This window comes from Oncorhynchus masou, chromosome 33 (genome assembly GCF_036934945.1).
Source record: "Oncorhynchus masou masou isolate Uvic2021 chromosome 33, UVic_Omas_1.1, whole genome shotgun sequence".
Lineage (NCBI taxonomy): Eukaryota > Metazoa > Chordata > Actinopteri > Salmoniformes > Salmonidae > Oncorhynchus > Oncorhynchus masou.
In genome coordinates, this window is record NC_088244.1 from 37,367,511 (window position 1) to 37,511,689 (window position 144,179).

Below are 144,179 nucleotides of genomic sequence, written 5' to 3' on the forward strand. Positions count from 1 at the left end.
TCTGGACTTTGACTTGGCCATTCTGACACCTGGATATGTTTATTTTTGAACCATTCCATTGTAGATTTTGCTTTATGTTTTGGATCATTGTCTTGTTGGAAGACAAATCTCCGTCCCAGTCTCAGGTCTTTTGCAGACTCCATCAGGTTTTCTTCCAGAATGGTCCTGTATTTGGCGCCATCCATCTTCCCATCAATTTTAACCATCTTCCCTGTCCCTGCTGAAGAAAAGCAGGCCCAAACCATGATGCTGCCACCACCATGTTTGACAGTGGGGGTGGTGTGTTCAGGGTGATGAGCTGTGTTGTTTTTCCGCCAAACATAACGTTTTGCATTGTTGCCAAAAAGTTCAATTTTGGTTTCATCTGACCAGAGCACCTTCTTCCACATGTTTGGTGTGTCTCCCAGGTGGCTTGTGGCAAACTTTAAACAACACTTTTTATGGATATCTTTAAGAAATGGCTTTCTTCTTGCCACTCTTCCATAAAGGCCAGATTTGTGCAATATACGACTGATTGTTGTCCTATGGACAGAGTCTCCCACCTCAGCTGTAGATCTCTGCAGTTCATCCAGAGTGATCATGGGCCTCTTGGCTGCATCTCTGATCAGTCTTCTCCTTGTATGAGCTGAAAGTTTAGAGGGACGGCCAGGTCTTGGTAGATTTGCAGTGGTCTGATACTCCTTCCATTTCAATATTATCGCTTGCACAGTGCTCCTTGGGATGTTTAAAGCTTGGGAAATCTTTTTGTATCCAAATCCGGCTTTAAACTTCTTCACAACAGTATCTCGGACCTGCCTGGTGTGTTCCTTGTTTTTCCTGATGCTCTCTGCGCTTTTAACGGACCTCTGAGACTATCACAGTGCATGTGCATTTATACGGAGACTTGATTACACACAGGTGGATTGTATTTATCATCATTTAGGTCAACATTGGATCATTCAGAGATCCTCACTGAACTTCTGGAGAGAGTTTGCTGCACTGAAAGTAAAGGGGCTGAATTACTTTTGCACGCCCAATTTTTCAGTTTTTGATTTGTTAAAAAAGTTTGAAATATCCAATAAATGTCGTTCCACTTCATGATTGTGTCCCACTTGTTGTTGATTGTTCACAAAAAAATACAGTTTTATATCTTTATGTTTGAAGCCTGAAATGTGGCAAAAGGTCGCAAAGTTCAAGGGGGCCGAATACTTTCGCAAGGCACTGTAAGTAGAATAAACATATTTCTGCATCAAACCCGTGGTATATTGTCTGATATAGACACGGCTGAAATGCTGTTTCAGCCAAAAGGTCGGCGAAAGTGTCTCAAAGTGAAATCGTGTGGATTTTTTTGCGTTTCTTCCGTCCAGAGGGCACGTGTGCTCCACATCACACAACTGGAGACAAGAACTGTGACTTGCTTTCCACTCCGGAGCAGGGCGCCATTGAAAGGAGTGATATCTGGAGTTGAAGATTCCCAGTGTCTGTGACTCCCGCCATTTGGTGCAACGCAGACCTGGTGGAGAGTGTGGTGAAACAGAGAAGATACTGTCTGTACTACTGAACTTTGATGCAGTCTTTACCAGATAAAGTGAAGTTGGGATGTGTCAGTTATCCTGTAAGAGCTTTTGTCCCAAATCCATTATGGTTTTTTAGGCATAAAGTTTATGGTCATGTGGCAGCAGTGTGTAGGAAGGAGATTCCTAGATGTGAGAAGTGTGCAGGAGGACATGAGACAAAGGAATGTGTAGTATCGGTGGGAAAGGTTGTGTGTGTAAACTGTGGGGCTACCCATGGTGCTGGAGATCAGAGGTGTCCGGTGAGAGAAAGGCAGGTTCAGCTTACCAGGATCAGAGTAGTGCAGAATGTGTTGTATGTTGAGTCAGTGAAGAGAGTAGTGGAGGAAGATGGGTCCCGGGCGAGGGATCCTAAGAGGATCTGTGAGTAGGCCGAGGATAATAGTGATAGGAATAGCATTTGAGGTTGTTTTTTTGGCCGTCATGGCCATGGTTGTCAATAGTACCGCAGGAATGGAACGGAAATCACAGAGGATATATGTTGGCCGTGACAGCTGCAGAGAAGCACTTGAGTGTACAAGATTTTACTGCAGAATAGTTAAAATATGTTTTGATCGATAGTGTCCGATCCTCCCAGGCTGCTGGCCTGGAGTAGGATCAGGTAAGGCCAAAGTAGTGGAATAGGGATGAGGGTTTTAATGGGTGCAGAGTTAGTCGGTATGGCAATTTTTTCACAAAATGTAATGAATTAATACTACAGCATTGTGGGCTGATACACAGCCAATATAATAGGTGGCGGCGTGCACCTATAACATTTGTTTGCGGACCGCCATAATACCAAAGAAGAAGTCTGACCGCGCCATCAGTATAGAGGTAGGCTGCCGCTCAGTGGTCAAATTGAAAAGAGAACTACAGCAAAACCCGGAAGTTGAAGGAGGATGTTGTTGTAGAGCGCGGTTTATCGTACTTCGAAGCTAGCTATTTAGCTAATTCCGTTCTTATTGATTTTAACACGACTTTGAGTATGTAAAGTGGTATGATGCGAGTATCAAACAAGATGGTAAGCAAATCAGTCAGCTTGTTTGTAGCCGATTAGGTGGCGTCACATGGCAAAATGCTATCTGCCTAGCTCTGGCCCAGTGCAGTTGTCACTAGTTACCACAGCCACAAAGTCAAACATGGGCTATATCGTAAAAATCCATGAAAACAAAAATGTACTTATTTAGTCTTAAGATACGGGTTAGTCATAGGGGTAACAGTTTGTTTTAGCTTAGGTTCAAAATCAGATTTTTAAGAAACTGTAGAAAAAGGCGGGGTTTAGCCATAATTGTGACTGTGGTAACTCCTGACGATCGTTACGCGAGGCTTGAACTTTCAATCAAATCAACTCCCTGAATCTTTTTCATTCATGCCTCCATAGTATGTTTTTCACGCTTTAGTTTAATGATTGGTTTCAACATACTTTTGTTACTCACCAAAGTATAAATGTTGCTGAGGAACTTGTATCTCAATGTCGCCAAAGTAGACTGTTTAGCTGTTGTCCTTGCGCATTGACCACACCACAGCTAGACTGGCGGTAAACAAATTGTTAAAGTTTAGGTCATATTTGAGAAAAACGATAGTTTGCACATACATAGAAAACTTCGTCGTCACTACGAAAATTATACTATAATGGAGGAATAAATGGAAATGCGCAAGGCTTTGGCTGCATATAACGCCCTGGATCAGAGCTAACGTTACTAGCTAACTGCCTAGGCTAGCTGCTTTTATTAACTTATGAAATATCTGATAGTCGTCAGCAAACGTACCATTTACGTTGGTGGTCAGTGAGGTTGCCACCGTACAGATCTTTGGTTCAGTTTTCAGCCTCGAACATTTTGAACACAGTATAGACTGGGCTACATTCTATGCTACCATGAAGGATGATGACACTAAGCAAACAACTTCTCTGGCAAGTGTGGATGCCACGTTGACATGGCCTACCTTATTTGTGTTACCAGATATTCAATATTTCTGTCTTTAAGTAAAGGTTATGTCTCTTTCTCCACAGCCTTTGATTAATCCTCCTAGGACTACAAGACCGGAGTGAATAGACCACCCTCATCCCAACAGTCTCACTTGGACAAACTCACCATGTTGGTGACGGCCTACCTGGCCATCGTGGTACTACTGGCGCTATGTGTCGGTCTGGAGCTCACGGCACGTCGCCTCACCCCGCCTCAACCCACTCCCTCTGCTGTGGGCACCAACCCTGCTTTCCGCCGCTTCCAGACCCTGTTCCTAAGAGGCTACCTCCTAGCCCTGTGGGCTGACTGGCTGCAGGGGCCATACCTCTACAAGCTGTACCGTCACTACAGCTTCCTGGAGTCCCAGATAGCCATCCTGTATGTTGTTGGCCTGGCCTCCTGTGTGCTGTTTGCCCCCGTGGCTGGCTGGCTCCCTCAGGTAACAATAACGAAGACCACGAAGTAAATACATTGTTAGACTTTTTTAAAATGTTTATCCTCAATAATTGTTTTATGTATGTATTGTTGTATGGCTAAGGCAACTATGTGTTTTAAAAATACATGTATTTTTTAAAATGCATTAATTCAGGTCCTGGGGCGCAGACAGACCTGCCTGCTCTTCTGCGTAGCCTACTCGGCCTGTTGCCTCACCAAGCTATCCCGGGACTACTTTGTCCTTATCGCTGGTCGCATGCTAGGGGGCCTGTCCACCTCTCTGCTCTCCACAGCCTTCGAGGCCTGGTACGTGCATCGACATGTGAACGCCCACGACTTCCCTAAAGAATGGATCCCCAGCACCTTCACCAAGGCTGCTAGCTGGAACCACGGGCTGGCAGTGGGGGCTGGGCTGGTGGCTAACATGCTGGCTGAGTGGCTCCACCTGGGACCTGTGGCTCCCTTCCTCCTGGCTGTGCCCTGCCTGGGGGCCTGTGGCTGGGTGGTGCTGACTGACTGGGGCACGGAGGAGAAGGGAGGCCTGGAGAGGGACAAGACGTCTTTGCTTGGTCCTGCTGCTTCAGTGCCCCTGGCCCGGGCATCAGCTCGGGCCCGGTTCTGGCGCAGCTGTCAGGAATGTCTCCGTTGTCTGTTATCAGACAGACGGGTGATGCTGCTAGGAGGTGTCCAAGCTCTGTTTGAGAGTGTACTTTATATATTTGTCTTCCTGTGGACCCCGGTCCTGGACCCCCACGGCCCACCGCTGGGCATTGTCTTCTCCTGCCTGATGGCAGCCAGTATGGCTGGGTCCCTGCTCTACCGCCTGGCCACATCCACCCGCTACCGCCTCCAGCCTGGTCACCTCCTCTGCTTCTCCATGCTGCTTGCATTTTTCTCCTTCTTCATGCTTATCTTCTCCACTGCCCCGGGCCAGCCCAGACCCCGCGAGTCCCTGCTGGCCTTCCTGCTGCTGGAGCTGGCCAGTGGACTCTACTTCCCCGCTGTCAGCTTCCTCCAGGGGAGGGTGATTCCGGAGGAGAAGAGGGCCGGGGTGCTGGCCTGGTTCAGGCTGCCTCTGCACCTTCTGGCCTGCCTGGGGCTCCTGGCGCTCCATGGAGAGGTGTCTGGGACTGGAGGGGGTGAGAGTGGTAGTGGAACTAGAAACATGTTTGGGGGCTGTGCGGTTATGATGCTAGCTGCACTCTTGGCTGTGGTTAGTCTCTTTACTCTGGGAAGGAATGATGTGGATCTCAGACTAGAGGGGCCCAAAGGAGAGGGAGAGATATGACATTCAGAGGTCTTTATTGTCCCAACAATGGACAATGACTAGGAATACAGTTACTGCTTTGTTGACAGATGAAGACTCGTTTGGGAAAGTAAAATGAACTTTTGAGGGACTGAAGCCTGACATTTAATCAACCTAGGATTTACCAATATTAGACAATGATTTAAAATAATCTGGTGTCGGTAAGGTATATTTTTGGTTACAAGATTTCCTGATATTCATTTGTTTTCGTTTTGTTAACTGCGACTAGCAATTGTTTCGCTATATGAAGAAAAATATGTTCTTAATTTATTATGCTGCAGTCTGCGTCATCTCCCTTCTTTTGAAGCACACTTGCATACACACTGACGCACATGCTGGTGTAATAATGTTGTGCCAGTAGGTGGTGCCAGTCTTGCTCCAGGATGTTCTTCATATTCTAGCCTGTACATGCTGTAGTGTTTATCAACTGCGTTGTTCAGGGTGTACCACTCAGCCTCGGCAGAACGGGGCTTACATCACTAGCCCAGCTGCTCGCTTCGGCAGAAATATCACCCACTCTCATATCATTTAAAACAAGTACAAATATATCAATTCAGTCTTACTGCTTATGATGAAAGCAACTGAAGTCAATCAGTGGACATGTGTAGCTCCACTTGAGTTCTTGACATTGTCAGTAGTGTCCAAAAGGGGGGGAAATATTATAAATAGCTTGTTGCGTGGATGAATATTGGGGCCATTCCATTATCAATGCCTGTTTCGGTATACAAACAGTTGCTATTTTGACTTATGGGGCTTGCTAGGTACATTGTAGTAATTAAACACCAATGTTAAGGGTGTTTCGATACTTAATGTGTCTTGGAGAGGTGTGTATATTTGCCTTGTTCTTTTTCGCTTTCTATTCTCCAGAACCTTCAGAAAAATAGGACATATTATAAATATGGAATAAATATGATTTTAATACCGTCTTTGTCATTGTGTGATCCTTTTGAATTGCAGTGATAATGTTAGACAGATTCAGGTTGTGATACTTGAATCTGGGAAGGAATGATGTGGATCTCAGACTAGAGGGGCACTTGCTGTCCAGTTTATTTGGTAGACCACCCCGTTCTCAAAAATGGATCGCTCCAACAGACAGTGAGTCACTTGGCCGTGGCTTGTTATATAAAGGGGTGATGGGTTTGCACTCAAAAAGCTTACTTCGTTATTCTATGTGTCTTATTATTTTCACTGCATCAGGGATAGCGTACGCAGACGTTTTGGCTTTACAGCCTCCTTCAGTGTGTGTAGGTACCACTTTCTTTTAATTTGACTATCAGGAACGTGGCTTTTTTGGGGGGGGTCTACCTGTGTAGACATATTAGTCACAAAGAAATAGAATTAAGGGATTGGGCACGAAGGGCAACTCACAAATCAATCGCCCCAGGTGTCCGCTCACCTAAATGCATCATATCAATTCAAGGACATCAGGCAAAGCCGTTCATAAATGTGTGGTCAACTCATAAACGACATGCAAAATTTGATATGGACTGTAATTCTTTGTGAATAATTTGTAGACAGGTAGACTGGAAAAGCTTCATCCCTGGCAACCCTGATTAGAAGCACTTGCTGCTCATCTGTGGATCTTTACAAATGCTGTTTTGAATTAAAGAATATTGTACCTCACACTCGCCGAAGAAGGCTGTAAAGCCGAAACGTCTGTACTCTCCCTGATGCAGTGAAAATAATTAAACAGAATAATGAAGTAAGCTTTGTGACAACTTTTTGAGTGTGAACCCGTTTGTTTGATTATCTGAATTCGCAGGTTTTGCACACCAGCCAAGCTTCTGGAAGAGCCCTATGGTTCTCTTTTGATTATAAAAAAATCTGGAAGACAGGCAGAGAGGTATTCAGTTACTGAGGTTGCTGCAGCACCTCCTGATAAATTGAAATGAAAACATTTATAATAACTTTGACATCACCCCCAACATATTCCGGCAGCCACGGGCGTGAGGAACGGCATATCGAAACACAACTTGTCGGTCCTTGTCACGAATGGGCTATTGCGGCAGACTACCACACCGGGCTCCACTCCTATCAGCGAAAAACAAGAAGCGGCCCCAGTGGGCACATGATCACCAACACTGGACAATTGAGATGTGGAAAAACATGACAGCAAATTCAGTTTACTTGAGTGGCCCGGTCAGTCCCCAAACCTCAACCCAATAGAGCATCTTTGGGATGAGATGGAACAGGCTTTTCACAGCAGAAATATACCACCATTCAATCTGCAGCAGCTGCGCGATGCCATCGCATCAGCATGGACCAACATCCCGGTGGAAGGTTTCCGACACCTTGTCGAATGCCCTGAATAATTCAGGCTGTTCTGGAGGCAAAGGGGTGTCTGACCCGGTACTAGATGGGTGTACCTAATAAACTGTCTGGTGTATGTAGATAAAATGCAGGCCTCTTCTACAGTGTTACATGAATGTTTTATTAGTAGGAGCTTCCAGTATTTTGGTGAATGTTAGTAGCCTTTCATGAATGAATGCTGAACACTGCATCAGTGCATTACCTAAACATAGAACATTTTAAACCACTGATGCTTTTTCTGGCTCTTTAGTTAATGGAGAAAATATGTGAAAAAAAAGGTTTTATTTTTAGCCTAAGTGCTACAGACAGAGAAGTAGAGGGCAAAGATGTAACGTTCAGATCATGTATTCCCTTCTACGTCACCCTCTCTCCTTTTTTTTTTTTTTTTTTTTTTACTGCAGACCAAATATTCCAGTTCTCTCTGGCCCTATCCTCACATACCGATACAGCATCTGCCCACCCCTTTTTGCTGAGCAGTTTGGTACTGTCCAAGCTTCCCACAGCACTGCTGCTTCACCTGGATGTTGCTAGAATGTTCCTTTTTTGGGGGGGGGTGGGGGGTCTGTGAGAATCCTAACTGCGTGGGCTGTTGGATTAAGCCACAGCTGCAGCATCAGAAGGGGTTTAATCTACGAGAAGCAGCAGCAGAGAGAGACACTATTTCCCAGGCTCTATCTTACCCCGTTGTCAGTTCTTTTAATTGACTGTACAAGAACTGCTGGGCATCAAGGACACATACAAGAGGATAGAATATCAAAGGAAGGAGGAAAACAGAGCTTGTTTAACTGGAGCAGAGAGATAAATAAAGTCTCATAGTGCCGGCTGCAGACACCAGACACAGCCATTATGACCCAGGGCAAGGTAAGGGCTTTACAGATACATCCTATAGATCTCACTGTATCCTCATTCATTCCCATGCTCATTCTGCAGTAAACCCATTGTCAAAAAAAAGAAGGAAGGTTCTTGGCTTATATTTTTTCATTTCAGTGCGTGTGGTCCACAATGTTACGTAATCATTGTGGCAGCATGTACGTAGGCTGTACCTGTCGCTCCATCCTCTCACCTGCCTCTGCTGAGGAGCTAATAGCTCAGTAACGACGCAACGTCTCTTCGGCAGCAGAGAATAGTCATCAGAGAATGGCAGAGTTAACGAAATTACAGCTATAAAACTCGATTGTATGGAAATGGAGAGAGGGTAATGTTCAGCCTGCGTCACTATCCTTCAGTCCAGAGACACGGACAACCCCCCCCCCCCCCATTATATATAACCTTAAGTGTTGGTGTTATGCATTGACTCAAAGCTGAGGAAGTTAAATAAATTGTATTAGCTTACCCGTACTAATGACTGTAAATGAGATCACATCAGATTTCTATTTTTATGTAGGAAATTGGAGAGAGAGGGGAGGGATATTCATTGGCACATTCATTAGCCATCTGGACAGTGTTGTGTAATGATGACTCATTCACTGATCCTGGATCGTCTACACCCACAGTGTGGAGCTATGCTACAGCAGAGGGTTTGTCTAAGGACCGATCTCAGTCCAAATCGTACAGTCAGCAATTAGATCAGATTTCAAATTAGTCCCAAATTGTGAATCTGAATTTATCGTATTTGCTTTTAAAATGTGGATTTTAAAAAATATATATATTGTTGTTAAAAAAGGAATTTGGATTTAAAAGTTTCAGCTCAAGTTTCTCCGTTGATTAGTGGCTCATAATCATCCTCTGTTGTTATATTAAAAGGGATTTTTATTTCCAAACAGCTATTTAGTCCTGATTCGTTATCTTATGTTATGAACCCTCAGCTTACAGTCGCAAACAAGGCTGCTGAAGCAGGAGAGAAGCAGTATGGCACTTCAAGTGGAGAAGCAGGAGGGCCACCGGCCCCTCCCACCTATGAGGAGGCCACTGGCGCAGGTGAGAAAGGTATGTCAGTGTCACAGAAAGAACCGTCATTTCTTCACTCCCCTCTCTTTATGAACAAAAGTGTGAAAAAAACAACTGACCATTTACTGTGTGTGTTTGTGTTGAACTTGTCAGCAGGCATCAGCGGCAGCCCCTGTTACAGTGGGGCTTATCCTAGTGATGGGGAGATGCTCACAGAATTCAGCTGGAGTGATAAAAACATCCGACGGATCTTTATCCGCAAGGTAGGCTATGACTATAGATATTAGTACCTTCTTACTACCTTATCACCCTATTTCATTGCACTACCTATACAAGCCAATTACTACTATAATACTACCCCATTACTACATTATTACTACCGTATGTTAAAGCCATACAGATACTGTATGCTATTTTTAAGCTGTGTTTCTCATTACCTCCTTTTAGTTGTCTTTTTTTTCTTCCCCATTACCATTGTTTAGGTTTACGCCATCTTGATGATTCAACTTCTTGTCACTCTTTCCATTGTGGCTCTCTTCACATTCTGGTACGTGTTCTATAACCTCTAAATACGGATGCCACTCTCCATCCTTCTATAGTTTTACCTGGTCAGGCAATAGATGGCCATGACAATCGCAGGAAGTCCTACACTTTGATACAGTGATGTTACATCACTGTGCACCAGACATAAACCTGTCACAGGTGCTAGATAGGAAGCAGCAGTTTACCATAACAGGCCTGTTACCATAACAGGCAGGAAAACACACACAGGAACAAGTACTTTGATGAAAATGGGCAAACGTTGCATATTTACAATTATTTTTGGTCCCTTCATCAGTGAACCAGTGAAGAACTACATTCAGTCCAACCCTGGATGGTACTGGGCTTCTTAGTAAGTCACAGCTTTGATCTTGCATACATCATTACTATGTTGATTTCATTCTGAAAGTACTAAAATATGTGTTATTTCTTTACACAGTGCTGTGTTCTTTGTCACATATATTACACTTGTCTGCTGTCCTGGACCAAGGTGAGTTTACAGTGTTAATGTGTGTGGTGAACACAACTTCAGTTATTATGATACTAGAGAATGTATCATTTTAGCAGAATTTAACGACAGTACTTATTATGTTTGATGTGTATTTCCTACAGGAGACAGTTTCCATGGAATCTGATACTGCTCGCCATCTTTGTACGTATCATAGAGTGTTGGAAACAATCCATATCTTTACAACATTTATACACATTGTCCAAAGACTTTGAAGTACTACACATAATTCAGAATCACAGACTTCTCCTCTGTGTGACCCCACTTTCTCGGTAATGTCTGTTCACTTTGTAATCTCTCCTGTTGCAGACCCTCTCTCTCTCCTATATGACAGGGATGCTATCCAGGTACGGTCTCCCATAGCTGCGTCTACAGTTTGTTTGTCTCCGTTGTCCGCTATGCTTTGCATGCCTGCTTCTTCAGGCTTTCCGTATGGCTAGCACAATGGTTTTTGCAGCCAGTTAAACAGCTAACGTGTTACATTAAATTCAGCTAAGGTCTTGGTGAACAGCTAATAAGTAGAATCAGGTGGGTTAAATTAGTTTTGGATTGAAAACACGTATGGGTTGGTAAATTTCCAGGAAGAGGTTTGGTGCAGCCCTGCTTTAACCAGTGTCAGTGTCGATCAGATATGCCAAAGGTATACATGGGCTTAGTAACACCGTTATACATTTTAGGCTTGCTTAGTTACTGTGTATTCACCAAAGTAAGTCATTAATATGTCATTCCTGTATAAAACAAAATGGTGTCATTTCTTAGTAAATAAATACTTGGCAAATAATTTCTGTACCATATCTTCCCCCCTCTAATAGTTATTACAACACCAAGTCAGTGGTGATGTGTTTGGGTATTACTGCTATGGTCTGTCTTACTGTCACCCTCGTCAGCTTCCAAACTAAGGTCAGTCTGCCTGTGAAAAAGGGAATTCTATAATTTAATACGATCTCTGTGCTTCTATGATTCACAATTGGTTATAGGTTGTTATTATTCCTCAATGGCCAAGTGACCTTCTCTTTTGCTGCCCTATATTCCCTTTTTTTTCCTATTCAGTTTGATGTGACATCATGCCAAGGTGTATTGTTTACCTTCTGCATGGTCATGATGGTGTCTGGACTGGTCCTGGCCATTGCATTGCCCTACGGATATGTAAGTTCTAATAATAATAATAATACACTTTATTTGTAGAGCACATTGTCACACATGAAAGCCTGCAAAGTAAAGTGCTATACATAGTAGGCTGTATAACTACCCTAATCAGAAACTATATAATGAATGCGGTGAATAAGTAAGTGCAGGTGGAGACTAACAGGAGGAATTGGCAGCGTTTAGACAGGCTGCCAATTCTGTTCTCCCCCCACTAACTAGTCTTTTGACAAATCAGATCAGATCTTTCTCAGGGCTCATCCGATTGGTCAAGAAGACCAATTAGTGAGAAAAAAACCCATCAAGAATACAGCTGCGTCAGATCTAATTGAACGTTCACATTTGAGAGATATATTATCAGCTTGTTTTGTGCTCCAGGTGCCCTGGGTGCATGGTGTCTATGGTGCCTTGGGAGCGTTACTTTTTACCATGGTAAGTGTAAAACCTATATAGTCTGTTTTTACTTGACAGTCCACCAATGACAAAGAGAGATGTACAACTACTGTAATACTTCAACTCTTTTCTCCGTTTCAGTTTTTGGCGTTTGACACCCAGCTACTGATGGGGAACAAGCGCTACACAATAAGTCCAGAGGAATACGTCTTTGCCACTCTCAACATCTACCTCGACATTATCTACATCTTCTCCTTCTTCCTGTCCCTGTTCGGAACAGAGAGGACAAACTGAATCCACCTCCAGGCCAGCATCTCAGCTTTTCCATCCAAACACGGCCCGTATTCATAGTCTCAGAGTGGTAGTGCTGATCTAGGATCGGCTTTGGCATTTAGATCATGGTGAAAAGTGTCATACACACAGGGGGGGGATATGATCCTAGGTCGACACTACTCGGAGACACGGTATGAATACAGGCTCTGATCTCACCAGATGTACTGTACACAACCCATTGATCCACCACTTCTTCCCACAGTCTCAGCTTAGTGTGATTTTCCTTCCCCCTCTAGCATGATATGGACCTATACTACTTTATTGTCTGCTTAGCTGTCAATCTCCAGAATGTACAGTACTTTTCACCTATAGGGTCGGCGATCTATAGAATTACATTGCTAACGGTAGATAGGTGTGAAAAACACATGCAAAACACTGAGTCTGTCTAAAAGCTGGAACTGTAGGTGTTTTTGTCTTTATGCAGATGTGATGTCCTTGCTTTCTCCTGTCTTTTAACAACAACAGTCATGAATGGCACTGCTCTACAGGAGCTTATCACCTCTTATGAAGAGGAACGTAAAAGTATCTGCCCTGAAAGGCATGAATATCTGAATATCTTTCAGTGTAGCAACGTAGACATCATTGTGCTTAGTTCATCAGTAGTGCACTAGGCTACATCCAATTCCATCAGTGCATAACACATTGTGGTGACCCTCAGCGTTAGAGTAGAGCGAGAGAGAGTCAAGTAGTTCCTTTTTTTGATCCAAACTTGGGAAATTGTTTTATCACTCAGCATTGTCAATAAATCCAAAAAGGACAAGACACGTATCCATGACAAAATAAATGAAACACATATTAAGACACATTTAAATCAATGGCATCTGTGCACAGCATGTCTGTGGTTTGTTGTTTCTCCTCCAGTCTGTCAACTCTTAGCCTACTGGTTGAAATCTCAAAGGAATCTCAAAGGCAATTCAATCCAATTCTGATTTCATTTGAACGTAGGCAAATTGCTTGGCTTTCCTTAGCTGCTTTAGACGAAACATGAGTTAATCTAGTTGCACTAAAACTGGAGATGTAATGCAATCCTGTCAATATGATGAGCCATAGTCCAATGATGTCAGTAGGGGTTTACTCACCACCCTTCTCTTTCTTTGTAACATTCTGTTCTGTATTATTCCCTCCATGTTACAATTTTCCAGCTAGGTTGGTTGCTATTTAACTCTTTAAGTTTTTATTTATTTACCGATAGCTAAACCAGAGTCATCCCACTGGGCACAGATGTCAATCCAATGTCTATTCCACATTGGTTCAACGTCCTTTTGTTGAAATGACGTGGAAACAACGTTGATTCAACCAGTGTGTGCCCAGTGGAATGTATTTAGAATCTAAATATATGGCTCTGGGACTGGGTTAAACCAATGATTCGATACATATGCTTTGCTAAGCATGTTTTGGGGGCCAATCTTGAAAACCTTTACAATGTGGGGATGTGGAAAATATATGCATTTGCTCCAGTAGTTAGTTATACAGTGCCCTCCATAATTATTGGGACAGTGACACATTGTTGTTGTTTTGGCTCTGTACTGTAGCGCTTAGGATTTTAAATTACACAATGACCATGGGGTTAACATGCAGACTGTCAGCTTGAATTTGTGGGTATTTTCATCCATATCGGGTGAACCATTTAGAAATTACAGCACCTTTTGTATATAGTCACCCCAATTTAAGGGACCAAAATTATTGTGACAAATTCACCTTTATATGTGTATTAAAGTAGTCAAGTTTAGTATTTGGTCCCATATTCCTAGCACGCAATGATTAAATCAAGCTTGTGACTCTACACACTTGTTGGATGCATTTGCTGTTTGTTTTGGTTGTGTTTCCGATTAGACATTCATGGTAAATAATGTAGTGTCATTTTAGAATCACTTTTATTGTAAATAAGAAAATAATATGTCTCGAAACACTTCTACATTCATGTGGATGCTACCATGGTTACGGTTAGTCCTGAATGAACCGTGAATAACGATGAGTGAGAAAGTTAGACGAACAAATATCATACCCCCAAGACATGCTAACCTCTCACCATTGCAATATCAGGGGAGGTAATCGTAGTAGCATCCACATTAATGTAGAATTGTTTAGAAACATTCTATTCTTATTTACAGTAAAAGTGACCCCCGAAATGACACAATACATTATTTGCCATTCATTTCTATTGGGCACAAAATAATCTGAAATACGACCAAAACAAACAGCAAATGCATCCAACAAGTTGTTGATCAAAAGTTAAATGTAATTGTTGCGTGTTGGGAATATGGGACAAAATGCTACACTTTTGACTACTTTAATCAAATCAAATTTTATTGGTCACATACACATGGTTAGCAGATGTTATTAAGCGAAATGCTTGTACCTATATAAGTGAATTTATCCCAATACTTTGGGTCCCCTAAACGGTTCACCCGCTATGCATGAAAATGCACTCAAATTAAAGCTGACAGTCTGCACTTCTAACCTCAAAGTCGTTGTATAATTTCAAATCCAAAGTGCTGTAGTACAGAGCAACAACCAAATCACTGTCCCAATAATTACAGAGGGCACTGTAAATGGATGGCTTAACCTCGTGGCATAATGTTTTTATAGACACTGAAAGAGTTGATATTTTTTTGTAAAAGCAAAGAGTTTTGATTATTGTGACAAGAAAGAGTTAACTTTAAACATGCTTGCAAACTTTCTTGATGTGTACATGGCAAGAAAATAATACTACATTGTATTTGGCCTGAAAAAAAGCGTACATATATTTTCTTAATAAAACCCTGAATGGTTCATCTGTGTATGAAATATGTGGCCTTGGAATAGTCTTATCTGAACAAACTGTACTTAATTTGCTGTTGTAAAAAAAAAAATGTTTCTCTTGGTTAAGTGCGTTGAGTGTTATTCCATAGTGTGTTAGGAAATTCATTTCTGTTTACAATTCTTGCTGTAAATAAAATAAAACATGTACTCACCAATCTTCTAGGTTTTTTTTGTATCTCCGACACTAAACTAGATACGAGCAACGATTTATATTATGTTGACAAGATAGTCAAGGGACCGCTCTAACATTGGACATTTCCCACATTCGACACTCATTTTATCCTCCATAGAAAAATTCCTCACTTTGCGGTCTCATTTTGGCGGACAGATTTCGGATGTAGTAAACCCTCTCGTTCCGCCTCTACTTTTTGATACAAGTTGAACTGACGTTGACATCGTCAAAGAAGCGCCATAAAAAAAAAAACATTCCAACCAGCCAATCGCGTTTCATAATAATTGTATCTATTCAATTTGCTCATCCAATGAAAACGTGTCATGGTAGAACGCCAAGGTCGGCCATGTTGTGTGGTTTCCACTAGTTACCACAGCCAAAAAGCCAAACGTGGCTATTTCCTACAAATTCATTTGTAAGACATTTGCTTTTTGGTCCTAATTTAAGTGTAGTGTTATGCATATGGTTGGCAGTGTGGTTAAGGTTAGGTTTAAAATCACATTTTAAAAATATACATTTTAGAAATAGAGATGGTTATTACTTAGTGGCTGTGGTAACTAGTGACGACCATGTTGTGGTTTTGAATGAGGAAGAAGCGGGAGAGGTTAGAGGTTATCGTTTAATGAGTTATTTTTTATTTGAAGTACTACATTGAGTTACTTTGGACTTCTTTGCTATTTAAGAAATATACATGGCATAGTCGAATGTGATAGTGATTGAAATCCTAGTCGCTACAGCCACATAACCAGGATTGTTAGCTAGCTAGTTTAGCTAACCACAAGCTAGCTAATTTCAAGGGACGGAGAAAGGTAACTTGATAGCTAGCTGGTTAGCAGTGTTGTTTAGCTAACTAGCTACGATTTACTTTCCCCGGTCGAATGACGTTGGGTGGCTTTATGTGCTTTTTCCTGCGCTGGCAGGCGGGCTGGAAGCAACCATAGCGATACACATTTTCGCGGGCGGGAGGTTTTAAACTTCTCTAAACATGTTCAATAAATTTTATGAATTAATTGGAACGGGTTTCGCTAATCTCCGCAATGGAGTACCAGCTCCCGACCAACAAGATAATGATACACACGGAGTACAACAAGGTGGTCGGATAAGGACAAAAAGACCCATCGACTGGTAAGTTAAGGTTATTCTAATGTTAGCTAGCTAACTTATCTGTCATCTATTTGTTGTGTAGTAATCTAACTTGGCTAACGTTAGTTTACTAACATTAGTCATCTAATAAACGAACGTTACCTAGTTAATTTAGCTTAGTGTACCTGCTCGTGGTGGCACTGGATGACCTAACTAGATGCTATGTTTAGCTAATTGTCAACTATGTGTGAGTTGTAGCTAAACTTGCGGACCTGTCTATTTGAGATGGTGGTGAGATTTCGACCAGCCAGTTAGCTGCTACTAGCTAGCTAACGTTACTGAAGTATGGCACACTGTCTGACCCCCCCCCCCCCCCGTCATTGATTCTCTGGCATATTGGATATTGTTTCCCCCCTGTTATTATAGTTTGGAGGATGGTGACCAAGATGACCTGGCAGTGAAGAGATTTCGGATGGGTAAGCTAACTGCAATCTTGGCTGTGCATTTTTGCAAAAGTATTTGGACACCCTTTCAAATGAGTGGATTAGGCTATTTCAACCACACCCATTGCTGACAGGTGTATAAAATAGAGCACACTGACATGCAATCTCCGTAGACAAACATTTACAGTAGAATAGGCTTACTGAAAAGCTCAGTGACTTTCAACATGGCACCATCTTTTTTATTTATTTTAACCTTTATTTAACTAGGCAAGCCAGTTAAGAACAAATTCTTATTTTCAATGACGGCCTAGTAACAGTGGGTTAACTGCCTGTTCAGGGGCAGAACGACAGATTTGTACCTTGTCAGCTCGGGGATATGAACTTGCAACCTTTTGGTTGCAATGCTCTAACCACTAGGCTACCCTGCTGCCCCATCTTGGCATGTCACCTTTCCAACAAGTCAGCTTGTCAAATTTCTCCCCTGCTAGAGCTGCCCCGGGAAACTGTAAGTGGCTGCCAGGAGGACGCTACCTGTCCCAATGCATAGGGCCAACTGTAAAGTTTGGTGGAGGAGGAATAATGGTCTGGGGTTGTTTTTCATGTTTCGAGTTAGACCCCTTAGTTTCAGTGAAGGGACATTTAACACTACAGCATAGGCGATTCTGTGCTCCCATCTTTGTGGCAACAGTTTGGAATGCCCTTTCCTGTTCCAGTATGACAATGCCCTCGTGCACAAAGCGAACTTGAACTTGACTGGCCTGCACAGAGCCATGACCTCAACCCCATTGAACACCTTTGGGATGAATTGGAACACCAACTGCGAGCCAGGCCAACTCGCCCAACATTCCCGGTGTCACAAATGCTCTTGTGGTTGGATGGAAGCAAGTCCCTCTAACATCTAGTGGAAAACCTTCCCAGAAGAGTGGAGGCTGTTATAGCAGTAGAGGGGGGGACCAACTCTTTTGGAATGAGATACTTTTGGTAATGTAGTGTATACAGTCCATGGTTCCCTATCTGAACTGATATGATGTGTTTGTGCATATGACAACAGGGGTCTTCATTGACACAGTGAAGACTGCAGCTGAAGGGGTGAAGAGCCATAGCTCCAACGTGGCATCCTGGGTACGGAATAGTGTGACTCCTACCTTGAGGAACATACTGCCCACTTCCCCAGACCCCCTCCGGAAGAACACTTTCACGAAGAGCCAGCAAAAGAGCTTCAACCTGAACCCTCAACTTCTGCACCTCGTCCCTCATCTGTCTGGGAAGAGACTGAGGTATTGGATCTCTTTATGATGTTTCAGGGCTCTTAATTCACAAAGTATTAGTGCTCATCTTGGATAAGTTTTTGAGTTTTAAGTCATAATGAATAGGGGGGGGGGCTTGATTATAGATCAGCACTTTTGAGACAGTTTTTGAATATGAGCCCAGATCTAGTAGTAGATTCATACGTATTCATTACTCCAGTTTATTACAGGCCAGCGCTCTGTTATATTCATATTGAACAATGATGCCATTTGTTTTTATGGTATTGTTTTCAGGTCCTTGAGGTGAGGTACTCTGATCCCCTGGATGGGATGTGTGTCGCTCCCTTGACAACTCTGGAATGGAGAAACTCTAAATCGGGCAAGACTCTTTTCTAAGAATGTCTATGAAATCATTCCTGCTGCCGGCTGGAAATGTCAGTAATGTTGATATGGAAATGGAACCGTTGTTTAATCGACACACTTTCTCTCCTCCTCCGTTCACGGCAGAGTCCTTTAGAATTGAGAAGACAGTGATAGGATCGAAGGTTTGCAGACGGCAAGTGTGCATGGCTCTCACACATCGTGATGCGCCCAAAACGAATGGGCACTCTGTCAGTCTGCCTCATTCCTCCAGCAGTACCCCTAAGCCATGTCCCTCTACCCGTCTGGGCAGGAGCCACCTCAGAACACCTGCTTCAACAAGGTATGTTCATATTGTCAATAGATCTAGGCCTGCCTTTCTCACTGGGTAAAAATGCATTCTGCTATTAATCAAGCATTGAAAACCTTGAAAGGGCTTGATTTTTGAACAGGGCCCTTTGCAAGGTTGTTAAAGAGCTTGAATTTGAAAGTGTTCTATTTCCTGTGCTTGATATGGTTCTATTCACAATAATATGAGTAACATGTTCGGTGCAGTAATCGAATTCTCTCTGTAGCCAGTTGACCTCAGCAGGATGCAGCTCTTTCACCAGCATGTATGAGAAGTCCTTCCCCATCCGCGTTGTGCAGAGTCCTTCAAACGGCAGCCCCTCCAACCGCCTCCTCAGAGCCAGGGCTCGCTGCACCGCGCAAGAGGTGAGATACCAGCTACCAGAATATTTATGGCTCCCACTTGCTGAAATTTTGCTCTTGGTGCTGTTTTCAAATAACGCTGTTATGTTACAGAGTTATTTGAAAACAGCCCAACAGCTAAAAGGATCCAGGCATTCTCCAGGTATATTCAGGACTACGTGATTGAAGCATGGTCTAACTGAACTTCCCTCTGGGGAAAAATACTTATTCTATTGTGTCTATCCGTGTGTGTGTTTGTCTCGACTAACATAAGTCCATATAGATACAGTAGAATAAGTATTTTTCCCCAGGGGGAAGTTCAGTTACGACCTGCTCATATCACGTAGTCCTGAAATATACCTGGAGAATGTTGCCTCTACCTCATATCCAAGCTTTATTTATAATATAGAGTGATGGGTCCTCTCTGTGTTGCTCCAGTCTGTCTGTGAGGAGGAGAAGATTGTGTACAGACAGCTGCTGGCCATGGTCTCAGGTGGCCAGTCCTTGTCGTTCCACAACGGCAGCCCCCACGACTTTCCGCGCTCACACAGAGACTTGTGAGTACAACAAGCACAAACGCAAATGCTACAGTCCTCTCGCTCTCCTCAAGTCCCCGAGGATGACTGACAGTTCAGTCGTGCTCAAGGACCTGTACTCTCACGTTGATGCAACCACACACGTTTTCATCAGGAAATCTACCCTTTTCTACTTCTCCCCAGGGTTTGATTGTCCTACGTCTTGGCCATTTGGTGTGCTGGTGCTCCTTTCTAATAATCTCGCTCGCTCTCTCTCTCTCAGCACCAGCTTCCTGAGCACCAGCAGGCATCTGCTCCAGTGTTCGTCCCCTACGGGGGCAGGAGATGCCTCCGAGGGCCCCAGTGAACCCCCAAGCCCCCGTCCAGAGTTCAGCCAGGGCTACAGCAACGTCCCCAGCCCAGGGAAGGGCTCCTCCAGTCGGGCAGGGAACCACACCTGGGCCCCCGACTCAGACCTCAGCCCCAGGGGACCAGAGACACTACAGTCTGCCCCCTCTCCAGCTACCCTACAAGACACCTCTTCTCAGGACACACAATCATCAGGTGAAACGTCTTAGCCCGTTTCCACTTCATCAGAGTTGATGTAGTAGTTTATTGACCCCAAGGAGGGACATTGATTTATCGCCACCAGCAGAATACAGCTTTATACAGAGACGGCATGATAACGCTGCAGTGCCATCGTTAGTTTTATGTGTTGTGTTTCTATAAAAGCCTGTGTGTCTCTCTTGCACTAATTTGGACCATGGCTTGTTCTGCAGCGCATGATGGGGACTCCGTAATCATTGTGAAAGAGCAGAAGGGCAAAAAGCCATGCAGTTCAAGGTATGTGTTTTGAATCGTTTATGTTGGTGTGCATTATTTACTTTGTTTCCCATCTAGCCTGGTTACTCTCTGTCTGTCTCTCCAGTGTGCCATGCTTCCAAGCTGAACTCTGGATCAAGGAATTGTAAGTCCCCTAATTTGTCACCATTCCTTGATAAATTCATACGGCGTATCTTGCTGTGCGCCTGTGCATACTGAATACAATTGAAATCCTCCTCTAGCTCATTCTAGAAGTCCTCAAGTCGGATGTGTGTGTCCGTTTTTTCCAGGACTAGCATGTATGACTCTCGTGCCCGGGAGAGACGGAGGCAGATCGAGGAGCAGGAGGCCCTAGCTGCTCAGCTGCTGAGACAGGTAGTTAAGCATCCCCTTCTCTGCCCTCAATGGTGTGACGTCAGCCCTCATGTCTATACCGAGTCCCACATTTACCACCGATGCGGCCAATGGGAAAATATAGGAAGTTTTCCCCTCTATGCTTCGTTCAACCTGTAGGTTATTAGCTATATGAAATGAGGATGCTCTTTTACACGGGGAGGACCGCTCTGAAATCAGCATTCAAACTTGTCCTGCTAAGCCTGTACTCAATAGAAAAGGATTTGGTGGTCTGTCTAACCCTCCTGTCCTGTGGTCTGGTCCAGCGTCTGTCAGATGACAGCCAGCTGGGCAACAGGTCCGTGGAGCTGCATGTCAGAGTCCCTCTGGAGAAGGAGGTTCCTCTATCTCCTCTCGTCGAGGGACCCAAACCCGCCGAGGAGTTCCCTGAGCTCACCGAGGTACCATTCACCGTTTGTTTTTACCTCCGTATGTTGTGCCTATTTCTGCACTTTGCGTTTGTGAGCCAGCTCATTACCAATAAAAATGCATTGCAATAATTGTACTAAGTGTGTTTTTTAAATAAGTGAAATGGATTTGCTCACTCGTGTGCGTCAGGAATGTACATAGTGTCCAGCCTTTAGCTGAGCTGGCATGTTTGCGTGTCTGTGACCAGGATATGGAGGGGGAGGTGTGCCGGGCGCTGAGGGGAGGCAGCCAGGACGAGATGCTGAGTGAAGGATTCAGACTCACCATCACACGCAAAGACCTCCAGACACTCAGCCACCTCAACTGGCTCAACGACGAGGTGAGAGCACGTCACACGCTGCTTCTGTTAATATCGCCGTCTCATACCGCTGTTTTTGGAGACGGCTAGTCATTTCTTCTCTCTGTGTGTCTATACAGAAAAGAGAATAACTAATACAGAAGGGGTTTATCCGTGGCTCTATGCTGTTTTCTCTGCTTGACCCCCGCTTCCTCTTTCCAAGGTGATCAACTTCTACATGAACCTGCTAGTGGAGCGCGGGAAGGATCCCGGCCTGCCGACGGTCCACACCTTCAACACCTTCTTCTTCCCCAAGCTCCGCGGCGCAGGCTACTCTGCCGTACGCCGCTGGACCAAAAAGATGGACATCTTCTCAGTGGACGTCATACTGGTGCCCGTCCACCTCGGGGTGCACTGGTGCCTCTCTGTGAGTTAACATACAATACATTGTACTTTGCTGCTGCCCGTCTACCTGGGGGGGGGTACAGTGGCCCGGCCTGGTTATGCATCCACCATAGTTGCTGGAACCATGCTGGAAAATGAAAAATAATCGGAGCCAGTACAGTTTAGATTGGTTCTATAGTGGGAATCACACTAGACAGAATCTGTCGTGTGATGTTTATATTGACTGTTATATATATTTTTTTAATAAAAAAATATATATAATAATTCTCTCAGGTGGTGGATCTCCGTAAGAAGACTGTCACGTACTTTGATTCAATGGGAGGAAGCAATGACGAAGCCTGCAGGATATTGCTGCAATACCTGCAGCAGGAAAGCAAGGACAAGAAGGGCAAAGACCTGGATACGTCAGAATGGATTCTGCAAAGCAAGAAACGCAACGTACGTGTTACACTGTATCTAACCCGAGATCTCTCTCAACTCAACATGCTTTGACACTTCACTGATAGATGTTGCCGTCTTTTGAAAAATGGATCTCAAGCCATTTCTCCCTACAGGAGATTCCTCAGCAGATGAACGGAAGTGACTGTGGAATGTTCACCTGCAAATATGCTGAGTACATCACCAAAGACAAGCCAATCACATTTACACAAGTAAGTGCTTCAACCGCCAAGCTGTCACTGTCTGTTGGGGGGAAGGTCCCGTGTTTCATACCATCTTGAGGTTTTTTGAAAAAGTTTTATTTGATAAAATGTTGAATTTGTCCTTTACTACTATAGCCCATAACACATTCATAAATGGCAAAAAAGACAGTCAAAAAAATGTATGCGGTGTCAAAGTGTCTGTCCCATATCTAGGAAATAAAGAAAAATATGTCCTTAGCCTTTTTCTTTTCATTTGAGACACATTTAACCCCTTATTTTTGTAGGCACAAAACTACCTCCATACTTCCATTCATTTGGTATGGGTTAGCTTCAGACGAGTCCCGTGACACCTGTGGGGGTCATAGAGCAAAATGGAGAAAACCATCGTGTTCGTGAGGGTCAACTTTCCATGGATGGTTCATATTCGTTTTGCAGGCCTAACCGTTCGGACGTTAAGGATGGATTGAGATGCAGCCCATGCAATCTCTATATTTGGAACACTGGCTGCATTTAGAATGCACTCCATATGTTGCCAAAGCAATTGAATTGATCAGTATTTCTCCCTGGTTATACGGACAGACTTGCGTTTTGAAATGCAGGGATCAATCATGTAGCGCGAGGTAGAGAGATGCTGAGAAATTCCACCAGAGCAGACTGGCCTTAAGCTTTTTTTGACCTGGCACTTGTAAGAGGCTGCTGTATATTTGCTCAAATGTGATGCCCGGTCACTATAAGAGATTGGCACTTGTTGGCGACTCTGCTTTTAATGGAAGTGTAACGGTATAAGCATGAGCATTCCTCAAACAGAGCAACTAGTGGTAGGGAGAGATGAATAACCCTGTGGAACGGGACATCACTCGGGAACAGCAGAAGCAACCAAAGGGTAACCTACCACACAATTAATTGACGACAAGCCTTGTTTTCCACAGTGCCTGTAGCTGCGGTAGTAATGGCTTTCCTTCCATTTCTCACCGTAGTATGAGAACTACAAAATAACAATGTGCCTGTCGCGTTACCCATCCTCTGGCTGTAGTACTGAAGCACGACATTGCATAACAGCAGTTTGCTAGCTACATTACTTCAACTGCATTGCTTGGCCATTATTTTCAATCTCTAACGTTACCACAATGAAGAACAATGGCAAGTCAGGCTTTTACGGGTTTTTTTAATGAAGGGAAGGCAAGCTTGCGAAAAAATTTTTTTTTTTTTATTTTTTATTTTTTTTTACATTTGCAGAAACGTTAAATGCTTCAGCTAGAATCTTTTAAATCTGCTTGTTTGCTCAGGAGTCCCTAAAACACGAATTACAATTCATACAAATGTCAAACGCCCATATATCGGGGGGGCATTGGGATTGAGCCTAACTCAGTATTTAACTCCGTATTTCCCTTCCCTCCAATTGACAGAAACACATGCCCTACTTCAGGAGACGCATGGTCTGGGAGATATTGAATCGGAAACTATTGTGATGGAATTGGGAAGAGATTTCTGAACAGGTCAAGAGCGAGGAAGTGTCTGAAATGATGACGGTGCCCATGACGCTGTGGCTGTTCCATTGAAGGAGGATACATTTATTGCAACCACAACCTCCTGTGTATTAGCAAGCAAAGGTCTCTCTTTCAATTGGGGGGTTGTTCTCATTTACAAATGATTACTCTGAAATGTTCCCGCCAGAGCATCCATCTAGTGAAGTTGGGCCAACCAGTGCAACTGCTTGTATTTTTGTCACTGTCGATATTTTTGTAAACTACTCAGAAGTACAGTTCGATGAGAGCTTGGTGATGTGATGACTGTTAACACCTTTTATTTTTATAGTCTATGGTCAACACCCCTTACCTGGTTCAATAAACTGGTTAAATGAGAGAACAGAGTTCGAGATGCAGTGACATTCTTTGCTTTATATTGGGAAACCCACATTTGATAGTGTTTTTTTAGCTAAATGGAAAATATATGCAACTGACCTCAGAGTATAATTTGTAAAAGGGTAGGCCTAGATATGGCAGTGGTGTGGATCATTGCTATTGTGTGGTACTTGAGGTGACACGAGTATCCTCATTGGTTAATTGGACCCCATCAACAGATAAGCAGCCGTGATGCTTCCTTGACCAAGAGACCTGTTATTCCAATACTAAATTGTGTAACCTGAAATTTAAAGTCTATTTTGTTTTAATAAGCAAAGCAACAACAACAAAAAACTTTAGTGCATTTTTCTCTGGATATTTTCAACATGTGTGTATATACTGATGAGTATACAGTTTCTTGGATAATGTATTTAATATACATTTTGTACCTTTTTATTATCTGTTTTGTATCTAGAACAAAGTCTTTTTAGAAATAAATTCCTCAAGTATTGTGTGTGTGCATCTGTTTGGAAAGGTGTACTTTACATGACATACACACTTGGTAATAAAAGGCACATGGACAAACTGTGTAAAAAAAAATATATAAAAAATAAGTGGATTCCTTTTAATTTAAAAAATGACCTAGTTCAAAAATAACATTAAAAAAAAAATCATTTTGAAAAGCTGTTAGTCTAGAAAGGGGGATTTTTTTTTTTAAGGCTGTGTTTAAAACACCGCCATAGACCTGCTAGTGTGGTACATAAGGGCAAATGAATGATTGACAAAAGTGAAAAAGGTTGTACATGGTTGCTTTATAATGAACTTGATAATGCCAGGGGATAGTAGATGTTAAGGCTGTGAGCCAATGACTATGAAATGTGTTCCTTTTTAACCTGACATGACGTTGGTGACTTATTGCTGGACGGAGCTTCAACTAATATTTCCTCCCTCTAGTTGGCATTGTACAATGAAAGACAAAGCAGTAGAGCCCACTCCTACGCAACCTTTAAAATCCTAAATTAGCAGCAAGATGTTTCAAGTGGACTTCATGTAAATGATTGTCTGAACAAGGGCAAAGGGCATTCCGACATCTCAAACTAATGCTGAATATTTTTGATTTAAACTCAAATCTGGAATGATTATGGCCTCAAAATTAAATGAGTGTAACAAATGTTAAATTGGGGTTTCCTAAGACTGATTCTACGTGGGTGTAAATATTACAAGGAAATAATTCCTGTTTTATCAAACACTTTGCAGACTGCATAAATGTTTCCAGATAGCAATTTAGTGTGTAGCACCCTTTTTAAATCCTCTCTTGATGAAATCTACAAGGCATTTCTGATAATATTCTTCCTACCACAAATTAATTCATGAGACAATTCATAAAGCTTATTACTAGTGTCAACAAACCTTTTCATGTACAGTCACAAATCAAGGAAAAAGAACTACAGATGTATTCTAAACCAAGCATTGATCACTTAGAAATGTCTTAATGTCTATTGGATGTCTTTGGTAACAAACAAAAAAAATCAACAACCAATATTTCGGTTGGCCAACAATAATGATTGTATCTGGGTGGACAAAGGTAGTCAGTATCCCGTTTTTAGGAGATGGTGTGAGGCCTTTAGCAAGATAGCTGAGAGATTTTTCTCCAACCTCATGAACCATGCTGTACATGGTAACACTTTATTTGGATAGTCCACCTGTCGACTCTCTTTCTACAGATGGTCATACTATCACCGATTTAAGGTTAGGGTTAGTAGATAGCCTGTAGAGCATATACAGGAATTCCCTTCTATGCAGCGATCTCACTGTCATTTCGATGAACAGCGAGGCGTGTAATCTTACAACTAAACGTTTTGGATGAACTCAAATGAAAGCCACCAATAGCAGAATGCTAAGTTTCAAAAGTCACTATTGACAAACAAACAGCCCATTGTTATCTGAAATTCATCTATAGCGTAAGTATTGCATTATTGTGGATGTGTGTTTTTTTTTATTGCATAGATCACTGGCCTTTTTAAGAAACAAAACAGTCTGATTGGATGTTTGACCTGGGATTTAGACCTGGTTTGTGAACGTTTGACGGAAGAGTGAAGCTCTGGAGACAGTACCCGCTGTGACTGTGCGGGGCAGCCTGGAGAAACATAGAAGTTAAGAGTTTAGAAAACGTCTCCGAATCTTGCACACGAACACTCAGCTGACTTTACATTGCTCTTGTTGGGTAGGAGGTATTGTTACTCTTCACACTGCATTCCCTAACCACTGATTTAGTGACTACTCTACCACGTAGGACACATTTCTGAAATCATTTCTAAGATGCATTACACTTAGAGCTCGATTCAGTTAGCGAAGCTGAAATTGTTACGGATTGCGCAATAGACATTTAATGGTAATTTCCAATTGAGCCAACATATGCAGCGTTTACCGTGAATGCGGGCACATTGCCTTTAAATTTCAATTTGGATTGAATCGAGCCCATAATTATCTTGGAGTGATGAGTAGTTGAGCACACCTCTTTAAAACGGTGAACGTGCCAACACTGATGACAGACTGATTTGAAATCTCTCAAACATTTAGAGCATTTTCCATGTGATTGAAAATTAAAACAGAGATTGAGAACAAGAAAAACCACAAATGACTAATGACAGACATTATTCCGAAAGAAAAAGACAAATCCTTCAAAAACAAATCTACTTGTCCATAGAAACATGTAACCACTCACTGCACACTACCAAAAAATAAAATGTATCAATCTGAAAAGTATTAAATCGAATAAAAAAGATCTCACAAACTTTCTTTAAATAAAAAAAACAGTCACTCGGAATCAAAACAAAACCGAATAAACAAAAACAGAGGCATCTATAAACAGACAGAGAGAAAGTAGCGTTGGATCTCGAATTGACTTGTTTAAATTACGAGCGCAACACTCAATAATGTGAACTCCTGACAACAACTTTGGGTCTGTTTAAAAGGGTAGCAGCTTAACCCACTAAAACCAAATGTAAAGACTTATTTATGTTGTTGGTTGGCATTGGAGAAATATAAGATTAAATTCCCCAAGTATAACCTGCAACTAAATGTATTTCATGTCAAATTTAATCATGCATATATATTTTTTATTCCCTGCATGATTTTATTATAATTGGCCAGAATCAGGAAATAATCAATTCAATGTTTGATTGTCTTAAACTTTATTTCTAAATATCTATTTAGATTCTGAGAATTATTGTGAGAATTTCAACTAGGGACCCAAGTGCTAAAAACGGTATCTGAGTTGATAGTACCAGATATGACACCGTCCATGATCTAAGTAACTTAAGCAGTTGGTTCAGCCTTCTCTCGTCAAACATTTACCAGTAAAAACACTGAAGTGAACAAAAACAACAATGGCATTGTGAAATGAACAAAAAAAAATCTTTGATTGGTGACTTTTTGAATCTATACCAAAAAAATACAGGTGAAAAGCTTACAAATAACAGATGAAAAATGAAATCAGCATATTTTACAAAAAAAAGTACAGCTAATCGACAACACATGTTGTTGTAACTTTTATGATCCTGATTTTATTCTGACTCACCAGAATATTTAGGAAAATAATTTGTTAATATGTGCACCAAAAAAAATCCTGTGTGTGGTTTCTCTTTCTTCGACTGTAGAGTCATGTTCTGTGGTCAAAATAGATGCCCCATGTTCTGTTTGTTTTCACAGTATCCATTCGTCTGTATTCAAGAGTTTACCATAACCTCTGATTTTGAAATATCCTTTTGTCCTTAGTGTGACTGTCTGGTGCTTCTGTCCAGAGTCACTATGCGCTGAGCTGTACGGGACCGCAGGTGGCCCAGGAAATAGACTCTAGTATAACCCACCTGTCCCTCCTCTTCACTTTCTAAGCTGATAGGAGTAACCTGTGTGTTCTGTGGGAGTCTCCAGGGAAACCTGTTGCTGGATGGCACTTTCCTGTTAACATATTGAAGAAGAATTCATCAATCAATCGTCAGTAAAGAGACCAGTTGTTTCATACCACATTATAGTTTTAAATGTGTAAATGCAACACATTTTCCCCACGGGGACAATAAAGTCAGTAAATTGTAGTAGGGCGTTTCTTACCTCGACTGAAACAGTGGTCGGAGGCACTTGGGTGTACTGGGGGATGTAGGTCCCTTGCATAGATGTGTTTGCAGGCATATACTAAAATAGAGAGAAGGAAACTATTAGAATGTAATCATCAAGGGCACAACTTTCACCGGGGACGGGGGGAACATGTCCCCCCCACCCACATTCTGCAGTTTGTTTTATCATTGGAATGTGATACAAAATGAGGCAACGTTGTGCTTTAGGACCATGTGGACGTCTCCAAGCGGCCGGGTAGGCTATTTGGAGTGTTTATCCAACTGGATAAAAAAAATATATAGAGAAAAAAATGGATTATGCCCCCCCTGTCTCTTTTCTGAGTAAAACTGTCTTCATTGAGGGAAAGTGGCGTTATGGATGGCACTGACAACACAATGTCTTTGTCCAAAGTATCTACTGTATGTCTAGACAGTAGTGTTCCGTTGGGACTGACCGTGCCACTGCTGCCCATAGAGAGGTGGCTGAGCTGCTGTGTGAGAGGCCCCATCATAGGGGTTGGCTGGATGGACATGGTATGGTCCATGCCTGGCGTCAGGACTTGGCCCTACGGACACACACACACACAGAGTTAACATTCACATACACAAACAAAAATGCACGTATGCACATACACACACAATTGTTTGTCACGCAGCTCAAACATCGAGTGCAAACATCACACAGTGTCGGTATGTTCATGTCTAACAGGTGTTTCTCTCAGACACAGAAAGTGAGAGACAGGCAGATCACACTGATTCACTAATAGGCAGTAACAGACCCACAGTAGCAGTGGGTAAAACTCACTGAGGGCTGCATGAGGTACGACTGGTGATGATGCATCCAGGACTGTGGACTGTGGATCTGCAGCGGAGAAGAAAGACAGACACACAACATAAGATGTGTGCTCTCTGCAAATGTTCAGAATTAAGCAATACGGGCCGAAGGGCTGTGGTATATGGCCAATATACCACGGCTAAGGGCTGTTCTTAGGCGCAACGCGGAGTGCCTGGACACAGCCATTAGCCGGGGCATTATTGGCCATGCACCACAAACCCCCGAAGGGCCTTATTGCTGTTAGAAACTGGTTACCAATGTAATTAGAGCAGTAAAAACAAGCATTTTGTCATACCCGTGGCATACAGTCGGTGGTCAGCCAATCAGCATTCAGGGCTCGAACCCGCCCAGTTTATAACAAGAAATAAATCCTCTGTACACAGTAATACAGTGCCTTGCGAAAGTATTCGGCCCCCTTGAACTTTGCGACCTTTTGCCACATTTCAGGCTTCAAACATAAAGATATAAAACTGTATTTTTTTGTGAAGAATCAACAACAAGTGGGACACAATCATGAAGTGGAACGACATTTATTGGATATTTCAAACTTTTTTAACAAATCAAAAACTGAAAAATTGGGCGTGCAAAATTATTCAGCCCCCCTTAAGTTAATACTTTGTAGCACCACCTTTTGCTGCGATTACAGCTGTAAGTCGCTTGGGGTATGTCTCTATCAGTTTTGCACATTGAGAGACTGAATTTTTTCCCATTCCTCCTTGCAAAACAGCTCGAGCTCAGTGAGGTTGGATGGAGAGCATTTGTGAACAGCAGTTTTCAGTTCTTTCCACAGATTCTCGATTGGATTCAGGTCTGGACTTTGACTTGGCCATTCTAACACCTGGATATGTTTATTTTTGAACCATTCCATTGTAGATTTTGCTTTATGTTTTGGATCATTGTCTTGTTGGAAGACAAATCTCCATCCCAGTCTCAGGTCTTTTGCAGACTCCATCAGGTTTTCTTCCAGAATGGTCCTGTATTTGGCTCCATCCATCTTCCCATCAATTTTAACCATCTTCCCTGTCCCTGCTGAAGAAAAGCAGGCCCAAACCATGATGCTGCCACCACCATGTTTGACAGTGGGGGTGGTGTGTTCAGGGTGATGAGATGTGTTGCTTTTATGCCAAACGTAACGTTTTGCATTGTTGCCAAAAAGTTCAATTTTGGTTTCATCTGACCAGAGCATCTTCTTCCACATGTTTGGTGTGTCTCCCAGGTGGCTTGTGGCAAACTTTAAACAATACTTTTTATGGATATCTTTAAGAAATGGCTTTCTTCTTGCCACTCTTCCATAAAGGCCAGATTTGTGCAATATACGACTGATTGTTGTCCTATGGACAGAGTCTCCCACCTCAGCCGTAGATCTCTGCAGTTCATCCAGAGTGATCATGGGCCTCTTGGTTGCATCTCTGATCAGTCTTCTGATCAGTCTTCTCCTTGTATGAGCTGAAAGTTTAGAGGGACGGCCAGGTCTTGGTAGATTTGCAGTGGTCTGATACTCCTTCCATTTCAATATTATCGCCTGCACAGTGCTCATTGGGATGTTTAAAGCTTGGGAAATCTTTTTGTATCCAAATCCGGCTTTAAACTTCTTCACAACAGTATCTCGGACCTGCCTGGTGTGTTCCTTGTTCTTCATGATGCTCTCTGCGTTTTTAACGGACCTCTGAGACTATCACAGTGCAGGTGCATTTATACGGAGACTTGATTACACACAGGTGGATTGTATTTATCATCATTAGTCATTTAGGTCAACATTGGATCATTCAGAGATTCTCACTGAACTTCTGGAGAGAGTTTGCTGCACTGAAAGTAAAGGGGCTGAATAATTTTGCACGCCCAATTTTTCAGTTTTTGATTTGTTAAAAAAGTTTGAAATATCCAATAAATGTCGTTCCACTTCATGATTGTGTCCCACTTGTTGTTGATTCTTCACAAAAAAATACAGTTTTATATCTTTATGTTTGAAGCCTGAAATGTGGCAAAAGGTCGCAAAGTTCAAGGGGGCCGAATACTTTCGCAAGGCACTGTATATCCACAGAAATACAACAGACGGACCTGGTAGGTATTAACAGGAGAGTGCATGTAGGGGACGAGGGATGTCTGAGCGATCATTCTGTTAGGGGCCATACTGTAGGGAGAGGAGTAGAACCTGCAGACACACACAGAGAGAAGAAGAAACCCATCAGTATCCAACACACACGGTCAACCCTGCTGTACATATGTCCAGGATCATCTCATTGAGGTTTTAACCCCTTTGATCAAACCGACAGCGTCACGGCGCAAAATGGTACGCAGCGTCATCTGGCTCTGTGCGCGACAAAGGTTTGACATTCGCCTTCTGCTAACATTTCTGTCAAGCCGCCTACGCCTACAGTTTGATGCGTACGCTTGATTAAATCCAACGTAAGCACCACACGGTGCGCACTGCCACTGTCTCCGCAACGCTGCAAGGCAAAGCTCAGCGTTCCGTTGGAACGGTGTACCGAAATACAATGACTGTCATCGGTGTGGTGGAGGCGTTGGTGGAGTATTCGCTCACCCGTTCTGTAAGGCTGTGGTGGGGTCATAGGTCAGTGTCATTCCTCCCTGTGGTCAAACACATTCAGATACAAGGCAGTAAGCACACATACAGTAATACATGCGTTTGAATGAGAAATGTCGAACCAGAAAGAAATTGGGACCAAAAAATCCCTCTTGAGCTTTTAAAGTAACTGTCTCACTTTTAAAAGTTAATGTTCTGTTACCTCATACCCAAATGATGTTGTTGACTCATCCTATACTCGTATTTGTGGCCAAAGCATAAATTGGAGAGAAAACACTTCAAACTTGTATCTCAAACCGACCATTTAAAAAATGCTTGCTATTTCCTTGTAGAAGATGAAGCAACACAGTTACTTTAATGTCACTGTACTTAAAACAGTTGAAAGTATCTGAATAGCCTTGGTGAAATGGCAACAAGAAAGACTACAGGGAAGATGGCAGACTGTTTACTGTCTGAATGAGAACTCACCGTTTCCCCATCTGTTGTCCAGGGACGGCCATTCTGCAGGTACTTTCCCTGGCTCTGTCTCTTCTTCTGTCCTCCGTCTGCAAACTTACACAACAGGGGTTCCAAGGGCACTGGGAGGAGAGGAGAAGAAGAGGGTTGAGTGACTGTGGAGCACTGAAGGGGTATAATCTGTGTGTTTATACTGTATATTATACATTATAAACTGGGTGGTTCGAGCCCTGAAAGCTGATTGGCTGGCAGCTGTGGTATATCAGACCGTATACCACAAGTATGACAAAACAGTTATTTTTACTAGTCTAATTACGTTGGTAAATAATTTATAATAGCAGTTACGCACCTCTGGAGTTTGTGATATATGGCCAATATACCACGGCTAAGGGCTGTGTCCAGGCACTCGGCATTGCGTCGTGCTTAAGAACAGCCCTTAGCCGTGGTATATTGGCCATATACCACCGGGCCTTATTGCTTAATTAAAATATGACAGTGAACCAAGATACTGTGGAAGATCTAGCCTTTCTGTTGCTCCTGACCCTTTCAACCAAGGCATCATACAGAATAAACTTTGTTCTCAAAAGAAATTGAAAACAAACATGATGAGATAAAGATGACTCACCGGGTACTCCAGGTGGAGTCTTGATATATTTGCCATTGAAATGTTGAATGATAGTCTCACATTTCTCTGTTGACTCCATCCTGCAAATAAAACTTGATTTACAGGATGCTGTACTATCCCCAGTAACCAGCAGAGGGCTCAGCAGACAGGTGAGTTTAACAGGGGCACATCTAGCAGGACACAATGTTTTGGAATGCTCAGAGAGAAATAGGCTATGTAGAACAAACATGCCTCTCTAATATACAGAATCACATCACCTCTATTCATGGCATTTCTATCTGCAATGTTCGACAACATTTGGCAACTGAATATGACCCTGGCAAGCTAGCCATGCCTTGACAAAGCCAAGATATATATGATCTTAACATTGCATTTGTCAATAAATGTTTAAGTGTGGAGATACAGTGGGGCAAAAAAGTATTTAATCATCCACCAATTGTGCAAGTTCTCCCACTTAAAAAGATGAGAGAGGCCTGTAATTTTCATCATAGGTACACTTCAACAATGACAGACAAAATGAGAAAAAAAATCCAGAAAATCACATTGTAGGATTTTTAATGAATTTATTTGCAAATTATGGTGGAAAATAAGTATTTGGTCACCTGCAAACAAGCAAGATTTCTGGCTCTCACAGACCTGGAACTTCTTCTTTAAGAGGCTCCTCTGTCCTCCACTCGTTACCTGTATTAATGGCACCTGTTTGAACTTGTTATCAGTATAAAAGACACCTGTCCACAACCTCAGTCACACTCCAAACTCCACTATGGCCAAGACCAAAGAGCTGTCAAAGGACACCAGAAACAAAATTGTAGACCTGCAACAGGCTGGGAAGACTGAATCTGCAATAGGTAAGCAGCTTGGTTTGAAGAAATCAACTGTGGGAGCAATTATTAGGAAATGGAAGACATACAAGACCACTGATAATCTCCCTCGATCTGGGGCTCCACGCAAGATCTCACCCCGTGGGGTCAAAATGATCACAAGAACGGTGAGCAAAAATCCCAGAACCACACAGGGGGACCTAGTGAATGACCTGCAGAGAGCTGGAACCAAAGTAACAAAGCCTACCATCAGTAACACACTACGCCGCCAGGGACTCAAATCCTGCAGTGCCAGACGTGTCCCCCTGCTTAAGCCAGTACATGTCCAGGCCCGTCTGAAGTTTGCTAGAGAGCATTTGGATGATCCAGAAGAAGATTGGGAGAATGTCATATGGTCAGATGAAACCAAAATATAACTTTTTGGTAAAAACTCAACTCGTCGTGTTTGGAGGACAAAGAATGCTGAGTTGCATCCAAAGAACACCATACCTACTGTGAAGCATGGGGGTGGAAACATCATGCGTTGGGGCTGTTTTTCTGCAAAGGGACCAGGACGACTTATCCGTGTAGTTCCGGTTCCGGGTTGAAGCGAGCGGTCGCATCTACACTTCGGTCCACAGGTAGTATAACTTTTCATTACATTTCATTATAGTACAACGGTTTGATTTGTCTAATCTTAGCAATTTCTTCTTAGCTAGCTACATAGCCGTCTTTGTATCAAAGATAATTGCTTAACCTCTTACACTTATGGTGGCGCTATTTCATTTTTGGAAGAAAAACGTTCCCGTTTTAAACAAGATATTTTGTCACAAAAAGATGCTCGACTATGCATATAATTGCTACTGTTCGAAAGAAAACACTCTGACGTGTCCAGAAATACAAATATCTTCTCTGTGCGTGCCCTTTAACGTGAGCTTCAGGCAAAACCAAGATGACTTGGCATCCAGGAAATGACAAGGATTTTTGAGGCTCTGTCTTTCATGATCTCCTTATATGGCTGTGAACGCAAGAGGAATGAGTCTGCCCTTTCTGTCGTTTCCCCAAGGTGTCTGCAGCATTGTGACGTATTTGTAGGCAGATCGTTGGAAGATTGACCATAAGAGACCACATTTACCACGTGTCCGCCCGGTGTCCTGCGCCGAAATTGGTGCGCAAAAGTCACCTGCCAGTATTTTTCCATGGGGCACAGAGAGAGAAGCAAGCTTCCACGAACTGCATGTCAATGAAGAGATATGTGAAAAAACACCTTGAGGATTGATTCCAAACAACGTTTGCCATGTTTCGGTCGATATTATGTAGTTAATCCGGAAAAAGTTTCACGTTGTAGGTGACTGCATTTTCGGTTCGTTTCGGTAGCCAGGCGCAATGTAGAAAACAGAACGATTTCTCCTACACACAGACGCTTTCAGGAAACACTGCGCATTTGGTATGTGGCTGGGAGTCTCCTCATTGAAAACATCAGAAGCTCTTCAAAGGTAAATGATTTTATTTATTTGGTTATCTGGCTTTTGTGAAAATGTTGCGTGCTACATGCTACACAAAATGCTATGCTAGCTTTGCATACTCTTACACAAATTAGTCAATTTCTATGGTTCAAAAGCATATTTTGAAAATCTGAGATGACAGTGTTGTTAAGAAAAGGCTAAGCTTTAGAGCAAACGCATTATTTTAATTTTATTTGCGATTTTCAGAAATCGTTAACGTTGCGTTATGCTAATGAGCCTGAGGCTTAGTCACAATCCCGGATCCGGGATGGGGAGTTTCAAGAGGTTAATTATCGTATTTCGTCGTCCTAACGTATCTGCCCAGCAGCTAGCTAAGCAGCTAGCTAACATCCACTGTCCACCAGCACTGTAGAAACTATTACACTCAACTGAACGACTCGATTAGCGTAGTGTCAGCTAGCTACATAGTTGTCTCCGCTGTCTTCGTATCCAAGATAATTGTGTAGTTTAGAGTGTGTAGACTTAGAGTGATTATCTTAATTTACCGAGGTTAGCTAGCCAGCTATTTGTCGTCCTTAACGTAGGAGATGCTGCTAGCTAGCTAGCCAACAGCTAGCCAACCTCTACCGAATTGAACTTCAACTACCCGGTCAACATTCGCGTCGCTCCACAGGTAGTATCACATTTTCATTTCACTTCATTACAGTACAACGGTTTGATTTGTTTGATCGTAGCTAGCCAGCTACATAGCCGTCTTTGTATCTAAGACAATTGTGTAGTCTGGAGCGATTTTCTAAGTTAGCTGGCCAGCTATTGTCGTTCTTTTAACGTAGCTAGCCAGCTAGCCCCGAATAGCAGCACTGTAGAAACTATTACAGTACAACGGTTTGATTTGTTTGATCGTAGCTAGCTAGCTACATAGCCGTCTTTGTATCTAAGACAATTGTGTAGCCTAGAGCGATTTTCTAGGTTAGCTAGCCAGCTATTGTCGTTCTTTTAAGGTAACGTAACGCAATCAACCTGCTAGCTAGCCAGCTAGCCCCCGAATAGCAGCACTGTAGAAACTATTACACTCGACGGAACGACTTGATTAGTGTAGTGTCAACATCGCAGCCACTACCAGCTAGCCTACAAAGTCAACAACGCAGCCACTGCCAGCTAGCCTACTCCAGCAGTACTGTATCATTTCAATCATTTTAGTCAATAAGATTCTTGCTACGTAAGCCTAACTTTCTGAACATTCGAGACGTGTAGTCCACTTGTCATTCCAATCTCCTTTGCATTAGCGTAGCCTCTTCTGTAGCCTGTCAACTATGTGTCTATCTATCCCTGTTCTCTCCTCTCTGCACAGACCATACAAACGCTCCACACCGCGTGGCCGCGGCCACCCTAATCTGGTGGTCCCAGCGCGCACGACCCACGTGGAGTTCCAGGTCTCCGGTAGCCTCTGGAACTGCCGATCTGCGGCCAACAAGGCAGAGTTCATCCCAGCCTATGCCTCCCTCCAGTCCCTCGACTTCTTGGCGCTGACGGAAACATGGATCACCACAGATAACACTGCTACTCCTACTGCTCTCTCTTCGTCCGCCCACGTGTTCTCGCACACCCCGAGAGCTTCTGGTCAGCGGGGTGGTGGCACCGGGATCCTCATCTCTCCCAAGTGGTCATTCTCTCTCTCTCCCCTTACCCATCTGTCTATCGCCTCCTTTGAATTCCATGCTGTCACAGTTACCAGCCCTTTCAAGCTTAACATCCTTATCATTTATCGCCCTCCAGGTTCCTCGGAGAGTTCATCAATGAGCTTGATGCCTTGATAAGCTCCTTTCCTGAGGACGGCTCACCTCTCACAGTCCTGGGCGACTTTAACCTCCCCACGTCTACCTTTGACTCATTCCTCTCTGCCTCCTTCTTTCCACTCCTCTCCTCTTTTGACCTCACCCTCTCACCTTCCCCCCTACTCACAAGGCAGGCAATACGCTCGACCTCATCTTTACTAGATGCTGTTCTTCCACTAACCTCATTGCAACTCCCCTCCAAGTCTCCGACCACTACCTTGTATCCTTTTCCCTCTCGCTCTCATCCAACACTTCCCACACTGCCCCTACTCGGATGGTATCGCGCCGTCCCAACCTTCGCTCTCTCTCCCCCGCTACTCTCTCCTCTTCCATCCTATCATCTCTTCCCTCTGCTCATACCTTCTCCAACCTATCTCCTGATTCTGCCTCCTCAACCCTCCTCTCTTCCCTTTCTGCATCCTTTGACTCTCTATGTCCCCTATCCTCCAGGCCGGCTCGGTCCTCCCCTCCCGCTCCGTGGCTCGACGACTCATTGCGAGCTCACAGAACAGAGCTCCGGGCAGCCGAGCGGAAATGGAGGAGAACTCACCTCCCTGCGGACCTGGCATCCTTTCACTCCCTCCTCTCTACATTTTCCTCCTCTGTCTCTGCTGCTAAAGCCACTTTCTACCACTCTAAATTCCAAGCATCTGCCTCTAACCCTAGGAAGCTCTTTGCCACCTTCTCCTCCCTCCTGAATCCTCCTCCCCCCCCCTCCTCCCTCTCTGCAGATGACTTCGTCAACCATTTTGAAAAGAAGGTCGACGACATCCGATCCTCGTTTGCTAAGTCAAACGACACCGCTGGTTCTGCTCACACTGCCCTACCCTGTGCTCTGACCTCTTTCTCCCCTCTCTCTCCAGATGCTTCTTGTGACGGCCGGCCGCCCAACAACCTGCCCGCTTGACCCTATCCCCTCCTCTCTTCTCCAGACCATTTCCGGAGACCTTCTCCCTTACCTCACCTCGCTCATCAACTCATCCCTGACCGCTGGCTACGTCCCTTCCGTCTTCAAGAGAGCGAGAGTTGCACCCCTTCTGAAAAAACCTACACTCGATCCCTCCGATGTCAACAACTACAGACCAGTATCCCTTCTTTCTTTTCTCTCCAAAACTCTTGAACGTGCCGTCCTTGGCCAGCTCTCCCGCTATCTCTCTCAGAATGACCTTCTTGATCCAAATCAGTCAGGTTTCAAGACTAGTCATTCAACTGAGACTGCTCTTCTCTGTATCACGGAGGCGCTCCGCACTGCTAAAGCTAACTCTCTCTCCTCTGCTCTCATCCTTCTAGACCTATCGGCTGCCTTCGATACTGTGAACCATCAGATCCTCCTCTCCACCCTCTCCGAGTTGGGCATCTCCGGCGCGGCCCACGCTTGGATTGCGTCCTACCTGACAGGTCGCTCCTACCAGGTGGCGTGGCGAGAATCTGTCTCCTCGCCACGCGCTCTCACCACTGGTGTCCCCCAGGGCTCTGTTCTAGGCCCTCTCCTATTCTCGCTATACACCAAGTCACTTGGCTCTGTCATAACCTCACATGGTCTCTCCTATCATTGCTATGCAGACGACACACAATTAATCTTCTCCTTTCCCCCTTCTGATGACCAGGTGGCGAATCACATCTCTGCATGTCTGGCAGACATATCAGTGTGGATGACGGATCACCACCTCAAGCTGAACCTCGGCAAGACGGAGCTGCTCTTCCTCCAGGGGAAGGACTGCCCGTTCCATGATCTCGCCATCACGGTTGACAACTCCATTGTGTCCTCCTCCCAGAGCACTAAGAATCCTGGACAACGTTCTCAACCAACATCATGGTGGTGGCCCGTTCCTGTAGGTTCATGCTCTACAACATCCGCAGAGTACGACCCTGCCTCACACAGGAAGCGGCGCAGGTCCTAATCCAGGCACTTGTCATCTCCCGTCTGGATTACTGCAACTCGCTGTTGGCTGGGCTCCCTGCCTGTGCCATTAAACCCCTACAACTCATCCAGAACGCCGCAGCCCGTCTGGTGTTCAACCTTCCCAAGTTCTCTCACGTCACCCCGCTCCTCCGCTCTCTCCACTGGCTTCCAGTTGAAGCTCGCATCCGCTACAAGACCATGGTGCTTGCCTACGGAGCTGTGAGGGGAACGGCACCGCAGTACCTCCAGGCTCTGATCAGGCCCTACACCCAAGCAAGGGCACTGCGTTCATCCACTGCTCGCCTCCCTACCACTGAGGAAGTACAGTTCCCGCTCAGCCCAGTCAAAACTGTTCGCTGCTCTGGCCCCCCAATGGTGGAACAAACTCCCTCACGACGCCAGGACAGCGGAGTCAATCACCACCTTCCGGAGACACCTGAAACCCCACCTCTTCAAGGAATACCTAGGATAGGATAAGTAATCCTTCTCACCCCCCCTCCCCCTTAATGATTTAGATGCACTATTGTAAAGTGGCTGTTCCACTGGATGTCAGAAGGTGAATTCACCAATTTGTAAGTCGCTCTGGATAAGAGCGTCTGCTAAATGACTTAAATGTAAATGTAAATGTAATGTAAAGGAAAGAATGAATGGGGCCATGTATCGTGAGATTTTGAGTGAAAACCTCCTTCCATCAGCAAGGGCATTGAATATGAAACGTGGCTGGGTCTTTCAGCATGACAATGATCCCAAACATACCGCCCGGGCAACGAAGGAGTGGCTTCGTAAGAAGCATTTCAAGGTCCTGGAGTGGCCTAGCCAGTCTCCAGATCTCAACCCCATAGAAAATCTTTGGAGGGAGTTGAAAGTCCGTCTTGCCCAGCAACAGCCCCAAAACATCACTGCTCTAGAGGAGATCTGCATGGAGGAATAGGCCATAATACCAGCAACAGTGTGTGAAAACCTTGTGAAGACTTACAGAAAACGTTTGACCTCGGTCATTGCCAAAGTATTGAGATAAACTTTTGTTATTGGCCAAATACTTATTTTCCACCATAATTTGCAAATAAATTCATTAAAAATCCTACAATGTGATTTTCTGGATTTTTTTTCTCATTTTGTCTGTCATAGTTGAAGTGTACCTATGATGAAAATTACAGGCCTCTCATCTTTTTAAGTGGGAGAACTTGCACAATTGGTGGCTGACTAAATACTTTTTGCCCCACTGTATACATGATACAGTATGCAGGAATCTATTCTTTACATTTCCTAAAGTAGCTGTGACCTAAGACTTTATTTCAGAGGTGTCAAAGTTGGTTACCTGGCAAAGCCCACTCCTCTGCTGGTGCCGTTGGCGTCTCTGAGGATGCGTGTAGAGATAACCTGACTGAAGGGCTTCAGTATATTCTCCAGCTCCTGCTCATCCATGGACACAGGCAGGTTGGAGATGTACAGGTTAGTGGGGTCCTGCTCCTGTTGCTGTGGAGGGAGGGAGGGAGAAATACAAGGTTAAATTTGCTCGTCCATAGACACAGGCGGGTTGGAGAAGCACAGGTTAGTGGGGTCCTGCTCCCGTTGCTGGATCACAGACAGGAAGAAGAGAGAGAGGGGCCTTTAACAACATACACACTTGCCTTTCTAAGCTTGACGACGTTTTGAGGAGGCTGTGGAGAGGAAAGAAGGCCACTGGAGATGTAGAAGAAAACTATTCTAGGGAGAATGTTCTTTTAAAGTTACCTGTAACATTCCCTTAATGTTTGAGTGTCCAGTTTTCCGTAAGTTAGGGGAACATTTTGTATCTATGTTAGCAAAATCCTTCTGAGAACCTTTTTTTGGCATGGTTTGGTGTTAGAGTTAGGAAAACAGTCTCTTAATGTCAAACAGAACATACACAAACCAAATGTTATTTATCACATGCGCCGAAAACAACAAGGTGTCGCCTTTAGCGTGAAATGAGCTCTTTCCCAACAATGCCGAGTTAAAAATATATATATTTTTTAAATGGAAATAGTAACACAATAAAATAACAATAACAAGACTATATACAAGGAGTACTAGTACCGAGTCAATGTGCAGGGGTATGGGGTACTTGAGATAATTGAGGTAATATGTACATGTAGGTAGGGGTAACTAGGCAATCAGGATAGATAATATACAGAGTAGCAGATGTATATATACAGTATGTGAAAGGTGTGAAAGTGTGTCTGTGTGTGTGGCATCAATATGCATGTGTGTGTGTTTGTTTTGTGTGTGTGTGAGCGTATGTAGCCTATGAGTGTGTTGGAGTGTCATTGTAGTATGTCTGAGTGTGTGAGTAGAGTCAAGTGAGTGTGCATAGAGCCGGTGCAAGAGGGCCAGTGCAGATAAAAAGGGGGTCAATGCAAATAGTTCAGTAGTCTTATGGCTTGTAGAACCTGCTCAGGAGCCTTTTGGTCCCAGACTTGGCGCTCCGGTACCACTTGCCGTGTGGTAGCAGAGAGTACAGTCTGTGACCAGGGTGGCTGGAGTGGTTAACACTTTTAGGGCCTTCTTCTGACACCGCCTGGTATAGAGGTCCTGGATGGTAGGTAGCTCGGCCCCAGGGATGTACTGAGCTGTACTCATTACCCTCTGTAGCGCCTTATGGTCGGATGCCAAGCAGTTGCCATACCAAGCGGTGATGCAGCAAGTCAAGAAGCTCTCAATGGTGCAGCTGTAGAACTTTGAGGATCTGAGGGCCCATGCAAAATCTTTTCAACTTCCTGGGGGGGGGAGGAGGTGTTGTTGTGCCCTCTTCACGACTGTGTTGGTGTGTTTGGACCATGATAGGTCCTTAGTGATGTGGACCCCGAGGAACTGGAAGCTCTCAACCCACTCCACTACAGCTCTGTCGATGTGAATGGGGACGTACGTCGATGTTGATGGGGCCTTCCATTTCCTGTAGTCCATGATCAGCTCATTTGTCTTGCTGACATTGAGGTAGAGGTTGTTGTCTCTGACCTACTCCCTATAGGCTGTCTCATCATTGTCAGTGATCGGGCTTACCACCGTCGTGTCATCTGGAAACTTAATGATGGTGTTGGAGTCGTGCGAGCCCACACAGTCATTGGTGAACAGGAGGGGACTAAGCACGCACCCCTGAGGGGCCCCCATGTTGAGGGTCAGCATAGCGAATGTGTTGTTGCCTAAACTCACCACCTGGGGGCAGCCCGTCAGGAATTCCAGGATCCAGTTGCAGAGGTAGGTGTTTAGTCCCAGGGTCCTTAGCTTAGTGATGAGCTTGGAGGGCACTATGGTGTTGAACGCTGAGCTGTAGTCAATGAACAGCATTCCAGGACGGAAAGGGCAGTGTGGAGTGCAATAGCGATTGCATCATTTGTGGATCTGTTGGGGCGGTATGTGAATTGTAGTGGGTCCAGGGTGTCCTGGAGGATGGTGTTGATGTGATCCATGACCAGCCTTTAAAAGCATTTTATGGCTACAGATGTGAGTGCTACGGGGCGATAATCATTTAGAGAGGTTACCTGGGCATTCTTTGGCACAGGGACTATGGTGGTCTGCCTGAAACGTTACAGACTGGGTCAGGGAGAGGTTGAAAATGTCAGTGTAGACACTTGCCAGCTGGTCAGCGTATGCTCTGAGTACGCTTCCTGATAATCCAACAGGCCTTGCGGCCCTTGTGAATGTTGTTTAAAGGTCTTCCTCTCCCGAGCTTTCACTGGCCTCCAGCACACACACACACACTTACACACACACACACTGCAGACTTTGGACTGATCAGAATTTTAGGTAGGCTAATTAACTTGTGAAGCTTCTTATGTGAGCTTCATCAGAAGCACTTAAATTAACTGGTATACGACTACTATTTATTGATTTTATCTCAGACTTTTGTAGCCTACTGGACTCAGAGAGCTACTCTCTCAAGTTGCCTTGTTGGGGCGAGTGAACCTTTGAACTTACAATGGCCGTTATAGTCGTTATATCTATTTCTTGTGCTCTATGCTATTTGCCTCATGACTCCTGCGTGCTTTGTTGACTATGAACATGCTTGTTTACCCAACTGTGGGATAGACTATGTTTGTTCCCACACTAGGGACTCTGACTCTCTATTGGTTCGACAGACTCTCGGCCTCCCATCCTATTCTAACCACCTCTCGCCAGCTTTGTATTCATGTTATCTGATGACATTGCTGTACAATATAATCTTGTTGCCATCTGATGCACATTCAAATGTCATCAAAAATGAACTATGCAGAGTTCGCCCCACTGCCGTGCCCTGATTTTAATACTGCTGATGATATCTGGAAATGTGCATGTACACCCTGGGCCATCTACTGTTGCTATCCCCAATCCTCTGTTCCACAGATTTCTGCTCTCGTAAAAGCCTGGGTTTTCTGCACGTTAACACTAGAAGCTTATTACCTAAAATGGATCAACTGAAGGTGTGGGTTCACAGCTCCAATCCAGATGTGTTGGTCATTACTGAGACGTGGTTAAGAAAGAATGTTTTGAATACTGATGTTAACCTTTCTGGTTATAACCTTTTCTGGCAAGACAGATCTTCCAAAGGTGGTGGAGTAGCAATCTTTACCAAGGAACACCTTCAGTGCTCGGTTGTTTCCACCAAGTCTGTCCCCAAACAACTTGATCTGCTGGTTTTAAGCATTACACTTTCAAATAGCTTATTGTTGACTGTTGCTGGGTGTCATTGTCCATCATCAACACCGGCCTGTGCTCCACCTTCCCTAAACTCTCCCCTGGCCCCTTACACTATGTCTGAATTTGTCCTAAACTGGAACCTCCTTAAACCACATGACCAAGCCCTAAAACAATGGGACTCCCTAAATCTTTCTCAGATTATTACCAATCCCACAAGGTATGACTCCAAACACCCAGAAAAGCCTACTCTCCTTGATGTTATCCTCACAAATAGTCCTAATAGGTATCAGTTTGGTGTTTTCTGTAATGACTTTAGTGATCACTGTTTTACAGCCTGTGTTCGTAATGGCTGCTCACTGAAACGACCTGTCCTGATTTTTCATACTAAAGTTGCTAAAAAACTTTAATGAGCATGCCTTCCTTCATGACCTGGCCTCTGTAAAATGGTATAGAATCAGCTTGATCCCCTCTGTCAAACACGCTTAGACCTTCTTTTTTTTCAGTGGTATTGTTGACCATCACGCTCCATAAAGAAAATTTGAATTCAATTTGGTTCAGCCCCTGGTTCAACCGTGATCTGACAGAGATACTCCACCTCAAGAATTCCATTTGGAGAAAGGCTCGGCACACACATACTCAGGCTGACTGGCTGTCGTTCAGGAAAATGAGAAGTACGTGCACTCAGACTATCTGGAAGGCCCTAGTTAGTTACTTTAAGCAGTTCTCTCTCTGTGGGTCTAACCCCAAGAAGTTCTGGAAAACGGTTAAAGACCTGTCACGTTCTGACCTTTATTTCCTTTGTTTTGTCTTTATTTAGTATGGTCAGGGTGTGAGTTGGGTGGGCAGTCTATGTTTGTTTGTTCTATATTTTGGGTATTTCTATGTTCGGCCTAGTATGGTTCTCAATCAGAGGCAGGTGTCATTAGTTGTCTCTGATTGAGAATCATACTTTGGTAGCCTGGGTTTCACTGTGTGTTTGTGGGTGATTGTTCCTGTCTCTGTGTCTGCACCAGATAGGACGGTTTGGGGGGTTTCACAGTTCTTGTTTTTGTAAGTTTGTTCATGTGAAGTGATTTATTAAAACATGAATCAAAATAACCACGCTGCGCTTTGGTCCGCCTCTCCGTCAATGGAAGAAATCCCTTACAAGACCTGGAGAATAAACCCTCCTCCTCACAGCTGCCCATGTCCCTTAATGCTGATGATGTGGTTGTTACTGACAAGGTGCTCTTTAATCACAACTTCATGAAGTCAGGATTCCTGTTTGATTCAACCATGCCTCATTGCCCGTCCAACATTTCCTCATCTTCCACCCCTTCTAATGTGATTAGCCCTGATTCTCTACAAAGTTTCTCCCTGCAGGAAGTAATTGAGTCTGAGATGTTAAAGGAACGCCTTAAACTTGACCCCCAAAAAACATCTGGCTCAATTGATTTTGACACTTTGTTTTTTAAGGTTGCAGCCTCTATCATCGCCAAGCCTATCTCTGACCTTTTTAACCTGTCTCTCCTCTCTGGGGAGGTCTCTTTGCTTGGAAGGCAGCCCTGTGTGTCCTTTATTTAGAGAGGGAGATCAAGCTGATCTTAACTGGGTTGAAAAACTAGTAAATAATCAACTGACTGACTTTCTTGATGTCTATAGCATTCTCTCTGGTATGCAATCTGGTTTCCGCTCAGGTTATGGACGTGTCACTGCGACCTTAAAGGTCCTAAATGACGTCACAATTGTCCTTGATTCTAAGCAATGTTGTGCTGCTATTTTTATTGACTTGGCAAAAGCTTTTGATACAGTAGACCGTTCCATTCTTGTGGGCCGGCTAAGGAGTATTGGTGTCTCTGAGAGGTCTTTGGCCTGGTTTGCAAACTACCTCTCTCAAATAGTGCAGTATATAAAGTCAGAACATCTGCTGTCTCAGCCACTGTCTGTCACCAAGGGAATACCCCAAGGCTCGAACATAGGCCCCACGCTCTTCTCAATTTACATCAACAACATAGCTCAGGCAGTAGGAATCTCTCTCATCCATTTATATGCAGATGATACAGTCTTATACTCAGCTGGCCCCTCCCCGGATTTTGTATTTAAACGCTCTACAACAAATCTTTCTTAGTGTCCAACAAGCTTTCTCTGCCTTTAACCCTGTTCTGAACACCTCTAAAACAAAGGTCATGTGGTTTGGTAAGAAGAAAGCCCTTTCCCCACCGATGTGATTCCTATCTCTGAGGGTTTAGAGCTTGAGGTAGTCACCTCATACAAGTATTTGGGAGTATGGCTAGACGGTACACTGTCCTTCTCTCAGCACACATCAAAGCTGCAGGATAAGGTTAAATCTAGACTTGGTTTCCTCTATCGTAATCACTCCTTTTTCACCCAGCTGACAAACTACCCTGATTCAGATGACCATCCTACCCATGCTAGATTACGGAGATGTAATTTATAGATCGTCAGGTAAAGGTGCTCTTCAGTAGCAAGATGTTCTTTACCATTCGGCCATCAGATTTGCCACCAATGCTCCTTATAGGACACATCACTGCACTCTATACTTCTCTGTAAACTGGTCTCTGTATACCTGTCGCAAGACCCACTGGTTGATGCTTATTTATAAAATCCTCTTATGCTTCACTCCCCCCTATCTGAGATACCTACTGCTGCCCCCATCCTCCACATACAACACCCATTCTGCCAGTCACATTCTGTTAAAGGTCCCCCAAAGCACACACATCCCTGGGTAGCTCCTCTTTTCAGTTTGCTGCAGCTAGCGACTGGAACGAGCTGCAAAATCACTCAAACTGGACAGTTTTATCTCCATCTCTTCATTCAAAGACGCAATCGTGGACACTCTTAATGACAATTGTGGCTGCTTTGCGAGATGTATTGTTGTCTCTAACTTCTTGCCTTTGTGCTGTTGTCTGTGCCCAATAATGTTTGTACCATGTTTTGTACTGCTACCATGTTGTGCTGCTGCCATGTTGTGTTGCTACCATGCTGTGTTGCTGCCATGTTATGATGTTGTCTTAGGTCTCTCTTTATGTAGTATTGCGGTGTCTCTCTTGTCGTGATGTGTGGTTTGTCCTATATCTATTTTTTTATCCTAGCCCCGTCCCTGCAAGAGTCCTTTTGCCTTTTGGTAGGCTGTCATTGTAAATAAGAATTTGTTCTTAACAGACTTGCCTAGTTAAATAAAGATTAAATTAAAACAATTAAAAGTCAAATTGGCTACGGAGAGTGTGATCAAAAAAGTAGTCCAGAACAGCTGGTGTTCTCATGCATGGTTCAGTGTTGCTAGCCTCGAAGCAAGCATAGAAGGAATTTAGTTCATCTGGTAGGCTTGTGTCACTGGGCAGCTTGCAGCTGGATTTCCCTTTGTAATCCGTGTTCGATTTATAAATTCCATGTCCTTGTTCAGCCATGACTCTGAGATTCATAGGATATTACAGTTGCTCATCACAGGAACATTCCTATGAAAATGTTAGTTAATGACCTAATGAGACTCTTAAGGACACGTTCTCTCAAGTTGTGGGAGCGTTTGTTGTTAGCTGGGAGTCTGGCTGGACTTCTCTCTCTACTCCTCTCTTTGCCTTCCTTTCTCTCTGTCTCACTCCCTCTCTCTCTCTGCCTCACTCCCTCACTCGCTCTCTCTGTCTCTCAAGTCCGTCTCTCTCAAGTCTATCCCCCTTCAACACTTTATTAGACAGCCAGTCACTGAGAGAGAGGAAGACAGGCCCATTGTGTGAGACGAGCTGTGTTAACAGCACTGAGGGTTCATGCGTCAGTGAAGTAATGTGATATCACAGAATAATTGCAATTCAATGGGCTCTGAGTCTCTATGATAATTGGGTGATCTTTGTGGAGAATTATACACTGTGTGAGGGCAGATTCACACAGAGACTTTTGGAAATCATTCTGATTAATTCCTATGGTTCCACGCACCATCATATTCCCAATGGGGCTCTGACCAGGGCATGACCAAATATGTCAGTCACATGCATAATCCTGACCTTGAATTCATATGCAGGCATCAGTAAAATTATGCAGCTGTGACAAATACGATCTGAAGCTCAAAGTAGTCCTTCCCAAGTAGGAATGCTTGGATGATGTCATATGCTTTTGATTCATTCGATAGATCTTCCACTTCTACTCAGTAAACTACCTGCCTGCCCAAACAAATTGAATTGAAATAACAGCAAAGTAAGATACTTGTATGATAGCGTATCTGAATTTCAACCATAACTGTTTTGCATATTCATTAGTGTGCAGATGTGATTAAAAAGCTGTAAAATGCATTTGATATTCATCTCAAGCTCATGAATTATGCATAGTGTAATCACTGCGACCTGCAGTGAAGGTGATTTGTCTCTCCCCGAGGAACACACACACACACACACACACACACACACACACACACACACACACACACACACACCCTCTCATTGCCACATCAACAACAACCAACACCAAATCGACACTTTGCAAGCACACACACACACTATTCCAACCATCACAGACACGCACACCCAACACCACTGAGAACCCAACTATTTTAGAGAACGTTCCCTTCGAGGCAATCTGCAGTTCAAACAATAACAAAGCAGTTTGGTAAACAGCTGAGGGACGGGGCTGGAGAAATATAACCCTTCTCAAATTCATAGACAGAGGTACGGATGATGCACGGACTGACCATCCATGGTATCCAAAATATTGTTTTAATCATGTTTTGAGGCCATGGAGTCTTGGTATACAATTGCATTGTTTACACAACAATTGTGTAAACAAGCTTATATTATTGGTTGCAATGGGGGTACGACCGTCTCAAAAGGTCATTCACTGATGTTTTCATAGGAATGTTCCTGTGATGTGCAAGGAATGTTTCCAAGAGACCATTCCCTTAATGTAACATACCCAGAAGCTGTTTACCATGTTCTCAGAACTTAAGATATTCATGTCCTAGACACGTTTCATGGGAACGTTGCGAGAACGTTTGTGTCCCAAGAAAAATTACACATCACGTCTTGTTACAGGGCCAATTAAGGTCCTGATTGGTGAACCACTGATCCGTTCCCCTCTTAGTCGGTTGAAAAAGTTAGGGATACACACACACACGGTGCTTTTATTATACACTGAGTGTACAAAACATTAGGAACACCTTCCTAATATAGAGTTGCACCCCCTACTTTTTCCTACAGAACAGCCTCAATTCTTCGGGGCGAGGACTCTACTCTGGTTAGTCTATGTTAATGGAAAAGCAGATGTTCCTAATTGTTTGTTCACTCAGTGTACACATTTTTTAACTTACATATGTGACATACATGATTATATTGTGCACGTTCGTTTATACAGTAATTATTATTCATCATATCCTCACCTGGGATTTGCACTCACAACCTCCTGGTTCATGGTATGCCGATCATCCTACTACACGACCATGTCCATGGCAGGTACCACTTAATCTGACAGTCCTCATCAGTGACTTTGATTGACTTATTTCAACAATTTAAAAGGGTTTTCAGTATAGTTGTCTGATGTTTTTGGGGCATATTAACCTGATGTAATTGTACTCCTGAATCACTATGACCAATACAAGTTTTTCTTGAATGTATTAAGTTCCATGTACTCATGGCTCTAGATAATACTTTGAGCTTTTTGTCAGTGCTGAGTGTAAGTTGACTATGAAAACAATGTGGAACTTTCAACCCATTAATGTTTCTTTATAAAAAATAAGAAGTGATGCAGTCAGTCTTTCCTCAACTCTTAGCCAAGAGAGACTGGTATGTATATTATTTATATTAGCCCTCTGATTACAATGAAGAGCAAGACATGCGGCTCTGTTCTGGGCCAGCTGTAGCTTAACCTTCGATAAAAGAGTTTAATTTGTCTTTCTGCACCTAATTTCATTTAAAGTACTCAAATGTTTTTGTTCCATCATTCTTGGCTTCATTATACAGTTTCTTCTTCTTTTTGTTGAGTTTAGTCACATCATTTCTCAGTTTGTAGTAAGTCCGCCAGTCAGATGTACAGCCAGACTTATTAGCCACTCCTCTCATCTCTTTCAATCATACAGCTTTTCAACTCCTCATCAATCCATGGAACCTTAACAGTTGTAACATATAGATTCTTAACAGGTACATGTTTATCAATAATTGGAAGAAGTAACTTCATAAATTCATCAAGTGCAACATCTGGATGCTCCTTAATAATCATAAATATTTTTAACATCATCCACATAAGAGTCACAGCAAAATCTTTTGTATAATCTCTTATACACTATTTTAAGCCCAGCTGTTATAACTTTGGCTTTCCTGGATATAGCCACTATATTGTGATCACTGCATCCAATGGGGACAGATAAACAAAGTTCTACAGTACTAATAAAAATGTGATCGATACATGTGTGACCTTGTTCCTGTAGTGTTTGTAAACACCCTGGTAGGTTGATTAATAACCTGAACCAGATGACAGGCACTGGTTACAGTAAGAAGCTTCCTCTTGAGCGGACAGCTTGATGAACACCAGTCAATATTCGGGTCCCCAAGAAAGTAGACCTCTCTGTTTACATCACATGCACTATCAAGCATTTCACACACATTATTTAGATACTGACTGTTAGCACTTGGTGGCCTATAGCAACACCCCAAAATATTAGTCTTTAGACGAGGCAAATGAACCTGCTACCTACCACAGCACTTCAATAACAATTGGCATGAGATCATCTTTAAGCAATACAGGGATACGGCTCTGAATATATACAGCAACACCTCCCCCATGAGCATTCCTGTCTCTTAGATGTTATATGCTTGTATTGCTACTGTATCATCAAAGGAATTATCTAAGTGAGTCTCAGAAATGGCTAATATATGAATGTTATGTGACGTTAGCAAGTTATTGATGTCATGAACCTTATTTCTAAGGGTACATATATTAATATGGGCTATTTTCAGCCCTGGGTAGATATTAGACATAATATGGAAATTAACAAACTAATCAAGAGAAAAGAGAAAACAACATTCAGCAGGCCATTAATCCGTTGGTGTGTGTTAGTGTGCGTGTGTCCTGCGGGGTTGAAGCTACAAACCCATAGGCTTGGAAACAGTAACAAGGCCTGAAAACTGGAAACCAGAATGTTCTTTCAATGTTCTCATAAAACCTGTCTAGAACATTCATGTCTTATATTCTGAGAACATGGCAACTATGTTTTTTTGTGTATGTTTGATGTGACGTTGATGGAATATTCTCCCAACCCCCCCGAAAACTGGACACCAGCTTGTTCTTGCAATATTCTCATGAATGGTCTCGAGGACATTCATATCTTATATTTGGAGAACATGGCATCCCTGTCCTGTATATGTTTGATGGGACCTTGATGGAATATTTTTTCGAACCCTCAGACAACTGGACACATGAATGTTGCAGCAATGTCCCATTCAACGTGTCTAGAACATTAATGTTGTATATCCTGAGAACATTATAACCACATTGTAGATAAGTGATACTTGACATTAAGGGAATGTTCTCCTAACGTTAACACCAAAATATGCTAAAAAGGATCTCGGAACGTTTTTGCTAACATATATTTATTTTTCTTCAACTTTTCTTTAACTAGGCAAGCCAGTTAAGAACAAATTCTTATTTACAATGACAGCCTTCCCCAGCCCTAACCCGGACGATGCTGGGCCAATTGTGCCCCACCCTATGGGACTCCCAATCATGGCCGGTTGTGATACAGCCCAGAATCAAACTAGGGTCTGTAGTGACGCCTCTAACACTACAATGCAGTGCCTTAGAACGCTGCGCCACTCAGAAGCAATAGATAAAATGTTCCCCTAACTAACGGAGAACTGGACCACTCAAACATTAGGGGAACATTATGGGTAACATTACAAAAACGTTCTCTCTCCCTAGAATTGTTAGCTGGGAAGCTGATCTCCATTCGTGCTGGATTACTGACATTCACAAGTGTTCTCACATACTGAATAACCCATATTTCAGTCTGTATATATGTCTGGTGTTCATTGGGAGGTTTACAACCTTGGCTGATACCTACCCAGACACATTTCTGACTCATTGTGAGTCATTCTGGTGAAATGTCATCTGCTCTGTTCTGATCCTGTGTGTGTGTGTGTGTGTGTGTGTGTGTGTGTGTGTGTGTGTGTGTGTGTGTGTGTGTGTGTGTGTGTGTGTGTGTGTGTGTGTGTGTGTGTGTGTGTGTGTGTGTGTGTGTGTGTGTGTGTGTGTGTGTGTGTGTGTGTGTGTGTGTGTGTGTGTGTGTGTGTGTGTGTGTGTGTGTGTGTGTGTGTGTGTGTGTGTGTGTGTGTGTGCGTGTGTGCGTGCGTGCGTGCGTGCGTGCGTGCGTGCGTGCGTGCGTGCGTGCGTGCGTGCGTGCGTGCGTGCGTGCGTGTGCGTGGTTGCCAAATGTGTTGTGAGTCATTTCTGGTGAAATTCGCATCTGCCTCGTTCTGATCCTGTGGGCTGTGTGTGTGTTTCTGTGCCATGGACGGACTGTATGTGTGTGTGTAGTTGCCAAGTGTACGTTTAGAGTGTGTCAGAGATGGTGCGGGCCTGAGGTTGAAGCAGTCTGTGTGTGAGTGTTTTGCGGATGCCAAATGTGTGGTTTGAGAGTTTGCCGAGAGGCCAGCCGGTGTGACAAGGCTCGTGGCTGGGCATTGGGCCCTGGTACTGGGCTGGGGAGGCATGGGAGAGACCTGCTCAGACAGTGACTCAGCCTCCTGCCTCCCTCCACCAGGGAGAACAGGCTAGCCCTTTGTACAGGTTGCTGAGGGAGCAGGAGCTGCCTGCCTGGGACACACTCCCTGAGCACCTCTGTAAGACACACACGCAGGCAAGCGCAGGCACACATACACACACCGATGGGCTTAATTGGTCAACACACTACTCTCTCAAGGGTCACCACACAAAGACAAAAGAACAACCACAACAAGGAGGGCTCTGCTCTCAGAAAGGGGGGAGCGATATAGAAACAGGGAGAGCTAGAGAGAAAGAGAGAGAGAGAGAGAGAGAGAGAGAGAGAGAGAGAGAGAGAGAGAGTAGACATCTTACCTTAGCCATCTGAGCCTGGACTCCACCAGCTTTCAGTGCTGTCACTGCTTTCTGTGCCGCGGACGGACTGTCAAAGTCAACAAAGCCATAGCCTGCAGGTACAACGACAGACAAATATACTTTGAGTTGTGACACTGAGAAGTACATACTATGGCAACAGGCCGAGGGCAGGGAGTTTTCTGACTAGGACTATGTGACCTGACCAGGAAAAAAGTAAAACTATTGACTGTAACTAGGGACCAGGGTTATTCCTTGCCAGGTAACATGATAATGAAAACCACCTGTCCTTAGGCATGAACATAGAGATAGATACAGTATCTACCTATGGCCATGACACCTCAAATCATGCAGGTCCTGTGCAGGTAAGCATTGAATGGGGCTGAAACAGCAGACAGGTTAAGGATAATATGACAGAACAGAATCTCTCCACTACTGCACTGTGGACAGGTTTAGGATAACGCTACAGAATAGAACCTCTGTGGTGGAGGCAGGTTTAGGATAACGCTACAGAACAGAACCTCTGTGGTGGAGGCAGGTTTAGGATAACGCTACAGAACAGAACCTCTGTGGTGGAGGCAGGTTTAGGATAACGCTACAGAACAGAACCTCTGTGGTGGAGGCAGGTTTAGGATAATATACAGAACAGAACCTCTGTGGTGGAGGCAGGTTTAGGATAACGCTACAGAACAGAACCTCTGTGGTGGAGGCACTAACGCTGCAGAACCTCTGGTGGAGGCAGGTTTAGGATAACGCTACAGAACAGAACCTCTGTGGTGGAGGCAGGTTTAGGATAACGCTACAGAACAGAACCTCTGTGGTGGAGGCAGGTTTAGGATAACGCTACAGAACAGAACCTCTGTGGTGGAAGCAGGTTTAGGATACAGAACAGAACTGTGGTGGAGGCAGGTTTAGGATAACGCTACAGAACAGAACCTCTGTGGTGGAGGCAGGTTTAGGATAACGCTACTGAATAGAACCTCAGAACAGAACAGAACCTCTGTGGTGGAGGCAGGTTTAGGATAACGCTACAGAACAGAACCTCTGTGGTGGAGGCAGGTTTAGGATAACGCTACTGAATAGAACCTCTGTGGTGGAGGCAGGTTTAGGATAACGCTACAGAACAGAACCTCTGTGGTGGAGGCAGGTTTAGGATAACGCTACAGAACAGAACCTCTGTGGTGGAGGCAGGTTTAGGATAACGCTACAGAACAGAACCTCTGTGGTGGAGGCAGGTTTAGGATAATGCTACAGAACAGAACCTCTGTGGTGGAGGCAGGTTTAGGAAGAATAGTCTATCCTTCTACTGTGGCCAGATGTGGAGTTCCTGCATGTAACCAACTTTGAGTTGTTACACTGAGAAGTACATACTATGGCTGCCCACGCTCTGGGTCACATCACGAAAACACCCATTGAGAATAAACAGACAGAGGCTCACTGGGATGTCTGCAAGTCATGCTTGAGCTGATCGTGACATACATCTGCGTGCACTGTAGGTGTGAGTGTGTTTGTTTGTGAGTGTGTTTGGGTGGGTGTATCTCTCCTCACCTTTGCATTTGTTGGTGGTCTTGTCCAGGATGGCTTTAGTGGACATAATTTTCCCATACCTGGAAAACACAGGATAGTCAGGGTTTCTGGGGACCAAGCAACGCTTCTGCTGCGTACAGACCATCACTAACGTCATATCACATTAGTAAAGTTGGCAGGGTGGAGGTATTATAAAGGCATTGGTGGGGGGGCGTAGAACCGGTGGAGTGATTCCCATGAGGATGCCCGCATCCTACTCAATCCAACATCACTCCATCATCGTCTATGAGGCTCACCCTAACCGTGTCATCTCAAGGCGGAGCACACTAAAATGGAATGTTGGTGTACGGTTGTATTTCCTGAGATTGTAGATAAGCAATACTACATTACACACTGTGTAGTACTAAACATAAATATACCAATACGATCTCTGTTTCCCTGGCAGCCGTACATTTCTACCTAACTCATCTGACCTAATTATCTTCTTTCCAGGAGGAACATATAGGGGTTGTACATGCCGTCTATTAATGCATATTATAGACCGAGCTTATAACAAATGACCCAATGCATGATTGCTAATTATGTTGTAGTTGGAAATAGTGATCTCCAAAAGTATTGGGACAGTGAAACATTTGTGGTTTTGGCTCTGTACTCCAGCACTTTGGATTTAAACTGATACAATGACATTATTTGCCATTCATTTCTATTGGGCACAAAATAATCTGAAACACAATTAAAACAAACCGGAAATGCATTCAACAAGTTTGTAAAATCACAAGCTTGATCTAATCATTGCGTGCTAGGAATATGGGACCAAATACTAAACTTTGTACTAATTTAATACGCGAATTTGTCCCAATACTTTTGGTACCAAAAAAACTAGTATGAAGGGTCGGGAGACAGGCGCAGGAATGCTTAATAGTTATTTTTTTATTATACCCAAATTACGGCGTGCCGTGTAAAGGCACGGAGACAAAGTCCAAACAAACACCACACAAAACACAGGGTTGAAACCCAAACAAAAGAGTGAGGAGTACCTCGAATAAATAACACAAACGCACAATGATTAGTAATTTTCTGCGCAATCCACAATGGCATGAAAGCCAAAACACACAGCACAGGTACTCACACAAACCAACGGACATTGTAACAATAATCAACCGGACAATGGTAAACCAAGAACACACTTATACAAGTACTAATCAGTGATAATAGGGGACAGGTGTGCGGGATGAAAGTTCTGGAGGGATCCGTGACAGGGACTGTGTAAAAAAAAAAAGTGCTGTAATTTCTCAACGGTTCACTCGATATGGAAATACCCTCAAATTAAATCTGACAGTCTACACTTTATTAACCTCATAGTCATTGTATCATTTCAAAATCTCCGCCCTCAAAAAAAGAAAAATGTTGAAAACATTTTTTCACTGTCCCAATACTTTTGGAGCTCACTGTATATGTAGAAGTCTTGGTGTTATCATCTTTGTTCCAGGAGGAACATATTGGGCTTGTACATTGCCTTCTATTAATTATTTGTACTGTAGACCTAGCTTTACAATCTCCCCTGTTTCTGCACCAACACTGCAGAAGCAGGATATCAGCTCCCTGCATCTCTCTAAGGCATGTGTATGTTCTGTAACCTGATCTCACTCTCCTTGCCTTGGCTGTGTTGTTCTGTGCTGTATAAGCAACCCTGCATGGCTGGCTGGCTGGCTGGGATCCACAGCAATACTTTCTCTCTCACTCTGCTAGCTAACACAACGCCCAGAACAGAGCCTCATCTCTGGGTCTTAACTGCTCCTCTATCTCCCTAGCATACCTCACCCCAGCTTTACAGCAGAGTACAGGCACACACGAACCAAAGGAGTAAGGGCTGCCCTTGAACTTCTTTTTTTTACTACAGCACATGAACATCAAACACTTGTTTAAGGAGACGGGTGTTGTTTTGAAAATCCTCTCATGGTTTCTCAACCTACTAACAGAGACAGACCGGACAGGTGTCCCCTGCTCTTTCTATACACGTTCCTCCAACTGGCATCTTCCAAAAACAGGCTACTAAAACCTAACAGGAAATGAAGCTATTCTGCATATATTACACTACAATTCCAAACAACTTTAGAGATTTGAATTAGCGAAAGGACATTCGCCACGATACAGTCAATATGCTCTAAAGCAAACTTGTCCCATATGACCTCTAATGTAACATTAGTGTTTCATGTTACGTTTGCTGATCTATGCAGGATGCCGTCAAATACATTATGCCATCAAATACATTATGCCGTCAAATACATTATGCCGTCAAATACATTATGCCGTCAAATACATTATGCCGTCAAATACATTATGCCGTCAAATACATTATGCCGTCAAATACATTATGCCGTCAAATACATTATGCCGTCAAATACATTATGCCGTCAAATACATTATGCCGTCAAATACATTATGCCATCAAATACATTATGCCATCAAATACATTATGCCATCAAATACATCATGCCATCAAATACATTATGCCATCAAATACATTGTGCTTTGGCATAACATATCCACTGTTTTCTAGTAACATTATTTATGGATAGTACTGTTCTGTGTGCAAATGAAAAGCAATCCCTAGAATAAGACAACTGCATGGGGGAAACTGGTTGCTACTAGCTCTCTGTTCTGGGCATTATATCGCATGTGCAGGCCTCCTTAGTTGAACTATGGATATCCCCATAGAATACTGCATGAGGGAAAGATTGCTACAAGCTCTCTCTCTCTCCTCCTGGGTACTAGTTGTGTACAGTACAGTATTTGCTGGCCTCCTTAATTGTGCAATGGAGAGATGCCCATCTACTAGTGCATTCAGCTGGGAGGTCTAACCCTGTGGCTATATGGTGTGGAGAGAGGGAGGTTGGAGGGGCAGGAGACTCCGTCATGTGTGAGAGAGCAGAGAGTACAGTGTCTAGCATTGCACCCATAGTCAGCTAGAGCCAGGCCAGAGCCAGCCACCCAAAGAGGGTGCGCTGCTGGGGCTAGGAGGCAGAACAACCTCCCTTCCATAACCCCCAGGCCTGGGTTCAAACGGTATTTGTTTTCCTTCAAATATTTTGAGAGTTTGATTAAGGATGTCAGTTGTGAGCCGGATGAGCATGGTTGGTATTTATGAAACTCATCCATTGATTTCATTGCACCAGGAAAGTTAATCAAGCACAGAGTAAGTATTTAAAGGATTTAACATACTATTTGAACCCAGGTGTGATACCCCCATCAGAGCTCAAAGCTCCTCGCCTCACATGGAGCAACTGGCAGTTAGTTAGTTAGTTAGTTAGTTAGTTAGTTAGTTAGTTATGTCAAATTCATGTTTCCTGTGGTTTTCACTTCGTCACTTTATTCATGTTCTTCCCTGTATTGCCGAGCTCTCTATAGTTACATACACTGAGTGGACAAAACATTAGGAACACATTACTAATATTAAGTTGTATCCCCTTTGCCCTCAGAACAGTCGTCAGAGCATGGACTCTACAATGTGTCGAAAGCGTTCCACAGGGATGCTGACCCATGTTGACTCCAATGCTTCCCACGGTTGTGTCAAGTTGGCTAGATGTCCTCGGGGTGGTGGACCATTCTTGATACACGCAGGAAACTGTTGAGCGTCAACCAGCAGCGTTGCAGTTCTTGACACAAACCGGTGCGCCTGGCACCTGCTACCATACCCTGTTCAAATGCAAATAAATCTTTTGTCTTGCCCATTCACCCTCTAAATGGCACACACACAATCCATGTCTCAATTGTCTCCAGGCTTATAAGTCCTTCTTTAACATCTCCTCCCCTTCACCTACACTGATTGAAGTGGATTTAACAAGTGACATCAATAAGGGATCATAGCTTTCACCTGGATTCATCTGGTCAATCTATGTCATGGAAAGAGCAAGTGTTCCTAATGTTTTGTACACTCAGTGGACAGTAGAGTAGACCTTGCATAGCGCCATCCATTCTTATTGCCTATTTTTAACAAAGCATATTTTCATCTCAACAATGGTATACAAAACCGTACGCCTTGTATAATGCCCTCCTCTACTCACAAGCAAATGCAGTGATCGTATCTACTCTGTAACAGCAGAACTACCCACATACCACCTCACACAGAAAACCTTAACTCCCTACATTCCTCCGCCTAATTCCCCCTCTCCCTCCACCCCCCTCTCTCTCCCGCTGTCTCTCTCCATCCCCCTCTTCATGCCACTGGCCTTGTTTGTATTTCCCTTTCCCCTGGGCTCAGGGTTTCCTGTGGGTTTGGGCAGCCGCGTATGAGCCATATCTTCCAGACAGCTGGAAAATAGCAGGCCTCATTCACTCTGCTTCTCTCCTTCCCCCTCCCTCTTGCCTTCTCTCTCGCTTTCTCTCCATCTGATTCCCTTCCTCTTACTTCCCTCTCTCCTTCATTCACTTTCTCCCCATTTAATCTCTCCTTCCCTCTCCCTCCCCCTCCTATTTCTCCTTCCTTCCCTCAGCATCTATCTTTACATCTCACTCGTTCTACTGTTTCGTTTCTCCTCAGGCTCCAGTATTCAATGACGGGCAGCCAACTCCTTCATCTTCACCCAACGGACTTTTTCATTTGGTGTTTCATGGAAGATCGAACAGACACAGACCAAGTGGCTCTGGCATGACAGTTCTGGTTATCACTGCCGTGTGTCTCATGCATATTGGAAATGCTGTAATAATATGATTTATTTGAATGCGGAGATACCAACCACTCAGACCACTGGAAGCTGAGTGAGCCCATTCTCTGGTGATGGCAAGACCATCATACAGAGAGGAAGCGCCAGGGAGAGAGACAAAATGTGCTTAGTAAGCCAGCTGTTGGAAAGTCTGCCCTCAGTTGTGCCTGCCTGAAACGGCCAGATGATCTGTCCACAGGCCACTGACTGGTGAGACACTTGTGAAAGGTGCACCCGCTTCTTACCCTTTTCAGCTCAAGCATTATCTCAGGCCTTGTCTATCCCCATTAACACAATATCCTCTCTCACTATTCTCTCCCACCACAGTTCGTTCATTCTCCACAGAGCCATAGATTCACTGAGACGTGTGGTGGCGGAGTGATTTGTTGATGAGTTACTCACGGCTGACACAGTTTGACCAGGTCCTGGTCTGTGGTTCCCGGGTGGAGGCCGCGGATGTAGAGGTTAGTTTTGCTCAGCTGCTCTGCGCTGAGGCTGCTGTTACTGCTGCTGCTGGTGGTGGTGTGGTTGGGGCTGGGTGGAGCCATCTGGTGGCTGGAAGACACATACGTCGGCTGGAGCGAGGCAGAGACAGGATATGACATCAGAAACAGGATATGATTACATTGGGCAGTTGCTGGCTAGCATGTATGCAAGATTTGATTATGGGTGAGATTAGACATTTGGTGAGAATGGAAGGGAGGTGGTTTGGTAAAAACCAATTGGCATGATGAGTCGGCTAACCTTGCTTGAGACTTTATGCCTATAGGCTTTGGCTAAAATGTGCAGGAAACCAAGATTTGAACCCCAATCTGTCACAGTAAAATGCTACACTCCTCGACAGTCCTGAATAGGCACGTCCATTAGATCACATCTGGGCTGTTATCAGTCAACTCTCCAGGCTGTTCATGATCCACCGATTTATATTTAACTAGAGTGTATCCTAATCTATAAAAATCTATTCAGGAAACAATTAGCAGGATAACCTGTTACAGTGGGTGGTTAAGCAAAGGGCAACATGTCAATATAGTACCCTACAAATCCGGGGCCAGGGCTGCGAAATCAATAGCAATTTGGTTATTTCACTACACTGCCTCCTAGATAGGATTTCAGTGTACTTAACTGCCTCCTAGATAGGATTTCAGTGTACTTAACTGTCTGCTAGATAGGCTTTCAGTGTAAGGCTACTATGGTCTGCTAATGGGGGCAGTAATAACATAAAACATGACCATCATGACCTATAAACACCAGACCATGGATACACTTCTAGACAGAGGACTCCTCACACGAATCACATTTCAGTCGAGTCGGCCCTCTGCAGGGCTGCTACAGCCACAACTCAATTTATATCAATACTGAGCTGACACCGCTTTGGAGGGGAAATCAGTTACTGTTTTAACCTATAACAGTCCCCCTGTGAATCGATGTGGTCAGCTCGGTCGAAAATGAGAGCATATTAGACACAGGACAAACTGGAAAGCGCCTAGTGTCTCTAAAGTAGCCCAAATGAGCTTGATTCCAGCCCTCAGTAGTCACCTCCCACTCCGCTCCACTCTGCTCCAGTGCTGACCTAATGGTGTCCAACTAGCCGGCCCATTGTTTCCTGCAAGTGTGATTGGTAACCCGCTCTAATGAAACAGTTCCTCTTCTTCTTTTTTCACCTTTTTTCTCCTACTCCTCCTCCTCCTCTCTCTCTCTAACAATTGACATCCTTCCCAAACCACTGCTCTACTGCTATACCATTTTGTCTGTTTTTCCACAGTTCTGCATTCATCATGGCCTTCACCACACCCAGCAGCACGCAGCCTTGAACCCCTGCATAGGAGTTTTACCACCCTGTCATTAATCACTGTTGTTACTCTCACAGAGCCCATTCATTCACCATACCCATTCTACACCTCTAATCTGACTCTTTTCAGCATCAGTAGCAGGGCAGCACATTGTTTGTTTTCCCACAACCGCGACCTCTCCCTGTGGCTAGCTCTTGCCTTTACTCCCAGCATACCAGCCTGCATGTAAACCCTATCAGGAGGGATGCACCTGCCTGGGTACTGGGATCTGTATGTGGCTGGTGAATGGATGGAGCTGGGTCTGGGTCTGGGTGTGGCTATAGAATCTGTATGGTACAGAATGGAGCTGTATGAAGCCTGGTGGTAGATATAATCTGTATGCTGGATGGGGCCTAGGTCTAGATGAGGCCTGTCTGGATTTGTGTGTTGGATGGATGATGGGACTGGATAGATGTGGCCTGGGCCTGGCTAAAGGATTGGTGTGCTGCTTGATAGAGGATGGAGCCTGGCACTGGTGCTAAATAGAGCTGTATGCTGCTGGACGAGACCTGTCTGGATCTATGTGATGGATGGATGAATGGGGATGGATGGATGGGGCCTGGGCCATTGAAGCCTGTCTAATTGGGGAGATAATTGGGGAGCTTGCTAGCGGAAGGCGCTAATCCCTCTCATGTGCTCTCCAGTCAGAAGGTACTGTCTCATTAAGGCTGCTCTGCTCTGCTCATTCTGAGACAAGGAAGATGGCAGAGAACCAGAGAATGAGATGGATCCACACCCACCAGGCTCCCATCTGCCTGCCTGTCTGTCTGTTTGCTGTCTGTCTCTGTCTATCTGTCTATCTGCCTGTCTGCCTCCCTGTCTATCTGCTACCTGCCTGCCTGCCTGCCTGCCTGCCTGTCTGTCTGTCTGTCTGTCTGTCTGTCTGTCTGTCTGCCTGTCTGAGGCCTGCCTGCCTGTCTGCCTGCGGCCTGCCTGCCTATCTGCGGCCTACCTGCCTGCCTGCCTGCCTGCCTGCCTGTCTGCCTGTCTGCCTGTCTGCGGCCTGCCTGCCAGCTCCAGGTGTTCTGTTCTACCAAACAGTACAGAAGGGTTCCCATGAAAAAGAGATTGATATCTTAATGGGATTCACCTGGTTGGATAAAGAACAAACAAAACACAGTGCATGATTAATAGCATTTGTATGAATAAATGAATTTGTGGAATTTCCATGATGTATAGGTGCATACACTAGCTGTAACTAGGTACATCCCAAATATACATGGGGGAAGCTAACGTGCTGCAATGTGTGCAGTCAGTGTGTGTAGTCCATCTTTCATTTGTTTCTGAACATGCTTATGAATCACAAATCTTGTGTCATTACCATTCGGTAGCTACCGGTAGGTAGGTTTTGCAGCATTGTGTGAACAATGTGTGCTCTTATATGCACTCTTGATCACTGCACTGAGTTTGACCCACACTGGCATCTGATGGAAGTCCTTCCTGTCCTGTTCCCCTACTGTAAACACACAGCCACCTACATGTTTGGTCACACTGCTCCTTACAGACAGCAGCAGCGTGGAGTTAAATGATTTCTTTACATTCCCACGCCATAAACAAATGTTTGTGTTAGTTAGTCACCCTCAGAATTGGGGGTAAGACAGAGGGGGTTTCTTTTCTACGGCCATTTTCACGTTCTCCACATTCCTAAAAGCCTCATTAGTACCGGGAACACAGACTAAAGAATGTGTCTCTCAAGACAATGAAGGCTTAGAGGAAAACCTCCACTCGAGAACTATCTTTTGGTATTTGTTTCATTAGTCCATTGTTGATATAGCCCCAAAATGTTTTGCATGTCAGCAATCAACTTTTGAAGATATGCACCTTTCAAAATACAGAAATATGATGATGCGTTTTGCCTCACGTGATGCAGAATGCATCATACCGGCTGTATTTCTCTATTTTAAAGTCATATATCTTCAAAACTTGATTGCTGACATGTAAAACATTACGCACATTTCTTTTGCTCCCGAGTGGCGCAGCGGTCTAAGGCACTGCATCTCAGTGCTAGAGGCATCACTACAGACCCTGGTTCGATTCCAGGCTGTATCACAATCGGCCATGATTGGGAGTCCCATAGGGCGGCGCACAATTGGCCCAGCGTCGTCCCTGTTAGGGTTTGGCCGGGGTTGGCCGTCATTGTAAATAAGAATTTGTTCGTAACTGACTTAAATTAAATAAAGTTAAATAAAGGTTCAATTAAATAAATACAATAAAAAAATCAACAATGGACTAATGAGACAAATATCAAAATATTGTTTTTGGGTGGAGTTTTCCTTTAAATATGACCGAGTGAGTACTGGGAAACTCCTAGTCTTGCCCCATACTGTTTGTATGTGCTGTAGGCAACACTTCTACCATTGGCAAGCCAAACATCTTAGGCATCGAACATAGAGAGGAGTTGGTTTATAGCACAAGCAGACTGGATGCAGCACCAGGCTAGGAAAACCTTACTTTTAAAATCTCATGGTTTACACTTTATCACCTAAATATACAATGCTCTATATATCGTTATAAGCACGTAAAGCTTTTAGAATGTATTGTAATACGGTGATATAGATAATATCCCATCTGAGTGTAGTCTTTCCATTCTTTACCAGTACACAATAGGACATATTTAAGAGACATTTTAAGTGTGGGTGATCGCTCTGAGCTGGTCCTTCCCCTCTCACTGAACTACAGCACTGTAAGTATTAGCCCTGGAGGTTATTGGATGTATGTTTCCACAATGTACCGTATGTTACTGTACACAGCAAGCGACGGAGTTTTGCTCCCACACCTCAGGCCACGGCTGGAGTCTCAAAAATATGTTCCTCGATACCTCACATCCACCCTCCTTGCCTCCTTCTCAAATCGTCACAGGGAAGCAAGGAAAGCTTTTTGAGGAGAAGATCCAAGGAGAGAGAAAAAAAACTTGATCTCCCACTGAAATGATCCCAGTTCTATTTATACTCAGTTCTCCAGAAACACATATTCAAAATCTGTCAACAAAACACATCACACATTGCATGACACTCCATTTCTGCGAAAATAAATACACGTTTTATCTGTCTAAATAAGCAACGGCCTACCTGCTTGGCACAAGAGATTTTCAAAGGCACGGTAGAAAAGATCATGTTTCTGAAAGTATTTCTGTGTTTGCTGCCTGGTACTGTATTCTGCCACAGTGTGCAGAAAAGGTTTTGGGGGGAAAACACAACGATGGCACTCTTCTGGTGCTTCTACTTCAACCTGCAACCTCACCAACTCTTCAACAACATAGAGACGGCAGGTGGGTCTTCATTCTTCCCTCTCTGAGTCGATCCAACTCTACACTCAAAAGTACAAAAAAAAAACTATAAACCGTTTTTTTGGTTTGTTTCAGATATGCAGAAAAGACATTGAAGAAAGAGAAAATGAAGACAGAGCAATCTGATGAATAAGACAAACACATAGGGTTTGAGAAAAGTGGCTCACTTTACTCTATACAGAGGAAAGGTCTGGTGGCTCCCTTGTCCACGGGAACTGAACCCCTAACAACCAAAGAAATCAAGGTATGTGAGAGGGAAAAAATAAGAAAATGGGGAGGGAAGAGAGGAGGGTAAGGGAGGGGTGCGTAATCGAAAGCAGAAGAAAGAAAGAAAGAAATCTTAATCCCTCTCTTTCCTCCACCTTTTTTTCCTGGTATAAAAAAGCAGGGTTTACCACTTGACCTTGGGTTTACATGTTTTCCCTCAGAGTGACGTTTGAGCTCTCACGATGAGCAAAAAAAAAAGGCATGAGTTTGCAAAAGCAGAGTAGCAGACACCCCTTCTATCCTGACATGAGCACATTGTTTGAAGGCAGAGTAGTGCACTGTATAGGGAATAGGGTGCCATTTGGGATGCATGCAGAATTCCAGGAATTCCAGGCCATTAATCTGAACAATCTGAATTCCTGCAAACCATGACGCAGGGAAAGGAATAACACAGCACTGGGAGGTGGGAGCTAGGGTTATGTTTCAGGAAAGTTGAACACTACCAATGCGTATTTCAGCAATGTTGCACCAAGTCAACACCAAGATTCACAATGCAGAATAATAGAATATGCTTTTGACAAAAGAAACATGCATTTTTTCCCCATCCATAATGTGAAAGCATCAGGATCAAAACTAGGATCACAAAGAAATTAATTAAAATTGATAATTTTACAATTCGGCCACATTTGAAAAAAGATATGCTTTATCGTTTCTTAATTTGAATTCCCGTAATAGCTCACCCAATCCAACACTCCATATTCAACTTCATCATTATATTTTTTCTGTTTTCTGGATGTTCATTTTAAAATAAAAAAATCAACTTCTCAAAAATATAATTTATCATTACAAACTGTTAGGTTGTTACAAATATGTTAAATAATAATCAGCATATTATATTAAATTGAACAATTTCAATAGGCTACACTATGTACAGCAGTGCATATTCATATTTCCATATCTATAAATCACTGTTTTATATTGACCAATGTTACCAGCCATCGGACAATATAGGGGTTCACAGCCTGGTCTCATAGACTAGACGTAACATAGTAAATGTGAATCCGGGACATGCAAATTAGTTTGATGTATAATGTTTGGTATGGTTACGCACATTGGGGTGGACTGATAGGTGTATAACGCAAACATCTAGGAACCCAAAGGTGAGTACGAATCTCAACACAGACAACTTTAGCGTTTGAGCTAATTGTAACTTTTCAACTACTTACAGCTTTTTAGCTACTTTGCAACTACTTAGCATGTTAGCTAACCCTAACCCTAAACATTTTAGCTAACCCTTACCCTACCCTAACCTTAACCCTTTAACCTAACTCCTAAACATAAACCTAACGCCTAACCCCTAGTCTAACTAACATTAGCCAGCTAGCTAATGTTTGCCACCTAGCCACCTTGCTAACATATCATACATTTTGCAAATTCATAACATAACATACAAAATGAGTTATGGACAGCCACAAATTAATGCATATCATACGAAACATAATATATCATACTAATTCCAGGTGAATACATTCAGTTTCCTTTCCTTACCTTTAATTGGCGTGTCTCGAATTTACATAAAGAATAATACGAAATACTCTGAGACCAGGTTGGATTTCAAGGGGTGGTGTAAATCTTTACACTAAATAAACTTATTTGGTTAACTTACGTTACGGTCTACTCAAAGAGAGATCTTACTCTCATCACGATGAAAAATGCATTTGACACATCCAACAATTGGTCGTTCAGTTAACAATTAGACATTGGGATAAACCCGAGAACGAGCGCAAAAATGATCTCGGCTATTCGCCGCGCAAGTTTAATCCGTACATTGACTTTCTCTGTGCCAATGACCAGAGCGAGGAAGAGCACTAACGTTCACCCCGACGCATAGCCTACAATAAATTCATGCATTATACCGGTATTCTATTCTATTATCTATTCCCAATCTTGTTTGGGGGGATAGACAAGAGTTCCAAGCTATTTTAAATCGACAAAATAGCCTATAGTTATTTTGTAGCATAAATGGTCCACTTTCAAGGACACTGCAGCTTAATAGCCAGGCAACCTAACTGCCAGAAACAATCCAGGAGGAATGAGACCGGCATATAGCCTGCATATAACATATAGCACATTATTCAGATAGAGTAAAATACAGCATCGCTGTACCTTTTTACTGGTTCTGTTAGTGTAGCCGTTGTATGGGTTGAATCCTGTCCTCGGCGGCACAGAGAGCAGCATTTTTTTTCAGCAGCAGCACTATGTCTGGAGCGAAGAGCACAGCCAAGGCAGGCAGTCAGCTGACGTCAGACAGGGAAATTCAGTTTAGAATCTGACTGGGGTTGTGATTTGACTAGCGCTCTCCCAGCTCCCAGCCACTGGTATTGTGTAGCCTTCTATGTGACTTTGCGTTAAAAAAAAGAAGCGCGCGTTTCTGTGTTCCTCTTTCCATGTAGGCTATTTGGTAAACCTGGAAACCACTACACAATGAACATGTATGACTTTGGACATGTTACTATTTCCCATGAAAGTCTGGACACACATTTGACTTTTATTGGCATTTTATAAAGGCTTTTTGTAGCTTGTATAGTCTTCAATAACATTATCAATTATTAATACCCATCATGAATCATATCTAACATAGGAACTAATAGACTAATGTTATAACATTGACCATGGCCTAACCTTGATCATGGCCCAATATTTTGGTAAAGGTACATGGCATTACACCATCAGTAAAACAAAGTATGGCAGTGGGTCATGGATGATCTCAAAACCTAGTCATTATCAGGACACTGATGTCCTGGGATGGCTCCTATTATCATGTAATGGCACAAGTGTTTTTATAATCAACTGCAAGTTGCTTGGCAACACAGTCCCTCAACCCTCTGCCTTGACTCCTTGTGTATCTACCCTGATTAGCCCTCAAGTGTGCACAACGTGTGTATGCAAAAGCTTACTCTCAGCCACATAGTAGTATGAATGTGCATAGAATAGAATAGAGTACAAATAGAATAGCTTTATTGTTCCCAGGGGGAACTTTGGTTATGGTATTCATATTAGATAATAAACACATAACAGCATAACTCATGAATTCACATGACAGATACAACGACTAGTGTTCTTTCTGATAGAGGAATAGAGCGAACAGTCACAAATGACAGTTTAAACCTCGTTTAAATGCCAGCTTAGGCTAGTCAGCACACAGAAACAAGCTCTCATCTCCTTGATATACAGAATATAAGGCACGTGGGATTTCACCCAGATGTCATCATAGTGTGATCATTTGTTTCCGTCTTGAGCCAGGACCGTGTGACTAAAGTGACTGAAACCAAATTATGAAGTGTTACTATTGGCTGGGTGCAAGTGGCCTGCATTTAAATCAACGTTATCCTTTTGAGAGTATATAGTTTCATTTTCATGGGGACCGGTAGACTGTAACAGTTGTAAGTAGGCTACAATGTATGTAGCCTGCCGCTATTGTTATCACCACAGACAATATAACAATGATCCATATCTATGGCAATTGCAATAAGTTGTACCATATAATTACGATTTAGCCAGTTGTATCCCTGGAACCTCCTACTGCATGTTTCAACATGTATGATTAGTAAGGAGGCAATACAAACAACAAGTCAAAATCATTTATTTCATTTTATATCGAAAAAAATGTATTTTAAGCCATCCTGATTGTGAGGGCCAGTGTTCAATCTGGCAGGGCCCATGCCCGGCTCTGCCATGGCTTCGCCTCTGTTGATGTTCAGTCCTGGCAAGAAGGAGTGTGTTTCCCTCTGCTCAAGGACAGTTTGTAGAGTGACTCAGTCAGTATGAGTCAGAGCCAGCATAAAGCCTTTTTTCCAACCTCTCTGAATATCAAACGGCACTCTATTCCCTTTATAGGACCTATATGGCTCTGGTTAAAAGTAGTGTACTATGTAAAGCATAGGGTTCCATTTGAGAGGCAAGCCTGGGACATCAGCAGAACTCTCCTCATCACAAGTAACGGGAAAGAAGTAGTCAGGAAAGGAGCCGAGCTGCAGTGACTGAGGTCGTCAAATTCCTCAATTTGTGAAAAGCAGACGAAAACTGATTCCCCAGATATGCTTTTCAGTCTTTGGGAAAAACTCTGTTGTGTTGTGCAATGGTGTACTTTTTACATTCATCCCCTCGATATACAATTTTCGCTATGACCAAAACACTGATAATTCCATTCCATTCAGCCTTGTACCGACAGGTTTTTTTCCTCTTTCCTTTAAAAAAGAAAGAAGATTACAGGTAATCTACGAATTCTGTGAAAGCGTCGGGGTGAACTTTGAGCCTCACGGGAGAGGGGGGTGTGCCGTCAAGGAGGGGTTGAGGGAGGAAGCGAAGGGAAGGAAGGGGGTGAGTGTAATAGAAAGGAGGTAGGGGGATGCCAGTGTAGGGTGGAGGGAAGGGAAAGGTGAAAGAGTGCAGGGGGGGAGGTAAAGGTGAATGAGTTCCGGGGGAAGGGAGACAATGGGAGAGAAGGGCAGAGGGGGAGGGGTGTAGCGGGAGGGGGAAGGGCGGGGTTAGGGGGAAGGGAGAAGTCTACATTCCTGAGGTCAGCTTTGCCAGCTAAGTAATTACCTATCTGTGATAACATGCAGATACTCCCTTTACAAGGCTAGATTCCCTGGTAGGTACCAGACACACACAAACACACACACCCTTAACTAGGCTATAGCTACAGTGCCTGAAAGGCGGCCTAGGGAAGCAGCTCAGGAGATTACATACACTGAACAAAAATATAAGTGCAACATGTAAAGTGTTGGTTCCATGTTTCATGAGCTGAAATAAAATATCCCAGAAATGTTCAATACGCACAAAAAGTTCATTTCTCTCGAATGTCCACAAATTTGTTAATATCCCTGTTAGTGAACATTTCTCCTCTACTAAAATAATCCATCTGCCTGACAGTTGTGGCATATCAAGGAAGTGATTAAACAGCATGATCATTACACAGGTGCACCTTGCACTAGGGATAACCAAAGGTCACTCTAAACAATAGAACACTATCAAACATCTGGGAAACCAGGTCTGGTATTCATAGCTGACTTTGAAAAGTCTTTTGATAAAGTACGACTGGAATTTATATATAAATGCCTGGAATATTTCAATTTTGGAAAATCTCTTATGCAATGGGTTAAAGTTATGTATGGTAACCCTACGTGTAAAATAGTAAATAATGGCTACTTCTTAGAAAGGAGTTGAAACAAGGTTGTCCACTATTGACATATTTCTTTATTATGGCCATATAAATGTTAGCTATTAAAATGAGACCCAACAACAATATCAAGGGGCTTGAAATCCAGCGCTTATAAGCAAAGGTGTCATTGGACGCTATTGATTCCTGCTTTCTTTTAAATCCACAATTCTGAGCACACTATAAACTCATAAAGGATCTAGATACTTTTTCCAATCTCTCTGGATTACAGCCAAATTAAAATTCTATATGATGTATTGGATCACTAAAAAAGGGCTACTTTTACATAACTGCAATTTACCAATAAAATGGTCTGATGGTGAAGTGGACATACCCAGTTTTCATATCCCGAAAGAAAGTTTCTCACTACAATAGATTTAAAAAGTTAGCAAAAATAGCTAAGATCTTGCTACCATGGAAAGGAAAATACCTGTCTATTTGTGGAAAAATCAACCTTACCTATTTGCTTATGGTCCTGCCTACACCTAACTAATTTTTTTTTTTATTATATGAGTGAAATATATTCCATTTCATTTGTAATGTCAAGCCAGACAAAATGAAAATGGCCTATTTATATAGTTGATATGAATTCGGAGGGCAGATAATACAAAAATGAAAGCATTATGACTCTCATTAAAGTCATACAAAATCTGCGCTTAAATCTGAACTGGTTCTCTAACAGATTAGTAAGAATGGCTCACCCCTTGTTCAAGAATGGCCTTTTTTAAATCTTTATTCAGATTACAAACTCTCTCTTTTGGTTATTTGTAAATTAAATAACCTCCAAAAATATCTCAAAATAAGCCATTGAAAGTTAGTTGCAATTTCAGTTTAATCCACCAGAAAAGACAAAATAAATATTACAACAAATATTATGCTTAAACACAAATATATAATTATACTGCATTATGTTTCCATTGCTATTGGATCATCCTTGTATAAATAAAGATAAAAACATTTTTTTTAAAAACAACCAACTAATGCATTACCTAAAACATTGGAGTCCCCTGCATTGAAGACAAAAATTGGTTAAAGAAAATTGTGATAAATATAATTGACTGGACACTGATTGGGCACACACCTGTCTATCTAAGGTCCCACAGTTGACAGTGCACAGTTGACAGTGCATGTCAGAGCAAAAACCAAGCCATGCGTTCGAAGGATATTGTCTGTAGAGCTCCGGGACAGGATTGTGTTGAGGCACATATCCGGGGAAGGGTAGCAAAAAAATGTCTGCAGCATTGAAGGTCCCCAAGAACACAGTGTCCTCAATTGTTCTTAAATGGAAGAAGTTTGTAATCACCAAGACTCTTCCTAGAGCTGGCTCCCGGACAAACTGAGCAATTGGGGAGAAGGACCTTTATCAGGGAGGTAATCAAGAACCCGATGGTCACTCTGACAGAGCTCCAGAGTTCCTCTGTGGAGATGGGAGAACCTTCCAGAAGGCAACCATCACTGCATCACTCCAGGCCTTTATGATAGAATGACCAGACGGAAGCCACTCCTCAGTAAAAGGCACATGACAGCCCGCTTGGAGTTTGCCAGAAAGGAACCTAAAGGACTCTCAGTCAATGAGAAACAAGATGCTCTGATTTGATGAAACCAAGATTGAACTCTTCTGCCTGAATACCAAGCGTCACGTCTGGAGGAAACCTGGCACCATCCCCACGGTGAAGCATGGTGGTGGCAGCATCATCCTGTGGGGATGTTTTTCAGCTGCAGGGAAAGGGAGACTAGTCAGGATCAAGGGAAAGATTAACAGAGAAAACTACAGAGAGATCCTTGATAAAAACCTGCTCCAGAGCGCACATGAACTCAGACTGGGGCGAAGGTTCACCTCCAAACAGGACAACAACCCTAAGCACACAGCCAAGACAACACAGGAGTGGCTTCGGGTCAAGTCTCTGAATGTCCTTGAGTGGCCCAGCCAGAGCCCGGACTTGAACCCATCTCTGGAGAGACCTGAAAATAGCTGTGCAGCAACACTCCCCATCCAACCTGACAGAGCTTGAAAGGATCTGCAGAGAAGAATGGGAGAAACTCCCCAAATACAGGTGTGCCAAGATTGTAGCGTCATACCCAAGAAGAGTCGAGGCTGTAATCGCTTCCAAAGGTGCTTCAAGAAAGTACTGAGTAAAGTCTCTGAATACTTATGTAAATGTCATATTTCAGGTTTTCATTTTTAATACATGTACAAAAAATGTCTAAAAACCTGTTTTTGCATTGTCATTATGGGGTATTGTGCGTAGATTGATGAGGGGGAACAATACTATTTAATCAATTTTAGAATAAGGCTGTAACGTAACACAATGAGGAAAAAGTCAAGGGGTTTGAATACTTTCCGAATGCACTGTATATACAACCATCCCAGTTCTGCAGACCTTTCTGCGAAGAGACATAATCATTATATTGTTTTGGTACTGTCCATATGTAGCTTGTTTTTGGTCACAGGTTTCGGAGTGGCTGAAGAATTGCAACATTTACCCGGAGTTAACTCTGCAAGTAGCACTGCTGAGTGATATGAAAAGTCATAATCAACCAATCAATAGTATAATTATACTCTTTGCAAAATTGTTTAAATTTAGTTTACAATGTGTAGAAACTATGAGAATAGAAAGGTTCAGAACTTTTGTGAAACATCACAGCACAGTTGAAATGTATATGGCAAATAGAAATCAAAACTGGATGCTGAATGATGGAACTGGATGGTGTTCAGAGATAGATGGGAAATCAAAACTGGATGGTGTTCAGAGATAGATGGGAGGGGTTGAGGGTAGCTGAATGATGGGACTGGATGGTGTTCAGAGATAGATGGGAGGGGTTGAATGATGGGTGGAGCTGAATGATGGGACTGAATGATGGGATGGTGTTCAGAGATAGATGGGAGGGGTTGAGGGTAGCTGAATGATGGGACTGGATGGTGTTCAGAGATAGATAGATGGGAATGATGGGTTGATGGTGTTCAGAGCTGAATGATGATGGAACTGGATGGTGTTCAGAGATAGATGGGAGGGGTTGAGGGTAGCTGAATGATGGGACTGGATGGTGTTCAGAGATAGATGGGAGGGGTTGAGGGTAGCTGAATGATGGGACTGGATGGTGTTCAGAGATAGATGGGAGGGGTTGAGGGTAGCTAAATGATGGGACTAAAAATAAACTAACGAAAACTAACATAAAATATAATGTGGCCGTAAATAGTATTCAGTATGTATAAGCTGGAAGTAGAAGCCTAAGTGTTGTTGTCCATTAGTTTACTCCAATTAGGGGAGAGGTGGTAGGGTTAGGGGAAAATGACAGAGGAATGAATATATATATATATATATATATATACACACACACTACCGGTCAAAAGTTTTAGAACACCTACTCATTCAAGGGTTTTTATTTATTTATTTATTTTATTTTACATTGTATAATAATAGTGAAAACATCAACACTATGAAATAACACATATGGAATCCTGTAGTAACGAGAAAGTGTTAAACAAATCAAAATATATTTTATATTTGAGATTCTTCTGATAGCCACCCTTTGCATTGATGACAGCTTTGCATACTCTTGGCATTCTCTTAAGCAGCTTCACCTGGAATGCTTTTCCAACAGCCTTGAAGAAGTTCCCACATAATGCTGAGCACTTGTTGGATGCTTTCCTTCACTCTGCGGTCCAACTCATCCCAAACCATCTCAACTTGGTTGAGGTCGGGGGATTGTGGAGGCCAGGTCGTCTGCACTCCATCACTCTCCTTATTGGTAAAATAGCCTAAAATAAAATAACACAACCTGGAGGTGTGTTGGGTCATTGTCCTGTTGAAAATCAAATGATAGTCCCACTAAGCCCAAACCAGATAGGATGGCGTATCACTGCAGAATGCTGTGGTAGCCATGCTGGTTAAGTGTTCTAAATAAATAACAGACATTGTCTCCAGCAAAGCACCCCCAAATCATAACACCTCCTCCTCCATGCTTTACGGTGGGAAATACACATGTGGAGATCCTCCGATCACCAACACCGCATCTCACAAAGACACGGCAGTTGGAACCAAAAATCTCCAATTTGGACTCCAGACAAAAGGACACATTTCCACTTGTCTAATGTCCATTGCTCGTGTTTCTTGGTCCAAACAAGTCTCTTCTTATTATTGGTGTCCTTTAGTAGTGGTTTCTTTGCAGCTATTCGACCATGAAGGTCTGATTCACACAGTCTCCTCTGAATAGTTGATGTTGAGATGTGTCTGTTACTTGAACCCTGTGAAGCATTTATTTGGGCTGCAATTTCTAAGGCTGGTAACTCTAATGAACTTATCCTCTACAGCAAGAGGTAACTCTGGGTCTTCCTTTCATGTGGCGGTCCTCATGAGAGCCAGATTAATCATAGTGCTTGATGGTTTTTGCGACTACACTTGAAGAAACTTTCAAAGTTTTTGAAATGTTCCGTATTGACTGACCTTCATGTCATAAAGTAATGATGGACTGTCGTTTCTCTTTGCTTATTTGAGATTTACCAAATAGGGCTATCTTCTGTATACCCCCACCTTGTCACAACATAACTGATTGGCTCAAACACATTAAGACAGAAAGAAATTCCACAAATGAACTTTTAAGAAGGCACACCTGTTAATTGAAATGCATTCCAGGTGATTACCTCATGAAGCTGGTTGAGAGAATGCGTGTGCAAAGCTGTCATCAAGTCAAAGGGTGGCAATTTGAAGAATCTCAAATATAAAATATATTTTGATTTGTTTAACACCTTTTTGGTTACTACATGATTCCATATGTGTTATTTCATAGATTTGATGTCTTCACTATTATTATACAATATAGAAAATAGTAAAAATAAATAAAAACCCTTGAATGAGTTGGTGTTCTAAAACTTTTGACCGGTAGTGTATATATATATATATAAATCAAATTAATAATATATATATATATATACACTGTATTTATAAAACATATGTATATGGCGGATTGGAAATGTGCAGACAATTACATTGATAGAAGCCACAATCTATTTGCAATATTAAAGCTGATCCTCCCCCTAGAAAATTATTATTAAAAAAATATGTTTGATAACGTTTGTGTGTGCATGTGTGTGTATATGAGTGTAACTGTCACGCCCTGATCTGTTTCAACTGTCCTTTTGCTTGTCTCCACCCCCTCCAGGTGTCACCCATCTTCCCCATTATCCCCTGGGTACTTATACCTGTGTTCTCTGTTTGTCTGTTGCCAGTTTGTCCTGTTTGTCAAGTCAACCAGCATTTTGTCTCAGCTCCTGCTTTTCCCCAATCTCTCTTTTTCTCGCTCTCCTGGTTTTCACCCTTTCCTGTCCTGACTCTGGGCCTGCCTGTTTGACCACTCTGTCTGACCTGGCCTTTGCCACTACTCTGGATTATCGACCCCTGCCTGCCTTGACCTGACGTTTGCCTGCCCCTGTTGCTGTAATAAACATGTTTTACTTCAACACAGTCTGCATTTGGGTCTTACCTGAAACGTGATAGTAACAGCTAGGCTACACGGAGGGGAGTACTTGGTAGTTTGGTTCATCAGGCTGACCCCTAGTCTACGCTTGAAGTTATTTAGGGGACTGATGATGTTTTGGCAATATGAAGATAAGAATGACAAAGAATGGAACCTCTGTATCTGCTAGAGAATTGACTATGTGAGGTGGAGAGGGTGAAGGATTTCGCAGTGTCTTGTGTTGTATGCATGGATTTGGGAAAGATCCTGGCAGACTCCATAGAAAGGTTTAGGTAGGCTGTCTGGGAGGTATGTATATTTGAAGATGAAGGTGCATAATTGGAGTATTTTAACGATGTAGATAGAGACAATATAATGAGTTTCTTAAACAGATGAGCAGATGGAGCCAAGTAGTTAGAGGGGGTGGCTCGTCTTGCAAATGTATTTTGTGTGATGAGTAATGCATAGAGATTGGAACCATATGTACGAGCTCAGGTAATATTGCAATAAATGAGATATGGGTCAATTAAGCTGTAGTATAGTGTTAGGAAGCAAGCCCGATGACCCGAACCACTAATCTATCTGATAATACCAATGGACTTCAGACAGAAGTACACACTCACACGGACTGTCACAAAATGGCTTGAGAAGTCTTCTTAAAGACAGACTTATTGAACAGGCACGCATACTATAACTGTCTCCAATTCATTCAAGGCCCAGGATTTGTGTACAGGCATGCACATGTTCTTGTATGTTCCCTTGCAAACATACTGTAGATGGAAGCACAGCGTACTAGCGGAAGCTGGACATGTGTGACAGAGAACATCATTTATTTTATGAAACAACAATCCCTCTTATTCCAAGGCTGAGGGCCGATGCAGTTGGGTAATGTTGACACAGCTCCAGTAATGGGACACTATTCAGCTGCTGGTATAATGTTTTTTTTTTACACCATTGCGAATGTGTGGACACATCACAATCACTGTGTGACACTGACCTCCATCAATCCCATACTGTCAGCATATGGGTCCATGGATTCACATTTCATTTAGATGGCAAGTTAGCTTATCTTATCTCGAAGACAGGTTTTTCCACCTGTGTTGTCTCTCATCTGTTCAATTGTCCCATATATCAGCAGGTAGACCTACTTCTCTTGTCATTTCACCTGGGCTGGGTTGTGTAGGGGTTGTCGGGTGGTTCTCTGTCTGTGATACGGAAGCAGGTTCTTTCTGTCTGGGAAAATGCCCTTCCTCACCTCCTCCTCCGCTACGTTTCCCTCTTTACTCCCCCAATAGACTCCCTCCCCTCCTTCCCCCTGGCCTAGTCTCCCTCCCTTCCCCCTCTACTCCTTCTCTTCCCTTCCACCCCTAGACTCTCTCCTCTCATGCCCTCCCCTGTCTCCTCTCCTTGGCTGGGTCAGTTAAGCAGGGGGATTGACTGTGCGCCGCTGCAGATGTGCAGTCTGGAAAGGGGCCAGATTGCCTTGCCTGGGAGAACATGTGGTCAGGCACTGTTTACCTTGGCACTCTCTCAAACTGTCTCCCACACATGCTGTGTCCATGCCAGCTTCACAATGCTAGCACTGACTTCTAGGGGGATTATCAGGTTGAACTGTGAAAAATGATCATTATCAGTTATTTGTATTAACAGAACAAATTCAAGTATATGCTAAACTAAATATAAAAGGCAGTCAGATATGTTGCTTTGTAGTGAGGTTGATTCACTTCAGCTTCCCAAGCTTGTTTATTCTCAGCTAAGGGCTGAGGTGTGATTGTCTGGACATTCTGCTGGAGTCTAGGGATACCCAGACACTGTTTTTCACAGATTCTCCACATACCTCACATTCTGCCATTCTGTACTTCTGTCTCTTAACAAACATCTATGGCAGGGGTTGGCAACAGGTGGCCCGACCCGGGTGTTTTATTTTGGCCCCCCAAATTTTTACAAATAAATGTAAAAAATCACCATGAATTCATCAAAAAAAATAGTTTCATTTAGGAGACCAAGTATTCCCACAAATAAAAAAAAATAGACAAATGTGATCGTGTCTCAATGTAATCAAAGTATGGAATGATTGTCATTTTCAAATACAATCTCTTTTTGGGCTTTGTTGTGGTCAATTTGCAGTGTATAAATGATTATAATTATGTTCGGGCCACCCAACTATCTGCTCAGGCAAAAACAATCATCCTGTAGCTGAATCTAGTTTCCTACCAATCAATGCATTGGAACACTTGTGCACCAAACACACCCTGCAGCCTTTATCGGTGAGAGAGGAAGCTCAAACGTCACGAATGAAAGCTGCAGCCGTTACTTCTAATGTTCATCCCACTTTTAAAACGAATCTCCACGTTATTAGTATATTATTACAATGATTAAATGGCTAATTGTGCTCTTAGATGAAATAACAGAAGTAAACATATTAAAGACCCCTAAATATGTGTTGATAATCATTTGTCATCAATAATAATTGATCCCACATATCTTTGATGTTTGATATCCGTTGAAAATCTATACTATAGTGAGCGTTCGTTCCATTTACACCAATGTGAAGTGTTCAGCGCCCTCTGCAGGTCTGGAAGGGTTACTAGAGAAGTAGAGTTTCTGCAGTCTACATGATGTTGGTGTTTTCACCTAAAATCAACTGACCATAAGCTCTCTATCTAAAATCCATCAGCAGGCATATCATCACAATATAATTAACTTTTTTTGTGCCGAGAACTTTTTTGAGATAGTTTGCTGATATTGAAGTTTGATTATGGCAACAAACCAGGTCAACTCCTGTACACAGAAGTCATGAGTAGAGGCATGCAAAATATGTGTTTGTGATCTGATGGTCTGCCCCTTGTCTGCCTCACTGGGTTTTACGTACAGCACATGTATTCTTAACAGCCCTAGGTATCACTGGTAAGGTAAATATAGTACTGTTATCGTCTCAATATGACAGACTTATTAGTAAGTCTGGTAAGGGACACAGTGAACTCAGACAGAGATTCCCTCCAAATCCCTCCTCTCCATTTTGTAAAAAGTTGCTTACTTCTTATAGCAGTAGGAGCCTAACCCAGCCTTACATTGTCTCCCTTTCAAATGACTCCCTATTCCCTACATAGTGCACTACCTTTGACGAAACGAGTACTCTATATAGGGAATAGCGTGCCATTTGGGACATAGAGATTCTCTCAGAGGGGGGATCTAGACAGGATCTCTGTTTGGATTCTGACTTCCCCTCTCGCTCCAGGCCTTGGAAACCAGGCCAAATCCCTGTATGTTTTCTAAGTCCATGATAATGGATTATGAATGGCCCGAACTTTGCTACATCCACATGTCTTGACACACCGTCTACGTGCTTTCGATTGGAATCCACTGCCCGGGACAATCATACTCACTACACAGTATACTGTGTAGGAAGTTGGAGCAGTTATCATTTTATTTTCAACTCAGTCCCTCAGATTGTTGGAGTATCAGTCTTCAAAGTAGACTGAGCGAGAGCGTGGAAGAGAGAGACTGGAAGTGAGAGATAGAGTTCACTAATGACTACAGGCACAGTATGGTGGGCCCCACTAAACTCAGCAATATTGTTCTGTTATGGCTAGTTATCTTAGCCAGCTTCAGATCTCTTACTCTCTCTCTCTGAGGGGGACTTTGGCTCACTACACCAGATGGAAACCAACTTCCTCTATTGCCTCAAGCCTTATCTGCTCCCCAACTGGCGTCCTCTTCCCTGTGTAGTGCACTGCTTTTGACCAGGGCCCATGGGGAGTGCACTAAACCGAGAATGGATTGCCATTTCAAATAAAAGTCGATTGGTCTCATACACAGTTCAGCAAATGTTATAGCGGGTGCAGTGAAATGCTTGCGTTATTAGCTTCTAACAGTGCAGGAAAAATTTCAACCAAGTACACCAACAATAACAATAATAATAAAAACAAGAAAACCACGAATGTCAGAATGAATTCAGTTGACAATCCAAATAACAAATTCAATACAGTTGAAGTTGGAGGTTTACATACAATTAGGTTGGAGTCATTAAAACTCGTTTTTCAACCACTCCACAAATTTCTTGTTGGCAAGTCGGTGAGAACATCGACTTTGTGCATGACACAAGTCATTTTTGCCAACAATTGTTTACTGACAGATTATTTCACTTATAACTCACTGTATCACAATTCCAGTGGGTCTGAAGTTTACATACACTAAGTTGATTGTGCCTTTAAAAAGCTTGGAAAATTCCAGAAAATAATGTCATGGCATCAGATTTCCACAAGTCTGGTTCATCCTTGGGAGCAATTTTCAAATGCCTGAAGGAACCATGTTCATCTGTACAAACAATAGTACGCAAGTATAAACACCATGTATGACCACGCAGCCGTCATACCGCTCAGAAAGGAGACGCGTTCTGTCTCTAAGAGATGAACGTACTTTGGTGCGAAAAGTGCAAATCAATCCCAGAACAGCAGCAAAGGACCTCGTGAAGATGCTGGAGGAAACAGGTACAAAAGTATCTATATCCACAGTAAAACGAGTCCTATATTGACATAACCTGAAAGGCCGCTCAGCAAGGAAGAAGCCACTGCTCTAAAACCACCATAAAAAAGCCAGACTACGGTTTGCAACTGCACATGGGGACAAAGATCATACTTTTTGGAGAAATGTCCTCTGCTCTGATGAAACAAAAATAGAAGTGTTTGGCCATAATGCCCATTGTTATGTTTGGAGGAAAAAGGGGGATGCTTGCAAGCCGAAGAACATCATCCCAACTGTAAAGCACGGGGGGTGGCAGCATCATGTTGTGGGGGTGCTTTGCTGCAGGAGGGACTGGTGCACTTCACAAAATGGATGGCATCATGAGGGAGGAAAATGATGCGGGTATATTGAAGCAACATCTCAAGACATTAGTCAGGAAGTTAAAACTTGGTCGCAAATGGGTCTTCCTAATGGAGAATGACCCCAAGCATACTTCCAAAGTTGTGACAAAATGGCTTAAGGACAACAAAGTAAAGGTATTGGAGTGGCCATCACAAAGCCCTGACCTCAATCCTATAGATTATTTGTGGGCAGAACTGAAAAAGCGTGTGTACGAGCAAGGAGGCCTACAAACCTGACTCAGTTACACCAGCTCTGCCAGGAGGAATGGGCCAAAATTCACCCAACTTTTTGTGGGAAAGGTTGTGGAAGGCTACCTGAAACGTTTGGCCTAAGTTAAACAATTTAAAGGCAATGCTACCAAATACTAATTGAGTGTATGTAAACTTCTGACCCACTGGGAATGTGATGAAATAAATAAAAGCTGTAACAAATAATTATTCTGACATTTCACATTCTTAAAATAAAGTGGTGATCCTAACTGACGTAAGACAGGGAATTTTTACTTCGACTAAATGTCAGGAATTGTGAAAAACTGAGGTTAAATGTATTTTGCTAAGGTGTATGTAAACTTCCGACTTCAACTGTATACGCCAAAATATACACTATATATACAAAAGTATGTGGACACCCTTCAAATGAATGGATTTGGCTATTTCAGTCACACCTGTTGCTGACAGGTGTATAGAATCGAGTACACAGCCATGCAATCTCCATAGACAAACATTGGCAGTAGAAAGGCCCGTACTGGAAAGCTCAGTGACTTTCACGGTGTCACCGTCATAGGATGCCACCTATCCAACAAGGCAGTTCGTCAAATTTCTGCCCTGCTAGAGCTGCCGGTCAACTGTATGTGCTGTTATTGTGAAGTAGAAACGTCTATGAGCAACAACGGCTCAGCCACAAAGTGGTAGGCCACACAAGCTTACAGAACAGGACCACAGAGTGCTGATGCGTGTAAAAATCATCTGTCCTCGGTTACAACACTCACTACCGAGTTCCAATCTGCCTCTGGAAGCAACGTCAGCACAAGAACTGTTTGTCGGGAGCTTCATGAAATGGGTTTCCATGGCTGAGCATCTGCACACAAGCCTCCATAGGTTGTAGAAGCGTTGTTGGGGTTCCTTCCCCATGGTGTCGGTGTGGTGGGACCATTTCAGGTCCTCAGTGAAGGACCTTGAAGCGTTTGGTACACATCCTTGGGAACCAGAATTCAACTCTGCTGCATTGGGAAGAAAGGTCGATTTTTTTATTTTTATAAAGCACTGTGAAGTCAGCTGACATTCATAGATGGATGGGAATCCATATATCAGAAATGATTTGATCATGATGTCAGATTTTATGTCTGAGTCCAGAGTAAATTTTCTAAGAGTACTGTAGTTTTGGTTATGTTTCATTAACTTTGGAGCTTTTGTCTGAAGTCAGTGCAAATGTTTGGGTATTAAAGTTATTGTCCAGCACGTTACACTATTGAGATGAACAGATGGTGCTCACTCTAAATGATCTGCTATGTCCTTAATCTACCACCAGAGGGGGTTCTCTCCTGAGAAATGCACTTGGAGTGGGTCCGAGTCAGAAATGTTCTCTTGAGTTGGATGTCATAGAATAGAAAATTCAACGAACCGTTTAGAAAATAGAACATCCTTCCACTCGCCAACCCCTGGCCGGGATGCATCTCATCTTTCAGTATGGTAACATAGTAGCCTAAGGTTACGATTCTGGAGAGTTCTACCATGCACAATTATCAGAGATTGTGTATAACATAACCTTTAGAGCAGCTGTGTGTCAGTGGTGGGAAAAGTAAAGGACTCAAGTAAAAATGGAAGACCAGCAGCAGTAGGGATGACATGTTATATTGATTGGTGTGTGTATTAGACCATATTGCTGTCCTGCCTGAGCATTTGAAATATAACGAGTACTTTTGGGTGTCAGGGAAAATGTATGGAGTAAAAGTACATACACTGAACAAAAATATAAGCGCAACATGTAAAGTGTTGGTCCCATGTTTCAAGAGCTGAAATAAAAGATCCCAGAAATGTTCCAGTCGCACAAATTTGTTTTACATCCCTGTTAGTCAGCATTTCTCCTTTGCCAAGATAATCCATCCACCTGACAGGTGTGGTATATCTAGAAGCGGATTAAAAAGAATAATCATTACACAGGTGCACCTTGTGCTGGGGACAATAAAAGGACACTAAAATGTGCAGTTTTGTCACACAACACAATGCAACAGATGTCTCAAATTTGAGGGAGCGTGCAATTGGCATGATGATTGCAGAAATGTCCACCAGACCTTTTGCCAATGCCTACTTCTGTCTGTAAATAAAGCCCTTTTATGGGAAAAAACTCATTCTGATTGGCTGGGTCTGGCTCCCTAGGCCCACCCACGGCTGTGCCCCTGCCCAGTCATGTGAAATCCATAGATTAGGGCCTAATGGATTTATTTCAATTGACTGATTTACTTATAAGAACTGTAACTGCTTTTACATTTTTGTTTCATATATATTATTTAGGAATATAGAGTAAAAGTTGCGGAAAATATAAATAGTAAAGTACAAATACCCCCCAAAACTACTTAAGTGGCCTAGTACTTCAAAGTATTTCTACTTAGTTACTTCACACGTGCAAAAAGCTCAGGGGAACACTTTTACAATGTTGCAAGACCCAGGTGGCATTCTTAAATTGTATATGTGTTAAAATATTTCTGACCTGTTACTAAAGTAATAGATAGATACATTTGAGTGTCCACTTGTTTGCAAGTTGATGGCTATTAGTATTTTATGTGTATCAAATGAAACCGCAGAGCACAACTATTCATGCGCCAACATGGCTGGTGTAGGGTCGCCAGCTTCATGCTTTGAAACGCGTTGAAATTCGGGAGAAAACCTTTGTTCAGAGGGAGCATGCTTCGTAGTTTTCGCGATTTCCAAATGAATTTAATTGGTGATGTCATCTGGTTCGAGAGGGCTGTGTGTGTTGGTGCTTCAGAGTCACCATCCAGTCAACGTGTTGTAACCACAGGCAACACAGGCAGTGGAGCTCCCAAATAAAAAGGCGCTTTTAGTTTTTGGTTCATGGCATGGGATATTTTCAACAATGCTGCAGTGACGGAGATCTGAGGACCTTGAGAACTAGTTGGACGTTTTCTAAAGGAATGTTGAAGCCACATTGTGTTCACAATATATTTTCATTTGAAAAATAGTGTGTGGGTTTATATGGATTATGCATGCTGAAATGTATATATAAGAAATATACATGACTGTGCATGAGCACAACCCTTAGCTTCAACTAGGCTGTGACAAGCCTCCCCCCTCCTGTTTCTGCAGTTTTATCCATACCGCTGACTGTGAAGCTACCTTTGCTATTCGTAGTACGTGGTTGCAGGGCGCAAAGAGAACGGACAATCGCACCGGACCGTTCCGGGGTTCGGATGAGGTGTTTGAATAGATTCTTTGATTTTAGAATTCCATCGACCTTTCTATCCATTATTTTCTACAGAAGTGATGCAAATGTGTTAGCAATGAGGTTGTTCTTCGTGGGATTTCTACTCGGTTTGGAGATCCTGTCTCCTACAGGAGCTATTGATGGTAAGTGACATTCTAGTGTTCTAGCCTATGGCTTTGTGAAACTGCATGTCCACTTAGCAACATAGGGCCTATACAGTGTAGGCCTATTCACCACACGGTAGGCTAGCCTATTTGCCTTCATAACACCAATAGGCTTCAGACTCGATGTGATCGATATGAGCCATGGGCTTTTCCTTCAAGCTAAGCTAATCACCCTAGAAGGTTCCATGTTTGTGTGACAGCCTAAAGTCGATCTAGCTTGCCCACCTTTTGGCAATTGCTCATTTCATAACCACCTGCTGTAGCCTAGCATACATGCTTCTTTTAGGGTGTTGTTGACATGACAAATACAACTGATCGTCCACAGATGTTGAGTTTCATATGGCTTAATTTTTTTTGCTTTAATCAGCGGGGATTCAAAGCGGTGCTTGGCTACATTGACTTCAGTGTTGTGCTGCCCGCTACTCTGTTTTACTCCCAGATGTAGCCCCGCGAATGTTTCAGAATTAATATGCCCTTTGTTCATGTTCTGTTGTTGTCATGCTCATGAAGAAGGTGGTCGTTCATTGTTGTAAGGTCATTCAGCAGGTATCTGTGGTATCTCAGCACATCAGTGAAAGGCCTGCTTTCCCCCCAGTTCTAGGTAGGCTAGACCGAAACAGCAGCACACTACCTTGATTCGATAAGTAGGCTACACGGACCCGATCAACATGCCTCTGCTTTTCACCGATTTCTCTGCTGTGGAATCCTCCAACATTTGTATCATTTGCAGGTTCTAAACGGTAGCCTTCTATGTGTGAATCGTTTATGGTTCAGAATCGATGGCTGTTGGTCTGGCTGCAGCCTGCTCTCAGAGCATTTCGTATTATTCTCTACATAAATCCGATACACACATTTATTAAGATATGTATTCATTTGTGGATCATCCATTTCGTGTGATGTTACGAATTGCAATTTGTATGTTATGAATGTGCAATTCATGCAATGTTACAAATTTGCAAAACCTGCAATATGTTACAAATTCTCAAAACTTATGTTATGAATTCCAATTTGTTGTGATTAATGTTACCTGGGTGGCTAAATCTAACATTAGCTAGTTAGATAAAGTTAGCTAGGTTAACATTAGGGGAAGGGTTAGCTAAGTAGTTGTAGAGTAGCTAAAAAGTAGTAAGTAGTTGAAAAATTGTCAGTGATGAGATTTGAACACACGACCGTTATACACCCACGATCCACCCCAACCAACCACCCTCCTTTAGTTTTTGCCTAAATATCTTTTCACATTTGAGTTCCAAATAGCTCTAACGTTGCCCCAGCGCTAATTTTTTTTTTTTTTTTTTTGAGCCTGTGAGGTCACACTGCACCCAACTGTTCCAATGTAATCGTTGTGCAACAGGACAGTTAACCCGAGTTTTATTTGAGGCATGTTCCGCCTCCTCATTCATTTACATAGAAGTAGCCCATTTCACTGTAGCAGACAATTTATATTTGAGGCTTTACTGAGTTGGAAAAACTTCTCTCTTCAACAAGAGCCCAAGCACTTCCCCAGATCAAGTATGCAGACATTGGCACAGTCTTGTAGAAGCCTTTCCCCCTGGCACATGTTCTGTCTGGCACTCGCATTGCTTTCATTGTTGTTTCGCTTACAAACAATTAGCTTTCTTTGAACATGTGTGCATTCCTATCAAAGTAAGTGCCTTTATTTTCTGTTCTTATGACAAAATAAGGTGAACGGATGGTTAACTGATCTTTCTTGTAGATTTCCGGAAGGGAGCGATGGTAGGTGACACAATTCCTTTAACATGCTTATTACAAACAGACCAAACTCATCTTGTCTCCTTATCTTTGGTTGAAACGAAAAAAACAAACATGGCAGTGCGCACAAACTACCCATCGTCGAAGTACTTCTGACTTTTAGAAAGTGTTTGACAAAACTATTTCGATCAATGGTGAGCTAGAGTTAGCTAAATATGACCACTTGTGTTATGTCAATGTTTCCTCAGTTAGCGCGTGCACTAATGTAGCCCACATTTTTCGGGTTTAGGTGATTGTGCTATGCTGTCGCTACTTCTGTGAATGTCTGAACATTGCATCTAAAAAAATAAACTGGTCACATTCAGGACGTAACATTGTAAGATCTGTGTTTGTGCAAAATGTTTCTGTGAAAAAAAGTGTGGCCGGCTCAAACGCTGACTGTTGCATCAATCGAAACTGGACGTTCTAAATAAGCGTTCTAATCACACCGGTTTGAGCGTAGAGCTGCGGGGACCACTGTAGAATGAACACACACACCTGTGTGTTGGTATGTGTCAAAGGGTTAACTTCTATCTTATGTAACTGTACCAAACGTAACATCATACAAATTTTAAGTGTCCCAGATTTACATTTACTACGTTACGTCTACTCTGAGACCAGGCTGCAGTAAACTAAGGATTTTAGCAGTGACCAGGCTACACCTTAGAAGATATAGTTCAAACAGAATCACTGTGTTGATATATACGTCTTCATGTTTGTTTTGAGCTGCAAGCAGTAAAAACAACTGTTTGGTTTTTCAGTTGTGATCTTTATACCGAGGTAGGCTGTTGTCGTGACTTGTCCCAACATGCAGCGAATTTTATGTCTGGGGGGCGACTACATGAATCACAACAGATACTAACATTGATGACAGTCAGGTAGCCTATAGAGAACTGAATTAAATAATGTTGCAATGTATTGCCATCCTGAAATCCTCATGTGCTTCTCAGGGCTGCGTTGGACTCTTCGCTAGTTTGAGAATAGTGACTGGCTACAGTGCGTCCTTGCAACAATGATTCTGTCTGTGGCCATGCACTTTTAGAGCTAGAACATTGTAGCCAATGATTTGTAACATCTGGCAATGTCTTGGCAATACAAAGTGTCAAGTAGACCATAATTTGTAGTGTCACTGGCATGGTTAACTTGAATGAAATGGAATGAACCCACGATGCACGGACTGACGCCAACGTCTTTTTTTTGGTCCTGTCTGGGCTGGCCATCTTTTTTTTTTGGTGTGGTATGGACCGGCCATGATTTCAATGTCCACGGACGTTGATTTTTGGTCTGGACTGGATTAGGGATGTGCATGGTTATGAATATCCGAACAGATGTTATTCTTCAAACACCGAGTATTGTGTGTGAGCATTCCTTTTGTGTGTGTGTGTGTGTGTGTGTGTGTGTGTGTGTGTGTAAAACATAGGCCTACTTTTCACACTGAAATGGCTTTTTCTAAATTTAAATAAAAATATCCATGTGACATTGCTACGTACAAGGATACACCATGACATTTGTTGTTTTATGAAATGAATCATTTCAAACTATTCAATGTAGTTTTTATGACATGCGCCCCATAAAAATACCAGAAGCCAACTGGTAGCCTTCACATTTGTACCATGTTGATTGCCAATCAAACCGGCAAAGTGGATCAATGTGGTGTGAGAGTTCACTAATGCAATGGGGGGGTGGGTGTGTAATTTAAAAGCTAGCGAAATGAGAAGAAGTGACAACAGGCAACCAACAGGTAGACTTTTTTTGTTTGTTTTACATCCACATGGTCAAAGGTATGTGGACACCCGTTCAAATGAATGGATTTGGCCATTTCAGCCACACCCATTGCTGACAGGTGTATAAAATCGAGCACTTTTGTCACACAATGGCACAGATGTCTCAAGTGTTGAGGGAGCGTGCAATTGGCATGATGACTGCAGGAATGTCCACCAGAGCTGTTGACAGTGAATTTTGTTAATTTCTCCACCATAAACCGCCTCGTGTATTTTTAGAAAATTAGGCAGTACGTCCAACTGGCTTCACAACCGCAGACCACGTGTATGGTGATGTGTATGCACGAAAAAGAATGAGCATTAAAATGGGCAAAAAAAAGCTTTTCTGAAGCAAGACTTTTGCTAGGACTGTCTGTGTGGTCTGAGTGGGTAGGGTAAAACTGAAATCTGTCTGTTATTTGCAGAGCGGTTTCAACCTCACTTTATTGGTCAATTAACCAATTTACTGCATGGAGATGTCACCATGGAAAGATTAAACTCCCGCCCATGCAAACCTGCTGATTAGAAGGTCCTGTGTAGATAGTGTTGTCAACCAGCAAATATAAGGAAATGACACTGATCAAATTATTTCACACTTCTACAGTGTTACAATGTTGTACAATATAAAATACAGGCAAAACTGAATTTTGACTACACTGGACCTTTTTAAAGAATGAACATTCCAGAAATGTTTCGACCCAGATCTAACAATAAAGGGGCAATAAGGGGGCTCCTTATTTATTTTATTTTTGACATGTCCTGGGATACGGACCATTTTTTGAGGTTGTTAAAGAACCCCGTGTGAGCGAGCATAGATAGGTCTACTCTCCCGGGCCTTAGCCTCCCACCTCCAAGCTCTGGGAAACATCTGGACAGAGTGAGACCATTAATCCACAGTGTATGTGATGGGACTATGGGGGGAGGAGCTGACTCCTCACTCACACAGAGGATAAAAACAAAACAAACGTTACCAGCAGGAATCAAACCAGCTGAAGTATAGACCACATGACGTCTGAGTAACATTTTGTTTCCTTTGTTTCCCAACCTTTATGACTCAATCACCAGTGTTGGGAAACATTGGACAGAGCAGTACAGTACAGAATGGGTAACACTACAGTGCCTTGCGAAAGTATTCGGCCCCCTTCAACTTTGCGACCTTTTGCCACATTTCAGGCTTCAAACATAAAGATATAAAACTGTATTTTTTTGTGAAGAATCAACAACAAGTGGGACACAATCATGAAGTGGAACGACATTTATTGGATATTTCAAACTTTTTTTAACAAATCAAAAACTGAAAAATTGGGCGTGCAAAATTATTCAGCCCCTTTACTTTCAGTGCAGCAAACTCTCTCCAGAAGTTCAGTGAGAATCTCTGAATGATCCAATGTTGACCTAAATGACTAATGATGATAAATACAATCCACCTGTGTGTAATCAAGTCTCCGTATAAATGCACCTGCACTGTGATAGTCTCAGAGGTCCGTTAAAAGCGCAGAGAGCATCATGAAGAACAAGGAACACACCAGGCAGGTCCGAGATACTGTTGTGAAGAAGTTTAAAGCCGGATTTGGATACAAAATGATTTCCCAAGCTTTAAACATCCCAAGGAGCACTGTGCAAGCGATAATATTGAAATGAAAGGAATATCAGACCACTGCAAATCTACCAAGACCTGGCCGTCCCTCTAAACTTTCAGCTCATACAAGGAGAAGACTGATCAGAGATGCAGCCAAGAGGCCCATGATCACTCTGGATGAACTGCAGAGATCTACAGCTGAGGTGGGAGACTGTCCATAGGACAACAATCAGTCGTATATTGCACAAATATGGCCTTTATGGAAGAGTGGCAAGAAGAAAGCCATTTCTTAAAGAAATCCATAAAATGTGTCATTTAAAGTTTGCCACAAGCCACCTGGGAGACACACCAAACATGTGGAAGAAGGTGCTTTGGTCAGATGAAACCAAAATTGAACTTTTTGGCAACAATGCAAAACGTTATGTTTGGCGTAAAAGCAACACAGCTCATCACCCTGATCACACCATCCCCACTGTCAAACATGGTGGTGGCAGCATCATGGTTTGGGCCTGCTTTTCTTCAGCAGGGACAGGGAAGATGGTTAAAATTGATGGGAAGATACAGGACCATTCTGGAAGAAAACCTGATGGAGTCTGCAAAAGACCTGAGACTGGGACAGAGATTTGTCTTCCAACAAGACAATGATCCAAAACATAAAGCAAAATCTACAATGGAATGGTTCAAAAATAAACATATCCAGGTGTTAGAATGGCCAAGTCAAAGTCCAGACCTGAATCCAATCGAGAATCTGTGGAAAGAACTGAAAACTGCTGTTCACAAATGGTCTCCATCCAACCTCACTGAGCTCGAGCTGTTTTGCAAGGAGGAATGGGAAAAAATTTCAGTCTCGATGTGCAAAACTGATAGAGACATACCCCAAGCGACTTGCTGCGATTACAGCTGTAAAAGGTGGCGCTACAAAGTATTAACTTAAGGGGGGCTGAATAATTTTGCACGCCCAATTTTTCAGTTTTTGATTTGTTAAAAAAGTTTGAAATATCCAATAAATGTCGTTCCACTTCATGATTGTGTCCCACTTGTTGTTGATTCTTCACAAAAAAATACAGTTTTATATCTTTATGTTTGAAGCCTGAAATGTGGCAAAAGGTCTCAAAGTTCAAGGGGGCCGAATACTTTGGCAAGGCACTGTATGTACAGTATGACCAGTGTTGAGAAACAGTGGACCGTAAAGGTGCAGGAACCTGATCTCGTGCTGTTAGCACAAAGAACCATGTCACAGATGTCCAGATGGAAGACCAGGGCAGGGAATGGAGAAGTGAGTGTGTGTTTGACTGGATGCTGCTATGTTAGAGGCCAGGGAAGAGGAAGGAGGGGATGTGTGTGTGTGAGGGAGAGAGTGATGCTGCTATGCTAGAGGGCAGGGGTCAGCCACTTGAGCTGAAACATGTGGATTCATCAGCATCACCACTGGGCTCCGCTGGCTGTCCCCAGCATGATTTAGGGGTTGAGGGGATTGGACAGGCCAAGTTCAGAGGGCGAGGCCATCCCCTGCTCTGTTCTGTTCCAGGACTGTCCTTTCCTAGCTCGATAGTTTATTTATCCTTAGCTGCACATTGTAAACGGCTGTCTGGATCGTATATCAGCTCTGTTGATCTTTGAGTCAGGATCCTCTAAAAGATGCCAAACCAGAAATGTGGGGTGACCTGGTGATCACATGCATGTGAATGCTGTAAAAGTAGCAAATGCAATACCTTTACAATGCATTAACTAAAATGTAATTAAGGGTTAAGATGGTGTGCAGTGTAATGTTCTCATCAGCAAGGATCTGGATCATTTTACCACCACTCTGCTTAGAAGTGATTTAATAACACAGAGCAACTGACCCTCAAATGACTCGTGTTACAGGAATAGATACACATGATGCCTCTGCCTCCTACAAATACAGGTTCAGGATCATTTTAACTCCACTCAATGAACGACTTGTGACTAAGTGTACAAAACATTGAGAACACCTTCCTGATATTGAATTATACCCCCTTTTGCCCTCAGAACAGCCTCGATTTGTCGGGGGCATGGACTCTACAAGGTGTCGAAAGCGTTCCCCAGGGATGCTGGCCCATGTTGACTCAATAATGCTTCCCACAGTTGTCTCAAGTTGGCTGGATGTTCTTTGGGTGGTGGACCACCCTTGATACACAAGGGAAACAGTTGAATGTGAAAAACCCAGCAGCATTGCAGTTCTTGACACACTCAAACCGGTGTGCCTGGCACCTACTATCAAACCCTGTTCAAAGGCACTTAAATCCTTTTGTCTTGCCCATTCACCCGCTGAATGGCACACACATAATCCATGTCTCAATTGTTTCAAGGCCCCAATAAAATCCATCTTTGAACGGACTCATTCCCTTCATCTACACTGATTTTGAAGTGGATTTAACAAGGGATATCAATAAGGGATCATAGCTTTCACCTGGATTCACCTAGTCAGTCATGGAAATGTTTTGTGCACTCAGTGTATGTTACTGTAAGAGATCCTCTGGAGGCTCCTTTGTAAATAAAACTATACAAAATATATTCACGTCACCCAATTTATTGATTAAAACAGACTGTTTAGCAATGAAGGTCGACAGAAGCCTCAGCAGCACTGTAGGGTAGCACCATGGTGTAGCCGGGGGACAGCTAGCTTCCATTTTCCTCTGGGTACGTTGACATCAATACAAAACCTAGGAGGCTCATGGTTCTCACCCCCTTCCATAGACTTGGACATGAATTATCACAACTTCCCGGAGGATGTCCTCCAACTTATCAGATCTCTTGCAGCATGAACTGACATGTCCACCCAATCAAAAGATCAGAGAATGAATCTAGTACTGAAATCATAAGCTTCAGCCAGCTAGCATTGCAGTGTATGAAATGTGGTGAGTAATTGACTCAGAGGCAATAGTTGAACAGGTTTGAACAAATACATTTCTTACAAAATGAAGGAGAAGCAAGATATTTGATTTTTGACTTTCAGTTCCACTTACTTAGCTAGCAAATGCAAATAACTAGTTTAGCCTACTCAAACACCCTGCTCAAACAGAGCGATGCTATGTTAGCTAGCTGTTTATGGCTATCCAACACACTACTGGAACTCTTCCTTGTCAAGGTAAGCTTTTGGTTTAACAAATGTATTGCCACTGGGGCTCACCGGTGTAAGTGTGGAACTGCTTACTTACCATACACTGCAATGCTACTGCATCATTGTACCGTGTTTACTAATGCGTTAGTTCTATTAGCTATGTTGACTATGAAGTTACTTTAGCTAATATGGTGACAACGATGTAGGCTGTGTGTAGAGGTTATATGGTTTGACTTGGTCACATACAGCTGATGTGTTGTCCATTTGAAGTCCACAAGTGAGGGGAAAAGGTGAGAGGAGGGGAGAGCATATGTGAGAAGGAATACGACGTGGTTGCTATGAAAGTGAACTTTGTTTACGCGTGATCCGCGGTGTATTCATTCCGCTGATTCTGTTGATGAAAGCAAACTGAACGAAACCGGGATAAACATACCTGAATTTGTTCAATAGAAACTCTCGCGTACAACTGTTGGACTAATGATTACACCCTAGATTGTCTAGATGCAGTCGAGTGTGCAAAGCGGTATTGAATGTGTCATTGTCTGTCACCTCAAATTTTTCTCTCGACCTGTGTGCGCCTACGTTGTAAACTAGAGTTCAGAGGCTAGGTTGTAGCAACCTCATGGTTGTTATAGGGAAAATTTGAGGATCATGTAGTAGCCTAAACCTATCGACATTACATTGAACTGGGTGAATGGAATATGAATGACAGTCATCCAACATGCTCTAATAGAAATAAAGGCCATGCTCATATATATATATATATATATATATATTTTTAAATCTTCCTCCCTCATCAAAAACTGCACCGACTGCCACGGCTGTATGTTACCATTAGAGATAATGTGCACATGTTACCTCCCAACATATCTAGTCTCCCACAAATCTACCCGACTTGCTTCCAAGTACATTTCTATGCCCCTATGATACTGAGCAGACTTACGTGACCACAACAAAGGTATGGCTGAGCTGAACTGTGGAGATGGGTCAGGAGGTGGAGTGTGAATTCCAGAGGAGACTGTTTCCCTGACCTTTTTAAAGGGACATTTCCACTTAACATCCTATTATCTCCAGGATCATACTAGTGTCTAGTAAAAAAATATAACAACAAAGGTTCCTAAGTAAATGACCCCCTATGATCATCAGGGGTCATTTTCTTTTGGACCTTTGTCTGTCGGTCTGGAGGGGAAGAGAGGGTGAATTCCAGAACCTGGGGCCTGGTTCTAACCCTAATATGCTGACCACATCGGTTGCGGTGCGTGCGCGAGCGTTGCAAAATAACTGGGCGTGGCATAACCGTCGGAACACTCAGAGCCTCCACTGGAAACATCTGCCAGGAACATTCTAGAACATCCTGGCCTAACATAGCTGAAGCTTTTAGGTAGTCCGCTATAGCGCACTCTCAGGTGGCACACCAAATTCTATCATTTTATTTTTTGTTCTGTAATGAGATTTGTGGAAAAGCCATGTATCTTAGTTATGTAAAAGGGGGTGGGAAATGGAGCAGTGTCTTTGGGAATTAAGATGCAAACAGGTCTCCCATGTTTTCACAAGGCAGCAGTTTAGCCTTTGAATAGACTGTAGTAAATGCAGGGTTATGGTGGTGGGTGTCTACTAATACTTCCTAGCGGGAGACAATGCAGGTTTAACCTAAACCGAAATAACAATGTGGCGATAGTGGGAGTCTTGACAATAACTGTATAAAATCCATTTTTCTTTCCTCCCTCTTCCTGTAAAGCATCGTAGATTTAGCCCGAGCACAGACTGGAGGCTAGAGGCAGGGTTGCGTCCCAAATGGCATTCTACTCCCTATATATGACCAGGCCCCATAGGGAAATAGGGTGCCATTAGAGACGCATACACAGATTAGCATGAATGGTTCAGTGTGGTTTTCTCCCTCTACGAAGGCGTGAGGCTCGCTAGATGAAAGAGTGTTTGTTGATGGTGAATAGCAGGGGTGTGTTGTAATTGGTGTTTTCTGCATTTAGCTCCCATAAGACCCTGAAAGGAGCAGATTGGTTTATTGAACATAATGGGAGGGAGTGGGGGGGGCGTGTGGGTGTTGATGTGAAGAGATAACAAGGAAGATGCCTTGGATTTCTCTTTAGGTTATAGAAACGATAGGCCCTTTCACACGGCATTGTTCTTAGCCCTGGGCTGTTCTTAGCCCAAGGCTATGACTGATATTGGGCTAGCTCAGCCTGTGTTCACACAACCAGAGCTACCTGAAACCAAATGTCACGTTTTATGGAGTAGAATTTTCAAATTAGGTAACAGTGTAATAACTGATTGGCTAGCCCCGAAAAATCGGTGCTAACCAAGTTTAGAATGTGCAGGTGTAAACACTCGTTTAGTCCCAGGATTAAAGATCCCTTAATCCAATGTTTGTCTTTTCCATGCATTTCACACAAGGGACTCAATTTGTCGGCTAGCTTTAAGTCAAACGCACGTTAGTTAAACATTTCATCATGTAATAACTGGGTCACTGGCACGCCAGTTTTGGCAATTTACCTGTCTAACATTAGCATGTTTGCGGTGGAAATATGAGGTGTGTCATTTAAAACAATGACCCAAAGGGCTAATGTCAGGCAGCGCTTGGTGGGGATATTTAAGACCAACCAACAACTGGTTTTAGCTGTGACTCACACTGCCCATGGTGCCTGTATTCTTAGGACTTAGAAACGTAGTTTTTCCCCCGTTTTAGTTGACAGAAATCCAAGCATGGCCTCTTCTTTCAATAAAGGCTGTTTTTATGTGTGTCCTGCACAATGTACAGTAATCAAGTAAAACCGTCGATAAAGTTTGTGAGACGGCTTGGAAATCAATTTTAATCACCAAAGCTTTATTCAAACATCAAGTTTGAGAGGCGCACCAACAGTGAGTTGACGTTCCCTTTTTATCTATGTATAGTAGGCAGGCCAACATTATTTTAGCCATGCTTTGGAGGTGCATAAAACCCCCTCCGTGAAGGAGGCTACATGTATCCATGCCCATCATGAAGTGAGATGATAACCCAGGTGAACCTCATATTTAGATATGGTTTTCTTCTTCTTTAAAAAAACAACCAAGCCCTCCGTAGACTACCCTCACCATGATAACGAAGGCTGGTTCAACCACAATGCGTTCTTTTTTTTATGCTGGTGATTTTGTCATTACGTTTTACATCTATTTATTGTGGTTGGAATTTAATGGTTGCAATTTATTAAAACCAAACTTATTCGAATTATTCACTGTCCTGATTTAATGGTGAGAATGTCCGTGGCACGCATGCAAAGCAACTTCAGAAGTGTGAATGTGATCTGTAAGATGGGTTCGATATGTATATTAAACATATTTGGGCGCAGTGTAACGGTCAGTGAACATTCTCCCTTTCTCTTCATATTGGATCTTTTGTCCAGCTGTTGTGAAAAGTTTTGGATATGCGTAAAACCCTTCATAGTCGGCGTTGTTTTAATATTATATGCCCACAGGAAGCAATTATGGTGCCGGTAAGTGTATTGAGACAGCCTATTTAAAACACGTTTTGATTAGAATTATTCGCTGTGTTTTTAGGCCTTATCAATAATGAATTTTAATCTTGCTCATTGACAACATTTAGCATGACCATGCTCAGCCATAATGCAATTTACTGTAGGCCTAGCCCCTATATCAGGGTGAATGCTACATTATGCATATTTACACATTGAAGCCATGCAATTACTCAGACCAATGTGGACTACCAACAGGTTCAAGTTAACATATTTAGCAATGATGGGATAGTCTACATGTTTGTTTCTGTAAGCTGTTTAACAAACTATAATGGACTAACACGTGGATGTCGATTTAAGCCCCCCCCCCACACCTCTCTGATTCAGAGGGGTTGGGTTAAATGCGGAAGACACATTTCAGTCGAATACAATCCATTCGACAACTGACTAGGCCTTTCCCTTTCCCTAACGTTGGATTTGGATTTGGTTATATAAAAACCCGTAAATACACAACCTAAAGCAAACACATATTTAACCATGGAGCACAGTCTGCCTTGCCAGAGGTGCCAAGCCTCGACACACCCGCAACTTGTGTATTCATCAAAACACCACCCTTTTCACGCCAATGCCAGCAACTGCGCCAATAATTGTGCTTGTGAAAATAGCTAAACTATTTGACACACCCCCGAACCTATAACGCCAGCGCTTAGATTGACCATTGCTCTAGGTTTGTTAAAATGGAGCCCAAGGAGTAAACCGGGCTCTTCAAATGTCGCAACTGGTTGCAACGTTTGCCTGACATCCGACGCAAACGTGTGAATCCTGGCTTTGTGACTCAAGATTTGTTGTTTTTCTATCTCCTGATGGTGAACTTTTCACCGGACGCCTGGGGATGACCAGTGAGGCAGAACGGTCGTTACACTGAGCACTCTTCCAGTCTTAAAGTCTTGGTTCCACCTCCAGAAACACATTGGCTATTCCAAGGCTGTTCCATGGCTGTGTGTGTTTTGCGCTCGACTGGAGAATCGATTGGGGCCTCCTGTTCAATCTCCTCCACTCTGCTGCCTGCTTTCACACCTGGCCAGGAGGAGAGAGGAGAGCGAGAGAGAGGCAACTGATGTGTGGTGATAAGATTCCAATTTCATGGACTACTGCCATGTGTCAGACTTGTCTGCTTCTGTTAGTCACAGCTATTGAACTCAGATTCCCATGCGTCCTAAATGGCACCCTCTCCTCTATCTAGTGCACTACTTTTGACCAGATCCCTCTGGTGAATAGTGAATACGGTGCCATTTGGGATGTATCCACAGCCATTGGCTTGATTGGCTATGCATATGGGATACATTAGGATGAGAATGAACCACTCTCCCGGTACTGAGATCTTTGAGGAGGTGGTGGGCCATATGGACTTCACACAGTTGCTCAGCTTTTTCTTTAGTTATCCTTGACTGGGCGTTTGTTTGACTTGTTTGCTCAGCAAAGGCTACATTGTTCGTGACAACTTGATCACTTTGTCAGCCTTGTGTCACCAAGAAAGTCTTTGACCACGGACCACAAACTGGTTAAATCAATGTTGTTTCAACGCAATTTGTCAACGCATTGCGATGTGGAAAATACATTGTAAACTGTTGTTTTGAGGGTAAAGTTTCCACCACAGGATTATTAAATCCTGGTAACCAATTTTCAACATAGACAAACCTTGTATAAATGTTGATTTTTGTACCTTTGAAACAACGTCAGATCTTCAACGTAATATATAGGCTGGATAGCACGTCCTACTGGAGAGTTTCTATCTACAGCTATCCCAGCCCTTCTTCGCTTTAATATTTGTCACTGACTATTACCAATGTACTATCGTGAGAAGGATTGGTTGATAAATCTCCACTTAATAGATTCACCGTTGCTATCGAAGTCATTCCAAAGGGTAGGTTCAACAGAGCAAACAAATCCTATACATTATCAATGTTGTTATTTAGCAGTGGTGAAAAAAGTACCCAGTTGTCATACTTGACTAAAAGCAAAGATACTTTTATAGAAAAGGGACAAGTCACCCAGTAAAATACTACTTGAATCTCTGATCAAAAGTAAATATACTAAAGTTATAATAATTTCAAATTCTTTATATTAAGCAATCATTTTCTTGTTATTTTAATGTATGGATAGCCAGTGGCACACTCCAACACTCATACTAAACATACATGCTTTGTTTGTAGATTGTGAGTCAGCCAGATCATAGGCAGTAGGGAATACCAGGGATATTCTCTTGTTAATGTGTGAATTGGACCATTTTCCTGTCCTGCTAAGCATTCTAAATGTAGCAAGTACTTCAAGGAAAATGTATGGAGTAAAAAGTATATTATTTTCTTTAGGAATATAGTGATGTAAAAGTTGTCAAATATAACGATTAAGGTACAGATACCCATCAAAGCTACTTAAGTTGTACTTATTTTTAATTAAGTACTTCATACCACTGCTATTTATGCCTATTGTATATAGAATTTGGGAAGTCATCAACAGCTATTGTTTAAATTCAACTCAGGATTCAACTAAAAATAGACAGTATATAGAATCTACAAGTTAATAATAAATGTGTTGGATTCACGTCTCCATCTCAACCCCAAATAAAAGTTGAATAATAGGATTAAATCAAACTGTATTCAAAGTGCATTTTCAATGGTTGAAATCACAGTGATAAGTAGGGATGCACGATATATCGGTGAACATATTGGAATCGGACGATAATAGCTAAAAATGCCAACATCGGTATCGGGTGATGTCTAATTTAACGTCGAGGTGCAAAACCATTGTCAAAGCTGACGTGCATACCTATATAACGTTGGTACATGACGTAATGACGCCACGTAAAATGTTGCGCTATACGTGCAACACAACATTCCTAAACTAGCCCACAATGTCTGCTGTGTGGATCGAGCAGTCAACAAGTCGAGTAGTAATTTGAAAGAGTAACAACATTTCAGTGAGACAACTCAAAGGCGAAATCCATTAAAGCCATATAATGGATTTCATTGCCCTTGACAATCAACTGTTCTCTGTCGTGGGTGATGTTGGCTTTCGCCGACTGGTCGAGCACCGGTACACACTACCAAGTGCACTATTTTTCAGATGCTGCCCTCCCGTTGTTACGCAGTAATAGTGTCACTGCTATTAGCTCTACAACATACATACTGTGGCGTGCCGTTTGGGTATTTGTGTCAAAAAAGATACAGTAGCACTGTCAAAGCTGTACAAAAAAGTCTGCAATTACCGGCCACTAACAATGTGTTTACAATACCGAATTGGTAATAAAGCATCATTTGTTTGACCGCAACTTCTGGGGTAGCTAGCTTTAGCTTGGTATCTCGCTAGCACCAATACAACCAACTTGAAAATAATGACCAGTAGAAACTGCAGTCATTTTTATTATTCTTAGCAATGATTTAGGAATCCTTGTGAGTAAGTATTAGATAGGTTGCCAATTGTTGTTCGCAAATTGAAATTGAATTTCGGTCCATGAAAATAAATAGCTAGCCAGCTACTTAGCTTTGGGCAACAGGGTTAACGTTATAAGCAGCCAGCTAGCTTCATCTGGCTCGACCGGACCGGGTTATGTGTTGTGAAGCTCGCCGCAATAAAGATTAGGCACAATAGTTGAATTTGTGGTTTGCCTTCAAAATAAAAGTATGTCAGTGATGCAAATTAATACATAGTAGAATTTTGCTATACTTTTATTTTGAAGCCTAACCGCAAAGTCACTATTGTGGCTAGCTTCACATAATCAGATAAGAACTGTCTTATAAATTATTTTAGATGATGACACCTAGCTATTTCGTTAGCTAGCTAACTATAGCTACTGAAACAGATTGTCATATTGCATTGTTTATGGGGAAGAACATTGTTTGCATCCATGAGCTAGCTAGCTTTAAAAGAAATGACCAGCACTGTAGGTACACGCGAGAACTTTACCAGCATCATAGCATACGTGTCGATGAATCGTAGTGGTAGTGTAATGTGTAATAACTACTTAATAATTTAACGTGTTCATACATTTTTTTTATGTGATGTGCAGTCTTTCAGTTCCTGATTGGTCAAAAAGCTTATTTGACACGTTAAATAGTATCTTTTTTGACACGCAAAGACCCAAACGGCGTTCCATAGAAATCCTGGTTGAGAATGAAACGACTGAAGAAATGAACAACGTAACAGCACAGCAAGTAAGTGAAAGAAATAGGTTTTGATGATGTTTTACTGGTAATGGTGACATACGTAAATGCTAACAAAAGAACTTTTTGGTGTGTGTGTGGGTGTGTGTGACCTTTTTTTTTTAACTAGGCAAGTCAGTTAAGAACAAATGCTTATTTACAATGACGGCCTAACCAGGCCAAACCCGGACAGTGCTGGGCCAATTGTGCGCGGCCCTATGGGACTCCCAATTGAGGCCGGATGTGATACAGCCTGGATTCGAACCAGGGACTGTAGTGACTCATCCCTAAAGCCAACACCTCATTCGGCCGCCTTTGTTTCCAGTACTCTGCTGCCTGTGACTGGAACGAATTGCAAAAATCGCTGAAGTTGGAGACCTTTATCTCCCTCACCAACTTCAAACATCAGCTATCTGAGCAGCTAACCGATCGCTGCAGCTGTACATAATCTATTGGTAAATAGCCCACCCATTTTCACCTACCTCATCCCCACAGTTTTTATTTATTTACTTTTCTGCTCTTTTGCACACCAATATCTCTACCTGTACATGATCATTTATCAATCCAGTGTTAATCTGCAATATTGTAATTATTCGCCTACCTCCTCATGCCTTTTGCACACATTGTATATAGACTCCCCTTTTTTTCTACTGTGTTATTGACTTGTTAATTGTTTACTCCTGTAACTCTGTGTTGTCTGTTCACACTGCTATGCTTTATCTTGGCCAGGTCGCAGTTGTAAATGAGAACTTGTTCTCAACTAGCCTACCTGGTTAAATAAAGGTGAAATAAAAAAATAAAAAATGCCTCTTGCAGTGCCTTAGACCGATGCGTGTGTGTTAACGATTTAACTGTACCAGAATGCTTAAAAGGACTCTAAAATGTTAAATATGGATATCCGTATAGGCCAAAAAATGTCATATTGGTGCGTCACTACTGATAACACATTTAGGTGACAACTAAAGCAAAAATCAGACAGATTTTCCTTTGGAATTGGGTTGTGCTTTTAGATGGTTTGAAAGCATATAGTGATAACACATTGGGAATTCAACTTTTGGCTGTCTTTTTGAGTGGGTGAAAATGGGTTGCAATCTCATTGATCAACGTATCTACCAAATATGACCCGATTCACCACGTTGAAATGACATCGCATTGCAGCTCATTAATGCATTATCTGTAAAGAGAGCTCTCTTCTCCACGATCAACAATCTAACTACCTAACGACTCACTCCTCACTGCTTCAGCTGACCTCTGTGCTCAGTATCCGGGACCTCATTTATCTACCATGCGTACATGGAGCTTGTAGGATTTGCGTGTGCAACAGATCATTGGGATTTATCAAACTGTCACACTCAACATATACTCATTGTTTTCATTGATAAATCCGAGACATACTGAATTTGTGCGCTCGTGAACGAGCGTTACAACCCCGCGGTTACAACCCCCAAGTTTTTGTGGTATCAGAAACCCCCCCCACCCCATTTCCTGTATAATTTGGAGACGTTGGAACTGGGCCTTGAAAGTTTCTAAAGGAAAGCACAATGGCAAATGTGCTGACATTTGTTCTGTAGAGGTTTGGGCAGAATGTTGTCATCTTTTACAGTGCTCATTCTGCAAGATGAATTGTCTATTCAAACAATTTAAAAGTCAATGCGACGGCCCACACTTCCAAAAGACAAATTGTCGTTCAATATTTTGTTCATCAATACATGATTGTTTCTACTGCCTTGTTATAGGCTCTGAGATGAAAGTCTAGAATGTCATGCTCCTATCGCACAGCAATACTGTAGCCTACCCATACTGTGAAATATTTTAAATAGGCTACTGGTTTATTTACTTTCGAGCATGCTTGGCTATTGAATGAGTAATGGATAAATGGTAGCAATCCTTTCTTCCCTCTGCCTTCTCCCCTGTTGCTGCTGCGTTCATCTCTGGTCTTACTCACCAAAGCCTTAACCTGCTCACTTGATCCTATGCCCACCACCCTAGTCAAGACCTGTCTTGTGCTTTCTCCCCTCATGGTTGACATTGTCAGTGTGTCCCATTTGCGCTGGCACATTTTGGTAAAACAAACAAGGACTTGACCCAGCTAACCTCAACAACTACCAACCCATGTCCAACCTTACATTTGTGGCTAAAGTCATTGCGCATGCTGTAGCTTCCCAACTCCAGCAGCACATGGACTTCTCATGAACTCTTTGGGCATCTTCAATCAGGCTTTAGGACCAATCACAGCACAGAAACGGCTCTGGTCAAAGTGGTCAATGATCTTTTACTAGCGGCTGCCTGGCAATCTCATCCTCCTCATCCTACTGGACCAGTTGCCTTTTGACACTGTTTGCCATTCCATCCTCAAAAGGATGGAGAGGCCTCTGGGTATCACCGAAACAGCCCTGGCCCGGTTCAGGTCCTACCTGTCGAGCAGCCATAGCCCGGTTCAGGTCCTACCTGTCGGACAGCCCTGGCCCGGTTCAGGTCCTACCATACAAATCCCTGTATGGCTTGGCTGACTTCTGTCTCTCTGTCATGCTACACATCTACCCCCCCCCCCCCCCCCCACCCTCAGCCTTCCTCTGACACTGTGAATCTGACTCCATCCAAACCTTCAAAAACAATCTTAAAACTCCCCTTTTCAGACTAGGATTGAGCCTATAGTTTGAAACCTTGGTCTTGCCCTTTTTTTCTTCTTCTTTTAATCTACCAATTCCGAATCGCCTTCATTTTAACTGCCTTGATAACCTTGCTTTTTATTGTTGTTGTGTGTATTATTGAGCTTGCAATTTTTGGGGTGTCGTTTTATTGTTGTCATATTTATATTCACAATTTTAGTCCTTACTCTGTAAGTGCCCTTGGGTATTTTTGAAAGGCGCAAATAATTATTTATCGTTCATTCTTGCCTATTATTGAGCCAGACACACACACACACACACACACACACACACCGCTCGGCCTCCACAACTTTTATGTATTTCTAATGAGTGTTTTGGACTAGCAGAGATCCGGTGAAATCATTAAACCTCATTAAACCTTGAATACAGTGGGAATCCTTTGAACTGAAATAAGTTGTCTTGTTTCGTCAAACATTTTCATACGACGTTTACTATATAGCTTAATTCCTCCCCCAGTCTTTGTTTTCTGTCTTGGTTTCAGAAGTAAAGAGTGTAAGCCATGCATTGAGTTTTATTTTAGTTTATGGCTTTCGTAGAGCTGCAATGAATGAAGGCCTCAGTCAATTTGTGGTCCAGCGTTGATTCATTTTGTGGCTCCCATGTTCTGTTTTTTTTAACCAGCTGAATCTGTGGAAGGCAGTGTAGTGAGGTGTAGCCTGCTGCACATTCACCATCAGAGAGCAGAGGCTGCTGGAGAGAGTGAGTTGACAGCAACTCGTAATCGCTATAGGCTCCTCTCTATGTCTATCAACCCCCTTCCCCCCTCCCCCTCTGTGACAGCGTACAGCAGCTCGTCATGTTACGTCAGAGTTCAGCCCCAGACCCCTTTGTTGTGCTTATGGTACAAAAAGGGAGGGGAGCCAGCTAGGGTACGAGATGACTGCCTGGCCCTCACAGTTCAGCTGTTGTATGCATGTTTAACCACTTAGAAAATGACTTGGGGATTAGAATGGGCTTCAATGACCCATGGATATTGTGTGAGAACAGTAAGCTGGTTAATGCTTAAAGTAAGCTGCAGTCAAACTGCATGGCCAGTTGCTCCTTTATAGCACAAAGCTAAATGGCTGTTCCTGTTGGATGGGCACTGCACAGAGCCTCCATTGAATAAGTTGGGACCGTGGTTGGTGTGTGTGTGTGTGTGTGTAATAATAATTTGGCGGGTGCTTATATTTGTCCTATTTCACACGTGTACAAGTGGGTATTAATACACTTGTGAATTGGATTTTTTATTTTTGCATAGCCCAACTCTCCTCAGAGGGTGGGGTCACGGCCATTATCAACGGCAAACCTGGAGCAATTACAATTAAGTGCCTTGTTCACGGGCACATTGGCAGACTTTTCACCTTGTCGGCGCCGGGATTCGAACTATCGACCTTTGAAACTAGCTAATCCTATGCTCTAACCACTAGGTTACCTGTGTGCCCTGTGTGTCTGAGCTTCTCAATTAAAATGCCTACCTGGCAGAATGATATCAGGATTATTTGCATAAATTCAGTGGCCATTTGTTTTGCAAACCCTGCAATCACATGAGTGCTACAGTTACAGTTACAGCTGGTGCGCACTTGAATTAAAGGGTAACTACACCCCAAAATCAATTTCTTTTAGATTATTCCCAGACCTCAAAAGTGGTCTCCTAGTGTGTTTTAATGGGATATATTATTATTATATTTTTAGGCATTGTTGTGGACTTGGAACATCCATTTTATTAATTTATTTCTGTTAAAAAAGTGTGATTTTTATGAGAGAAACCAATTGGGGAAAAACAAAAACCCCGAAAAACAAAATGGAAATTGAGAAAAAACGAAACGGAATCAGTTTAAAAATACAACAGATTTTATAGGGCCCTACCATTGTTCCCTTCCACTCTACATTCTTGCTCCATACCTGTGTTGTAACACTGCGACGTTTACACAAACACAGCGATAGCGTTACTACACCGGTATAACAGCAGCTTTGTATCAAGTTTTAAAGTAACTGTCCCGTGAGAATCTCACTTTATAAAAGATCATATTCTCATACCCAAATAATATTGACTCGTCCTATAATCATATGTGGGCCAAAGCATAAATTGGAGAAAAAACACTTCAAAAACCCCACCTCAAACTTGATTTTCAAACGGGCCATTTCAGAAACGCTTGCCATTTCCTCAGAGGATGATGTCATCCTCCTGAAGAGGATGAGCTGGCCAATCAGCAGTCCACCATTCCAATACAAATAAGCTGCATTTAACATACTGAATTACATTTTTTTTGGGAAGGAAAACAATTTATTTTACTAATATTGTAAATAATTATAGGTCAGATTTCATAGGAATCTGGAAACAAACTAGACAGTTTAACAAATATTTTATTTGGCACACATCTATCTATAACATCCCATTGTTTAACTAACTACCTCCTTAAATCTCTTGCACAATTTTTTTTTGTGCCAAGTCCCACTGTATATTTAATGAACCACAGAAACTCCAGGAATAACAACTAGCTTCTCTGCCCTCTTTCTCTTCATTCTTTCTTATGGTCCTAGTTTGGTTTTAATTGTTACTTTCAAAGCGGGGGATTCTTGCTTTGAAATATTGCTGTTAAATTGAGCAACAGAGAAATTATTTCAAATTGACCTCCAGGGTGTCATTACATACTAGTGGTTGGTTTGCTTTTTCGGTTTTTGGAACTGTGTTGAACTCTGTGGAAGTTCCAAATTCCATATAACAGAAAGCGAGGTGGGTTGGAGAGAATTAATGTGATGAGAAACAGCCCTGGTTTAACTCTCTTTCCTGCAGAGCCCTCCACCTCTCTGTCACCCCTAATATATATATTAATATATATATTAGGATATTAATATATATATTAGGGGTGACACACACTACCTTTCACTTAGAAATGGCCTTGTTTTTGAAAGAAAAACACTTTCTCCCAATTTTTATAATAACATCAAATTGATCAGAAATACAGTGTAGACATTGTTAACCTTGTAAATGACTATTGTAGCTGGAAACGGATGATTTTTAATGGAATATCTGCATAGTCATGGGAGGCCCATTATCAGCAACCATCACTTCTGTGTTCCAATGGCACATTGTTAGCTAATCCAAGTTAATCATAAAAAAAAGCCTTTTGCAATTGTGTTAGCACAGCTAAAAACTGTTCTGATTTTTAAAGAAGCAATAAAACTGGCCTTTAGACTAGTTGAGGACCTGGAGCATCAGCATTTGTGGGATCGATTACAGGCTCAGTGGCCAGAAACAAAGACCTTTCTTCTGAAACTCGTCAGTCTATTCTTGTTCTGGCTCTAAACAGGGTTATCTTCTGTGTACCACCCCTACCTTGTCACAATACAACTGTTAAGATGGCACACCTGCTAATTGAAATACATTCTAGGCGTCTACCTCAAAGCTGGTTGAGAGAATGCCAAGAGTGTGCAAAGCTGTCATCAAGGCAAAGGGTGGCTATTTGAAGAATCTAAAATGTATTTTGGTTTAACACTTTTCTTGGTTACTACATTATTCTACGTGTTATTTCATAGTTTTGATGTTTTCACAATTATTCTACAATGTAGAAAATAGTCAAAATAAAGAAAAACCCTTAAATGAGTAGGTGTGTCCAAACTTTTGACTGTGTGTGTGTGTGTATGACTCATACATTTTATTCCATTCATTTCAGATTCCCATTTGGGCTCTTACCTTTTAACAGCATGTAATATAATCCAATCACTATCGCCAGGCCCTGGGAAACGACCCACTGGGGAATGGGAAGGATAAAAGGCTGCTGTTCCACTTTGGTTAGTTCATTGCTAGAACATGTGGAAGTGTTTTTAACATTTTGAGTGTACTCAGTTAGTAAACCTGCTGTCTGTTGTGTTCTGTACAGTTAGGGACAGTGCTCGACTTGGACTGAAATAGGTTCCGGTACTCACTTTGGGTGCCGGTACTGTTACATTTAGGTGCAGGAGCTCCACAATACTTTTGAGCTAATATTCTATAAGAGGAACAGGAGCACAACAGGAGCTCAAGCAGTAGAACATTTGAGGTGCCGGTACTCGGCTCCGGTGAGCTCCTGCCCAAGTCGAGCACTGATTAGGGGACAATTGCGAGTGTTCTTTGGCATCACGGCACACTCTTCTGAGTTGTGAACCAGGACAAGCTTGAAACCGTAGCTGCTGCCTTAGAGATTTTGTCAGCAGGACTATGGGTGTCATACAGATACTGCACCCTGGAAGTTCTAAACACCCTCTACTGATGATAAACTTGTCAGCCTCTTAGCAAAACTCTAACTACCTTCATTCTTCCAAATTTCAACGCATGCCTCTTAGGTCTCTTCCAAGAAAGACCCCATGCTCCTCTTCTTCAAAAGCATGTGTCTCTTCTCTGAGATTTGGGGGGCGGGGGACCCTACACATGCGAGAGCCCTACACATGAAATCAATTAAAAGGTGCTGGAATGTGCTATGAGGGTCTGGTTTTGATTTGTTGGGATGGAGGGATGGGCGTATTGAGGGAGACATGGCCAGGGATGGCAGGATGAGGGAGGGAGTTAAAGTGGGCCCATAATTTGGTGTCCCCCAGCTGGGCTTGGTGTCTGGAGGCCTCCGTCATATGCCTGCCTGCTCTGCTCTATTAAATAGAGCACTATTAAATAGTGGTGACACGGAACAACTCCCACTCTACTGTCCCATACTCTGCTGTGGTCTCTTTCTGGCATTTTATGCAGTTTCCAGTTTGTTTATTTTCTGTCGCTCTGGCACTCTCTCTCTCGTTCTCTACCTCTTCTTTATCACACACACACACACACACACACACACACACACACACACACACACACACACACACACACACACACACACACACACACACTGTGATCTGAGCAACGGCGCTGACTAGTTTCATCTCACCCTGCCCTCTGCCACCTCATTGACATTCACCAGCAGAGTGTGACGAGAATAACTTTTATCTGTGCGGAATTGGTAATTGCCTCAAATGTGCCTTATGCATATAAATGTATGTAAAATAATTACAGCACTGACAAACCACGACATCAATGAATTGTTAGGCCTCGTTAACATCCTACTCATAAGGCATTTGAGAGTGCTTGCTGATCTAGGATCAGTTTAACATTTTAGATCATAATAAATATAGTTATATGGACATTGGGAACCTGATCCTAGAATACTACTCCTACTCTGAGATGCTTGAATGTGTGAGTGAATACAGGGCATGGTACTTCCTCCAGACTGGCTAGTAACACGGATACAGACATACAGTAGCTTCCTGTGACCTCCTCAGACAGATGTGTGAAAAGGCTTTCACCTCTCAGGTATTTCTTGAGCAAATATTATGACAAATCTTACAAAGTGGGCCAGACTGACTGAGCGCATTCCTCAGCTTCTAATGGGTATTGAGAGAGGAACTATGCCTTTATATTTAATGCTGATTTACAATAGAACTCTCTCTCTCTCTCGTCTCTCTCGTCTCTGTGTACAAAGCCTCCATATACAGTAGGCCTGTAGAGATATTGTTATTTTTGTCTGATAACCAATATTGACTTATGGAAGGAATAAGGGTTTCTAAGTAGTTTTTACTATTAGTTATAGGTTTATTTGTAGTTCATAAATCAGTAGTAAATAAGAAATGCGAGTGCAGCAACATATGCTATGTTTATTAGAGCGTTCACCACAAATCCAATTTGATTGGTCACGTACGCATATGTTGCAGATGTTATTGCGGATGTAGCGAAATGCTGGTGTTCCTAGCTCCAGCAGTGCAGTAGTATCTAACAATACACACATCTCAAAGTAAAAGAATGGAATTAAGAAATCTATCATTATTAAGATGAGCAATGTCAGAGTGGCATTGACTAAAATACAGTAGAATAAAATACAGTAATATACACTACAGTCAAAGTTTGGGGTCACTTTGAAATGTCCTTGTTTTTGAAAGAAGATCACCTTTTTGTCCGTTTTAAAATAACATCAATTTGATCAGAAATACAGTATAGACATTGTTCATGTTGTAAATGACTATTGTAGCTGGAAACGGCAGAATTTTGTATTTTTTTTAAATATATCTATCTTTTTTTAAATGGAATATCTACATAGGTGTACAGAGGCCCGTTATCAGCAACCATCACTCCTGTGTTCCAATGGCACGTTGCGTAAACTAATCCAGGTTTATCATTTTAAAAGGATAATTGATCCTTTTGCAATTATGTTAGTACAGCTGAAAACTGTTGTTCTGATTTAAAGAACTAGTTGAGTATCTGGAGCATCAGCGTTTGTGGGTTTGTTTCATCGGCTCAAAATGACCAGAAACTAAGAACTTTCTTCTGGAGATCTCGTACAACGCTGTGTACTACTCTCTTCACAGAACAGCGCAAACTGGCTCTAACCAGAATAGAAAGAGGAGTGGGAAGCCCTGGTGCACAACTGAGCAAGAGGACAAGTACATTAGTGTCTAGTTTGAGAAACAGATGCTTCACAAGTCCTCAACTGGCAGGTTCATTAAATTGTACCCCCAAAACACCAGTCTCAACGTCAACAGTGAAGAGGCGACTCCGGGATGCTGGCCTTCTAGGCAGAGTTGCAAAGAAAAAGACACATCTCAGATGGCCAATAAAAATAAATTATTAAGATGTGCGAAAGAACACAGACACTGGACAGAGGAACTCTGCCTAGAAGGCCAGCATCCCGGAATCGCCTCTTCGCTGTTGACTTTGAGACTGGTGTTTTGCGGGTACTATTTAATGTACCTGCCAGTTGAGCCGTTTGTTTCTCAAACTAGACACTCTAACGTACTAGTCCTCTTGCTCAGTTGTGCACCGTGCCTCCCACTCGTCTTTCTATTCTGATAAGAGCCAGTTTGTGCTGTTCTGTGAGGGGAGTAGTACACAGCGTTGTACAAGATCTTAAGTTTCATGGCAATTTCTCGCATGGAATGGCACTAATTTCTCAGAAGACGAGTTTCAGAAGAAAGTTCTTTGTTTTCTGGCCATTTTGAGCTTGTAATCAAACCCACAAATGCTGATGCTCCAGATACTCAACTCGTCTAAAGAAGGCCAGTTTTATTGCTTCTTTTTAGCTGTGCTAACATAATTACAAAAGGGTTTTCTAATGATCAATTAGCTAATCCAAGTTTATCAATTAAAAGGCTAACGCGACGTGCCATTGGAACACAGGAGTGATGGTTGCTGATAATGGGCCTCTGTACGCCTATGTAGATATTCCATAATAATTCTGCCGTTTCCAGCTACAATAGTCATTTACAACATTAACAATGTCTACACTGTCTTTCGGATCAGTGCTTTTCTTTCAAATTGAAGGACATTTCTAAGTGATGCCAAACTTTTGTACTGTAGTGTACATATGAAATGAGTACTCGTAATTTGCTGTCAAATTGAATCTGGATCACAAATTAGAGTGATATTTTTGAGTGTAATACATAGCCCGAGGACTGTTTTGACAGTCATTGACATCAAAACGGTAGAAATACCTTATTTTAGGTGTTTTCATCCGTTTCAGTTTAGTATCCTAATATGACCTTGTTACATGTTAAACATGTAACAAGGTCACTGCAGCCGAGGTGAGTAAAACATTTAAACGTGTTAACCCTCGCAAGGCTGCAGGCCCAGACGGCATCCCCAGCCGCGCCCTCAGAGCATGCGCAGACCAGCTGGCTGGTGTGTTTACGGACATATTCAATCAATCCCTATCCCAGTCTGCTGTTCCCACATGCTTCAAGAGGGCCACCATTGTTCCTGTTTCCAAGAAAGCTAAGGTAACTGAGCTAAACGACTACCGCCCCGTAGCACTCACTTCCGTCATCATGAAGTGCTTTGAGAGACTAGTCAAGGACCATATCACCTCCACACTACCTGACACCCTAGACCCACTCCAATTTGCTTACCGCCCAAATAGGTCCACAGACGATGCAATCTCAACCACACTGCACACTGCCCTAACCCATCTGGACAAGAGGAATACCTATGTGAGAATGCTGTTCATCGACTACAGCTCGGCATTTAACACCATAGTACCCTCCAAACTCATCATCAAGCTCGAGACCCTGGGTCTCGACCCCGCCCTGTGCAACTAGGTACTGGACTTCCTGACGGGCCGCCCCCAGGTGGTGAGGGTAGGTAACAACATCTCCACCCCTCTGATCCTCAACACTGGGGCCCCACAAGGGTGGGTTCTGAGCCCTCTCCTGTACTCCCTGTTCACCCACGACTGCGTGGCCACGCACGCCTCCAACTCAATCATCAAGTTTGCGGACGACACAACAGTGGTAGGCTTGATTACCAACAACGACGAGATGGCCTACAGGGAGGAGGTGAGGGCCCTCGGAGTGTGGTGTCAGGAAAATAACCTCACACTCAACGTCAACAAAACTAAGGAGATGATTGTGGACTTCAGGAAACAGCAGAGGGAACACCCCCCTATCCACATCAATGGAACAGCAGTGGAGAGGGTAGTAAGTTTTAAGTTCCTTGGCGTACACATCACAGACAAACTGAATTGGTCCACCCACACAGACAGCATCGTGAAGAAGGCGCAGCAGCGCCTCTTCAACCTCAGGGGGCTGAAGAAATTCGGCTTGTCACCAAAAGCACTCACAAACTTCTACAGATGCACAATCGAGAGCATCCTGTCGGGCTGTATCACCGCCTGGTACGGCAACTGCTCCGCCCACAACCGTAAGGCTCTCCAGAGGGTAGTGAGGTCCGCACAACGCATCACCGGGGGCAAACTACCTGCCCTCCAGGACACGTACACCACCCGATGTTACAGGAAGGCCATAAAGATCATCAAGGACAACAACCACCCAAGCCACTGCCTGTTCACCCCGCTATCATCCAGAAAGCGAGGTCAGTACAGGTGCATCAAAGCTGGGACCGAGAGACTGAAAAACAGCTTCTATCTCAAGGCCATCAGACTGTTAAACAGCAACCACTAACATTGAGTGGCTGCTGCCAACACACTAACTCAACTCCAGCCACTTTAATAATGGGAATTGATGTAAAATACATCTTTAGCCACTTTATACAATGCTACTTAATATAGTGTTTACATACCCTACATTATTCATCTCATATGTTTACATATATACTGTACTCTATATCATCTACTGCATCTTTATGTAATACATGTATCACTAGCCACTTTAAACTATGCCACTTTGTTTACATACTCATCTCATATGTATATACTGTTCCTGATACCATCTACTGCATCTTGCCTATGCCGCTCTGTACCATCACTCATTCACATATCTTTATGTACATATTCTTTATCCCTTTACACTTGTGTGTGTATAAGGTCGTAGTTTTGGAATTGTTAGTTAGATTACTCGTTGGTTATTACTGCATTGTCAGAACTAGAAGCACAAGCATTTCGCTACACTCGCATTAGCATCTGCTAAGCATGTGTATGTGACAAATAACATTTGATTTGATTTGACATAGCAACCGCAATCACTGACTCATTCTTACTGCGATAAGATCCCTTATGATCCTCTTGGTGGTGGTGTCCTGGATGGCAGGCAGTCTACTTGCTCCCTGTAGGCTGTCCCATCATTGTTGGTAATCAGGCCTACTACTGTCGTGTCACCAAGTTCGCTGATGACGGCGTTGGAACTGTGTGAGGCCATTCAGTCGTGGGTGTACAGGAGGGGACCGACGACGCACCCTTGTGGGATCCTAGTGATGAGAATCAGTGTCGAACATTTCCTCCGTCACCTCGGGGCGGCTCGTCTGAAAGTCTAGGACCCAGTTCCGTAGGGAAGAGTTCAGTCCCAGGGCCGTGAGCTTAGAGGGCGCTATAGTATTGAAGTCCGAGCTGTAGTCGATGAACAGCATCCTCACACATGCATGCATTTTTGTCCAGGTGGGTGAGGGCAGTGTTCAGTGTAATGGCGATTGCGTCGTCCTTGGATTTGTCAAGGCGGTAGGTGAGTTGGGAGGAGGTGATGTGGTCTGACTAGCTTCTCGAAGCACTTCATGATGACTGAAGTGAGTGCTATGGGTCGTTAGTCATTCAGTTCAGTTACCTTCTATTTTTTGGGTACAGGAATGATATTGGGCATATGGAAGCAGGTGGGGATAGCGGCCTGAGCTAGAGAGAGCTTGAAAAAGTCAGAACACACAACAGCCAACTGGTCTGCACATGCTCTGAGGGCGCGGCTAGGTATGTCGTCCGGGCCGGCAGCCTGGCGAGGTTTAACACATTTGAATGACTTACACAATTCTGTTGTGGCTGTTTTCCTTTTGGTTGAAATGCTGTGAGGTGAGAAATGATTAATTGATGGATGTTCCCGGAGGTCTAGTCATAACAGCACCAATGGTAATGTAATCCAAGTCACCTTTCAGAGGTGGCAGGAAAAGGAAGTCCATTTAACTGGCATCGTGACCTTTTAAATACCCCCTGTTTACTGTTTGGTCCAGCCAGTCCCAGGAGGGCAAATAAAGGCCATTCATTTCTTTCTTTCATTCGTTCATTCGCCCCCCTTCTGGAGCTCAAACATATTCAAATGATTACTATCATATCCCAGGTTGATGTTGCACCGTCTGCAGCATTTTGGCCTTTGCCTTTGGGGAAAACACAAGGTCGTTAATAAGGAATTAACAATCCCCATCTCTGTCTGAGATATTTCAGTACTGTGCTTTGAAAGGGGACGACTGAGGGGAAAAGCTAGCCAGCAACCTCCAATTACCCCTGGAGGTTCTCCTGTGTGTGTGTGTGTGTGTGTGTGTGTGTGTGTGTGTGTGTGTGTGTGTGTGTGTGTGTGTGTGTGTGTGTGTGTGTGTGTGTGTACACACTGGTATGGTGGAGCGTTGATAAAATTAGAATCCGCAATGTTTTATTTCCAGTTTTTATGCCCAGTCATGGAGAACAAGTGGCTGAGCTGCTCCAGGCTCGCTGCTCCGGAGAGGCGGGGGAATGAGAGGGAAATGCCCATACATAGCATCCTACTCAAGGCTTTAATACTTCCTCTGATCCCTTCTCCTACCTGAATCTATGCTCCAGGTTCGGCTTAGAAAGGCCAGGGCACCAGGAGGAGAATATCCACACACAGCAGCCTGATTTTGGGCTCAGTACCACTCCTCTCCTGGCCTCATTGCTGGACCTGCCCTTTTGTCTGGCTATATTCAGCTGTTGCGACTGTCTAAAGGACGGGTAGTATCAATGGAAGGGTAGTACTGTTTATCAGTGCAAGGGGAGCTAATGTATTTACAGCATTGCAGAATTGACAAATACAGGAAATGGTCATAAATGACCAATAAAGAGGAAGCTGTAACTACTAATAGCCCTCGGGCCATGGTTCGCCTCTTGTTCCATCTCAGTGGGTCGTCTTTGGGACTAGGTGTGTGCACGTCATCGAAGTTCCTTGGGTCAACGGCTTCTATCTGTTCTTAATTTAATTATTATTATTATTATTTATTTTTTACTGTGTTTTCTCTCTCCCTCGTCTTTATTTTTGCCCCTCCCCTGTGCGGTTGCTAGGGCCTTGTGAAGCTTGTGCACTCGCAGAGTCGTTCTCTCCTATCCATTCATGGTTGTGTTCACATATTACATTCCTGTCACATTGGGAAATGCCTTCATTTTGGAAACGTCTGTCCTCTCACGTCCTTGAGTGTAAATAGAGAGGCCTGGAAAGAGAGCGGCGACGTGGCTCTGAATGTTAAGTGCCGTCGCTCTCCTAATCATTTCAAACATCACGGTGCTGTTAGTGTATTAAAGACGGCTGTCATTTGATCTGCAGCAAACCCTTCGGCTTCTAATTGTATTTACAATAACCTGACACTCATGAGGCACCGCGTTCGAGTCCACACACACACTCACTCACTCCCAGGGCTCTCTAGCCTAAATCCCTTAGCATGACAGTTTAGAGAGAACATGACCACAATGATACACTGCCCCCATACTCTCTTGTGATTGCAGTCACATCACTTTCCCCTTGTGTTCCGCTCCCTTCCCCCAAACGCCGCTCTGCCTGCTAAATGATGTGCTGAGGGAGGGAGAGAGGGAAGGAAAGATGGAGAAAGAGAGAGAGGGAGGGAGGGAGAGCGAGCGAGAGGGGCCAGTTCCTGCAGAGAATCACAATGAGATGGTCTGCTATGTCCTGCGATTCTCTCTCTCTCTCTCTCTCTCTCTCTCTCTTTCTCTCTCTCTGTGTGTGTGTGGGACTCTGCTCTGTTTCCACAACACTGCTGCTCTGCTCTCTCTAAAACAAGTACAGTAACAATGAGGTCCCCAGCTGAGGTAGACACACGACCAATACAGTACTCTTCTCTCCTCCTGAATCCTGATTAGAGTTGGGAACCACTGTAACTGTTTCGGAGGGTTGGTTTATTTGTCGAGTTAGTTTTGTGTTTGGTTTTAATCCTACAGCAATGATTCATTTTCATCTAGTCAACACATCGTGATCGTACTCTGCTGACTCACGAGAAGAGTCTTTGCCAACGGTATTCAACTCTGCCTCCCAACAGCACCACCTCCTCCTCCGCCACCTCCTCTGCCTCCTCCTCTATCTGAATACCAATGTACTGACTGAAAGGCAGGAACCAGATACAATGAGGCAATGCTGCCAGTCTGCCAAACTAGCATATTTGTCATGTAGGACCTGGCTGTCAGCAACAAACCAGGCTGTTCCCCTCATGATCTGTGATGGAATTTTCCAGACTAAAAGGCCTTAGTCCAGGCCCAGTGTGACACACACACCCTGTTGCTGGGTGACCATGCATGGGTCAACACAAGGTCAATAACCCTGCTCTGTATCCAATCTACCACAGGGAGTGGAGTACCTCATTCAGAAAACAGTTTTGCCCACACTCTTCTACAAACTCACTCACTCCCAACACTGGTGCCTTTAAGTCGGTTAGCAGTTTGTTTATTTCCTCTCCCCAGACAGCCCGTTTTCCCTCTGCTTTTGATTAACCTCTGAGGGATTTTTCAACGTAACCGACTGACCGGAAGCTTTTTAATTTCTGCCAGAGTCTTCACGGTCATCACTGAGCAGTCAGTCATTTTCTCTGACCTCTGAGAAAAATCCCCGTGTGGTATTTCTGAGCAGTACGTGTCAGCAGAGATTGTTGAGGTTGGTTTACCACATGGTAGCACCACAGAGTAGCTCTGACGGCCCAATGGCCCTCTAGCTCTGTCTGGCACTGCCCCTCTGCTGACATGGTTAAACTGAAACTCACACCTGGGTTCAAATAGTATTTGCCATCTCTCAAATACTCTAGCTGCCCTGGATTGAGCTTGCCTGGCACTATTAAACCAATGGCATAGTCCCAAAATGTGCAACCCCGCCCAGCGGACACTCCAGGCAAGGCTCCACCAAACGCTGAAAGTATTTGAAATAAAACAAATAGTACTTGAGACCAAGTCTGGTCTGGTAAGACTCAGCCACACTCTGGGAAACCTTGTGAAGCGCCACTTTAATTAGGCCAGTTTATGCGAGTCTATATGCTCGCGCTGTAACAACCTGCCCACAAAAAAAAAACACACCAAAAGCAACAACAGTCCTGATCCAATGAATGTCTTCACTAGTGGTTCTCTAGCCTACTTTCTGTTCAGTTGAAAATAAAACATTCATACATAATGCAGTATAGGGGAAAATCGTAGAATTACATATGTCGTTGTATTACAGGATCTCTGGGGACGGGGACATTTCTCCAAAAATAACTAAGGACTCTGTGATAAATGTTGGTAATAACACCCTGTCTGTGTTGTGTATGTTCCAGCTCCGAAGACCTGCAGTCCTAAGCAGTTTGTGTGTAAGGACCAGGTGACATGCATCTCTAAAGGATGGCGCTGCGATGGAGAGAAGGACTGTCCGGACGGATCAGACGAAGCGCCTGATATCTGTAAGTACAGTTAGCCTGCATGTTACGTGATATCTGATACACGTACGTACAGTTCTAGTATAGCCCTATACACGTACGTACAGTTCTAGTATAGCCCTCTACAGCAGGGTTTCTTCAACTTTTTCAGCCTTAAGGACCCAAATGAGAAATCCTGTGTGTTCCTGGGTCCCAAGCTTAGGAAAATATGCAACTATATTTAAATATCGGTACATTTCATTGACCTTATGCCTAAAACAAATGCAGTATAGACAAAAACAAATAACAAAGAAATACCCATAAATATCTTTTCATGTTTATTTTTCCCCGTTAACACTCTTACACACCTGTCTAGGTTGGAACTTTTGCTGTTAAAATACATATATATATTTTTTTATTCTGAACTGGAATAAACGGATTGATCATCACACAGATGTAGACCAGAACACACACACACACACACACACACACACACACACACACACACACACACACACACACACACACACACACACACACACACACACACACACACACACACACACACACACACACACACACACACACACACACAGTCCTAATGGTGTGTGTTGCTGGTTGAAGTTTTCAACAAGCATGTCTATTCTGGGCTCAGTTTTTGACACTTTTTTGAGGTCATACTCAGCATTGACACTGTTTCTGTACTTGAGAACCCTGACTCACATAGGTAGGAGGTGCCAAACTGGATCAGAACATCTTTCTGCTTTCTCAGTCAGGCAGGAGACCACTTCCTGCTGCAGATGAGCAGCAAGGAACTGTGTGAGTGTTTGTCCCAAAAAACATCTAGCTTCAATCAGTTTATTCCAGTTCAGAATAAAAATGATTACTTGCAACAGTTCCAACCTAGACTTGTTTTCAACAATCATTTCTACAGTAAAATGTACAGTAGGCCTGATCATTGTTCATCTTCCTCTGTACCGTGTCTTAGGGTTGCACTATCAAGAGCTAATTAGCTTGCTTTAGCTAATGTTAGCTATTAGCTGTGTAACGTTAAAAGGCCAGGGGATTGTTTGAAAGAGAAACTCGCATCTACTACTATGAGAGGGAGTACTCCCTTATTTCTGCTTATCATCACTTGTTATAAAATGACGACAATGCCTTGTTAGTTGACTGACCTTTCCGATTTCGAAGCAAGCACTGTTTCCTGGAGCATTCTACCCTGTTCTGAAATGACTCCCTGGGTTTACTGTCATGTCCAGTAGTGCCTGGATGTTTGGTCAGGACGTGTCATTTTATACATTTTGTTTGTTTCGAGAGACTCATTACTAAGCACTTCCCTGCACAAAACGCAAAGTTTGTGGGGTGGGGGGGAATCTCCCGCTGACCTCTCCCACTCGCGCAGCTGCCAAACTAGAGCAGAGACCGCTTGGCCAAATCAATTCCAGTAATTTAATGAAATAATTACACATTTCTGTCGCGAGCTGCCATTTAACAGGTTCATACTTTTAAGAAACGCTGCCCCCCCAAGTCACTTATGTTTAACAACTTCTTGAAAGGTGGCCCTAAAGCTTCTGTAGGGCCACCTCTCTGTGGAGGTGTCATCAGGGCTGCTGTAGCCTGTAGGACATTGCGTTTAGATGTTACGATTAGCATCACTGACCTTCCTTCCCATTCAGCTCATCCACAGATCATCTACAGTACAAACCACGGTGGCCATTTCTTTGCGCTCACATCACCATTTTAACTAGTGCAGTTTTTTTATTTTTTATTTTACCTTTATTTAACTAGGCAAGTCAGTTAAGAACAAATTTTCAATGACGGCCTAGGAACAGTGGGTTAACTGCCTGTTCCGGGGCAGAACGACAGATTTGTACCTTGTCAGCTCGGGGATTTGAACTTGCAACCTTCCGGTTACTTTTGCAACGCTCTAACTACTAGGCTACCCTGCCGCCAGTAAAGAGATGAAGCCTTGTTCAGCCAGTGTAACATTGGGTCAGGTTCTGCCCTCTCCGTCTGTCTGAAGGACACCAGTGTAGAGACTGCCCTGTCCGACTGCCCAGTCTGGCCCGGCCTGGTTGGGCAGTTATAGTCTAGTGAGTTAATAGCTCTCTCTAACGACGTCCGGTTGTTTAGTCTGGCTGTTCAGAGGGATGTCTGCTCATGTCTAGACTCGGCCTCATCTCATCTGTGTGGTCTCTCTGAGAGGCCGGGCCTCAGGCAAGACCATCACATCTGACAGCCACCCTCTCCGTCTCTGCACCCAGACACTCACTATGTAATGCGTGTGAGTGTATATGGTACGGAGGAGATTATAATGGTGACTAATTGCGATGCGTCTCTCGTCATAGGGCGCCGACTCATCAGACGAGTTGGGGCTCTGTAAAATCTGTTACATGTTTTACCTGATTATGTTTCGTTTTTCCCCAAATTCTGTTTTCTCAGTTTTTTTCCAATATTCCACTTTTCCCCCCCAATTATTATTTTTTTTAAACGTTTTATTTTTTTTACAAGGAAATTGGATGTTCTAAGTCCACAACAATTCTCAAACCACATCAGGTGACCACTTAAGATTTTTGGGTGCATTTACACTTTAAAGGTGGAATATGCAGAAATTGCGCCGCCATTTCCTGGTTGCAAAAATTCAAATTGTTTGCATCACTACTCTGGACAGTTCTGACTATATATATATATATATATATATATATGTGTGAACAACTACAAATACCTAGGTGTCTGGCTAGACTGTAAACTCTCCTTCCAGACTCATATTAAACATCTCCAATCCAAAATGAAATCTAGAATCGGCTTCCTATTTTGCAACAAAGCCTCCATCACTCACGCCGCCAAACATACCCTCGTAGAACTGACCATCCTACCGATCCTCGACTTCGGCGATGTCATTTACAAAATAGCCTCCAACACACTACTTAACATTGGATGCAGTCTATCACAGTGCCATCTGTTTTGTCACCAAAGCCTGTTATACCACCCACCACTGCGACCTGTATGCTCTAGTCGGCTGGCCCTTGCTACATATTCATCGCCAGACCCACTGTCTCCAGGTAATATATAAGTCTATGCTAGGTAAAGCTCCGCCTTATCTCAGCTCACTGGTCACGATAACAACACCCACCCGTAGCACGCGGTCCAGCAGGTATATCTCACTGGTCGTCCTCAAAGCCAACACCTGCTTTGGCCGCCTTTCCTTCCAGTTCTCTGCTGCCAATGACTGGAACGAATTTCAAAACTCGCTGAAACTGGAGACCTATATTTCCCTCACTAACTTTAAACATCAGCTATCTGAGCAGCTAACTGATCGCTGCAGCTGTACATAGCCCATCCAATCTACCTACCTCATCCCCAAATTGTTTTTATTTACTTTTCTGCTCATTTGCACCCCAGTATTTCTACTTGCACATCATCATCTGTTCATCTATAACTCCAGTGTTAACTTGCTAAACTGTAATTACTTCGCTACTATGGCCTATTTAAATAAAGGTGAAATGATCTTTTTAAACACAAACACACAGACAGGGGTATTCCTGTGCCGTTTCAGAACGTTACAGTAAATATGAATTAGTGATGCATTTTTTGTTCATGTCTTATTATTAACTTGGGCAAGTAATGCATTTTCGAATAAGTAAAAAATATTTAGTTGATTTGTTTACGAAGTTCAATAAATGTTTGAATGTTGTTGAATTTGGTTTTAATGTCTGGATTCTGTGATTCTGTCCGCGTTCTCCCTGCAATGCAGATTTTATTGGGCCCTACAAGTGGCTGACACCCAGAATGATGTCGTTTGTTATTGCTGGAGAAAAACACTTAACTATTCACAGATGGACCTTTTGGATCCCAAATGTATGAAATGCATAAATAGTTCAATAAATATTTTCTGTTGCCTTAATAGATAAATGAAACATTAATGTTGGTGTTAAAATTGAGAAAGGGAACTTTTATGTTGCTGCATATCATTGTTTCTGAGCTTGAATGTGTCTCCCATCCATGGATAGGTCAACAAGTTCTCTGGCAAATTCTCTTGTAGCCTATCCTAGCCTGGTTCCAGATGTGTTTGTGCTGTCTTGCCAACTCCTGTGGTCATTGGCGTGACAATGGCCAGTAAATTTGGCGAGACCGTACAAGCTAATCTGGATACAAGCTGTATCCTATATCCCTCTCGAGATCGCCAATATCTGGCAGTTCAATGAGTACATGGGACACCCAGACCAACTTAAACATTTTTTTTTTTATACAAATGTTGGTTGCCTCAGTCTGAGTTCAAATGTGTTGTCTGGAGATTAACTAGAAAGTCACAGTTCAATAAGTGCAAAATACTCTCTCCACTTCCTCTTTCTCTCTCCCATTGGTCAAGGACCAATGGAATACTCCTAAAATAATATGGAATAGTTCCATCTAGTGTTAGAAGTGAAGTGTTTGAAAGGAAACGCATACTAGTTGAACCCAGGTCTGATTTCACCCCCTAAATGGAAAAGGGTGTAGAAGAAAAGCAGCCGGTTTCTCCTTTCCTCCAGAGCTAACAGGGTCTTTAATAACGTGTAGCCTGACTGACACTCCTCCTAACCCCCGGTTCTCCTCTAGTCTAAACACACACACACACACACACACACACACACACACTACCAACTCCCTGTCCTTCTTGTCTTGCCTAGACAGTCTAGTCTCCAACCCCCTTCACTCTCCTCTCCGTCGTCCTTCATGCCAAACTAACACTCTGACTCCTCTTTAATGGACGAGTCCACTCGAGAATGGTCAGCTTGCACATGAAGCTAATGTTACCTCTGACTTTCACTGAGTTATTGGGGAAAAAACGAATTAAATCCTATGCCAAAAATCCTATGCCAAAAAACCCTACAATGGCTGGTTTCTCAAGGCACAGTTAATCTGTTTTGATGTAGAGCTTCCGAGGGTGACACGTTATTTGGATAGTCCATCTGTAGATAGTAACGTGTAGTAACGTTTCAACTATATACTTAAAAAATATATATATATATTTCACCTTTTATTTAACCGGGTAGGCCAGTTGAGAACAAGTTCTCATTTACAACTGTGACCAGGCCAATATAAAGCAAAGCAGTGTGACACAACCAACAGAGTTATACATGGAATAAACAAACGTACAGTCAGTAACACAATAGAAAAATCTATGTACAGTGTGTGCAAGTGTAGAAGATTAGGGAGGTAAAGGCAATAAATAGGACATAGTGGCGAAATAATTACAATTTTAGCACTAACACTGGAGTGATAGATGTTCAGATGATGATGTGCAAGTAGAGATACTGGGGTGCAAAAGAGCAACAAAAAAACAAAACAATTTGGGGATGAGGTAGTTGGGTGGGCTATTTACAGATGTGCGGTGATCGATAAGCTGCTCTGACAGATGACGCCACTAATGAACCTTCACGCTTCTACGCTTATTTTAAACCCTGAACGTAACCGTACCTTCAGGAAGCGGGTGCTTATCGACAGATAGTTTGTTGACGATCCATCTGTAGATGCTCTACGGATGGTCATACTATCAGGACTATCCAAATAAAGTGTGACCCATCCGCGACGTATCACGTTGATTGTCATTTCAAACACCAGAGCCGAGCCAGATTTGAATAGAAGCGTTGGCCCTACAGCTCCATTTTGAAATGTGCGGACATCAAGATCACCGGTGTGCTGGAGTTTCCTTTCAGTTCAACAGAGGCTGAAGGAACAGGAGTGACTGTGTGACGGGTTTAATTGACCCGAACTGATCTTGATGGGCTCCCGTTGGCTGAAATGCTGCTCTCCACACAGTCCTCTTCAGTCAGATGAAACACTGCATTGTCTATGTGGGCAAATGACATGAGTGGTATGGACGTTTCACTTACATCCAATTGCTTTGTAGCCTAACTGATTATGGGCGGTGGGGGTGGGGGGGTGGGGGGGGGGGTCTTTCAGTCTTTCAGGAGTTTAATGTATTTTACTATTCATTTCACTCCTCAAGCAGGCATTCATTATGTGCAATCTTTCAAATCCTATTTGAACCCAGGTCCGAGTACTACAGCCGTTTTCAGGTCAGCCTCTCCGTCTTCCCTACTTTAAAGCCAACAGTGTGAGAGCCACTCTGCCTAACAGGCTGTAAACAATGAGGCCTCTCTCTCTCTCTCTCTCTTTCTCGATAAACACTCCAACACCGTATGGAGATGAGTAACTGAGGGTCTGGCCCAGAGCCCCAAAACAGGACCGATATTACCACATGTCAACCACATGTCAACCCAGGAGTGACTAGGTTCTGTGGAGGCAGTCAGTGGGATGTCCAGAATCCCATACTAGGCTGAAGAGCAGGACAGATATAACCACATATCATCAACTCAGCAGTCTGTGTAGATTTCTCTCTCTTAGACAGGTTGAACGTTCTCTGTTCTGTTGTATCCCGTCGTTGCCTTTTCCAGGAAAATTAAAAAAAAAGCAGTAGAGATGCCAGAACAGCAATAGAACAGGACAGATAAAAAAACATAAAAAATAATAATTAACCTTTTATTTAACGAGGCAGGTCAGTTGAGAACAAATTCTTATTTACAATGACGGCCTACAGATAACTCGAATCAAATTGTATTTGTCACGTGCGCCGAATACGACCGGTGTAGAATTCACCGTGAAATGCTTGCTCACCAGCCCTTCCCAACGATGCAGAGATAATAAAATAAAAATATAACACGCAGTAACACAAGGAGTAAAATACACAGTTATTCCTGAGTATCAATCCAGGAATGACTGGTTAGCCTGGTCCCAGATCTGTTTGTGCTCTACTCCCATTGGTGTGATTGTCAAGCCAAACATGACAATGAGTGGCAGGGATCGGTCATGATGGCACCAACCTCCTGTCTCGTGTTGCTCTGTGGGGGCAGTGGCTCGAGGGTGTCCATACTGGACTCGCAACGTAAAGGAGACGGGGGTTAACAAACCTATGTATTTATGTGTGTTTAAGGAGTTCAAAGCGTTTGTTGTTTTGTTCCAGAAGTGAAACGTTTAGTTGCCTACTGAATCCAAAGGTTTAACTCGGCCTGTTAATAGTTCTCTACGAACACACTCAGACACTCTCTTTACAGAGATCTGGCTTTCTACACCGAGCTTTTAGTTCAAACGTCAGGGGGTGTTAACACAACTCCCTGCTCTTTCCCAATAGTTTCGTTTTGACATGCCTCCCCCGTGACCAAAGTACAATCAAGTGGGTGTGTTGTCGGGAATCAGAGTACTGTAATTACAGCATTATAACCAGTTTCAGTTAATTACTAACTAGCAGATTGTGTCCCAAGGTATTTTCAATTCACACACACTTCTCTTTCTCAATTTTTCTCTTGTTCCCTTTTTCTTATTTCTCTCTCTCCCCCTTGTCGTGTTGTTGTTCTATCTTTCTATCCATAGAAGAATTATGGTGTCTGTTCTCTCTCTTGTTTTTTTTCTTTCCTTCTCTCCCTACCTCTTAGTATCCACCCCCCCCCCCCCCTGTTGTTGTTGCTGTTCTATATTTCTATCCATAGATCAGATGCCATCATTCTTCTATCTCCCCCTTCTTTCTCTCTCTCCCCTCCCTGCCTATCTCCTGTCGTCTGGCTGTCGTTCAATCTCCCTCTCTGCCGGATCACTCTGGTGCTGTACTCAGTGATTGCCCTGTAAATCAGATGCTGTGACTGAGCAGGCGAAGCTGGCAGCCAACGTGGGCCTTGCTTATTTCTTTAAGTAGGTCAATATATCATCAGGAAAATGCCGCTCCACTCACTGCGAAAGAACAGACATAAAGCAACAAGGAACCCCCTGCCCTCTACTTTCTCTCCTCTCCTCTCTCTCTCTCTCTCTCTCTCTCTCTCTCTCTCTCTCTCTCTCTCTCTCTCTCTCTCCTGAGCAACACACAGCCAGTAGCCTGGACCCCACATCTGTTTGTTGTCTTGACAACTCCTGTAGTCATTGTCATATAGGAGTTGGCTGTACAGCACAAACAGATCTGGGACCAGGCTATATGAATCCAAGCTCTCATGCTGAACATTACACCCACTTAACCCTTACGCAACGACCAGTTAACTGAAACCATCATTGATTTCACATTTTGAGTCATTTTAGCAGATGCTCTTATCCAGGGCGACTGACAGTTCGTGCGTTCATTTGAAGATCGCTAGGCGGGACAACCACACATCAGTCGTAGTGGTTGTGTATTTAACTACAAGCCCCAGCGCGCCACATTTTCGATAAATACCACCGCTAGTAATCCAAATGATAGTCCTTGCAGCAAAACCCATCGCCATAAATTCACCTGCAGGCCATCCTAATAGCAGGCGGAGGGGGGATTTTTTTAACGGAAAGCGTGTGGGTTTGTCTGGTGACGATCATTGTGCTTTGATCTACAACCCTGGGAACCCGCCCAGGAACTAAACCTGCAGGAAGACAGCAGTGCTCCACTGCTGTTCTGTCTGTCTCACTCTATCTGTCTGTCTGGGGTTGTAATTGCCGTTATTGCACTGTCATTACGCAGACCCATTTACCTACATTGTAATCATCCTGAGGGGGGTAAAGACACAGACTCAGACAGACATTGGTTCAAATAGTATTTGCTTTCTTTCAAATAATTTTGAGAGTTTTGATTGAGTCTGTCTGTTCGCCAGATGGGCCGTCTTTACACATTTGGGACTATTCTGTTGGTTCCATTGTGCCGGGTAAGCTCAATCAAGCACAGTTATGTTTTGTAGCAAAACAAATACCATCTAAACCCAGATCTGATGCAGACGGAGCTAGTGAGGCAGGAACGAGAGGTTGTAAGCTAATATGGGGCTCTGGCATACAGTAGTGGTGATGGTTGTTGATGCCGGGAGTCACCGTAGAGTGTTCTCGCTTATAGCCTTTTTAGGAGGAGCGGGGGGTCAGCGGTCACCTTGATGGTCTAGGGGCCTGGGGGCCGTTTTTAGAGGGGGGGGGGAGCAGAAGGTTGGCGGGTTGCCAGGTACACGGCCCATAGTCAGGACCCCCCCCCCCCTCTCGTTCTCTCTGTCTCCTTTTTTTTCTTTGTCTCTCCCTCTCTTTCTCCCTCCGTCTCGGTGTCTTTCTCTCGCACTCTCCTTCCCCCCTCCTCTCTCCCAGAGCGTCAATGCTCCCAGACAACCATCAGCCTGTTGCGTGTACAGGCCTGTGTCTGCAGGTGTGACCCTATAAACCCCTCTCTGTGGGCTCCCTCCATGCAGTGCAACACTGCATGCTTCCTATTGCTTAGAAACACAAGACTTCGCCCCAAGTGTCCTTCAGCTCAGCCAGGGCTCAGGAAGTGGCCCACAGTGACACCAGCCTTCAGGATTGAGCTACAATGAGTCATGTTCCTCGCTGTATTCTTCCTTTTTGTGATTCTAAAGGCTTTTTTTTTTTTTTGGTGTAAAAAGTTATTTAAACTGTATGTTATTCAGCTAATGTACAGTAAGTAAATCTGTTGTGATGGGGAGATTGTGTGTCTGGAGGCGTACAAAGTTGTCTCCTTGAAGTCTGTAGCAGGTCATTACATAACGGATCTGTCTTACCTCAGGAATCCCCTCTAATGGCACAGTACAGGAACAGGAAGAGTGAAACCAAAGCATCAACCAGGGATCCACATACTTTATGCACTTCTTAAAACACCCAGGGTTGGTGAGGTGGGGTAGGAAGGTAGGTGGGTGTGTTTTGAGTGCATGTCTTTGTGTTTTGAGAGAAGAAGTGAATCTATTTCAGGTAGGCGAAGTATCAGAAAGCAAACATAAATTCACTGGGTGAAACTACAGTCTGCTTCCCTGTCTCTCTCTCGATGCACCGTCAGTCCCCACTCATGCATGGTTTATTACCATGCTTTTCGTCCAGTTTCTTTCTGTTGTGTTTATACTGTTGTGTAATGGACTATGAGGTTAGGACATTTTACAAGACCGGATTCTGTTATTTTCTAAAGTAAGCGAATGGGCCGAACGCTTACAAAAGTATTTTGCCTGAATGAAATCCAACCGACTCCTAATTGAGGACTGAGGCGTCTTTTTTTTGTTGTTGTTGTAAGCGCTTTATACATGGAACCAAATGTGCTGTTCAAATGTATTCGTTGGTATAAACCCGACGGTGGGCTTTTTATTTTTTTATTACAATGCGAGTTGCAATGTCATAATGGTGGTTCCAGCTAGTTTTGCGATCTGCAAAGTACCCGGAAGACAAAACCCATCTGTAAGTCTGTGTGCAATTAGGTGCTTTGTGATGCGATGCCAGAGCCACGTTCATTGTGGTTTGGTTCAGAAATGCAGCAACTGGGACCAGATGTTTGAATGGGTCTCTGTAGTAAGTAAGCACTTTCTCTCTCCTTTAGATGAGTCTCTCTCGATTCAACCTAAGCCACTTTATGCAACGATTTACTACCCTTCCCCGCAATTCTGTGTTCAACTTTCTCCCTGCCCTTTTCAAATCAAATGTATTTGTATAGCCCTTCGTACATCAGCTGATATCTCAAAGTGCTGTACAGAAACCCAGCCTAAAACCCCAAACAGCAAGCAATGCAGGTGTCGAAGCACGTTGGCTAGGAAAAACTCCCTAGAAAGGCCGAAACCTAGAGGGGAACCAGGCTATGAGGGGTGGGCCAGTTCTCTTCTGGCTGTGCCGGGTGGAGATTATAACAGAACATGGCCAAGATGTTCAAATGTTCATAAATTACCAGCATGGTCAAATAATAGGTCTGGGACAGGTAGCATGTCCGGTGAACAGGTCAGGATTCCATAGCCGCAGGCAGAACAGTTGAAACTGGAGCAGCAGCACGGCCAGGTGGACTGGGGACAGCAAGGAGTCATTATGCCAGGTAGTCCTGAGGCATGGCCCTAGGGCTCGTTGTCCTCCGAGAGAGAGAAAGAAAGAGAGAATTAGAGAGAGCATACTTAAATTCACACAGGACACGATTTAAGACAGGAGAAGTACTCCAGATATAACAAACTGACCCTAGACCCCGACACACAAACTACTGCAGCATAAATACTGGAGGCTGAGACAGTAGGGGTCAGGAGACACTGTGGCCCCATCTGATGATACCCCCGGACAGGGCCAAACAGGAAGGATATAACCCCACCCACTTTGCCAAAGCACAGCCCCCACACCACTAGAGGGATATCTTCAACCACCAACTTACCATCCTGAGACAAGGCAGAGTATAGCCCACAAAGATCTCTGCCATGGCACCACCCAAGGTGGGGCGCCAACCCAGACAGGAAGATCACATCAGTGACTCAACCCACTCAAGTGACGCACCCCTCCTAGCGACGGCATGAAAGAGCACCAGTAAGCCAGTGACTCAGCCCCTGTAATAGAGTTAGAGGCAGAGAATCCCAGTTCTCCATTTAGCATGCTAATGTCCAAGATGGGCTGGTCGAGATGCATTTGAATCATGCAAATCGCTTTGCCTTTGTATTCAGAAGGTATGTTAACAGCTTCTATTGTGTCAGTGGGAGAAAACGAGCTGAAAAACAATGGTCAATTAGCACTTGTTAACTTCCAGCCGCTCCCTATAGTTCTATTGAAGCACTCTAGCCCTCTGGTATACCAACCCCTTCCTTGTTCCTATGGGGGCACCATGCTCCAAGACAACCACAACCTCCCTAAAGTCACCTAGCTGACCCCCTCGAAAGCTCCAACTTTGCTTATATCACTACGTAATTGTTGTAGTTTAGCATCAGGGGACACACTATGGTCCAGTCCTCTGGAATGACAGTATGGACAGATGGAATGTAATATTGACTACGACAGCTGATGGGTCCGTGCCTGTACAGGATAAAGATGCTGAGAGGAGTGACGTGTCCACGCTGTGGTATTATTACAGTCACACACACACACACACACACACACACACACACACACACACACACACACACACACACACACACTCTCTCTCACTGCCCCATTGGAGGTGGATGGTTATGGAGGATGCTGTAGCCTGAAGCTTCCGAGGAGAGCTGGGTGATTGAGTTATCTGCTCGCTGCAGCTTCCCGAGCTAGCCAGGCCCCGGGCGGCAAGGCCACACATCAAGGTTATCTGTACATCTTGTGCCCTTGAGCCCCGACTGGAGGGTGTGTGTGTGTGTGTCAGTGTCAGTGTGTGGCCCCTGTTTGTCTGAGCCGTCTGTCTGTCATGCATCGGCTGACTCTTCCCCCTGGGAAGAGGGAAAGAGCAGAGGGGTGGAGGCCATATACAGTAGTGAGTGCATACATTTTCACATTTTGTTTGTACTGGTCCCCCATGGGAACGGAACCAACATTCAGCTGAGCCACACAGGACTGAGATGTGGGGGATTTAGGAGTGGTGTGGATGTGGGAGGGATGTGGATGTGGGAGGGGTGTGGGAGGGGTGGGGGGGATGTAGGGGTGGTGGGGAGAAACGGTGGAGGGATGGAGACACCAGTGGAGGAAACGTCTGTGAACTAAAGGAGTGTCAGGGAATGGCTTATCCAAGGGGAAAAGGATCTTTTATACAACAGAAAATGACCAGATTAGGACTGTCTCCCAATTGACACCCTGGTCCCTATTTAGTGCACTACCTTTGACCAGGACCTGTAGGGCTCTGGTGAAAAGTAGTGCACGATATGGAGGATATGGTGAGATTTGCGACGCGGCCAAGTATTCAGCATTCAGGAAGTGGGTTTGTATTATAAAGCTAAAATAATCCCTTTAGAGAGAAATGGGGGAGGTTCTCTCCAGTTGCCTATCGTGTGTGTGTGTGTGTGTGTGTGTGTGTGTGTGTGTGTGTGTGTGTGTGTGTGTGTGTGTGTGTGTGTGTGTGTGTGTGTGTGTGTGTGCGTGCTCATTGTCCCGTTAACAGGGGCTGCTGTAGAGGTTGGAGGGGCAGCAGGTGCAGACACACACACACACACACACACACACACACACACACACACACACACACACACACACACACACACACACGAGACTTCCACAGAGGAAGGAGCAAAGCCCTGTAAATCCCTCAGACCGGTGCTCCGGAGCCCTCTTCACCCTCCAAGGCCTGTCAGTAGCCAGGGAATACAGGGCTTTCTCACGCCAGACAGGCATCGCTTCTGTTTTCCCTCTGTCTCTTCTGGTGCTATCTTTTGACACACACACACACACACACACACACACACACACACACACACACACACACACACACACACATTCTCTTCCCCCCCACCCCCACTTCTCCCTCTGCCTCGCCTCTCCGTCTATCTCTCTCTCCACTCTACACCCATGCTGACTATCTAGACATAGCAAGCAAGCCTCTGTTCTCTCGTCCTCAAATCTAATTTCTCCAGTCTTTCCTCTTGTGTAATTGGCGCTGTGTTTTTAGTTTTTATTCCCTACCTTTCAGACATGTTAGTCATCCTCTGTTCCCTTTTCCTGGCTGGCTGTCTCACCACTATCACCCAGTGCTATTTTAGGCAATATGCAAAGGGACTGTTTTGTTGTATCTGAAGTTGTAAGGAAAAGTCTGACATTATGTTCGTGGAGATATCCTCATGATATCCTGCCTTTTTATAACAACCTCTGGACATATGAAACATTTATAAAATGCTGTTCTGCTATTTATTAATTCAGACGAGGTGGGAGTCTGGGAGAGAGTTTATGGAATTGGATTGAATGTTGTGTAGAAAACACTATGTCTGAGATGAGGCTTACATGAACAATCACTTTGTCTGGAGAGTTATAAGTCTTTTGCAGGAGCCTCTGCCCTCTCTGACATGTGTTCACTGGACGTATTAGTTAAATGTCACCTCTACATGTCTGGATTTGGCACCACGGATGATTACATTCGTTCCGGTAGGCAAGTGTCCTCGGTGTGTAAGCTCTCTACGAGAGCTGTGTTTATAGGTCTGGTACTGTAGGGTCAGACAGGGCAGACCACGCATATGTGTGTGCTGAGTAGTTACTGTCCGGTACACTGTTGATGCATCTCAAATTGCACCATATTTCCTTTTCATAGTCCACTACTTCAGTCAAATGTAGCGTCTTTTTTTATATAGGGAGTAGGGTGCTATTTGGGACGTTGCCTCTGATTCCAGTGTAGTCGCTAGCCAGGCCTTTGACCCTGCCTGAGGTACATGTTCATTACAGTTGACAGCAGTCTGAATGGGAGTCAGAGGCCTGGCGGTGGAGCCACGGACCCCTGTAGGACGGGAAGAAACCCAGGCCTTTATACCGAGGACAAAAGCGCAACGGGGGGTGTCGTCACAATTAATGGTCTTTATGTAACCACACTGGCTGGGGAAAGGGGGGCGAGGGGTAGGGGGGTGTAGCAGGGGTTGGTTGAGGTGACAGAAGGAGGTGAAAGAGTCTGAGGTGGTTAGGGGGAAGGTATAGTTTCGCCTTGTCTCATCTCACACCTGAAACAAAGACCTGCATGGAATGAAACCGATACCCCCACTTTAGACTGGCTCTATAGGCCATAGTCATTAACATCCCCGAAGAAACAGCGAGGATTCCCTCCCCTTCCATTTAGTATCATCACCATTAGGTGATCAGGGAGTTCATTAGATTGCTGTAATTATCCCTCATTGGGAGCAGTCATGAGTGTTGGAGATGTCATTTATCTCAGTAGCTCTCCATACTCGAAGCCCTCCATACTGCTCCAATAGGCTCCATACCTTGTTCTGACTCGCACCCTTTTTGTCTCTCTCCAAAGATCCGGCTGCCGCGCACACGCACAACTTTATGCTGTTGAAATGGAACGGAGAAGAATTAGTTACAGAGGTGGATTGTGAATTACAAAACCAATGTCTATTGTGCAGGGATCACACTGCACTCCCCTGTCTAATGTTCTCATTTTCTCATCTGTAACTGTTGTTCGTTAGGAAGAATGAGCCTTGCAACATTCAGAGAGAAAATAGTCGCAGGGGTCACTTCATGTTAATTGATCCCGGGTTGTTATAAGGAACACAGCCATTTTTCATCGTTAGAATCTTGTAGGAAATGCTGGTCTTGGCTTCGAACCAGAATTGTGTTTTTCTAGAGACCTGAGGTGGCGGAAGGCAAGGCCGGCCTCCCTTTGACTGTGCTGCACAGCAATGTGCTGACCGGTGCCACTGACAGATCAAGGAGGAAGTCACTCGGCAGCCGTTGCCTGTGTGGTGTGGGAGAGTTGGTCTGTGTCACTCGATAGACGGCCAACAACTTCCCAGACAGGCCAGAGGCCACCATTTATTATCCTCGTCTTAAAGTCACTGTGTAATCCGGGATGGTTGTCTTATGTCCCGCTCCCTGCTATTAAATTCCTCATTTTCCTTTCTGTTTACTTTCCTCATGCAACTCTTAGGTCTTGCGCAGACCTTTCGGGCTTAGAAAGGGATTTGGCATTCTCATTACCCGCTATATCTAGTTTTCCCCCAGGCCATTATTTTCCTTTTTGATTTCAATGGACAACTGTTTGGGACAACAGTAAATCGACAATATGTCCCGTACCGGGTTTGGCGTGTTGCCAAACAGAGCCATTCTGTGGGCAAGCTAGTTTGTTTCATATCCTGCAGTCTATTGGGAAAAGGCTAGGCTCAGAGTTGATTGAATGTAAAGCAGGAGCTTTGAGAGGACAAGATGTTGGGAGGTCTGGGTATGAGGCAGTGTCCCCTGGAGTGGCTAATCTACTTGCAGAGATTTATATTGAGCTATTTTATTATGTCGAACTAAGACGACTTGCTGTTCCATTGCTGTTCCGGCACATTACTGTGGTTTACTGTGTCTACATTCGAAACCTATTGAGGTATTTCATTCTATCTAAAGGCTCTGGTACCTGCGGCACTGGTGCTGAGCCAGGTGTAGTACTACACTGAAGTAGAGCGGAGTCGACGTAGACGTTTCTGTGGTGGAGGCACAGTGACTGTGACGCGTGACTACCTTCTGTGGTGGCTGTAGATATGATAGACTGAGGACTCTCCATGAATGTCGTAAAGGCTCATAAATGGGAAACGGATGCATTTCAAACTGGCTACTAGTGATGTCCTCGGGCACTTGTAGCGTGTTTTATCCACTGTCTATGTCAGATAATCTGATTAGAAGCATCTGTTATTGCATTGTGACTTCAGAATGAATTTACCTTGGAGACATTGGGGAGCATATAATACCACTTTACCCCATGCAGGTCTTTCTCTCTGCAGTCGGCTTGGCTAGTCTATGATTTAGTTTAGTTTTTGTTATAACTTCAAACGCCTGGTTGTACTTGACCTCACCTCAAGAAAATAAGACATTAAGAACCTTCAACTATTCTTATGAAATCCAAACCTTGCAAGACACTCCAAAGCTAATGTTTTCTTCTTCTCCTGCGCAGGAGGCCAGGCTTTCTCTTTCGTTTCTCGCTCTCTCGCTCCCTCTGTCATTCTCTCTCTCTCTCTCTCTCTACAGGACCAAATATAAACCCTACCAACCCCAAAAGAACTGTGGGGTTGATGGTATGCTAAATGAAATGGTAACATATACAGACCACAAATTCCAATTGGCTATACTTAAACTCTTTTAACATCATTCTCAGCTTTTTTACCGAATTACTGTACGACAGACCACGTATTCACCCTGCACACCCTAATTGACAAACAAACCAAAACAAAGGCAAAGTCTTCTCATGCTTTGTTGATTTCAAAAAAAGATTTTGGCTCAATTTGGCATGAGATTATGCTATGCAAATTGATGGAAAGGGTTGTTGGGGTGTACGACATAAAATCCATGTACACGAATAACAAGTGTGTGTTTTTTAATTGGCAAAAAACAGACATTTCTTTCCACAGGGATGCAGCTTAAGCCCCACTCTCTCCAACATGTATATCAATGAATTGGTGAGAGCAATAGAACAGTCGGCCTCACTCTACTAGAATCTGAAGTCAAATGTTTACTGTTTGCTGATCTGGTGCTTTTGTCCCCAACCAAGGAGGGGCTACAGCAGCACCTAGATCTTCTGCACAGATTCTGTCAGACCTGGGCCCTGACAGTAAATATCAGTATGACACAAATAAGGGTGTTCCAAAAAAAGTCCAGTTGCCAGGACCACGAATACAAATTCCCTCTAGACACCGTTGCCCTAGAGCACACAAACTATACATACCTCTCCCCTCTTTTTGTGACTCCTCTCGAGTCACAAAAAGTAGAAATATAGATCAAATTAATCACTAATGTATGTTTTGTTCGATAATGTGCATATTTTTATCCAAAAATCTCAGTTTACATTGGCGCGTTATATGCAGTAATGTTTTGATTCCAAAACATCCGGTGATTTTGCAGAAATATTCATAATAAACATTGATAAAAGATACAACTGTTATTCACATAATTAAATATAGACTTCTCCTTAATGCAATCGCTAAGTCAGATTTCAAAAAAACTTTTTTACGGAAAAAGCATAATCTGAGAATGGCGCTCATCAGAAGGCACTCCCAGGATTCCCAGTTCGACAATAAATGACTGATTTGTTCCATAAAGTCCATCATTTATGTCCAAATAGCCACTTGTTGTTAGCGTGTTCAGCCCAGTAATCCATCTTCATGAGGCGCAGGCACTTCGTCCAGACAAAAACTCGAAAAGTTCCATTACAGTCCTTTAGAAACATGTCAATCGATGTATGGAATCTTTAGGATGTTTTTAACATAAAACATCAATAATGTTCCAACCGGAGAATTAATTTGTCTGAAGAAAAGCACTGGAACAAGAGGTAACTCTGTCAAGCGCGCGTCATGAGACCAAGGCACTATGCCAGACCACTGACTCAGAGATCTCATGAGCCCCTCCTTTATAGTAGAATCCTCATTCAAGTTTCTAAAGACGGTTGACATCTAGTGGAAGCCGTAGGAAGTGCAACTTTATCCATATCTCAATGTGTATTCGGTAGGCCAAGCTTTGAAAAACTACAAACCTTTAATGTCCCACTTCCTGGTTGGATTTTTCTCAGGTTTTCGCCTGCCGTATGAGTTATGTTATACTCACATACATCATTCAAACAGTTTTAGAAACTTCAGTGTTTTCTATCCAATACTAATAATAATATGCATATATTAGCATCTGGGACAGAGTAGGAGGCAGTTCACTCTGGGCACGCTATTCATCCAAAAGTGAAAATGATGCCCCCTATACCAAAAAGGTTAAGAAAGACATCACCTACCGAGAGATGAACCTGGAGAAGAGCCCCCTAAGCAAGCCGGTCCTGGGGCTCTGTTCACGAACACAAACAGACCTCACAGAGCTCCAGGACAGCAACACAAATAGACATAACCAAATCATGAGAAAACAAAAAGATGATTACTTGACACATTGGAAAGATTTTACAAAAAAACTAAGCAAACTAGAATGCTATTTAGCTTTAAAAAGAGAGTACACAGTGGCAGAATACCTGACCACTGTGACTGACCCAAAATGAGGAAATCTTTGACTATGTACAGACTCAGTGAGCATTGAGAAAGGCCGTCGTAGGCAGACCTGGCTCTCAAGAGAAGACAGGCTATGTGCATACTGTCCACAGAATGAGGTAGAATCTGAGCTGCACTTCCTGACCTCCTGCCAAATGTATGACCATATCAGAGACTCATATTTCCCTCCAGATTACACAGACCCACAAGAATTTGAAAAAAAAAACAAATCCGATGTTGATAAACTTCCATATCTATTGGTTGAAATACCAGTGTGCAATCACAGCAGCAAGATTTGTGACCTGTTGCCACAAGAAAAGGGCAACCAGTGAAGCACAAACACCACTGTAAATACAACTTATATTTATGTTTATTTATTTTCCCTTTTGTACTTTAACTATTTGCGCATCATTACAGCACTGTATATAGACATAATATGACATTTCAAATGTCTTTATTCTTTTGGATCTTTTGTGAGTGTAATGTCAACTGAACATTTTTTTGTTTAATCTATTTCACTTGCTTTGGCAATGTAAACATGTGTTTCCCATTCCAATAAAGCCCATTAAATTGAATTGAGGGGTAGGGGCAAAATGAGAGAGAGACAGATGAGAAATCCTAGTTTCTTCTGGAGAGGATGAGAGAGAGACCACTTGGTATTCTTTACCATTTGTTGACTGTAATATACAAACTTCCTTTGTCACTGTTTTTGTTTCATGACAAAAGGTTCCTGTCTGAAATTGAGAAATGGATTCAGTGTGTTCCCCTGTACACAGGACTTTGGTCCCATCTAACAAGCATTTTTTTTAAATTTTTAACGTTTGTTCTCAGGGATGTGGTTTTGAATTCTAACTTACCGTGTGTGCTTGCGGGAACAGGTGCGTTGACATGTTTTTTCTTTTCTTTCTGTTAAAGAGCAGAACAAAAAAAACATTGTCCAATCCCTAGCTAGCAGCCTAGGTAGGAGCTCTAAGATCCTCTCAGCGCCGTGGCAACACAACAACCTTTAAGCAATATTCAGAGCTGTTCTGTACGGTCAGCTCGTGGCCTAAGTCTTGACAAAGGAAACGCAAACCGCTAGATGCCCCTGCCGGCTTAATAGACTGCCGTCAGTCCACTACTTGTCACAGCACGGCTTGTGAATGGTGAGGCTACAGCCTGGCAGGACCTATTTAACACTAAACACTTCTCCATAGCGGTCTGGCTGAGGCTGACTGGCTGAACGACACTCTGATTGACCCTTTTTAAAGATGTTCTCATCTTTTGAAAACATTTTTAAACATCTCCCGGGCATTGGAAATGTACCCTCCACTCACAGGCTTTGTTTTGGGGGGTGGGGTGAATAAAAGTCAGAGCTTGTTTTTTTAAGTCCCTGATTTCGTTTTGAGGATGTGTGTTTTGAAGCTGATATTTGTAAATGTAGTCGTGTTTGCAGGGTGCCATCCTACGACTTTCACTCGTTCCTGTGGTACATTTTGATCCCGGACTAATGTGTGCGTCTGTCTGCTGTGCGTTTTTGTGTTGCAGGTCCACACAGAGTGTCCCGGTGTCCGGCCAATGAGTTTGAGTGTCTGGGGACAGATGTGTGTATCCACATGAGCAGGCTGTGTGATGGGAGCCCTGACTGCACTGACGGCTGGGACGAGGGGCCACACTGTCGAGGTAACACACACACACAGCTTTCTGGGGTCCTTCCTAGTTCCTACAGGACACTGGGGCAGCCAATCCTGTTGCAGCCAGTGACTGTGTGCCTTTTCTGTCTGGTTCCACAATGCGACACTATGAACTCGATAGCTGTCCGAAATGACAACGTATTCCCTATATAGTGCATTACTTTTGGCCAGGAAATAGGAGGCTATTTCAGACAGCCAATATGTCCCCTCTGTGTGGCTTTTATCTTCTTTTTTTTGTCTGGTTCCACAATGAGAAGCCTCAATAATGTCCTCTCTATGGCTCTAATTAATATCAGGGATTGGATTTGATGATGGGATTCTCCTCCTTTCTGTCGGCCCGGTTGGCTGTCTGGATATATGCTCCGCTCTGCCAGCCAGAGCCGGGGAAGTGGCCTCAGAGCCTGGGCTGATTTCGGGCCTCTAGGGCCTGATTTGATAAATGAATGACTTTTTTTCCCCCAGAGTGAAGAGGAGCTATTGTGATAACGGAGGCCGTCTCATTAAAGCAGCTGATGGTGGAAGACTGTGTTTATTGGAAAAGAGAAGAGATTAAAGTTGTGTGTGGGGGGGGGGGACTGGAGAGATAAAGAACGAGAACAGAGGATTCATAAAGCTGAGGTTGAGTGATATTAGTCAAACATATTTGATGCCATGATGTTTATAATACTGGGACATTTTTGTTGGTTTGGTGCGTTCCCCAACAACAAATATTGACGCCAAACAAACGGGTGTCTGCTGGCCAACGTCCTAGAACACCAACGGGCTCTGGAAAGACCCGTGCACATTAGAACTGACAGGTACACACAGTCCTGTCTCATACGGAGAAAGATATGGCCTCTCTTTTTCTTTGGAATATTTTTTTCGTTTTATGCATTTATAATTCGGCTTTAGTTTTGTCTTTATAATTCCGCATTTTAAAAATGTGTTTATTACTTCCGCTTTTTTAAAATGTGTTTATTACTTCCGCTTTTTTAAAATGTTTTTATAATTCCGCTTTTTTTAATGTGTTTGTAATTCCGCTTTTTAAAATGTTTATTACTTCTGCATTTTTTTAAATGTGTTTATAATTCCGCTTTTTTTTATGTGTTTGTATTTCCGCTTTTTAAAACGTGTTTATTACTTCTGCTTTTTTTAAATGTGTTTATTACTTCCGCTTTTTTAAAATGTGTTTATTACTTCCGCTTTTTAAAATGTGTTTATTACTTCCGATTTTTAAAATGTGTTTATTACTTCCGCTTTTTAAAATGTGTTTATTACTTCCGATTTTTAAAATGTGTTTATTACTTCCGCTTTTTAAAATGTGTTTATTACTTCCGCTTTTTAAAATGTGTTTATTACTTCCGCTTTTTTAAAATGTGTTTATAATTCCGCTTTTTTAAAATGTGTTTAATTCCGCTTTTTAAAAATGTGTTTGTAATTCCGCTTTTTTTAATGTGTTTGTAATTCCGCTTTTTAAAATGTGTTTATTACCTCCGCTTTTTAAAAATGTGTTTATAATTCCGCTTTTTTTAATGTGTTTATTACTTCCGCTTTTTTAAATATGTTTATAATTCCGCTTTTTTAAATATGTTTATAATTCCGCTTTTTAAAATGTGTTTATTACTTCCGCTTTTTAAAATGTGTTTATTACTTCCGCTTTTTAAAATGTGTTTACATTTACATTTACATTTAAGTTACTTCCGCTTTTTAAAAATGTGTTTATTACTTCCGCTTTTTAAAAATGTGTTTGTAATTCCGCTTTTTTAAATGTGTTTGTAATTCTGCTTTTTTCAATGTGTTTGTAATTCCGCTTTTTTTAATGTGTTTATTACTTCCGCTTTTTAAAAATGTGTTTATTACTTCCGCTTTAGTTTTTTGTTTACAATTCTGCTTAAGTTTTATGTGTTCATAATTCGGCTTACTGGAAATTCTAGCAGGAACACATTGAGCAGAATTGGGGGGGGGGGATAAGAGTTGAAGTGACATTTGTGTGATGTAGGTTAAAGGGACAGATTCCCTGCCTCGCGCAATGTTCCCGCCGATGATGTCATCGAGACATGACCCGCAGTGCCTGTCCCCGGTCGAGCACACTGGTCCATCTGTCCCCGTGAGGATGGACTACCACACCACACACCAGTGACAGTGTGTTTGCCAGAACTTTCTGCTGCGACGTTGTTTGAGTGCGTGTGTGTGTGCATGAGCCCTCCAATTTCATGAAAAGCCTCACCATTTCACAAGCATCCCAGTGTTTGCTTGAACAAACTGCCGGCTTGCCCAACCCAAGTGGACCCTAGCCTGGTCATGATGGGTCAAAGCGCACTTCTGTCATTCGCTGTGTTCAAAGAATTATCCAGAAGTTGTTGACAAGGGGAGTGAGGGAGTCAGAGTAGGAGGCAGGCAAGGGAGGAATTTATGGCAGTATAATACATTTGAGTGACCAGGTAATATGGTGGAGCTAGGTTTGGGAGGTTGAGGAGTGGTGGAAGGGTGTTTTTAAAATGTGGGTTATGGCCAGGTTTTGCCCTGTCTACTGTGTTACTGGGCAGCTGAGGCTTTCACACACATCTCTGCCGATTTAAAGAACTTCCGGCAACTCTCTTTCTCGCTCTCTTTATCTCTCTTTCTCGCTCTCTTTATCTCTCTCTTTCTCACTCACTCTCGCTCTCTTTATCTCTCGCTCTCTCTCGCTCTTTCTCTCTCGCTCTCTTTATTTCTATCTTTATCTCTCGCTCTCTTTCTCTCTCTCTCGCTCTCTTTCTCTCTCTTTCTCTCTCTCTCTCTTTCTCTCTCTTTATCTCTCTTTCTCTTTATCTCTCTTTCTCTCTCTCTCTTTATCTCTCTTTCTCTTTATCTCTCTTTCTTTCTCTCTCTCTCTCTCTCTGGGGACTGAAGAGGCCAGTTAGGGGGCAAGGCCTCTCATATAATCTCCACACTAGTGTTTAATTGACAGGGAAAGAGAATGGGGTCAGGGTAGTGTCCCTCTCTGCTCCCGTTCCACAATGGAAACCCTCCATGATTTATGCACGCCCTTCTTTATAGCCTGATCCCTGATCTGTTTGTGCTCTTATGGATATTGGCAAGACGGCACCAACAGACCTGGGACCTATAATAAATTCCAAGTCATTTTTGAAAGGAAAATCGATTGAAAGCACCGGCAAACCTACTTGAGGCAAGAGATTTTGAAAAGTCGTCATGTTAATTATTATGCTCGATTCTGGGTCCAGAATGAGTTTATTGTCTTGTCATTATGGTTGTGTTGCGTCATGTTTCTCTGTCTGTCTGGCTAGTAAGGAACTAGGCCGGACAGTGTGGTAAAGCTGGGTTTATGACCCACTAGCTCCATTCTGTTATCACTTTTCATTCCTGGATTGTTGGTGAAGATAATATCAGAGTCTTGCAGTATAGGCTATTGGTGGCAGTTAATAGAATCAAAAGATGAGCCTGTATGCTGTTAATATTACTGCTTGTGTTTTGTCTGTACGCGTGAACATTCTAGGTTGTGCAGGTGTGCCCTCACATGTGTATGTATGTGGAAGGTTCGATAACGCGTTGCTTTGGGACTGGACGCCTTGACTCTGTGCAAGATCTGGTGAAATGTTCAGAGTTCAACCAGGTGTCCAAAAACTGTCTCTGTTTGAAGGCTGTGGGTCTTCCAGTAGGACAACGACCCCAAACGCACATCAAAAGCATCCTGAATTGGTTCAAGATGAAACGCTGGACTGTTCTGGAGTGGCCAGTGTCTGAGTCCAGATCTTAATCACATCCATGACCTATGACTCGAGCTGAAATGTGCTCTGCTGAAGAGGGCTCGTAGAAAGGTACCAAGCTTATTATAGCTACAATGAGCATTTGTTGGCGGTTAGCTTGGCCAAAGGCTGTGCAACCAATTACTAGCTATGGGGTGCCAATACTTTTTATTTTAAACTTAACGTAACAAAATATAATTGGTTCTGCAATGTTGAAAAACAAAATAACAAAGTGTGAAGACCAACAGTTTTTCTTCATTGTCAACTTATTTTAGAAGAAATGGGAAATTATTTAAGAAAAGTGCAAGGGTGCCAATATATTTGGCCTCAACTGTATAAGGGTAATTGAGTTGCTAATGGCACCCAGCAGTACCCCGGTCAGCCGTCAATTTGAGTTAGTCAGTGAGAGGGAATGAGCTAACCTGCAACGTCACTTCCTGGAGTGGCGCAAACTGCGTATGTTACAGTAGGGCTCCATGAGACGCCATCTTAACCAACTGCATTTGGCTTCAATGTGCCATTGAGTCTCCGCACAGGAAGGAACAGTGTCGCGCACAGGCGGTTGGCGGCACCTTCATTTGGGAGGACGGGCTCGTGGTACTGGCTGGGGAGCAGAAGAGGTGGAATGGTATCAAATACATCCAACGTTGGTTTCCAGGTGTTTGACGCCACCTCCGCTTGCTCTGTTCCTGACGTCATTCATGAGCAGTCCTCCCCTCCAGCAGCCTCCACTGGGATCACGTGATCCATGGCGTTGTCCATTCATGTGTACAGTCAGTAGTATGCATGCGTACGCAAGCTCGTCTGTGGCTGTTTGCCACTCTTATTAGTTAATCCTCCTGTGTGTTTAGCACATACTGCCGGTGTTTGGGTCTGTTTGCTCACCCTCTCTGGCTCTCCCCATTCCTCCACGGAGACCGCAAACAACGGCCTACGCCAGTGGAGGCTGCTGAGGGGATGACGGCACACAATAATGGCTGGAACGGCCTCAATGGAATGTCATCGAACACATGGAAACCGTGCTCCAGAAAATGGCACCCCTATTCCCTAGCTCACCACTTTTTTTGACCAGAGCCATATGGGACCTGGTCAGAAGTAGTGCATCACATAGGGAATAGGGTCCAGGTGGAGGATTAGGATTCCTCCTCTGTGCTTCCCTGTTTGGGAGAGCACTCAGCATCACTCACCTACTCTCTCTCTCTCTCTCTCTCTCTCTCTGTCTCTCTGTCTCTCTGTCTCTCTCTCCTCTCTGTGTCTCTCTCTCCTCTCTCTCCTCTCTGTGTCTCTCTCTCCTCTCTCCTCTCTGTGTCTCTCTCTCCTCTCTCTCCTCTCTGTGTCTCTCTCTCCTCTCTCTCCTCTCTGTGTCTCTCTCTCCTCTCTCTCCTCTCTGTGTCTCTCTCTCCTCTCTGTGTCTCTCTCTCCTCTCTCTCCTCTCTGTCTCTCTCTCCTCTCTGTGTCTCTCTCTCCTCTCTCCTCTCTGTGTCTCTCTCTCCTCTCTGTCTCTCTCTCCTCTCTCTCCTCTCTGTGTCTCTCTCTCTCTGTCTGTCTGTGTCTCTCTCTCTCCTCTCTCTGTCTCTCTCCTCTCTCTGTCTCTCTCTGTCTGTGTGTGTGTGTGTAGTTGAGGAGTCAGAAATCCTGCTTTCTTCCAGAAAAAAAACTACTGGGACTACCTATTTGCTTTTGAAGTATTGGAACAAATCCATATGATTTTGAGTGAAATGTATTATAATAAACATGAAAAGGTGAATGTAAGAAACGCTCATCATTTCAAATAGGCTACACAGCATATAAACAGCATATAAACAGTCTAAATAGGTCAGGAGCCAGACAGGGAGCCTAAGAAAGAACGGAAATTAATTATTCAGGATATATTATTTCAAGGCTATAGTCTACAAAGAAATACATTGTGAAGCATTTGCGAGTGCAACACACTAGGCCGGTAGGGACCTAAAGCCCTCAGCATTTAAACAACATTTAGTTGCATTAAATCATTATAGTCTATACATTGCGCATATAGGCTGTGGCTTACTTAGAATGAAATGCAAATTAAACGAAAAAATGTCTTAGGCTACAGTGCCTTTTGAAATCATTTTTAGAAACACCGGTTTGGCCAGAGTCTGTGGCTTCAGGCTCATGCGATGGTGCCTGGAGAGCAGGCCAGCAGTAGAGAGTATCCTCTCCACACTTACAGAGCCACTGGGGATGCTAAAACACCCTTTTGGCCATTCTTGCCAGGCTGGGCACGGATACAAAGTAATATTCATTTTTGGAGAAAAAAATCTATAAGTAGGCCTGAAGGTTTTTAGGCAAAAGAACCCAGTCAAAACGGAAAGCTCCTTGAAATATTGGAATATGCCAATGAACAAACAAAATGAAGGAAACTTCAGACATCTGATTTAGTTTATAAATGCTTTGCTGCGCTGACACAGTTATCTACCCAACTCGTTAGTTTTCCTCTATCATGTGCACGTGCAGCAGTAAGGACACCATCGTGCTTTCGGGATGTCTTTTCAGATTCCACAATGATTCTTCAGTTGTGGACATGACATCACCACACTCCCTCTCTTGCTCTTGGTCCTCAGTCCATCACCACACTCCCTCTCTTGCTCTTGGTCCTCAGTCCATCACCACACTCCCTCTCTTGCTCTTGGTCCTCAGTCCATCACCACACTCCCTCTCTTGCTCTTGGTCCTCAGTCCATCACCACACTCCCTCTCTTGCTCTTGGTCCTCAGTCCATCACCACACTCCCTCTCTTGCTCTTGGTCCTCATCTTTGTAAGTCACTTTGTTTTAGCCACTGTGTGTTTTTTATCGGTTTCTTTCTGAAAATATTTAGTGAACTCCATGACAGTAGATAAAGCAAGGGGCTATAGCAGCACACAAGTAGACTACAAATGCATGCTGGGCCGTGGGGCGTGCCCTGAGTTCGTGAAGTGAGCGATACTGGAGCGGGAGAGAAGGCCGACGCTCCAGCCTTTAGGAATCTCGCTCCGCTCTCCAGTCAAATTGGGCAAGCTCCGTTCCTCGCTCCACTCCAGCTCCCCTCCACTCACATACTCACATACCCCCCCCCCCCTCCCGTAGTCCATCCATGTGCTCTCTAAGTTGTTTTCTAGACATTTAGATTAGTGAGAGGGCTTATGCCGGCCCATCCTCGGTGGAACTAAAAGGATCACTGTCAACGTTCTGACATGCTTGTTGAGCACTTCAGGCTGGTGTGTGTGCGGCATGCTTGTTGAACGCTGACTCAAGACAACAGTGTGACGTGTTTCCTCAGGTCATTAACCCTGGCTAAATGGCTGAAAGAAGACTGCTGTTGAAAGAGTCCTGTTGTTGACTGGTGCCTTTTTCACTATTGGTGCTGTCGACTTCAACACTCCAAGGCCTGTGGCAAAATGTCTATTCATTGCAGTGTTCTGTATGGAAATGAAAGCAATAGAAGTCTATCTATTTTTATGGTATTCTGCTCTCATCTCTTCTCTGGCACAGTGGGGCACAACAAACACTTCCATTCTATAGTAATTCTCTGGCCACTGACTCTGCATGCATGTATTCCGTTTCTGACTCGTTCCCTGAAAGAGTGTTGTTCTTTGGGACTGGTGTTTTGCGGGTACTATTTAATGAACCTGCCAGTTGAGGACTTGTGAGGCGTCTGTTTCTCAAACTAGAGACACTAATGTACTTGTCCTCTTGCTCAGTTGTGCACCGGGGCCTCCCACTCTTTCTATTCTGGTTAGAGCCAGTTTGCACTGTTCTGTGAGGGGAGTAGTACACAGCGTTGTACGAGATCTTCAGTTTCTTGGCAATTTCTCGCATGGAATAACTTTCATTTCTCAGAACAAGAATAGACTGATGAGTTTCAGAAGAAAGTTAATTGTTTCTGGCCATTTTGAGCCTGTAATCAAACCAGTCTAAAGAAGGCCAGTTTTATTGCTTTTTTAATTAGGACAACAGTTTTCAGCTGTGCTAACATAATTGCAGAAGGGTTTTCTAAATGATCAATTAGCCTTTTAAAATGATCAACTTGGATTAACTAACACAATGTGTCATTGGAACACAGGAGTGATGGTTGCTGATAATGGGCCTCTGTACACCTATGTAGATATTCCATTAAAATTCTGCCGTTTCCAGCCACAATAGTCATTTACAACATTAACAATGTCTACACTGTATTTCTGATCAATTTGATGTTAATTTAATAGACAAAAAATGTGCTTTTCTTTCAAAAAACGAGGCCATTTCTAAGTGACTGCAAACTTTTGAATGGTAATGTATGTTTAGATTAGAGACCTCTTGAAATTGAGGTTCTTCGGGCAATACCTACATATTACAGTACTGATTGTGATGGTTAACGCTAGAGGCTCTGGCTCAAGGATGGTGAGGTGGTGGCCTGGGGCTGATGTTGGCTTGGAGAAGTAGCACCCTGCCTCTCATTCGCACGGTTTGCCTCTGTGTGAATGTTAGTGTTATTCATTTGGCACAGTGCGTTTCAGTGAATAGGTGTGATCCGGGGCACTAACATTGTTAGCCTGCGGCTCTTCCTCTCAGCGAGACCACACAAAAGGGCCATTGTAGCCCCGGGTGCCCCACAGGCTTTACATAACGAGGACCCTTCAGTGGGTCCAACCCCGGTTTGCGCCGCTCTCTCCTCTGGCCAGCCCCAACGGCTCCGCC

At 43.2% G+C, this 144,179-nt stretch overlaps 4 protein-coding genes and 1 pseudogene across 6 annotated transcripts; 4 read left to right on the forward strand and 1 right to left on the reverse strand.

The window, feature by feature from the left end:
• Positions 1 to 2,375: 2,375 nt before the first annotated feature.
• On the forward strand, positions 2,376 to 6,162 carry LOC135528464 (molybdate-anion transporter-like). 2 transcript variants are annotated; one of them, XM_064957568.1, is made up of 3 exons: positions 2,376 to 2,553; positions 3,544 to 3,938; positions 4,089 to 6,162. In XM_064957568.1, exons 2-3 carry the CDS (start codon positions 3,627 to 3,629, stop codon positions 5,220 to 5,222), a joined length of 1,446 nt encoding a protein of 481 aa, XP_064813640.1. In that variant the 5' UTR covers positions 2,376 to 2,553; positions 3,544 to 3,626; the 3' UTR covers positions 5,223 to 6,162. The 2 variants fall into 2 exon arrangements, with proteins under 2 accessions (XP_064813640.1, XP_064813641.1); XM_064957569.1 differs by lacking the exon at positions 2,376 to 2,553 and adding an exon at positions 2,584 to 3,444.
• A 1,926-nt stretch (positions 6,163 to 8,088) lies between these two features.
• LOC135528465 (protein lifeguard 2-like) lies at positions 8,089 to 15,311 on the forward strand. Of its 2 annotated transcripts, none has more exons than XM_064957572.1 (12): positions 8,089 to 8,411; positions 9,356 to 9,467; positions 9,591 to 9,700; positions 9,920 to 9,984; positions 10,276 to 10,329; positions 10,417 to 10,467; positions 10,590 to 10,629; positions 10,795 to 10,832; positions 11,298 to 11,385; positions 11,536 to 11,631; positions 12,007 to 12,060; positions 12,163 to 15,311. In XM_064957572.1, exons 1-12 carry the CDS (start codon positions 8,397 to 8,399, stop codon positions 12,313 to 12,315), a joined length of 876 nt encoding a protein of 291 aa, XP_064813644.1. In that variant the 5' UTR covers positions 8,089 to 8,396; the 3' UTR covers positions 12,316 to 15,311. The 2 variants fall into 2 exon arrangements, with proteins under 2 accessions (XP_064813644.1, XP_064813642.1); XM_064957570.1 differs by having other exon boundaries at positions 8,090 to 8,411; positions 9,356 to 9,476.
• Positions 15,312 to 15,878: 567 nt separating this feature from the next.
• LOC135528466 (sentrin-specific protease 1-like) lies at positions 15,879 to 24,985 on the forward strand. Its single transcript, XM_064957573.1, is given in 18 exon segments — positions 15,879 to 16,453; positions 16,838 to 16,887; positions 17,906 to 18,025; positions 18,028 to 18,131; positions 18,396 to 18,480; positions 18,609 to 18,804; positions 19,037 to 19,175; positions 19,590 to 19,708; positions 19,950 to 20,230; positions 20,446 to 20,509; positions 20,595 to 20,633; positions 20,779 to 20,863; positions 21,148 to 21,282; positions 21,498 to 21,629; positions 21,811 to 22,014; positions 22,266 to 22,430; positions 22,547 to 22,642; positions 24,040 to 24,985. Coding segments are annotated over 18 exon segments (2,217 nt in total). The 5' UTR covers positions 15,879 to 16,313; the 3' UTR covers positions 24,103 to 24,985.
• Positions 24,986 to 25,266: 281 nt separating this feature from the next.
• LOC135528467 (RNA-binding motif, single-stranded-interacting protein 2-like) lies at positions 25,267 to 66,570 on the reverse strand. Its single transcript, XM_064957574.1, has 13 exons — positions 66,450 to 66,570; positions 59,364 to 59,536; positions 54,280 to 54,338; positions 52,735 to 52,826; positions 40,370 to 40,527; positions 33,048 to 33,127; positions 32,435 to 32,544; positions 31,964 to 32,010; positions 31,480 to 31,573; positions 29,392 to 29,448; positions 29,042 to 29,152; positions 28,585 to 28,665; positions 25,267 to 28,434 (listed from the first exon to the last, which is right to left on the reverse strand). Exons 1-13 carry the CDS (start codon positions 66,519 to 66,521, stop codon positions 28,357 to 28,359), a joined length of 1,212 nt encoding a protein of 403 aa, XP_064813646.1. The 5' UTR covers positions 66,522 to 66,570; the 3' UTR covers positions 25,267 to 28,356.
• A 16,212-nt stretch (positions 66,571 to 82,782) lies between these two features.
• Positions 82,783 to 144,179, forward strand: part of LOC135528469 (low-density lipoprotein receptor-related protein 1-like) — a 155,764-nt pseudogene continuing 94,367 nt past the window's right edge.

Excerpts from the sequence above, each read along its gene's own strand:
- LOC135528465 (XM_064957570.1), top strand. Across the intron at positions 10,468-10,589 it reads GTCTGCTGTCCTGGACCAAG|GAGACAGTTTCCATGGAATC; the intron begins GTGAGTTTACAG and ends TATTTCCTACAG. Across the intron at positions 12,061-12,162 it reads GAGCGTTACTTTTTACCATG|TTTTTGGCGTTTGACACCCA; the intron begins GTAAGTGTAAAA and ends TCTCCGTTTCAG.
- LOC135528467 (XM_064957574.1), bottom strand. The coding sequence starts at position 66,521 with ATGCTGCTCTCTGTGCCGCCGAGGACAGGATTCAACCCATACAACGGC. Across the intron at positions 29,153-29,391 it reads CGTACCTCATGCAGCCCTCA|GGCCAAGTCCTGACGCCAGG; the intron begins GTGAGTTTTACC and ends GTGTGTCCGTAG. Across the intron at positions 28,666-29,041 it reads CTATGGGCAGCAGTGGCACG|TATATGCCTGCAAACACATC; the intron begins GTCAGTCCCAAC and ends TCTCTATTTTAG.
- LOC135528464 (XM_064957568.1), top strand. The coding sequence starts at position 3,627 with ATGTTGGTGACGGCCTACCTGGCCATCGTGGTACTACTGGCGCTATGT. Across the intron at positions 3,939-4,088 it reads TGGCTGGCTGGCTCCCTCAG|GTCCTGGGGCGCAGACAGAC; the intron begins GTAACAATAACG and ends GCATTAATTCAG.